The following is a 141827-nucleotide window of genomic DNA, read 5'->3' as shown; positions in this document are numbered from 1 at the left end:
TCTGTAAAATAACAGAAATGATCTGTGAATTAACAACCAAACTTCTATTTTAAGCATTATGCCAATAATAATAATTACATTTATTTCCCATTTCTGTAAAGACAAATTACTGTTTTATTTATACAGTATTTTTTCTGCTTTCTTAAATTACAATCAAATCTGTATAAAATGACAGTAATTATCTGTAATTAAAAATGAAGCTTGTTATTATAAAGGTTAATGTCCACACTAACAATTTAAAGATTCTCTGTAATTTCAGGGTAAATCTTATTAGTTTTACATTTATGTGACTTCTACATTCAAACTTTGTAATTCTGGATGAAATGAAACAAACTTTTTTTCATCACATCAAACATTCAAACTCAAGAAGTACTGGAATGTATCCCAGCATGCACTGGGAGGAAAGCAGGAAAATGGTTTATCACACACACACACACACACACACACACACACACACACACACACACACACACACACACACACACACACACACACACACATTCAGACCTATGGACAGTTTAGAGTCCTCAGTGAATGAAATGTCATGTCTAGTTCTAGTGATCAGAGTCAAGTTGAAGTGATGGGGCTGTCTCACCAGTCACCGCATGTTGGCAGTCTTTATGTTACGACACAGCTAGGGGGAAAAGGAAAGCAACATAAAACCAGGTGTAATTGGTAAATCTAATTTACTGATTTAATTTATTGCGTAATCAGGAGGGTAAATAATTAAACAAAAATACAAACCACGCAAGAGGATAACTGAAGTAGGAGAACAGGAGCCAACAATGAGCCTAACACTGCGATTCTAACCAACCCAAAAACACTAGAAGCAGCAGCCCTGTTCCTAATGTGTCCAACAGTCTTTTTCTAAGGGTGTGATGCACAATCAGAATTTTAAACCTAGTCCAGTCCCCAACAATCACTACCAGCATCTCAAACCGAATCACAAATTACACACAAATGTTCACAAAGGAGGTACAGAGGCGAGCTGCCGATCATGTCAGCCGCCAGTAAAGATGTGTGGGCCGACCCTGAGGCGTCCGGTTGTACTCATGCAGACCAAACGGGGATGAGAAGGCAGTGTACTTTTTGTGGTCCTCATGCAGGGGTACATTGTAGAAACCGGAGGAGAGGTCCATGGTGGAAAAGAAGACATTTCATTTCATTTGAAGCTCTTGCTTTAACTTTGTCGATGATTTTTATAGAACACATCTGGTATGACTCTTCACAATAGTAACACGTGACTATTTCTATGTTAGATTAAATCAACAACATAAATACTAGAAATATTTAAATGTTGTCCGACAACACTGACAAGGATAAAAAAAAAAAAACATGCTGATGTTAATTGATAAATGACGTTGTTTGTGTTCATGTCGTTTATTTCAGATTAAATAATGCTATAGACGGATTGTCACGGATTTGAGGTAAGTAGGGGTAAGGGGTGATGCGGAGAAGCTAGCAGTGTCAAACAATTTTATTCCAAACAAACCAAAGTCCAAACACGAGTCACCGAAACACACACACCAACCCTCACAACCAACCAACAAACAATGATCCCACAAGGACAAGACAGTACAAGGGCTTCTTAAAGGAACAGAACTGATTAGTGATGCAGAACAGGTGGGGAAGCAGACACAGGTGGGACACATCAGGGAAGCAAAACTAGAACTCAGATACTGGGGTGACATGACTATCAAAATAAAACAGGAAGTGTATGGGGAAACAGAGTACAAGACAGGGAAGACAAAACTAGACACCAGAAACACTCAAAACCCAGAACAGAAACCCAAAACCCAGAAAACCAAAAACCAAGAAAGTCCAAAAAACAAAACCCTGGAGCCTCCAGGCTGAGACCATGAAAGCAGTTAAACAAATGTCATTAAATATGTATGTTTATACTGTGTTGTCACCTGGTTTAAAGCTTAAACCAGCTGATGAGAGGTGAATGAGTGAAGTGAATGAGTGAAGTGAAAACTGTCTTGGACCAGGAAACACAGTGAGGAGCAGAAGTCTCCCGCGCAGCTGCCGCTTGGTCTGGACTGTTGTCTCCAGCCTCCCGCTCATGGTTCCCATCGCCGGGCATCAGCCAGTTCCTCATTGTTCCCCATGTTCCAGAGACTCAGGGATCTGTGAGGAATAACTAACATGCTGTTTGTTTGTAGCTCCGGTTAGCAGCATGACAGCAGACATCACTGAAGCTGTAATAAACATCACAATCACATATTCTGAAGATACAAAAACACAACACTCTTATGAACAAGTTAATTTGTTGGTCCGAGACACTGAGCAAGAGAGAGAGAGAAGCCAGAGCTAACTGCTAAGCTAAAGTAACAATCAGTTCTAAACAGCATGTAAACAAAAGCTGAATCAGTGAAAGTCGCTATAAGCAGCAGAGAGCTGTGGGTGCTGGAGCAGAACTGCTCAGTTTAAATGTACAGCAGGTAGTTAGTCACTGTAATGAAGAAAACAACAACATTAACTGTGTTCAGATAGCGCAGCAATAAACTCTACCGGTAACAGAAACTCCAGAGACTGGCGAGGAGACGCTGCAGTGACGTCAGCACGTAAACGGTCCCTCACTGCTGGTGATGAAAGGTGATGTACTCTGAGTAAACGTGTTACTGCGGCACATTTTTAAAAGTTGATATTGTAAATTTACATCTGAATATATTAAATAAAAGTGTTATAAAGTCAATAGTGGTGCGTATGTTATTTGTAATTAAGTTTCCAACCCCACTTTAGTTGAAAGACGACATACAGAGACTTAACAGTTTAATTTGCATTTCTTCAGTTTATTATATTTTATGAGAAATGTAAGAAAATTGATCTGAATCTGAATCAGTAAATATTGTATTTAGATTGAGCTTCTACAGGTTTTAACATTATTTTACACTTAAAGATTCAATGTTAACACAAATACTGCAAGTTGAAGTTTGAGATGATTTAATCAGTGTTACACATATTTTTTCTTTGTCTTCCAAAACAAAAGGTTTACTTTACAATATTAAACATGTTAATATTTCATTGATTGACACTTAATTTTATTTTTAGGAAAAAGTTTCTCTGCAGAAACTTTAGTGGCGTCACTTTATTGAAGGTGTTTGATCATAATAAATTAGGAAAAATCTTTAAAATAACAGTTTTTCTCTGTAGAAATATTAATGAAACTTTAATAACTTTCTGTAAATTTATTGTTTTTACACTTTATTTGAATTAGGATATTTTACTTTAATTTTATGGTTTTTTGTTTGGCAGCCGCTGCTGCCAGTCATTTGACGTTTTTTTTTACTATTTCTTTTTTTACAGTGCATTAAAAATAGAAGTTTCTAAAAAGAATTTATAAATCAACGATGAAAAGGCATTTTAAAAACTACTCAAATGTCAGAAAGTGCTGGTTTTCTTTGATATAACTGATCTGAGTCTTATACACAAATGCAATTTGCATATATGAAATATATGTACATATAAAATAAAAACTACATGTAAAACTTACATATAAAGCCTATTAGAAACTGCCATAATTTCATATATTGACATATTTAGACCATGTTTATGTATATATGCTCATATTGTAGACATGTTACATGAGTATATATCCTTATATCAGTGTATTATAAACAGTAGAGTCTGAAAGTCTGAGACACGTTTCCACAATGTGAAGTGAGACATGTTTAAAGTTAATGAGAAATGAATCAGATAAACATATATAAGCATATATATGTGTTGTTTTAATAAACCTACATATATAAATTATATATATGTTACACCATATAAAATTAATCATATAGATCTTTTTTAATATATGTACATATTAATTTTTAATTATGGGTACATCTTCATATATGTTATAAACTTACATCTTCATATATGTATTTATGTGATAAGAATATATCCCCTTATGGGTGAGATATATGGCAATATCACTCTTAATATTGGGACATATGTGTCATATATTACAAGCTTTTTGGACATTTCCTTTTTTTTCTGAACTGTGTAACACATCCTGACTGTTTTATTTCACTCCTTTCCTGTGAAGTTCTCCAGAAAGCCTGTTCCCTGAAAATCAGGAACAAATCATCGTTATGCAAATAACGACACTTAAACCAGTTATTACAACTGGAAATTCCCCTTAACTCATGCAAATCCCTCCCTGGATATTCCCTGAGCTCCAGCTGGCTGTCCCAGGAAATCAGTGGCTGTTTGCTCCTATTTGAATAACTCACACTATGATTAAACAGCAGTGTGTGTGAGGAGGACACTGGATCTGAGGAACAATACTGGTAATTAACCTGCATTCATGCAGGAAGGTTCACTGACCTCATGTGTTTGTCTTACAACACACGGGTTTAACACTTTCACAGCAGCTGCAGCCCAGTGTAAAATATAAAAATCCCATGAAAAGACCAAAATGAACAAGATCCTATGGTCAGTATCAACATTGTGCAACTTGCCTGGTATTTCCTTTGTGTTAATAAAAAACATAATCCACTGGCCTGAAGTAAAGGGACATCATGAAACCCTCTCAAGTGGACCTCCCATTACCTGAAGACTGGGGGACATGCAACGTGGCCACAACAAAAGTAGATGGTGTAATGTCAGACACAGAAAACTATTCATGACCTTGGCCATGACATCTGAAGAACCTCAACAAGCTAAATCTCCTCAGGAAGCCCACACTATAAACTCCCTCAAGCACCTCAACAACTGCCCAGTCCCCCTTGGATTGGAACTTCAAAAAGTACATTTGAACACAGTTACGACCCCCAGAAACGCCTTTGACCCCAGGCTTCTCCCAAAGGTTATTTGAAAATGCCTCAAGAACCCCCAGAACCTCCTTGCCCCCTGTCTTCTGATAAAGGAAGGAGAAGAACCTCTTCAGGGAGGCTAAAACCAATAATAGAAATTCATAAAACATCTGAAGGACCTCCCAAACCTCCTCAGGAAGCCCAACCTCAAAAGGAGAATCTACTCAGGGACTTCCACAACCTCCTCAGTCTCCCGTGGAGCCTCCAAAACTACATTTAAAATGGTTAAGAACCCCCCAGAGACTGATTTAAAAGCCTCTCCAACCCTTCAAGGACCTCCAGCACCTCCTCAGTCATAAAGGTCATTTAAAAAGCTAATTTCCTGAGAAGCTCCTCAGGGACTGTTGAGACCCCCCCCCCCCCCCCCCCTGCATGATGCCACCTGCTGAGTCAGACCAGCTGTTGAACCTACTTGTTTCACCCCCACAAACATGACTCAGCAGAAAAGCTCATTGCTGTATAAATAGAAAGTATGACGGGGCCCTTATTGTAATATATGTAAGTATTGTGTTTCAGCTCAGTTCAACAGCTAACGGTTCAACTGTTAAAACCAAGGTTTTGTGAAAAAAAAAAACACGTCAAGGTTGCTAGGCAACAGGAGCCGCGCTTTGGACACAGCGATAAGGGCGGGAACAGCTGGTGACGAAGTGAAAATCGTCCGTAGACCGGACCGCCTCATTGTAGTTCGGCCTTCGTACACAGTGTCGCAGCTCGCAGCTGTACCGGACTTTATACTGCCTCACTGCACTTCTCCCTTTCCTCCTGTCGTCATGACTACGACCACTAGATGTCGCCTAGCAACAAAACTCAACTATATGTCATAGTAACCTGCTGCACCGACGACCTGTGGGCTCGTTTTCTTACAGGAGAACCGACTCAACCTACATGAATTAAGTTTCCCTAACTTCCCCCGTAAACCCTCCAACAACCTTAATCTCTTGTGAACATTTCCCTGACGTGACTGACGCAGATCTGAAGGCTGGTGAATTAGTTCTGGACGTTTCTCGGCCCGAGGCGTCGGATCTCTGTCAGATAAGAGTCACAGCCTGCAGCCGGCTCCCGACACCAAGCTCAGCAAAAACATTTCAGTATTATTTGGTGTGAAAACAGGTCTGCATGAAGTCGCCCAGCGGGAACATCACAACGCCACTGTCAGCGTTTAATGACGGAGGGAACGAAGGAGTCACTCGGAGAGATCCCAGTGAGAGAGCAGCAGTCGGCCTCGTCAGGCGCAGGAATGTGTTCAACATCTCCCGCACATTCCTCTGGTTTAAATCATCAAGACACTTCAGATGTCAGAACATAACGAAGAGCTGTTTCCTCCACAGTCTCCATCTCTGTCCCTACTCTCTCTCTTGGAGTCCATTCTTGTCTCTAAGTGCAGACCCGGGACATTACTGTGTCTCCACGTGTGGACACCTGAGAGTCTGTGTCTCTGTGTGTGGACACCTGGGAGTCTGTGTCTGTGTGTGGACACCTGAGAGTCTGTGTCTCTGTGTGTGGACACCTGAGAGTCTGTGTCTCTGTGTGGACACCTGAGAGTCTGTGTCTCTGTGTGGACACCTGAGAGTCTGTGTCTCTGTGTGGACACCTGAGAGTCACTGTCTGTGTGTGGACACCTGGGAGTCTGTGTCTCTGTGTGGACACCTGAGAGTCACTGTCTGTGTGTGGACACCTGAGAGTCTGTGTCTCTGTGTGTGGACACCTGAGAGTCTGTGTCTCTGTGTGGACACCTGGGAGTCTGTGTCTCTGTGTGGACACCTGAGAGTCTGTGTCTCTGTGTGGACACCTGAGAGTCTGTGTCTCTGTGTGGACACCTGAGAGTCTGTGTCTCTGTGTGGACACCTGAGAGTCTGTGTCTCTGTGTGGACACCTGAGAGTCTGTGTCTCTGTGTGGACACCTGAGAGTCTGTGTCTCTGTGTGTGGACACCTGAGAGTCTGTGTCTCTGTGTGGACACCTGAGAGTCTGTGTCTCTGTGTGGACACCTGAGAGTCTGTGTCTCTGTGTGGACACCTGAGAGTCCAGGGGACCAGATCTGAAAGAAGATCTGAAACAGGAAACCCTTCAGTCCTCACTCATGGCTGACCTGGAGGATCAGCATGACTCAGCGGTCTGGACCGTTGTGATGACTCAGCAGAGAGTCACTGTGACTCAGCAGAGTTTCTCTTTATCTGTTTATTTTATTAGTGAGAGAGAGTCCAGTCACAGGACGGATAAGTTAAGGGGTTGTATTACAGTTTCAGGACTTTTCCAGAATTAAAAAATCATTGTGAATATTAAGGTTTCTTTTGTTACCTCATAAAAACCCATTCATGTTAATTTATGCATTAATCAAAATATAAAAAATTGGAGGACCATCAGAATTTGCACCTTGATTAAAGTACAAATTAAGGAATGTGTGTAATGTTATTTCATCACTGATATTAATGTGTAAATTAAAGGGAAAGTTGCGTCACAATCTACTCAATTGCTGATTTAATTAAGGTGATTTAATGTGTCGAGTCTTTTCAAAGTCTTTGACAAATAAAAACCGAACATCTCGTCTTAGATGAAGGGACGTTTGTTGCCATAGTGATGACGGGATGCAGGTCTCAGCTGTCAATCACAGACAGATTCTCCCTCTCAACCCTGAAGAAGAAAAATCATCAAGTGTTTCAGAGGGAATGAAACTCTTTTGATTACCTCGGCATACACCCCCCCCCCGGGAGTCCGGACCCCAAGATGTGGTTCCACTGAGGTCCGTATATATATAATAACACCTGCTCATGTCTGAACGTGAAGCTGATCGTGTGTCTGACTGAGCTCAGTCTGACAAACAGAACGTGACGACAGCTCCAGCTGACTCATCTGAGTCCAGCAGCAGCTGAGGACAGAGACCAGTCTGACGTCCGAGGTCCGGCCTGGTTCTGGGAAGCTGAAACTGTCCCAGGAGACGGCAGTTTGAATCCCTCTCTGAGGAGCCTTCATCACATCCGTCGCCCTCAGAATAAAGTACCACCCCTCCCTCGAATAAAAGGCTGCTGAATCAGACTGAAGCCACAAATCTGCTCTGTGACCTTTGACCTCTGGCTTCTAACTGAGACTAGTTGAGCAATGAAGCTGTACGGTGTAACATCGTCATCATCATCATCCTCCTCATCATCACCATCTGTGTTAGGGAAGAACTTCTTTGGGTTTTGGAGGGTTGACATGAATTAAGGGAATAAAAACCATCTTACACTTTGTAACATTGACAGGACCTCCAGTGTATGAGGGGCTTTTATTTTGAAGAGTCTGCAATGCTTCTGATGTATTTCCTCTCGTGCAGCTGATTTTATAAAGAATCAACTGAAGAAGAAAAGTATAAAAATAGAAACTATACATGAAATTAATAAAAAAATACAGCAACAATTCCAGGGTTTAGCAACTATTGATTAAAAATCAATCATTGATCATTATTTTGAAATAACACAATCATTTTAAATTAAAGTGTGAAGCAGTCGTCATTAAAAAATAAAATAAATACAAACAAAGAGACACGGCTGATGTCGGAGCAGCCGGCCCAGTGAATTATGGTCCATGTAGTTCCTCTGCAGTCTGGATCTGCTGAGCTCAGTTTCACACATGAAAACATGACGAAGTGAAAGAAATAAAAATCAACTAACATGGAAACTAATAGCTGAAGGGTTAATGTAAAGTCCTGAGCTGCTCCAGTCTGAGTTTCAGCTCTCTACTCCTCTTCCTCAGCTCGTCCTTCATCGTCAGCAGCCTCCTCTCGTCCTCTTGGATCTTTGTGATGAACTCCGCCGCCGTCTTCAGGATCACCACCTTGGCCGTTTTGTCGTTGTTGGCCACCGCCGGGATTTCGTCCCTCAGAGCCAAGAAGCTCATCTTCAGCTCGCTCCGCCGCTGCCTCTCCAGCACGTTGTGCGTCCTGCGTTTGTCCTCGTTGTCCTCGCCGTCCGACCGCGGGCTCCAGCACCTGCGGCCGCCGCTCTGCCTCGGCGACGAGCAGGTGATTTCTGACTTGACCCGTTTCACGGCGGGCTGCTCGGGCTTCTGGGCGGCGTAATTGTGTTGGTGGATGCTGACATGAGAGCGCTTCAGGACCAGCGGGGAGGGGTCCGACCGCCGGGACACTTTCCGCCTGTCCACCGTCACCACGTCAATCTCCTCATCCTCCTCCTCCTCCTCTTCTTCTTCTTCTGGGGAAAAAGAAACATTCTGGTGTTAGTGCTGGTGGTCATTAAAACTGTTAGCAGATACCAACAACAACATCAACAACAACAACAACAACAACAACAACAACAGCAGCAGCAGCAGCAGCAGCTGCCACTGGTCCCACAGTTCACTTCTGTTTTAAGAGAAACTTGCAGGATTTGGTTTCTCTGAGTGTTTCACCTGAAATCTGATATATTTTCATTGGCTCCCTCAGAAAACAGCCAATCAGAAGAGAGGCTCAGAGCCTCCTCTCTTCTGATTGGCTCATGCTCTTGTAAACTGTAAACTCTTTGTTATGTGTATAAATACCAACAGAGCTGATGGACAAAACCAGGAGCATAAAAACAAAGTTTTAACAAAGGATTAAAGAAGTGACTTTCCAAAATAAAAGCTGCTTCTCACCTGATTCACTGTCACTGCTGCTGAGTGGCGGCGTGTCCAGACACAGTTCTGACCCCGCCTCCATCACTGCTCCATCATCGCTCTTCTCGCCCAGGGTGGTGTACGGAAACACCACAGAGGGGTCGATACAGTCTGCGGCCGCTGCGTGGAGGTCGTGCAGGTACCCCGCGTTCACCTGAGACCTGCCCACCTGCTGATCAGCTGCTCCGCTCTCTTCGTTAGTGTTGCCGGCGGTGGTGGAGGAGTCTCGGCGGGACCGGAGCAAGGCCAGCCTCTCAGACACCACCTTCTCCAGCTTGGTGGCGGCGGCGAAGCTGCTGCTCCACATGCAGTCCTGGATGATGAAGGACTGGAGGAAGGCCGCGGAGGGGTTGCAGTCCCCGTCCAGCAGGTCGGACACAGCCTCCAGGTGATCTGCGGCGGACAGCGGGACATCGGACAGGGAGGGTCTCCGGCTGGGGGACAGGGGGGGCGTCGGCAGCAGCTCGAACTTCTTCCAGATGTCCTCCCCGGGACCCGGGAGGAGCAGGCTGCGTGAAGGAGGGTAGAAGTCCTCCTCCTCGCCATCCAAGAGGAAGTAGGGCTGGATCGTGTCGTAGTCGTAGTCGTAGTTTGTGCTGGACATGGGCAACACTGGCGGCATTATGGCTGCCTGCGGAGGCACAACACATGAGGTCAGCTTTAACAAGCTTCACCAGACGGGACGGTGAAGTGAAGCACAAAATATTCAATAAGAGATTATATAAAACTGATGCAAAGAAAATAAGTGATTCTGTTCGTTTCTCTGGTTTAAATCTTTTCCACATTTTAGGAAGAAAAATGACAAAAATCCCGAATACAAGAAGAGACTTTAATGACGTGTCAACATGTAGTTGTTTCCCCATCACAACACTGAACTGGTTTATTTTCATATTGGTTTCAATCTCCATATTTCACTAATTGCAGCTGTTCAACTACAGATTCAGTTCCACCTTGAAAACATACACTAACATATTCAGATATAATCACATATCTGAAATTACTAAGAGCAAAAGTATTTACATAGAGGAAAGGGTGTGTGTGTGGGGGGGGGGGGGGGGGGGGGGTTACCAGACAGCTGACACAGCCAGGTTCCTGTTATAATACTGTAGGTGACAAACACGAACATACAGTAACTTTAAGTTCTTAATAATAAGGTGATATCTGGGATAAGCATCTGCATCTTACACGTCACCTGACTAATCCTGCAGAGAAAGGAAGATATTAACGTTGAATTAAAAATAAAACTGAGTTAGAGAGAATGTTTCACTAAACTCCACTCAAGAGTCAGTTGATTTAACCTTGTATACATGGTCTTCTTCTTCTTATCACTGTTAAATATCACACAAAGACTGATAAAGACTTTATCATGAGGTTGCACCTAAATTTGGGACGTAACTAACCATGAAGTTACTGGGTGTTATTAAACTACGGTTTTTATAAATGTCATGTTTTTTAAAAGTACATTTTAACCTGACAGACAAAACAAAACTTCCTTCTTCAGATTTTTCTCTCTTTTCTTTTCAGTCATCAGCTGAACCTCTGACTCCAGCACTAACAACTCTTCTGGCTGTAATACACTAATGTGTGATCCATGGAAACTCTGATGCAAACATTAGAAGAAAAGAAAAAAAAACCCAGAAAAATGTGTTATTGTTCAAATATGTTTGGACAGGTGTCATCAGGTGGGAGTTACTGAACTCACAGTCTGTGACGTCAGAGGGGAAAACTGGGGGGGGGGGAGACACACGGTTTGACCAGGTGAGGTGTCGGTGCTCTCACACAGCCTCCAGTTTCCACAGCGATCACATTATCTCAGCTGGAGCCTCATCTTCCGGCTCCAACACGTCGCGTGACCACAGTCAAACTGAAGCCGGCAGCTCACTCGGTAAATCCGGCAAAAGGTCGACATGATCGTTGGCAAACAAAACGTCATTGAAGAAACAGCAAGTTTGGGATTATTTCGGCTGCAGTTGAACAAACACAACAAAGAGTGACTCGAGTGCAAAGAGTCGTTATCGGTGGAAGACACTCCGCACTTCGGCGCATATAAAGAGCCATAAACACAACGTGCAACAGACATAAACAACAAAACTAAAAAGCTGTGATCTCCATCCGTGTTCCACATGAACGTAAAGGCTGTCACCAAAAACATTTAGTGCAAAAACCTCCCAAATATCTACAGAGAAATGAGCTCTGTTTGTGTTTAACACGGTTGTATTTTAGGTGTAAATAAGGAGAAAAGATCCCTGAAGAGAGCCGACACAGAGCCGACAGAGAGCCGACACACAGCCGACACAGAGCCGACACAGAGCCGACACAGAGCCGACACAGAGCTGCAGCGGCCGGACACACTCACCGTTATGTCTCCCGGGATAAACTTGACAGGACCGAGGTGACAACTGAGTAAAATCCAAGAGTCCCGGTGAGTGAAGGTTGAATCTTCAGCCCGGGTTTTATCCAACAGAGTCCGTATGTGAAAGTGATGTTCTCTTCCGATCGATAATCAATCAGAGAGAGTTCTCAAACTGCAGTATTGATGACTCCTGCGCTCCTGTCTGTAGTCTCAGGGTGACTCACTCCGAACAGCTGCTGCTCAGACCTTTAATACTCCTACTCTTGTGCCTTTTCGTTTCGTCATACGCAATTTTCGCGCCAAATGTTAGTACGTAGTAAACTAAAATAAGTTGTTAGCGTGTCAGCGACAGCGTGAAAAATTACGTCGACAGTTTTTCTGTCAGAAAATTTCGATTGTCATTAAACTTTTTAATCAAAAAGGAGCAAGGAGATGCGTTCAATGTCAGAACTATTTTATCCCGCGGATGTGTAAGAGGGTGGTCCATGACAGTAAATGATGCAGGCGGAGAAAGTTCCAGGAATTCAGCACTCATTCACTCACTCATGAAAACAACAACAACAAATGAATAAATAAATAAATAACTTAAAAATGAATGGAAAAGGTTTAAGGGAAAATAAAATAAGATTTAAAAAAATGAAATAATAAAAACACATACAGTAACATTAGATGAATAAAAAATGAAATAAAAATAATTATGAAGAAAATAGAAAGATTAAAGGACAATAGTATGACATAAAATGAGAAATATTTTTATCTTAAGAAATAAAAAATAAAATGATAAAAAATAATGAAATTATCAACAAATAGAAGAACAAAATATTTAAGGAAAAAAAACAGGTTGATGAAAAGAACAAACTACAATAATAAATAAAAATAAAAATGATATAGTAGTAATGGAAGCTGACATTCAGGGATTATTGGATGATTATCTGATTGTTCTCGTCGGGGAGGAAGTGATCTCTGTCAGTTATCCTGGATGTGTTTTCACTCTCAGTAACTCACTGCACAAACCTCACTGTATCCCGGTAATGATGATGATGATGATGATGATGATGATGATTAATGTCATATATAGGTACAACTTTATTTAACCAGGAAAGGGCCTCACTGGGATCAAACATCTCATAATGGCAAAGAGAGCAGCAGCACATTAAAGACACATGTAGGGGTTAAAAACATAAACACAGACTTAGATTAATAGATCAATTATAATAAAATGGATAAATGATGAAGACAATATTTAAGGGATAAACAAAGCAGATATGATGGAGGGAACTGTGTCAAATCTATCTGGGATAAATGCAACTAAACATCAAAACACAAGACAACAACTAAATCTGAGTTTGTTTGTTTGTTTGTTTGTTTGTTTAAATCAGTGATGGTTGATAGTTTGAATGGGGATCAGCTGATGACACATTATAAAATGATATTTTTTTTCTGTCTTTATCTTGACATTTCCATTTGTTTCACACTCATGTCTGTTTAACCCTTTGATGAGCTGCTCTCTGTCGCCTCCTGCTGTCAGGAGTCAAACCTTCACGCTGCTGCCCTCTGCTGCTTCAGACAACACACACTTTACCCTGTCCTCTCTACTTTTATATTTCCTACAGTTGTAAATAGTTTTTTCTTCTGTTCCTGTTTGTGGCTGTTGTAAACATTTTAATGCTGTGTCTCTTTGTGTTTCTGGCCGTATGTACATGTCAGCATCAGGTGATATCAGACTCCAATCACAATATTTATTTATTTATTTTTGATCTATGAATTTAACTTAATCTTTCTGGAAAGGTATGATATTCTTGGCAGCAGCAGCCACGTGCTCTTTGAGTGCACTGGATTATTTGTTATTTAATATGGAGAATTAAAACTGTCTTTGTTCTGTTGTGATAAAAGTGTCACTGTATTAACATGCGCTCAAGAAACAGGTCACTGCAGAAACCTGGGTTTGTATTTATCCAACTGCTTAAAGAGAAAATGATGGGTGTTTTCACGTTTGCTCCTTTTCACACTTTCTCTTATAATAGTGTATTTGTTAATAACACATAAACTAATGATAATGGAGAAGTAGGCCTATTGTACAGTGTCACGTTGTCACATTGTGACTGTTATTCATTATACTTATTTATTAAATGAATATACTGTTGAGAAAACCTCACATTGTCTTCTTTTGGTTACTAGCAAACATGACACAGAGAAACATTGTAATATTTTCATGTTGCTGCTCTGGCTTTCATCATCATACCAACATTCAGTGTGGTTGTCATGGATACCAGCATCCCATGGTCACCAGCAGCATGGGATGCTGGTGACCTTCATACCAGCACCAAAACACAACATATGCTGGTATTGCTACTGTAACCAGCGTGTATTATTCTGGTTATACTGGTTACCTGCTACGCTGGTTTTTCTAGCGTTGCCGTCACTCTGATCCTCCACCTGTTGTTTGGATCCTATTCCAACAACATTTTTTAAAACCGTCTTCAATTGTTTAGCACCCGAAGTTTTAAAAATCGTAAACTGGTCTCTTCAGTTTGGGATTTTCCCCACATCACTTAAAACAGGCGTCATAAAACCACTCCTGAAGAAAAAGAACTTGGATCCAAATGATATAGCCAACTATCGGCCCATCTCCAATCTGCCATTTCTTAGTAAAATACTTGAAAAAACTGTTTACATTCAACTCAAAAAATATCTCACATCAAATAGCCTCCTAGATATTTATCAATCAGGTTTTCGTCCCCACCATAGTACAGAAACAGCTCTCATTAAAGTAATAAACGACCTGCATATAAACACAGACTTAGATTAATAGATCAATTATAATAAAATGGATAAATGATGAAGACAATATTTAAGGGATAAACAAAGCAGATATGATGGAGGGAACTGTGTCAAATCTATCTGGGATAAATGCAACTAAACATCAAAACACAAGACAACAACTAAATCTGAGTTTGTTTGTTTGTTTACATCAGTGATGGTTGATAGTTTCAATGGGGATCAGCTGATGACACATTATAAAATGATATTTTTTTTCTGTCTTTATCTTGACATTTCCATTTGTTTCAACCTCATGTCTGTTTAACCCTTTGATGAGCTGCTCTCTGTCGCCTCCTGCTGTCAGGAGTCAAACCTTCACGCTGCTGCCCTCTGCTGCTTCAGACAACACACACTTTACCCTGTCCTCTCTACTTTTATATTTCCTGCAGTTGTAAATTGTTTTTCTTCTGTTCCTGTTTGTGGCTGTTGTAAACATTTTAATGCTGTGTCTCTTTGTGTTTCTGGCCGTATGTACATGTCAGCATCAGGTGATATCAGACTCCAATCACAATATTTATTTTTAATCTATGAATTTAACTTAATCTTTCTGGAAAGGTATGATATTCTTGGCAGCAGCAGCCACGTGCTCTTTGAGTGCACTGGATTATTTGTTATTTGATATGGAGAATTAAAACTGTCTTTGTTCTGTTGTGATAAAAGTGTCACTGTATTAACATGCGCTCAAGAAACAGGTCACTGCAGAAACCTGGGTTTGTATTTATCCAACTGCTTAAAGAGAAAATGATGGGTGTTTTCACGTTTGCTCCTTTTCACACTTTCTCTTATAATAGTGTATTTGTTAATAACACATAAACTAATGATAATGGAGAAGTAGGCCTATTGTACAGTGTCACGTTGTCACATTGTGACTGTTATTCATTATACTTATTTATTAAATGAATATACTGTTGAGAAAACCTCACATTGTCTTCTTTTGGTTACTAGCAAACATGACACAGAGAAACATTGTAATATTTTCATGTTGCTGCTCTGGCTTTCATCATCATACCAACATTCAGTGTGGTTGTCATGGATACCAGCATCCCATGGTCACCAGCAGCATGGGATGCTGGTGACCTTCATACCAGCACCAAAACACTACGCATTATCAACAACAACACAATTGAAAGTTTTCAAGGAACCATGAATAAGTTGTCACTGTCCAATGTATCATCAGCTGGTGATCCTGTGGACAGTTTCAACTCAAAAATACAGAGTATCCTGGACAACATTGCACCAGTCAAAACTAAATATGTAGAAAAACTAAAAGCTCCATGGAGAACTAGTGTAGAGGTCAGTCAGTCTAAAAGAAAGTGTCGCCAGGCAGAGCGACAGTGGAGAAAAACAAAACTTAAGGTTCATAATGAGATTTATAAGGACAAACTGAATGAATATAACAAAACTATTAAACAAGCTAGACAGTCTTTCTTTTCTAAAATTATAAATGAAAATATCAATAACAGTAAAGTACTTTTCTCCACTGTTGACAGACTCATAAATCAACCATCCACCATCCCATCAAATTTGGTGTCTACAGAAAAATGTGAGCAATTTGCTTTATTTTTTGATAGCAAAGTTAACACAATCAGAGAAAACATCAGTGCCCTCAGACCAAAAAATGATCCTCTCCATCCTCTCTCCAGGGGCTCCAGTTGTTTTATGTCTCAGTTTGACCGCTTAGATCCTACAGATCTCTCTAATATTGTTGCTCAGCTCAGATCCTCCACCTGTTGTTTGGATCCTATTCCAACAACATTTTTTAAAACCGTCTTCAATTGTTTAGCACCCGAAGTTTTAAAAATCGTAAACTGGTCTCTTCAGTTTGGGATTTTCCCCACATCACTTAAAACAGGCGTCATAAAACCACTCCTGAAGAAAAAGAACTTGGATCCAAATGATATAGCCAACTATCGGCCCATCTCCAATCTGCCATTTCTTAGTAAAATACTTGAAAAAACTGTTTACATTCAACTCAAAAATACAGAGTATCCTGGACAACATTGCACCAGTCAAAACTAAATATGTAGAAAAACTAAAAGCTCCATGGAGAACTAGTGTAGAGGTCAGTCAGTCTAAAAGAAAGTGTCGCCAGGCAGAGCGACAGTGGAGAAAAACAAAACTTAAGGTTCATAATGAGATTTATAAGGACAAACTGAATGAATATAACAAAACTATTAAACAAGCTAGACAGTCTTTCTTTTCTAAAATTATAAATGAAAATATCAATAACAGTAAAGTACTTTTCTCCACTGTTGACAGACTCATAAATCAACCATCCACCATCCCATCAAATTTGGTGTCTACAGAAAAATGTGAGCAATTTGCTTTATTTTTTGATAGCAAAGTTAACACAATCAGAGAAAACATCAGTGCCCTCAGACCAAAAAATGATCCTCTCCATCCTCTCTCCAGGGGCTCCAGTTGTTTTATGTCTCAGTTTGACCGCTTAGATCCTACAGATCTCTCTAATATTGTTGCTCAGCTCAGATCCTCCACCTGTTGTTTGGATCCTATTCCAACAACATTTTTTAAAACCGTCTTCAATTGTTTAGCACCCGAAGTTTTAAAAATCGTAAACTGGTCTCTTCAGTTTGGGATTTTCCCCACATCACTTAAAACAGGCGTCATAAAACCACTCCTGAAGAAAAAGAACTTGGATCCAAATGATATAGCCAACTATCGGCCCATCTCCAATCTGCCATTTCTTAGTAAAATACTTGAAAAAACTGTTTACATTCAACTCAAAAATACAGAGTATCCTGGACAACATTGCACCAGTCAAAACTAAATATGTAGAAAAACTAAAAGCTCCATGGAGAACTAGTGTAGAGGTCAGTCAGTCTAAAAGAAAGTGTCGCCAGGCAGAGCGACAGTGGAGAAAAACAAAACTTAAGGTTCATAATGAGATTTATAAGGACAAACTGAATGAATATAACAAAACTATTAAACAAGCTAGACAGTCTTTCTTTTCTAAAATTATAAATGAAAATATCAATAACAGTAAAGTACTTTTCTCCACTGTTGACAGACTCATAAATCAACCATCCACCATCCCATCAAATTTGGTGTCTACAGAAAAATGTGAGCAATTTGCTTTATTTTTTGATAGCAAAGTTAACACAATCAGAGAAAACATCAGTGCCCTCAGACCAAAAAATGATCCTCTCCATCCTCTCTCCAGGGGCTCCAGTTGTTTTATGTCTCAGTTTGACCGCTTAGATCCTACAGATCTCTCTAATATTGTTGCTCAGCTCAGATCCTCCACCTGTTGTTTGGATCCTATTCCAACAACATTTTTTAAAACCGTCTTCAATTGTTTAGCACCCGAAGTTTTAAAAATCGTAAACTGGTCTCTTCAGTTTGGGATTTTCCCCACATCACTTAAAACAGGCGTCATAAAACCACTCCTGAAGAAAAAGAACTTGGATCCAAATGATATAGCCAACTATCGGCCCATCTCCAATCTGCCATTTCTTAGTAAAATACTTGAAAAAACTGTTTACATTCAACTCAAAAAATATCTCACATCAAATAGCCTCCTAGATATTTATCAATCAGGTTTTCGTCCCCACCATAGTACAGAAACAGCTCTCATTAAAGTAATAAACGACCTGCATATAAACACAGACTCCAAAAAAATATCCATTCTTGTTTTACTTGATCTCAGTGCTGCCTTTGATACGGTTGACCATAAAATTCTGCTAGAGAGACTCGAGAAATGGGTGGGCTTATCTGGTCCTGTTCTTAAATGGTTCAATTCATACTTACATGACAGGAAGTCGTATGTTTCCATCGGCGACTTCTCTTCCAAAAAAAAGGACGTCACATGTGGGGTTCCCCAGGGGTCAATTCTTGGACCATTACTGTTCAACCTGTATATGCTTCCACTTTCACATATCATCACTAACCATAATGTTAATTACCACAACTATGCAGACGATTCGCAACTCTACATTTCTCTATACCATGATGACTTATCTCCCATACAGTCCCTCACCCAATGTATCAGTGACATTAACAAATGGATGACTGAAAACTTCCTGCAGTTAAATAAAGACAAAACAGAAATACTAATCTTTGGTGCACAGACTCAAAGACTGAGAGTGGCTGAACACCTCAAGTCCCTCTCCCTGGAGAGTAAAACTGTTGCAAAAAATCTTGGCATAATCATGGATAGCAATTTAAACTTCAGGAGTCATATTAACCACATCACAAGATCATCTTTCTACCACCTAAAAAATATATCTAAGTTAAGAAGTTTTCTATCAAAACCTGACTCTGAAAAATTAATTCATGCATTCATAACTAGCAGATTAGATTACTGTAATGGCCTATTCACTGGCCTCGCAAACACAAGCATTCGACAATTACAATTAATTCAAAATGCAGCAGCACGTATTCTCACTGGTACAAAAAAATATCAACACATCACACCCGTTCTTAAAACCCTGCACTGGTTACCCGTCAAAAAAAGAATAGATTTCAAAGTCCTCCTGTTAGTTTATAAAGCACTAAATGGTCTTGCACCTCAGTACCTAACAGACATGCTAATTACCTACACACCAGTAAGATCCCTCAGGTCCACAAACACTAGTACACTAGTCATTCCCCGCACCAAAACTCAGGAAGGGGAGGCTGCATTTTCTGTTTATGCCCCACGCAGGTGGAACAGTTTGCCTGAGGCAGTAAAGACTGCCCCGTCAGTCAATCTTTTTAAAAATAGGTTAAAAACTTTTCTCCTCTTAACAGCGTTTGATTGAACGTGTGTGCGTGTGTGTGTGTGCGCTTGTCTACTCTGTGCTATTTGTATTGTTTTTTTTTTTTTTTTTTATTGTTTTGTTGTATGCTGTAAAGCGCATTGTGTCTGCCTTGTGCATGAAATGCGCTCTATAAATAAAATAAAATAAATAAAATAAAAACACAACATATGCTGGTATTGCTACTGTAACCAGCGTGTATTATTCTGGTTATACTGGTTACCTGCTACGCTGGTTTTTCTAGCGTTGCCGTCACTCTGATCTTCTTTCTCTCTCTGACTTGAAGGGAAGGAAAGGGTCTGAGAAGGTGAGTCCAGGTACAGTTGAGCTAGATGGCTTTTAGAAAGCTTTTAGAAATCCAGCTAGCTAAACAAGATCTGTGTGTCTTGCTCCACTGTCTAAAGAATTAGTCCAGACAAACGTGTGTGATACAGAAATATGTGGTTTGTGGTGAATGTTGAAGTGGTTTCCAAACAAAAACAACTTTGAACCAGTAAAAAAGAGGAAAAAGACCCTGAAGGGAACAAAGAGGAAGAGAGTACCTGAGCAGGTAAGTTAAAGCAGCTCCACCTTGAGCAGCTACAACAGTAAAAACTGGTGAAGCTTCAACGACTCAGGATTAATAATCTCATTTATTACATTAGTCAGAAAAACTTTTATTTGACACTTTATGTACATTTAGATAAAACGTATTTATTTTTACTTAAGTAGAATTTAACATGATAATGAATGTTGTTCACTTACATTCTGCATTTTAACGCTACAACTGTCTTTGCTGTTCCTGCAACCAACCAGCTGCAGAGGTGACAGTCTGCTTCCTGCTTCCTGTTTACACCGGCTCGCACATGCCCAGTGCACTTTAATGGTTTAGCTCAGACAACTTATTTACTTTTACTGAAGTAGAGTTTCAAAAAGAAGATTTCACTTGTGGTGGAGTATTTTTACTTTGTGTTGTTGAGACTTTCTCTTGAGTAAATACTGTTTCTTCATCACTGCTACTACATGGTATTACAGTACACCTGATGTGGAGCAGTGTGTCGCTGCAGCCACCAGAGGGCAGCAGAGTACAAGTTTTATTCGTTACAGCGACAGCAGCAGCAGAGGAAGACATGATTCAGTTTAAACAGCACATTTCATTAAAAGTCAACTCAGTGTGATTTAGATTAAAATGTTACAGGAACAGGAACAGAAGAAAAAACAATATAAAACTGCAAGAAATATACAAGTGAAGAAGAGAAGAATGAACTGAAGCAGCAGAGGGCAGCAGTGTGAAGCTTTGACTCCTGACAGCAGGAGGCGACAGAGAGCAGCTCATCAGAGACTGAAGGATGAACTGAAGTTGATTTTAAATTCCTCTGACACAAAACAAACTTGACTTTAATTTGTTGTTGTTGCTTTGAATTCTTTTCAATTCAAATATAAAGACCAACAGCAGCTTATTTTCTTATTTAAAGTTCACTGAAGCGTTATTGTAAAAGCTTCTTCAAGATCACAGCTGAGGAGCTCTGTGGATTTGTACTTTTGTGTTTCCATCACAGATGTTCAACAACAGTGTGTGTCACTAAATTCACCACCAACCTGAATGTGTGTGTGTTGTTGTGTTTCTGCATCATGGTGACCCAGATTTTTCATCTGCTGTCAGATTCAAATCAAGAGCAAGAAACTTTTCAACTCAATCAGTTCAGAGAAACAGAGAATTCTGGGAAAAATCACCATTTAGAAAAATTAAATGAATGAGAATAAAACAAAGATAAAGAGTAGAAATAATAAATGAATCCCCTCTACAGGCTGACAGTGAGCTTCATCTTCTTCTTCAACAGCAGAAGAAGACTGAAGACAAACAGCATGTTGGAGACTGAAGGTCTCAGTTCGACCAATCACTGAAACATAGAAGCTTTTGACACTTTAATGTTGCTGCCATGAAATGATCATTTTCCCTGTTAAACTCACCAGAGTTTGTCATTTTTCTTTCCCCTTTAAAAGCTTCCACTCAGAGGAAAAGCACACAACAGCTTCAGCTGAGCCGTCAATCAGCAGCAGCCGCCTCATCTGTGGGCCGCAGGGGCTGATGGGAGGTTTGAGGAGGCGTCAGAAACCACATGACCCTCGTCTGAGCTCACAGCTCGTCCTTGTTTGGCCTCAGCTGCATCAGAGCTCCACTTCTCCCCAGCTTCACCAGAGGAAACACCACGGCACAAAATGCTTTTCCTCCCAGCTGCTGCTCTGTGCTGTCTGTGTTCAGGTGAGTGTTTCCAGCCAATCAGGAGCCAGCAAACTCAACCTGTGACAAACACTGTCACACTGACCTTCATCTACCTGTCTGTGTCTCTACAGCGCTGGTTGCCATGGCAGCAGAGCTGATTCAGGACCAGTTATCATTGACCAGGAGAGTTGGTGACACAGTCTCGTTCAGCTGTGGAGGAACTGACCAGTGTGACGATGATTGGGTATCCTGGTTCCAGAAGAAAGAGACAGAAACATTCACACTGATTCTTGCTATTAACGGGAATACTAGTGAAGTTAATTCAGATTTCAATCATCCTCAGAAAGATGATTTCACAGCTGTTAAGAAACCAAACGGCTGTGAGTTGAAGATAGAGAAAGTTCAACTCTCTCATTCAGCCTCCTACTACTGCTCCTGTCTGAAGAAAGATCCCCACAGTGAGAAATGATCCCTGCAGCCTGAACAAAAACCTCCAGATGAACAGATGTCAAACAGTGTTAGTGACAGGAAGAGAGCAGGAAACCACAGCCCAGGTTCACATATTTCACCTCCAGCTCACACACTTTCTCTTGACTTTTCTTTGATATTGATTGATATTTTGATCAGATATTTCAGCAGGTTTCCTGTTGCTCCTCACAGTGAGGACAAAGAAGAAACACAGAAGCACAATAATAAAACAAGATGAAGAGAAAACTATCAAAGAAACTCAATGAATCAAATCAGATCCAACAGAAAAGCTGGAAACAACAAAGAAACTTTAAATCACATGAGAAAAATTGGAGCATTGACATGTACAAAGACAAGTGTGATGAGGCTCCAAGCCAAAGATGACCAGGAGTCTACAGCCAAGCAGCAGCTCTGTGACGCTGGGCTTAGACACAGTGCTGCTTTCAGCTAAATGCTAACATGCTAACAGGCTGAAGTTTAGCAGCTACAAAGTTCATCATGTTGGTTGTTATAGGAAATGTTAGCATGCTAACATTGGACACATTCAAATGTGACCTGATGATGGCGCTAGATGAAAAGTCAGAGCATCACCAAAGTTATTACAGTTCATCCTCAGGGGAACATGAACGTCTGAACCAATTGAAATGGGAATATTTGTTGATATATTTCAGTGTGAAGAAAAAAGAAAAGAGAAGAAGAGACAGTCGTGTTGATATGAACATTAGAGAAACACATGATGGAGCTGAAATATGATCCTGGTTCATAATGTGGATCCTTCACCTCAGCTGACACATTCAGCAGCCGACAGGTTTTTGTATCAGTCTTTTTCACTGTGGGAGGGAAAGTACTACGAGATCTTTGGCTCTGGAACTAAACTGTATGTAACAGGTAAGAACAAACATTTCTTTTCCTTCACTTGTTTTATTGAAGAAGTGTAAAATGTGTTTGAAGTCACTTTCTGCTGCTTCACACTTTACATGTTAGTTTGTTCAGAGTTAGTACAAAGTTCCTGATGCAGCCGTTGTTCAATGAAAACGTTCAACATTAGTGAAAAGATGTTTCAGTCTCACTGCACAGCTGAAGGAATTCTTTATTTCTGCTTGAGACAAGAAAGTTGTTGAAGAGTCCAAAAAGTCTGATATTGGAAGAGAATTGTGGATCGTCATCAGCTGCTGCTTCATCAATCATCACACTGCTTTTCTTTTCTCTCCTCAAATCAATTGACTTCTACATGAAGGATTGTGGAGGATTTTCCTGCTCACTTGACTTTTGCTACAAAATGTCCAGTTAATGAAAGTGAATTTCAGTGATGAGCAGGATTCTTCACGTTCACTCTGACTCTTCAAACTCATGTTTTTAAACCTGATTTTCCTTCATGGGAAATTATATTTGTAAAGTTTATGGTGGATAATACAATAAATTAATTCAGTTGATGTCTGATGATTAAAGTATTTTATGTGAAATATTCCTTTTAACAGAAAACAAACAAGTTGAGGGAAAATATATAAATTGTGTAAAATATTACATTTAATAATTTTACAACTTTAATGATGTTAAATAATTATAAGTAGGTTAGATATAATTACTAGACTGACCTATATATTTTCTATGTGTATAATATATAATGCTGGATGATATATATAGATCTATACTTCCATGGTAAATATTACACTAATTCTCAGTGAATATAATCTGTATAAAGTTAAAACTGTTTATCTAATGAAGTGAACCACACTGTATATAATGGTGAATGTGTCTGACTAAAACATTTATTTACTTTAATGAAGCATTTATATAAAATTGTCTGAGGGTAAATATTTCACTCATAAGATTATAATCAATATATGATATATTTATCTAATATAAAATAGAATTTAATATCAATAAATAAAATGTTTATATGTGCATACACACAGAAATTATACCATATTAACTATTGTAGGTATAAGAAAATAAAAAAATACACACACACACTTCTTTATTTTTGATTCTGTATATAGTTAAAATAAATAATGTTGAATGTTTGTTGTTTTTATATTAGGAATAAAATCCTGTAATTTTATTTATATCATGAAATATTCAGTTAAAACTTTATATCTAAGTGTCATGTTTCAAATAGTATTAATTTTTATTTTTGTAAACAAATATATATTATATATTAATATTAATATAATATTATGAAGACACATATTCTGAGCTGGTGATTTATAAAAGTGAAATATGAGTATAAAGAATTGAAATCTTTCTCTGCTGATCTACATCATATATAACCATGATCTATAGCAGAGTAAATCTATGTGAAGGTGAGTCCAGTGTATGTGGGACCTTTGTGCTGTATTGATCAGTAGTTTATTGATCAGAGTCCATGTAGTTTCCAGGATCAGACTGAATGCAGTGCAGTGCTGGAAGCTGCTGTTGACTGTGTGAATGTGTCTGTGCTGCTTGTTGCTGCTGTCAAACTTCAGATGAGGCGGTAGTGAAGCCCGTGGTGAGCGTGTACCCAGCAGCACCCAGAGCCCACCCTGAGGGGAAGAGCTCCCTGCTGTGTCTGGCCTCAGCCATGTCTCCTCCTCTGGTCCAGTTCTCCTGGAAGAGACAGAAGGAGGATGGTTCTCTGGAGGAGCTGAAACCTGATGATGGAGAGCAGCTGGAGCTCAGAGAGTCGGGACGCACCGCCGCCATCTTGCTGATCCACCAGCCGGAGAACAGCACGTATAAATACCGCTGCTACGTCAAGCACGAGGGCGGCACAGTGGAGGCCCAAACACAACAAGGTGATGAAGGCTTGCTGACTGTGTTGAGCAGTGATTCAGCTTCATGTGGAGACGCTGTCAAAGAGCAGAGCAGCAGAGCACTGACATTTCTCACTGCAGCTCCAAACATTTGACTCCTTTTCTGTTTCAGAGGTTCCAGCTCCAGCAGCCCCCTGTCCTCCAGAGAGAGAGCCAGCACACCTGGCAGCTCTGCAGCAAGATGACTGTAAGATCACCTGCTGCCTCTCTGCATGGACAGCTCCAATGTTCTGCTGCAGTTAGGGCTGCATATCAGTCTGTTCACTTTCTGCTCATCACTGAAGGATTTCAACATACACTCCCTGATTCTGTTAGAGTGTCCAACAGCACAACAAACCCCAGTCACAGAGCTTTCCCTGCCCCACTCTGACTAATGACACCTGCTGGGGGCTCTGTACTAAATGTGGGGCTTTGAGGGAGCTACAGCAGCTTCAGGGACTGTATCTTAAAGCTCCACTCATTCATATTTCTATATGAAGAAACAATCTAATGACTCTGTGTGAGGTCAAAGGTCAGAGATGAGTTTATTTAGCTTGTTGAGGAGTTCTTCAGTCCCCAAGTGGCTGCAAAAAGAAAATGAGTGAATCAAACTTCAATTTCGTAACAACCTGCATCTTTTTATATGTTGGACTTTCCATTTGCTCATGGAGTGATTTGAATTGTCAGAAACACTTGACAGAAGAAGGTGATGAAGGCTTGGTGACTGTGTTGAGCAGTGATTCAGCTTCATGTGGAGACGCTGTCAAAGAGCAGAGCAGCAGAGCACTGACTGATTTCTTTTTCAATCCTTTTCAGTTGCAGTGGTTCCTCTGGATCCTCTCCAGCCTCAGTGCAGGGTGAAGCTGCTCTGTCTGCTCTACACAGTGCTGATAGTGAAGAGTCTGGTGTCCTGCTGTGGACTCTCTCTGCTGATGATCCTCACAAACAAGGGACCGTCCACCAACTGCAGACGTGCTGACTGACTGTTTTCTGCTCGTCTATTCTCTCCATCAAATCTCATCACTTCATCTCATTTATCTCTTTGATCCCTGTTTTAAATTTAAGTCAAATGAATATTTTTATTCACAGGTTATATACAGTCTGCTTAAAATTACAAAAACATATATACACATATTTTCACTTATTAAATCTACATTTTTTGTTTTTAATCTTGAAATTTTGCTGAATCATTAGCTGCTTGGTAGATATTTCACTGTGTATGGTGTTTTTATCCTCTTGTTTTTCATTTCAATACATTTTAATCTGAAAAAGAATTCATCAGTGTTACTCTGAATACAATGAAAATCTAATTTCTTTCACGGTTTACTATTTTTTTTCTTTGATTTTCTTTTGGTTTTGGATTAAATCATCAGAAAAAAACTATATTGAATATTTTTACTGGCACATTTAGCTATTTAATCCATACAAGTAGTTGTGGGTGTACCACCAGGTTCAGTGCTGGGCCCCCTGATAATTTAGGTTGTATATTAATCATCTTTAATAATTGTCTCAGTGTGGATGTGAAACTCTACACTGATGACAGTGTTGTTTACATCAGTACGCGCTTTTACAAACATGAACAATCAGAGATGTGGTGAAACTATAGTTGTTATAAAAATGATCAAACAGCAACTTGAACATAAGAGCAGAAGGTTAAATTGTTAGGTGACCCAAATGCAAGTTTAATCTTATAGTTTTATCATTACAAAATATAAGTGAACTAAGAATTCTATTTATCCAGCGCACAGAAGCACAGACAGCTACACTGATAACAACTGAAGCTTGAATGTAATTCACTAGAGGTCAGTGGATTCATGAGGTGAACTCATTAACATCTGGCCTGATTGCGATGCACATACTTCTCTGACAACAGCTTGTGTTTTTGATCAACTGTAACCTACTGAAATAAAGAGAGCTGAGGTGAACCAACATGGACGCTGTAGTTCTGCTTCAAGAAGAGAACAACAACATCATGTGTTTGTCTCAGTGCGTCGTGTTTCTGTCGCTGCGGTTTGTGGATAGTTGTTCAGATTAATGTTAAAAACTCTCTCATGGTTTTAATTTAAACTGTGTGAACTGTAATTTTCATTGAATTAAGAATTAATTTGATTTATTAGCAAAATGTGCGTCATATGATAAATAATTGATAATTTAATCATAAAACATCGACAACAAATTAATGAAAATAAAAATTATAAAATGCAATATTAAAACTAAAAGAATTAATGAAAAACCTTTGGTTTTTAGTAGTCGAAAATTAATTGGTTAAATTATTAAAACATAATATATAGAAAAGAAACTCACTTACAAAAACAAAATACCTATTGATACCCAAAAATATGCAGGAGGATATCTTAATTTATCTGATATTTATGTTGATTTGTATGTATAACATACATGTATTTCTACTTTTTTGCATTTTAATTTGTCTGTCTAATAATGATGTCCACCAACACCTCGGTCAAAAATCCCAGTTTTATTTTCTTGACTCTCACGTTCAGATTTCAGTTTGTAATGTGTCTCATGTGAACGCTCTGAAGACTGAAAACACTGTTAGAAGCTAATAAAATGGGACCTGAGCAGATTGAAGGAGTTTTTTCATCTAACATTTAGCTTGAAAATTAGCCATCTACTGCTATAGTGTCAGTGTGGATGTAAAACTCTACGCTGATGACACTGTTGTTTACATTTATTTCATTTACGAGCCATTTCAAATTTATACTAGATAAAATATGAAACATTATTTACAAGGGTTAGGTTAGTGAAAAGCCACAGCTAACGGTGTGGAGGCTGCAGAGCAGACACCCACACATGCCATCTGCTGCAGGAAGTGTTGATTCACTGTCAACAGTTTTTTATGAGACCTAATAACCACTGAGAGCAGATTGATATCTGCTGCTGTACATGAACCCCCCTCTGTAGTTTGTCTGTTGGTGTCACTTTTTTCCGCTCAGCCCTCCACCCACACAAAGTTCAACTGAACCCAGAGACCCACGAACAAGTCAGCATACCTGAAGCACCATACTTTTAAATGTTGTATGGTCTGATGCCTGTTGGTAATGTCTGATCATTCAAAAACTTTTATTACATTTTCTCAATATAAATCTGCAAACAACCAGAACATTGATGAGTATTTGAACAAAGAAACATTTCCAGATCTTATAAAACCTCATGGTTGTGCAGTAAAATGTTTTAGTCGTTCATGTTCGAGCCTGATCTCTAACCTTTGGCGACCAGCTGATACCCTGGTCCAAAAATCCTCCAGCTGCAGACAGGACCAAAACATCTGGTTCATGATGCCTGGATCACATCTGCATATTACCCACTCCTGAATAAAGTTTCAGTAATTTGCTGCTCATCAGCATGTGGGGTTCTCTGAACTCTAAATGCATATTGATGAGACTAATGACGAACTGCTGAAACGTGTGACGTGTGAGTTCCTCGTCCCTGGTTTAACTTCGTGTGGTCTAGAATAGACACCACATTAACATCTGTTTATGAGCTCGTTAGTAAACGGTATTCATATAAATATGATATTGTCAAGGCTCAACACGAAAAGGAATCATTGACAAGAGCTTTAGTGTGTCCCTGTTTGCATTTCACACCATGTGAAGAATAGAGAATTAAAGCAGCTGCTTTGTTAATGATGTTCAGTTAATTATAACTAATGCATATTGACGACGTCCTCATTACTTTGGCCCTGTTTGTTACAGCTCAGCAAGAGACGTCAAACTTACAAACAAGGTGTAAAGGAAACTAGACTGAAACTAAACTAAACTCTAAACCTCAGTGTTGTGACACAGTGTGAATTATACAGTGACAACGTGGGGGGGTCGAAACAGAACAGGAGGAGCTTCACTGAACTGAAGTGTTAAAGTATCTCGCTTGTTTAACTAAAGCTGTCAAATGAATGTAGTGAAGAAGAAAGTGGAGTGGAATTATAAAGTAGCATGAAAAGCAAGTATTTAAGTAAGGTACAAGTACCTCAAAAAAGTACTTAGTGTAAATGTACTTAATTACCTTCCACCACTGCTAAAACAATTACTGAACAAAAACAGACTTAAAAAAACAGTCATAAAAAATAATTGAACGGCTGCTGTAACTAATAAGAGCAAGAGAAAGGAACTTTATTTTCAGATTTTACAATATGCGCTTAACAATTAAAACACTTCAAAAATACATTACAGCAAAAACAATATCAGGATAAAGAAAGAGTAACTGAGGAAACTGACAGATATATTCAACATTATATATAAAATAAGCATCATATTAAAAAAAGACCCTGAAAGCTGCTGTGTGTCTGTTATCTCCTGATTACGTTTTAATGAAGTTATAAACAGTCAGATATAAAAAATTGATGTTAATATTAAAACTTGTTAAGAGAATAATGTGTGAGCTCTGAGAAATTCATTAATTTTCTATAAAACATTGATTAAAAATGGTGTTATTGTATCTCTACCAGCAGGTCTGATCACAGCCTGATGGATCTCTGAGCTCCACCGTTCTCCAGAAACTGTTCAAAACACATCAGTGAGTCGCTGTTGCACTGGGAGACGTGGTTTTATTCCAATGAACACTAACAGTGGTTTATTCTGAAAGAAGCCCTGAAAACATGATGCAGCAGTGTCAGGCTCTTCTGTGTGTTTTAAACAACTTGCAGATGACAGGAGTTCAGGCGTTGGCTGCACAGACGGAGGGTGTCAGAATAAATTCATGCTTTGGTTCTGGTTTAAATCATTAAGTCTTAATGGGCTCGTTAGATACCGTTCATCTTCAGTGAGCGGTTAAAGCTGCTGGAGGACACTCAGTCAGCACGTCGGCTGTGAGTGGACGGCCCCTTGTTTCTGAAGATCCTGATCACAGAGAGTCCACAGCAGTACACCAGACTCTTCACGATGAGCCCTGTGTACAGCAGACAGAGCAGCCGCTCTCTGAACCAGTGCTGGACGGAGGCCGGAGGTGGAGGAGGAGCAGGAGCTCTGGCCACCATAACTAAAGGATTGAAAGAGAAGTTAGTCGTGCTCACATGAAGCTGAATCACTGCTCAACACAGTCAGCGAGCCTTCATCACCTTGTTGTGTTTGGGCCTCCACTGTGCCGCCCTCGTGCTCGACGTAGCAGCGGTATTTATACGTGCTGTTCTCCGGCTGGTGGATCAGCAAGATGGCGGCGGTGCGTCCCGGCTCTGTGAGCACCAGCTGCTCTCCATCATCAGGTTTCAGCTCCTCCAGAGAACCATCCTCCTTCTGTCTCTTCCAGGAGAACTGGACCAGAGGAGGAGACATGGCTGAGGCCAGACACAGCAGGGAGCTCTTCCCCTCAGGGTGGGCTCTGGGTGCTGCTGGGCACACGCTCACCACGGGCTTCACTACCGCCTCATCTGAAGTTTGACAGCAGCAACAAGCAGCACAGACACATTCACACAGTCAACAGAAAAGATGTGACGGATGACAACAGCATATGTAAGTGACGATGGACTTTGTCTTTCAAAGACACAGAGACCGTTTTCTCCTCTTCACCTGCCTCAACCAGGAATCTCTTAACAAGGCCCAAGAGAAGCGACCACATCAGGCCTGTTGCAGCCTCCTCACACTGGCTCCCACTCTGTTTTAATGATTGTACCATGTTAATGTTGACTTCTTATTCTCTTCGTGGCCTCGCTCCTGTGCTGATGGTCAGTGCAGCCTGAGATCCTCGGGCAGAGGAGGATCAGTGACCTCTGTTAAATCTCTTCTTTTATCAGAGAGCTTTTCTCCATTTTACTCGATTTTTATTGACTGTTCTGTTGCAGGTGACTTAATTCCTTTTATTAGTTTGTTTTTGTTTTGTATTTGTTTTGTGGGTTTGGGACACTAAATAAAGATTATTATATATATATTATTATATATACCTGTATAGATATATATGAAATGTATTTATACATTACATCACGTCATAAAATAATAAGATTTACAACATTCACCTTCTACATAAAAATAAAACAACTCTTCCTGATATATAATGTATGATGTACATATATATATATATATATATATATATATATATGTATTTATACACACAATTTCATAGTTAAATATTTTTCTTTTTTTTCTTTTATATTTTCTGTCACGGTTAACATATCTCATAATAAAGGATTTACATTTACTAATCCAATTATTTTAGTCAAAAAACAATTTAAAGAATTAGCTTTTGTCCGATAGAGTTGTATATTTATATACTTGTGTGCATACATACATATAGGCGTACATATATATAAATATATGTATATATAAAGACCGTAGTTTGTGGTTGAGTATTTTGCTTTATAATGAGAGCTGTCGCTTCTTTTTTTCCGCCACACAACACAGTTAAAACATTTAAAAGCTCATTATATATGTGATATATTTATGTATAAAAGTGATTTTCTCCCGTTTTACTTTCTTTAAAACTAATAACGATACTGATCAATTTTTTTCATTATTTGTTGTTAAGTGTTAAAATCCGAATTACATTAACTTTGACTTTTACGACAAGTTGAATAGTTTTATATAGTTTTCATAGACATTATATAAATTCTATTCATTTATCATATTAAATATTTACCATTAAATACAGACACATAAATACAAATTGTGTCATGTTTACCATTTTTTATGATTTTCCAAAATATATTTAGTATCCTGCACAAATACATTTACCATCAAATATCAATTAAAACATGCTTTTAATTATGTTTGAAATGATATACCACACAGATGAATAACATTCACGAAACAAGAGACGATGCAGATTTATCACAGTCACATACGAGATATTTTTATGCAGAGCTTCATTAAAAGTCTATAGACTCCTGGACATCCTGCTCATCAGTGAAATTCACTCTGATTATTACATTTTCTAGATTTTGTAGGAAAATCAGGAAAATCCTCCACAAAGAAAAACCAGTCTGAAGTTTCATGAGCAGGAGTGAATGAAACAGAATATATCAGAGACCTGATTCTGTCACTGTCACATTTTAAGATGATAATGACGACTAATTTCGTCTCAGATATCAAGTGAGAATTTGTACATCACTACTTGTCTACTGATGATTGAAAACCAACATGTAAATTTAAATCAAGTTCTTCAATAAGGAAGGAAAATAAATGTTTATTCTTACCTGTTACATACAGTTTAGTCCCAGAGCCAAAGATGAGATACCTGTTGGTTTCGTTGGCTGCTCCCACAGTGAAAGACACTGATACAAAAACCTGTCTGCTGCTGAATGTGTCAGCTGATGTCCACGAGTCCACATCATGAACCAGGATCATATTTCAGCTCCATCATGTGTTTCTCTAGTGCTCAGATGTAGCTTAATAAAAGTAGTGAAACTTGTTTTGTCCTCGTGAGAGAACAACCGTGATAAAAAAGCATCACCATCTTTGTCAGAGGAAAACTAAATATTAATGTGTTTACTGAGCTGGAGGTGAAATCTGTGAACCTGGGCTGTGGTTTCCTGCTCTTTTCCTGTCACAAACACTGTTTGACATCTGTTCATCTGGAGGTTTTTGTTCAGGCTGCAGGGATCATTTCTCACTGTGGGAAACAGACTCATAACAGGCGCAGTAGTACGAGGCTGAATGAAAGAGTTTAACGTTCTTTATCTTCAACTCACAGCCGTTCCTTTCATTAAAAGATACAAAATCATCTTTCTGAGGATGATTGTAATCTGAATTAACTGCTCCAGTGTTCCTGTTGATACGAAGAATCATATTGAATGTTTCTGTCTCTTTCTTCTGGAGCCAGAAAACATAAAGATTTTTACACTGGTCAGTTCCTCCACAGCTGAATGAGACTGTTTCATCAACTCTCCTGGTCAATGATAACTGGTCCTGAATCAGCTCTGCTGCCATGGCAACCAGCGCTGTAGAGACACAGACAGGTAGATGAAGGTCAGTGTGACAGTGTTTGTCACAGGTTGAGTTTGCTGGCTCCTGATTGGCTGGAAACACTCACCTGAACACAGACAGCACAGAGCAGCAGCTGGGAGGAAAAGCATTTTGTGCCGTGGTGTTTCCTGTGGTGAAGCTGGGGAGAAGTGGAGCTCTGATGCAGCTGAGGCCAAACAAGGACGAGCTGTGAGCTCAGACGAGGGTCGTGTGGTTTCTGACGCCTCCTCAAACCTCCCATCAGCCCCTGCGGTGGTGGACAAGGAAGGTAGATAGTGGGAGGAATAGAATATTTACGATGCGATATTATTCAGGAGGATCATTCATACTGTATATACATAAGATAAATTATTAGAGGGCCCAATGTTGATCCTTGTGGAACACCCACTGAGTTTATTATTATTGATAAACAAACAGAAGAGTTAGTTTCATGTTCAGATATGAGAGTTTCATTACTTTCATCATCGAATGTTTTCTTCAATTCTGAAAATATAGAAACAACTTCAAGGTCCAGTTTCACAAAGACTGAATTCATCTGTTGCGCAAAGCAATTTAGTTCTTGACTATCTTAAGCCCGTCTGTGGTACAATGAATTCTGGGTAAATTAAGACTTCTTTAAAAATAAAAAAATGGTCAACTAAGGAACTGCATCCAAACTCTGAGCTCTGTTTAACTCAGCAGAAAATGTTTGTCTTTAGGAAAATAAATTCTTCATCAGATAGAAAATGTTCCACTGAGTTACATACAGGTCTTTTCTGTGGACATTATAGGTAGAAATATGTTATTAAGTAAAAGCTGAGTCTTTACAGCACACACTATGTTTTATTAGTCGTCGTCATCAGCTTGAAACACAGAACTAAAGATTCCCGCTGCAGCTGAAAACTCCAGGTCAATATGTGGCATAGACATCAGGTGTATTAATAATTTACTGATCACCAAGCGAATCAATAACTTAGCAGCTCAAAGTCACAAAGAATACAAATGAAGACATTCTGGTGGTCTTTACTCTGATGGACACTGACGTCTGTTGATGACCTAAAAATATATTTTGTTTGATGGTGTCTAATCTTATCGTAGCTTCTTCTGCTCAAGGGACAAAACTGAAAAACGTCTGCTGTCAGTTTTCAAGACTACGGGTAGTTATTGTTTGATGAGACTGTCCTGTAACAAATGAACCTATAGGTCGTCTGTGTAGCAGCTTATTATGACCCATAGTTACGTTTTGTTGCTAGGTGACACCTAGTGGTCGTAAAAATTACGACAGGAGCAAAGGGAAAAGTGTTGGTGACGTAGTATAAAGAGAGACAAAGTCCACGTCAGGAGGAGGTTGTGGTGGATGGATGAACATGACACAGGAAAGCGGCGTTCGATTCCCACGTGAAACTAGTTGTTTATATCGTTTCTATTATCCATGACCGTTCGTTGTTATTGTAACCATGACAACAAAGATTGTCTGATGTTGAGGAAGTGCCTGTTTTAACCCAAAATAATGATTTTTTTCCCTAAACCTAACCAAGCCATGGCTGTTATTATAGTAACCACAGCAACGTTGGTACGCCGCTCTCGGTACAGTCGTGTGTTTATTATGGTAACCACGACAACAGAGGTCCAGTAAGCATCCCGCTTAGGGGCGCTATTTGACATGACACTGCTATAGGTCGTATCAGAGGGTTGAAAAAAACGACCAATATGGTTGTTTAGGTTGGAGGAGTTTTTGCGTTTGATATGTTTTTGAATGTCTTTTAAGTAAATAATCTAAACTGAGAAACAACATGGAGCTGGTGGAAGGCTTTTACTGTGAAGGGGCCAAAGGAAGCGTTTCAGATTGTTGCCCTTTGTTTGTTTGTTCGTGGCCCGTCTGAGCTGGAGGTGAAACCTGGGTTGTGGTTTACTGCTCTCTTCCTGTCACTAACACTGTTTGTTCATCTGGAGGTTTTTGTTCAGGCTGCAGGGATTATTTCTCACTGTGGGAAACTTTCTTCTGACAGCAGCAGTAGTAGGAGGCTGAATGAGAGAGTTGAACTTTCTCTATCTTCAACTCACAGCCGTCTGTTTTTCTTGAAGCTGAGAAATCGTCTTTCTGAGGATGACTGTAGCGTGAGTTAACCGTCCCATCAGACATGTCAACATGTAGAATCACTCTGTGTGGGTCTGTCTCCGTCTTCTGGTACCAGTAAACCTGCTGTTTACCACACTGGTCAGTTCCTCCACAGCTGAACGAGACTGTGTCACCAACTCTCCTGGTCAATGATAACTGGTCCTGAATCAGCTCTGCTGCCATGGCAACCAGCGCTGTGGAGACACAGACAGGTAGATGAAGGTCAGTGTGACAGTGTTTGTCACAGGTGGAGTTTGCTGGCTCCTGATTGGCTGGAAACACTCACCTGAACACAGACAGCACAGAGCAGCAGCTGGGAGGAAAAGCATTTTGTGCCGTGGTGTTTCCTGTGGTGAAGCTGGGGAGAAGTGGAGCTCTGATGCAGCTGAGGCCAAACAAGGACGAGCTGTGAGCTCAGACGAGGGTCATGTGGTTTCTGACACCTCCTCAAACCTCCCATCAGCCCCTGCGGCCCACAGATGAGGCGGCTGTCTGACCGAAGGCCTTTTTTCACTGCAGACATTTTGACTTGTGACAGTAGAGAAGCACAGGTGTGACATTAACAATGGACTCTGAACCTGAAGAAGCTAAATGGAATTCAGCCTAATTTCTTTTTATTATTTACACCTGTGACATGTTCGAAATGTCTGTAGTGAAAAAAGATCACATTGTTGTTTTATGACATTATTTGCACAGTGTAAATCATTTTAGTCCAATCAGATTTTTTTTGTGTATATTTTCTGTAGAATTAAACTGTTTAAATCCAGTGTACAATCAGAATATTTTGGTGATGGTATAACGTGAAAATCAATACTGTTCCCTGTTTAAATAAAGGATATAGAGAAATAAGGTGTTTCTGAGTCTCTGTTTGCTACTGGTGCTGAAATTTAAAATGAATCAGAGAGGAAGACCTCCACCCTGTGGTTAGTTAGAAGAAGTGCAGGGAGATCCAGATGATGCTGATGGTGGTTGCCATAACGACGTGATGATGCTCTTGCCTCTTGTTTTATTGAAATGCAAAAATAACACAGTGACACATGCTGAAACAAAACAAGTAACTAATACTTAGAGTCATTGCTGCTACTACGTCGAAAAATTTGTTCAAATACTATTTCTACTGCATTTAATACAATGCAGTGAATTCTAATATTACAAATACAGCAACTGCTACAAAATATCACCACTGCCTCTATTTCTTTTACATCCACATTGTTCATTTTATTTTACACGAATCCTATGAAGCACTTTGACTGGACAGAAACTACAACTAGATATACTTTTTGCATCTGTACTAGAAAACCGCAGGTATTATAATTGTCATGCTACAGGCTAAAAGTCCACTACAAATACTACCTGCTGTTAGAAATAGAAGATATCCACTGAATAAAATACCCCAAATACCTCTATTATTGTTGCTTTTATTCACTGTGGGCATAGAACAAAATGATGTTTGTTAACTCTCAGACACAAGCAACAATGGAAGAAAGACCATTAAAACAATAAATAAAAACAAAATCATAAAAAAATGAAATAAAATTACATAATAACATAAATTAGATAAATATGAAGATGTAGATTCCTCTGTCCATTTATAATAAATAAAATGCACTTGCATGAGCCTAGTTACAGTGTGAATGGTATTGGACAATAAGTCCAACTAATGCTGCAAATATTTGTACTGACATTACCACAACATAGTCCTGATCTCTGTATCTGTATTTGGTTTTGTTGAAGTTCACACCAGTTGTTTTGGGTGGTATTCTTATGTATTTTTTAATTCTGCCACCGTTATTCACTATATTTAACAGACCTAAGCAAGGAATCCATTTTGATATATTCACAAACCAGACTCCATTCAAAACATCTCACTTTCTGTCTTCATGGCTTCACATCCTAATACAGTGACTTGTTAATTATTCTTCCAATCACCTGACGCCAACTCACACCAGATGGCAGCAGCAGGCTGCGTGAACCAGATTTCCCCAAAATCTCTCTGAGACAAAGTGCAACTTGATCGATCAATCGATGTTGTACTGATCAAGTCACTGAGATGAATGTAAGATATAGGCTTAGGGCCCTTGACTTATAGTCCGGTGAACAATGAAGCATCAAACTGATAAATGTCTGTTGTTTTTCCAAATACTACAAATACTTATTCTAGTATGACTGGAACTGTGGTGTTTACTGCGAGTGTCTCCATTTGGTCTCGCATCCAGACCCCGTTAGTATTTCTCTTGTTTTTATCCTGTTAATCATCTGAAACCAAACCACAGCAGGTGGCAGCAGCAGGCTGTGTGATCCAGTTTTCCACTAAATCTGACCTAAATAACGTGCAACTGAATGGCTCAAATGTATTACGTATTGATCGAAAGTCGCTCAACATTGATATAAATCCTTTTAACTTGTCTTAATTACCCGACAAGCAAAAAAACCTTAAATCAACACATTTCTGAATGGAGCTCGTCGACCGAAGCTTTCTCTCAAAGTCCAGACTCAAGCCGGGTAACGTTTATTTTTAACAACGTCGCTGGATGTTGAGAGGTTAGCAAACCCTGTTTGTATGTAACAATTGATTATCTATATGCATGTACAGTATTTGGCTTTAATTATGGTTTTAGTCAGCTAGCAGCTAAGCTAACCCGTAAACTCAGGTTGCTGTTGTTATGCAGTGCCGTTAACATCTATCTCAACTAGATTTATGCCCCGAATTGTCCAAACTACACTGCACCACAAAACTGTAAAAGCATATAAAGCAGAAAGTGATTTTAATACATTTTGGGGCCAAATTCATAAACTCTAATCCGTCCATTCTGTCCAGGACTGCATTATTCTTCCTTGTTCACTTCCTGACACAACAAAACGTCGTTGCGACGTGTTGCATTCTGGTAAATGTAGTCAAATGAACTTTAATGTTATCAATTTAAATAATTCATCATTCGACACGGGTTTGAGTAAATATATTTTCCCAAATTACAGAATGAAATTGGCACAAAGAAAAAAGAAAATAGAGTTATTCATATTATTGTGTGTAAATATTCAAACGTAGTTACGCAGCGGGACTACAACTCCCACAATCTGGCGTCATTGCGTGTCACGTTTAGCAACGGTCAGTCGCTCAAGAAAAAAACAGCCGCTTCCGTGTTGTTCTTGTGTTATTTTGGTTAATAACTGTCGTTAGCGGGGTCCCGGCTCGTCTGACGGTCTCGCCGGAGTGTGATTATCATGGTTTTGTGAAGCTGACACACAGTTTCAGCTTTTTCTTCCACCCGAAATGTCGCTGCTACAGAGCTCAAAGAAAAAAGACAAGCGTATTTTGTCTGGTACCTGCCCAGACCCGAAATGTCAGGCGAGGCTGTTCTTCCCCGCTCACGGCTCCGTTAGCATCGAGTGCACCGAGTGTGGTCAACGCCACGAACAGAAGAACCTGCTCAACGTCGAAGAAGTGACGGATCCAGATGTTGTGCTTCACAATCTGCTCAGAAACGCCCTGCTCGGCGTCACCGGGGCCCCGAAGAAAGGGACGGAGCTGGTGAAGGTAATGGGGCTTTCTAATTACCACTGCAAGCTCCTGTCCCCGGTGCTCACCAGGTACGGTATGGATAAACAAACCGGCAAAGCCAAGCTGCTGAGGGAAATGAACCAAGGGGAGATGTTTGACTGCTCGCTCCTGGGGGACAGAGCTTTCCTGATTGAGCCGGACCATGTGTCCACCATGGGTTACGGTAAGGACCGGTCAGGGAGCCTCATATACCTGCATGACACTCTGGAGGAGGTTAAGAAAGCCAATGGTAACAGAGAGTGTCTCATTCCGGTCCACGTGGATGGAGACGGGCACTGCCTGGTCCACGCCGTGTCCAGAGCGCTGGTGGGCAGAGAACTGTTCTGGCATGCCCTGAGAGAGAACCTCAAACAGAACTTCAAGCAGAACCTGGACCGCTACAAGGCCCTGTTCCAGGATTTCATTGACGCCGCAGAGTGGGAGGACATCATCAACGAGTGCGACCCCCTGTTCATCCCACCTGAAGGCGTGCCGCTTGGACTGCGCAACATACACATATTTGGTTTGGCCAACGTCCTCCACCGACCCATAATCCTGTTGGACTCCCTGAGCGGGATGAGGAGCTCCGGGGATTACTCAGCCACCTTCCTGCCCGGGCTGGTGGCCGAGGAGCAGTGCCGGGGGAAAGACGGCAAGCTCAACAAACCCATCTGCATCGCCTGGAGCAGCTCCGGCAGGAACCACTACATCCCTCTGGTGGGAATCAAGAACACGGTGCTGCCCAAGCTCCCGGCCCGCCTGCTGCCGAAGGCGTGGGGCGTCCCTCAGGAGCTCATCAGGAAGTACATCAAGCTGGAACCGGACGGGAGCTGCGTGATCGGAGGCGACCGCAGCCTGCAGGATAAATATCTGATGAGGCTGGTCAACGCCATGGAGGAGGTGTTCATGGAGAAGCACAACATCCACCCGTCACTGGTGGCTGACGTGCACCAGTACGTCTACAGGCGGACCGGTGTGATCGGAATCCAGCCCGAGGAGGTGACTGAGGCAGCCAAGAAGTCGATGATGGAGAACCGGCTTCACCGCTGCCTGATCTGTGGCGCCCTCTCTGAGCTCCACGTGCCGCCGGAGTGGCTGGTTCCTGGTGGGAAGCTCTACAACTTGGCCAAGTCCACACACGGCCAGCTGCGGCCAGACAAGAATTACAGCTTCCCCCTCAATAATGTGGTCTGCTCTTATGACCCCCAGAGAGACGTCCTCATCCCAGACTACAAACTGAGCTCCCTCAACACCTGCAACTGGTGTCACGGGACGTCGGTCCGTCACATCCGCGGCAACGGGTCGGTGGTTTACCTGGACGGGGACAGAACCAACACCCGCTCCCAGGGGGGGAAGTGTGGATGTGGCTTCAAGCATTACTGGGAGGGAAAGGAATATGACAACCTCCCCGAGGCCTTCCCCATCACACTGGAGTGGGGGGGTCGGGTGGTGCGAGAGACTGTGTACTGGTTCCAGTATGAGACTGACACAGCGTTGAACAGCAATGTGTATGATGTGGCTATGAAACTGGTCACCAAGCACTTCCCGGGGGAGTTTGGCAGCGAGATCCTGGTGCAGAAAGTGGTCAACACCATCCTGCATCACACCGCCAAGAAGAACCCGGACGAGTACAACCCGGTGTCCATCGACGGGGCTCACGTCCAGCGTCTCACCGACACCGCAGACACTCATCAGGTGGCGGACCCCCAGCCGCCCACCAAGATCATCCTGACTGGTCAGAAAGCAAAGACGCTCCACAAAGAGGAGCTGACGATGAGCCGGGCAGAGCGCAGCATCCAGCAGAGCATCAGCGAGCAGGCCTTCGTCAGTCAGAAGCGACGGACTGACAAGCTGAAGCAGGAGCAGAAAGGACACGGCCGGGCGTCCTCCCCCAGCGGGTCTCCAGAAACCTCTTCCTCTTCTGCTCCGGCCACGCCCACCAAGTCCTCCTCCCCCTCCTCGTCCTATAAGGAGAAGAAGATCCGTGTGACCACCAGTGACGGCAGGCAGGCCATGCTGACCCTGCAGGCCCACACCACCTTCTCAGAGCTGCAGAGGAGCATTGCCAACCAATTTGGCGTGCCGCCGGCGCAGCAGTGCATCCGCTACGGCTTCCCGCCCAAAGAGCTGGCCCCTCCAAAGGACAGCGAGGAGAACGAGCCCGTGGCGCTGCAGCACGGTGACAGGGTAACGGTGGAGATCCTGAAGGGCCCTGAGGACAAGAGCCCCGCGGCCTCCATCCCTCGAGCCTCCAGCTCGCACTCCGCCCTGCACTCGGTGAAGAGTGAGGACGCCGTGACGTCCGGCAGGATGAGCAGCCGGGAACTCCAGGACAGCATCGACCTTGAGATGTCCTCCCTCTGTCTCCTAGCAACCTTGATGGGTAAGAGTACAGAGGAGTGTGACATGTAAGCCACCTCCCCTGAGCCCCCCCCCCAGTGATCAATCTATTGATTATTTAACTGTGAGACACAGTCTAATGATTCACTCAGCTGATAGGAGACGCAGAAAAGCAGATCACATTTTGAACTTTGGGTAAAAAAAAAAAAAGTAAATATAATTTTACTTCATAAATCACTAATTGATCAAATTGCAATCAAACAATTGATTATTTAACTAACAGTTTCAGCAAAAGATCAATTTCATGTTACAAACCTCTGTAATTCCCTTAGTCAGAATGTTCATTTATTTCACATGTACCTGCAGCTGGACTCCAATATATGAGTTATGTATATAACTATATATATATATATATATATATATATATATATATATATATATATATATATAGACAACTAGACAACTTGGTACATCTGATCTCGAGCAGATGTGTCTTCACCTCAGTTTACAACATCTGGAGTGAGTTTGTGTCTGTCTGTGTCTCTGTGCTGACGTTGAACGTGCTCGCGCTGCCGCACGTTATTACATGCAGCTGAGAGTTAGCGTTCGCCGCACTCAGAGCGGGTTACTCCTCAGTCACCTGTGAGCGGCGGTGATGCTCAGATGAAACTGTTGTCGTTTCACTCAGGTCCAGGATGTGCAGCACAGGTGCATGCTGCTTCCTGATTGCTCACAGCAGGCAGGTGAATAACACACCTGCAGGTTTCCACGGAGCGGCTGACGGAGCGCACATGTTGCAGGTGACACCCGCCACGGTGTCTGTTTCTGATCAGCTGCCCTGAATCCTACCAGAAAAAGTGTGTGTGTGTGTGTGTGTGTGTGTGTGTGTGTTGTAAATGTGCTGACTCAGGCATCTCACCTGCCAGGGGGGTCAAAGGTTGCGGCTGCATTCAGATAAACAGATCAGCAGGCCAGCAGGCAGTGTGACAGAGAGCGTCTGTCGATATTCAGGAAGGATTCATCTGCACTCTGAACGCTCTGCAGGCCTGACGCTGCATTTCCTGTTAGCAAGAGCTCATATTCAATAATCCTCCAAAACATCCGCTCATCAGTCTGTTTCTAACGTGGCGCTCGGAGTCTTCACACTGAGACGTACCATCATGTTTAGATAGAAGACATATATGATATTTGATCCGAGGTCCTTTCTTTACTCCTTTCCTTTGCTGTCTGATGAGTTATGACTCCCCTGATGTTGACTTTAGAAATCAAAAAGTATCTGTGACACTTACGAAACGTGTCATTGCCAAAAAGAGAAAATGCACAGTCACTCACATGCAATTAAATAATGAATCATTGCATCAGTGAGCACAATACTGATGCTGTTCCAAGGATTCTTGTTTGATAAAATAAGCAGGTCTATGAATTTTTCATTTCTAGAAATCAGTTGAAACAATTAGTCAATTCATCAATTAGTCCATCTGGAGACAATTAATCAGCAGCTGCTTTAGTCATTTTTCTCCAAGCAAAAAATCAAAACATTTGCTGACTCTATTCATGGAGTCGGCAAATAGTAGACCAGAAATACAGGTACAGGGCAGTAATGCGTTGTGAGTTGGCCCGAGTGCAGCAAAGGAAATAAAAGAGCAGCGTCACGGCTGAAAGCAGCTCGTCTGGTTCTGACTCCAGGTCTGAAGATCTAAGAGCCCTAATGAGTTTATAGAATTGTGTTTTTTCTCCCCTTTTATTATGTGATTTATAAACTAGAGGCAGCACTTCTGTTCTATTCTGTAGGTGTAAAGATTAAAGTGCAGGAGTGATGTGCTCAGTTCTCCCGGGTCAGACCGGTCGAGAGGCCGTTAGAGATGGTCCACCCTGCTGAGCATGAAGAGCTTCTCTCAATCCAGTCTGGACCTGAGACTCTTAATTCTGTCTTTAATGATAAAAGGCTTTTGCTTCTTTCTTGACGTGGCTGCTGAAGCTCAGATCTGAGTCACTTGAAACACAAAGACTTCTAACTTTTGGGTTTTTGTCTTTATAATCCTGGAATCAAGCTGAGCATTAACTTTTATTCTTTTCTACTTGTTTCCAGACACAGTGATTTCTGTCTTGTCTTAAATGAATTGAAGTAAATGTAATTACATCCAGTGTTTTACTTGCTGTAAGCACTGATAGAGTGAGTGTAAGGGGCTCCTTCATTTGGTGAAATAAAGGTGAAGTAAATCTGAGTATCATCTGCATAGCTGTGATAACCGCCGTTATTGTCATGGATGATTTAGGGGGCGATAGAGGGAACATGCATATGGAACATGTACTGGTCCAAAACGTCTACTTTGACGTCCGCGTTTAGTCGTCAAATTTGGTTACACCAACACAAGCAGTTCTGCATCTGGACTGTTGCTAAGCAACACATAAACATTGTCCTGACCTGCACAGTGACACTAGCTAGCTACTTTATCCCCACGTTCCCTCAGGTGTTTCTGAAGTGTCCAGTCTTCTTCCTCCATCCTGACGACCGAACATCGTTTCATTCAAATGTTATTTCTGAAATATTTTCATCTTTGTTTGTTACAATCTGAGACTGATAACAACGTTAATGTGACACTGATGAACAGGTAATAGAACACCTGTGAAGAGGAGTGATACATGGAGTTAAAAGTCCCAGTGCGGTTGTGCTCTATATCAGTCTCATGGAGTGAATCTCGTCCAATCAGATCACTTGGTGTGAACTGACTGTTGTATAATCTGTTTTAGCAGCTGGAGTTTTAGTGATTTGGGAGCCAGTCTGAGATAAAAGATAGAAGCTCAGTGAAGCTGTCGTCAAAATTTCTTGACATATTGAAATGGGTTTTTACATATGGAAACAACAGCGCCACCTGTCTTGTATAAAGAGAAAGTTTGGCGGGGCTTTCACTTAAACATATAAAATCAAACCTATAAGTAGAGACGAGGTCATTGTTTAAAAAAGACTTGTTGTTCTGCAGAGGTGGTTTTGTAGAAGAGCGCATCGTTCTTCCTGTTACCCGTCGAGACAGGAACAGACTCACTCTGTGTGTGCTTGCAATTCAGTCGGCTTTCAAACCAGCGGTTTAGATACTGTTATTAGATACTGTTTATTTTAATTTTGTCTGCATGTGTGACCGCTCATGTTGCTGCTGCACTACCAGATGAAGCTGAGCAGTAAAATATTCTCCTAACTGACAGAGCAAACTGCAAAAACAAGCCCCAGACTGGAGGAGAGGAGCTTGTCCTTTCAGACAGCGACCAGGCAGCTGTCAGATTGATTTTATTTTAATATGCTTTGAAAGTCAGCTCTTACGTCTCTGTCAGATGGGCTCAAATTGTGTTTTATTGTTTTGTGGCAGTAACATGCGACAGACTGAATATGCTCTTGAATATCATGCTGTCTTTAGATCATCGTAACTCCTCAGTGGTCTGAGCTACAGACATACAGACACCGAATCTGTGCTTTGCAGTCAGCCATGACTGAGTGACATGTATAATTAGCTGAGGCTGTGCTGTTGAACTTGATGATACTGTAAAAATAACAACTTTCTAACCCAAAACACAAAGGCCTGCGAAAACAGGAGTCTTACTGTGGGTTGAATCTGCATTGTTACAGCTACATGCGAAGTAATCTGCAAACACTGACTCGCTTTAACCTCGTGGTGTGACGTTAAATCCTCGTTAACTTGTGTGAACTGTTGTTTCTCTGTTCCAGGTGAGGATGTTTGGTCGTATGCAAAGAAGCTGCCGCACTTATTCCAGCAGGGCGGCGTCTTCTACAACATCGTCAAGAAAGACATGGGTAGGTTTCATGCAGTGTGTTTACATGTACTTAAATAACCAGGATACAGTCAACCAATCAGTTTATTCTTTTGTATTTATATGTTATGGAAACCAGAAACCATGTTTCTGAAATCATAGTAGAAGATGAGAGAAACCTGGTGAGAATATCTCATACATAACATGTGCAGGTGTTGCTGTGATTAAAGGACGGGTCGTTACGTGCAGAGATGATCCTCGAATTCAAAATAATCTAACTAAAGAAGTGAGATCAAAATCTCATTTACAAGTGAGACCTGAAAATAAAAGAAATAACAAAAAGAAATATTGATAGCAAATACAACTTTCCATACATACAGTCATGTGTTTATATAAACAGAGATCAGAGTGAACATTTAAATGCTTTTAAATATGCATTAAGATACACAACCAGGTTGACGATAAGATGACGACAAGACAATAAGTAAAACAGTGTCCAGGAAGTGCTCTCCCAGTACAGAGCTTATTGTAGTGTGTTTTCTTCATAACAGCACCTTAATGAAGAAAATACATTAAAATAGTAGGTGATGGTTCCTAAATAACATGTCATCACCAACCAGGAGTAATCAGATTACAGCAGTGCGTGAAAACACATCAGGTTTTCTGGTTTCTCTTCCTTACTGGCTGAATTATGTAATTAATTATGTAATTATTATGAATTATTATATAAAATGGTCAAGTATTGAACGTAGCGATGGGGGAAATAAAGCTACGGAAACAATGAAATGTCAAACGGTGACATCTGCTGGTCAGACTTTGGTACTGTAATTCGTGGAAGCATTAACTGCAGAGCTCATAATGAAACTGAGAGTCCAAATCGAAGTGAAGTCATCCTTGATGTTTTGTTAAATAAGGATTTAACAAAAAAAGAAACCACTTTTTTTTCTCTGTGGACTGAGGCTTTGATACTTTCATAGTATTAATATAGAAGCTAGAGCTGATCTATAATCTATAATCACACTACACATGGACACAGACCTTTACACTGGAGGAGCTTTAAGTCTTTGTTAGACTCTTCGTCTTTGGTTGATCTGATATTTAAATCAAGATTTTGATCATTTCATTCTGTAACTTCAGTAACTAAAAGGTCTTCTGGCTCTTTTTATTCAGTTAAAAAAAATAATAAACTACGTTTCAGAGTATAAAGGGTTTGTATTGGCACCAGTAAATAAAATGAAAACCAGCAGCTTTGTTAAATATCGTAATATTTCCTCTTCCTCTCCTTCAGGCCTGATGGACGGGAAACACTGCACGCTGCCTCACCTGACGGGGAAAACGTTTGTTTATAACGCAGCAGAGGAGCGTCTGGAGCTCTGTGTCGACACCGCAGGTCACTTTCCTGTCGGCCCTGATGTGGAGGAGCTGGTGAAGGAGGCGCTGGTGCAGCTGCGTTCAGAGGCAGCCACAAGGGGCAGCAGAGAGGGGAGCCCGTCACATGGCGTGCTGCGGCTGGGTAGCGGTGGCGTGGTCCGTAAGAAGGAGCAGCTGCAGAGCGTCACCGCCTTCCAGGGTAAAGGTCACTCTCTGGGCAGTGCCGGTGGCTCCTCCCCTCCGGAGCACAGGCCTATCACGCGCCAGCACAGCAGTGGCGTGGATCTGAGCGCCAGCGTGTCCAGAGGCCCCCCGGACCTGTCGGACATCCCCGAGGACACCACCAGGGAGCTGGTTCGCATGGCACCCGGCTTTGTCACCATGAAGGACGGGCGCGGTCTGGACCCCAGCCTGATGGAGCAGCAGCGGAGGAAGCTGCAGGAGATGGTCTCCTCCATCCAGGCTTCCATGGAACGCCACCTGAGAGAGCAGCAGAGCGCCGCTGCCGCCGCCGCAGGGGGCGGGGCCAGCCAGGAGCGGACAGGCGGGACTAAGACAGGTGCGGGCCAATCAACATCCACACCGAGCCACGAACCTCCAGCTGCAGCAGGCGTCTCGTCAGCTGACAAACCAGAGGGGAAGGCAGAGGAGCTGGAGGAGATGGAGAGCCAGGACGCCGGGCAGAGCAACACCACCGAACCCATGGATCACTCCTGATCACTCCAGACCCCCAGCACCGCCCCCCGCCCCGCCCTCACCCGCCTGGCCAGCATCTGTGGGTCGTAACGCCTCAGGTCGGATCCTAAAGCTTTTGGTCTTCATCGTGTTTCGTTGTCTTTACTGCATGACTCCAAAGCGGGCCGACCGTCCTCGCCTCGCCGCACACTCGGGGCGGGACATTTACCGACAAGGCGATATATTGTGACACACTGTCTGCGATACATCATTGATGCGCTCACACCACTACCACAGTTCTGTTGCAGTACTGAAGCTGTTGCTGTGTGTGTTTAAACTCTATGCACTTTGGTACACAGCCCCTCACCACAGCTTGTGATTGATTCCTGCGTTTAACAGAAATTATTTTTCATTTAATGATATGTTTTTTTTTTAGTTGATGATGTATCATAAACGACTGTCTTACAATATATCGCAGAGTCTCTAGTTTGGTGACAGACTTGTATCTCTCGCCCTGCAGACGTCTCACCCTCTCGCTATAAACACCCAGCGATATCCGAGGAGGAGAAACTACTCGTGTGTGAGACGCGTTCCTGTAGATAGAAAAGTCCTCTGAGTCTTAATCTGCCACCAGGGAGGAGAGTTGCTGGTCGCCAGCGGCGTAACGTCCTGCAAACATGCTTCCATCAACGTGCACGCTCCGAGACGTGCACCAGCCTCTGTACGCATCAACGCCTTCATCACCGAAATCTGCTTTTCCACCGTCCGTCTGTCTGAGGGCCGCAGGGAGAACTCTGGATCTGTGTTTGCTCGACTGTCTGATGCCTTCGCATAAAGTTTTGCGCCCCCCCCCCCCCCCCCCCCCCCCCCCCCCCCATGGTCACAATTTAAATTCAACATTTAATCCAGCTTCAGACCGACCTGTGCCACCTATAGGCCAGTGACAGCTGCTGCAGTTTTGACACGTGTGCCACCTGCAGGTAAAAAGTCTCACTGTGTTTTTTTTTTTCCGTTTTATTTTTCACATATAAAGCCTCTAAAATGTTGTTTTTGTTTCCGCTCCACACGGCGTAACGTCACGTGTCCACTATCCACAGATTGATCGGCCGATAAGTAACAAGCGTCAGCACTGAAATGCCAAAGATATGTTTCTTTAACAACCCGACGCATTGACAAGTTTATTTTTACACTTTAAAATAACCTTTAAATTACATTGTATGGCCACAGCCCTTTTTAAAAAGACAGCAGGTCAGACTCTAGTTTGTTACACAGATGCCAAACAGAAATGATTAATGTAGCTTGACTTAGTTTGATTTCTTACTCTGAATACTAGAGCTGTAAACTTTGGTTTTATTAAAATCCATAATGTGTATAAGTAGAGCAGTAGACTCAGATGACTGATAATTAATATGATCAACATTTGTCTGATGGTCAAGTGCCTGGAAAATCTTCATTTTGAAGCCCAATTCAGCCATAAGCTGAAATGTGCTTAAATTAGAGTATTTAATATCCTGTAGAGGTTAGTGTTACACAGTGACGTTCCTGTTGATTGTGTAAAAACCACAAACACTCTGAGAAACACCCTCCTTACCTGCATGTGGCACTATTTTCAACTTGCAGCGCCTGTCTTTAAATTTAAACAGCTCAGCATTTTGTCAAAATAAAGCATTTTTTTAGGAAACAAACTATAAGAATTTGGAAGAAAATGTGTTGCACAGTGAAAGGTTGCTGAGCAGAAGTGACTTATGGTCTGTAAAGGTCTTGCAGGTGTGTTGAACTGGTCTGATAATGAGTAAACGGCCCCCTCGTGTGGAGAAACTCTCAAAGTTATAAAGCTGATGAATGCAGCGCTTCACATCGTTAAGCAAAAAAATTTGTCGACTAATTAGTCATTAAACTCCTGGTTTACTAAATACCCAAATATCAAAGTGCTGATGATTTCCTTAATTAAAGACAACCCATCATTTATTTCACTGTTTTTACAAAAGTAACATTTTTACCTTTAAATGTAAGTAAAACATTTAAAGGTAGGCAGGAGAATGATGATGATGATCATGGTGATGATGAAGAACTTATTTTCTTTTTCTTTGCTCTTAATGTATGGTCACGTTGCCCCTCCCCCACCCTGCTCTCAGCCCTGAAACAGGAAGTGATGTCATGGTTATGACGATCAGAGCGATCACAAACTGTAAGTCAGTTTGTTGTTGTGCTAAATATGTTGACAAAAAACGCTAGAATAAAAACATTAATCTCCATGCGTATCAAAGTCCCTCATGCGGGCTTGAACAAAAGTGAACAGGAGGCTGAGCAGAGGAGGTGTCATGTGACCATTCACTGGCTCAGTCGTTGCTTTATGTTTGAAACCTCCTATTTTAAAAAGCAGAATACGACCAAAGATAAACCAGGTTCAAGTTTTCAGTCCAGTTCAAAAAAACAGTTTTTGGATCTGATATTTGGTAAAGGAAACTCCCCCACAGGCCTTTGTGTTTCTGTCCTATGCAAAATCTTCACTGGACTTCCAAAAAAACAATGATCTCAGTTTGGAGTTTATGAGATCCACCAGCTGAAGCTGAAGGTGACGCTGAAGCTGACGCTGAAGCTGACGCTAAAGCTGAAGCTGATGCTGAAGGTGACGCTGAAGCTGAAGGTGACGCTGAAGCTAAAGGTGACGCTGAAGGTGACGCTGAAGCTGAAGGTGACGCTGAAGCTAAAGGTGACGCTGAAGCTGATGCTAAAGCTGAAGCTGATGCTGAAGGTGACGCTGAAGCTAAAGGTGACGCTGAAGGTGACGCTGAAGCTGACACTGAAGCTGAAGCTGAAGCCAACAGATCCAACAGTCCTGCAGTAAATCCTGCTCCATGACGGATCCAGCTATATGCTCATTCTAGAGGATGGAGTTTTAGGATTAGGATTTATTCCAGGGCAGTTGTATTAAAATGATGATGAATGATCCCTCATAAACTGCTAATTGAGTGTGTATACATATGAGAATTGTACCTTCCTGTTGGCTTTGACTCACCACTGGGCGGCACTACTGCAGAGGGTAGTGTGTTAAATTTCCACAGGAAACGTCTCCTGTTCTGGTGGCATTGAAAACAGATTATTTTTACTTTTTGTTGTATTTTATTTTATTTTCTCTAAAGTTCTGCAGCCAAAGTATGGAGTCATAGGAGTGCTATAAAAAAAATATGAAACAGAATAAGAAAATAAATTTGGAAACAGGAGTAAATAAATAATAATAGATAATATAAATAAATATAGTAAATACATAAGAAATGAATTAAAAATGTGGCAATATAAACAGAAATAAATAAAGCTTCAAGGGAAAGCAAAGGCAACAAGTGAAAAGCATTTTTTTGTCTTTTATTTATTTCTCTTTATATTTCCACCTTTTTTATTGACTTATTTATTCTTTTATTTATCTCTGCTTTTATTTCCACATTTATTTTCTTCTTTTTTTTTTTTTTTATAGATTTATTCTTTTTTTAGCACTCCTATGATTCCATATCCTCCACAGAAAACGTTCATCACTGCAACGAGACGAGCGAACAAACAAACAGCTGCCGTCTTCATGAGCGTCTGATCACAGTTTGAAAGGTTCTCATGTTCTCCTCATGAAACATCAGTTTTAAAACGGCTTCCCTCCGTTTGTGCCTCTTCTCATTTTGAGTTTTTATTCAGATTTTAGACATTTTTCACACCTCTTCTCATGAAGCTCTCCTGGTTTGGGTGTTTTAGTTCCAGTGCAGTGAAATCTTCGTTTCTGCAGCACACGATAAAATTTAAGAGAATAAATTGATGCTGTTACAACACGACAACCAACCAACCGGCACACTGACTGTGAGCCAGACCTGATCCCCAGCAGCAGTGCTGGACCTCACTGAGGCTCTGGTGTCTGAATGAGAGTAAAATCTCTGCAGCAGGTTCAACATCAGGAGGAAAGACTGAAGCCAGGAGAGTGGAGGCTGTTAGAGCAGCAGGTTCATGAAGTGGTTTCACTTTCACAACTGGCTGAAACGCAGTGTATGTTTCCTCAGGTGTTCAGAGATGTAGAAACTTCATGTATTTCACTTTTCCTGTGTAAAAAAAAAAAAGCTTGTTGCTTCTTAAAGGGCAGCAGCATGAGAGAGTTTTGCCCTCATTAATACACTTTGGTTTTACTACACAACTTCAGTGTTGTGATGATTTGAATTCTGATTTCTACCTGCTAAGGATTTGTCAACCAATCTCTGCAAACTGTGCATTTTATTACATTAGGAAAAGTGCAACAGTTCAAGCCCAGGTTGGCTCTTTTGGGCTGGAATTGTTCTTTCTTTCCTAAATGTAATAAAGCAGAAACAGTGTTGCATGTTTCTGGGAGGCAATTGGACGGTTAAAGTTGTTTCAATTCAGCACCACTAGAAATGACAAGAAATAGCAGCTTATATCTATGATTCATCAAAGTAAAAGTCCCACATTTTAAAATGAGGATGTAATAAGAGGCCGGACAGTTTTAGAGCTGCTGCTTTGGAAATCAGTGTTGTGTGATTCATGAGGAGGCCATGATTCTTCAGGTACCTTCTGAAGTTGTGATTAGTTGCTCATAAAGACCTCTGCATTTTTTCTTACAGCGTAGTTTGTGGTTTTTCCCTCCACACTTGATCATGTCTCAGTCTCGATCCAGAGCAGGGCGTCACGTGAACCACAGCGACGTTCAGCTTCCAGAGGCCTGAACCCTAAAACTCGTTTAAAGGAATAGTCTGACATGTTGGGAAATACGCTGGCTGGAGACTTCCATTGTCTGGTTGAGCTCAGGAATTAGCAGCAACATCTTGTTTGTTTAATCGGGACAAGTTGTGAATTTACGGGGTGGGGGGGGTTTCTGCCACACTGTAGACTTCATGCTAAACTAAGTCGTTCTGTGCTAAAGAGACAAGAGAGTGGTATCAATCTGAACATCTAATCCTCAGCAAGAAAGTGAATGAACTGTTCCTTTAAAATGGCGAGACTGAAAGTCAGTTTACACTTTTGTTGCCAACAAAAGGTTTTTCCACATCTGCATGTTCTTGAAATGACATGGTGTTGATGGAGCAACCGATCGTCAGGCCTTAAAATCACTTTGTTTTACACTGAGGTTCTTTCTGTTTTACTTTTAACTGTGTCAGTTTTACCTCAATCAAACTCCATTTATTTAAACTTAAATCCTCATGTTTGACTTTCAAAATCTCCTTGACCTATTTCGTTTTCTGGTTTTTGGCAAAAAAAAAAAAATTCTCAATCTCAGTCTCAACATGTGATTCACAATCCTTCTGTTTTTCATTGCTCTGAGGTTTATTTTTGCTGTTGAGGCGAACAAATGTAAGACTTAGCACTTTGTTGGAGAAGAAGAGGGAATGTTAGCGTAGCAGATTCACATTAGCTGAACATATGTCAGTCAGAGAGGAAACCGGTCGGCGGAACAAATCAGAAAGAAGAGAAGTTTGCTCAGACGACGCTGCTGTAACAGACTTGAAGTTTTTCTTTGTGACTGCTGTACTAATGACATGAAATGTAATCCAGTTGTATAATAGTATATATTGTAGAATATTTGGACCTGTACAGAAACTATAGAAACACAGATTGTTCAGTTCCTTCAGCTCTTTTTTTTTTTGTTAATTTCTCTCTGGTTTGCTAATAAAATATTGATGATACACGGCTTCGACATCGCTGTTTGCATGTGTGATGAATTTTCAACCGCAACAATAAAATCACTTCCTTCACTTGTTTTTGTATTTTGTCGTCACTAACAGATTTTTCTGTTTGTCTGTTTGAGACAAAAACATTTTATAACTGTTGTCCATTTTCTGAAGTCACCACAGTGTTTATGAATGTATGAATGTGTTTTGTTTTGGGAAATTATAAAATTTCAGAAAAATCACATTCAGTTCAATATTATTTTATTTCTGTTTCTGTTTCTCCTCGAGACCTTACAATATTATAGAGAGAAACCCAACAGTTCCACAATGAGCGACACTTGGTGATTAGAGAGGAAAAACTCTGAAGCATTTTTTAAAATTAGCTTTTGTGTCCAACTCCTTAAACCTAAACCTTGTGTAGATATAATGAAACAACATTGTTGTGCTTGTGATTTTAGATGTGAACCTACAAGTTACTCAGAAACCATTATGACCTGTTGATTTATTTATGACATTTTAATTACCTATGCTCATACATGATGAAATACAAAACTAATTTAAAGAGAGAAACTGTGAGCTGCTCACTTGAAGAACAGGACCTTGGTCTTTAAATTATTGTAGACGTTTTAGTTTGACACAAATAACTTGTTCACATTTTTGAAAGCAGTGAAAGACAGTTCAATGCTTTGGATATCACCAATTATTTTATGTGTGATTTTGCATCCATTTGCCACAACATGATGCATGTCAATAATGCACAGTATGCTTATTGATATTGTGATAATTGTTTCAAATATATTTACCACAACCCTGTCGGAGTAAAGTCTCTGCATGTTGAGATTCTTTGCAAAGTGGAATGAGCTAAATTTAGTGAAGTGTGCATATGAACGGCTGCAGCTGTATCTGTCTCAATCTTGTTGGAAGTCTTTCAAAAAGATTCAATATTGAAATGCAGCTAATGAGTCATTTCAGACCCGTTTCTTCCAGATGTTACTGTACAGTAAACCTCTTCAGTTCTATGAGCGCCATATTAGTTAACAGTAATGAGCAGAAACAGATTAGGATTTGTTTACACCAAGACAAATAGTTCTGCAACTGGACTGGTACTGGAGTGTTGCTAAGCAACACAAAAATATTTTCCAGACCAGACAATGTCATGTGAGCGCAACTGGTGTGTGCTGAAGTATCCAGGCTTCTTCCCTTCACCCTCTTCTAACGACCAGACATCATTTAATCAAAAGTTAATTATAGAAATATTTTCATCTTTTGCAAAGTTTGTTACAATCTGATATCGATTAACCGGTTAATAGAATAACCATAAAGCGGAGTGATACATGTAGTTAAAAGTCCCAGAACTGATTGATGACTCCCCTCCAATGAAATTACTTGGTCGAAACTAACTTGTAGAAATGTACTAAGATCTGTCCTAACAAAAAAAAAAACCCAACCCCAAACTAGTTCAGAGGAAATAAGGGTAATTTCCCTGTAAAATTAGGCAGCACAGATACAATCATAACTTAAGGCGGAAAGACAAGTTAGCTCACTTCCACTGTCGGAACTTGACAGTGTGACACATAGCGGAAGTAAACAATGCCAGTGCAAGCAACGTTAACTGTATTAGAGTTAGCTTGAAGATGACGGTGTAGTCGTATCGCAGGTAAATATTTCAGTGGTAACTAAGCAACAATGTCTTCAGTTCAGTATCTGAGAGAGTTTGTCAACGAGCGACTAACTGCTGCTGCTGAAGAAATATTCGGAGTCTTTGAAAAAACTATCGTCGAGTACGAGGAAGAGATCGATCGTCAGCGCAGACTGCTGGATATCGTTTGGAAACCCGAGATAAAGCTACACAGGACAGGTCTGTAATAAGACATCAACGTTTCTACTTGGTCTGTCATCAAATTAAGTCTCGTGTCGAAGTTTGTTTCCCCTTCAGATAATGTTTCCCTTCAGTTTGGGGTTAGGATGCTGGTTTGGAACAGTGGAGGTAGTTGTTTAGGGTTAACCATTAGGCACTGGAGCACTGTCAGACTGGTTTGTAAAATGGTAATAATAGTGATACTCATAGGTGTAATAGTATTATTAATAATAACATCAGCAATGAGCAGCACCAATTATCATTATTATTATTATTATTGTTGTTGTTATTCTTAATAATAATAATAATAAATTATGATGATGTTGTTCTGATACCATTTTTCCTGATCAGATACCAATGAGCTAAAGAAAATTTAAGCAACTGTATACTATTAACCCTGTGTCTATATGATGTGATTGTTATCATTGTTGTATGGCTCAGGTTAAACATGCATTGTAAAACATGAACAAATATAGTAATGCCATAGAATCTTTCTTTCATAATAAAACAATAGTTGTCTTAACACTAGAGCCACCTCTCCAAATCAAAATGTACATAGTGCACACGTTGCCTTTTTACTGGTGGGACTTTCCAGTGTAACAGTGTTGCCAAATTGCTGACATTTAACTAACGTACCTTGCTAACTTAATAATATGGGCATGGGGCCCGTTTCATACCAAGTTTCACTATCCAAGGTAATGGTGTAAACTTGTATTTGTTTGCTCAGTTGTCTGTTTTTCCATCATCACATTTAGTACCCTGTTTCTTGTGTCCCTTTGTCCCTCCAGAGCTCCCTCAGCAACATGTCTGTAAGGAGGAGGAGGTTCTCACTGACCAGCAGCTCTGTGACCAGGAGAGGAACTCCAGTCTGGACCAGGAGGACCCAGAGCTTCTACAGATTAAAGAGGAAGAGGAGGAACTCTGCACCAGTCAGAAGGGAGAGCAGCTTGTACTGAAGCAGGAGACTGATACCTTTATGTTGACTCCTACTAATGAGGAAAGTGACCAAAGTGAAGCAGAAGCAAACAGTGACCACCAGCTCCTCTCTCACTACTCTCCTGTAGCTGAGAGCCAAGATCAGGAAGAAAGCAAGGATGTAGACCCAGAACCAACTAGAAATGTAGAAACAGAGCCAAAGAAGAGACGTCACAGTGACAGTCTATACATCAGTCCCACAACAAAGAGTCAGTGTAACACTAAGAGAGGTGAAAAGTCTTTAAAATGTGACACTTGTGGAAAAACGTTTAAGTATAAGTCCCAATTGAACGTACATCTAAGAACCCACACAGGTGAGAAGCCGTACTCCTGCAACACCTGTGGGAAGAGATTCAGTCAGATATCAACATTAAATGTTCATTTAAGAATCCACACTGATGAGAAGCCTTATCCTTGCAAAACATGTGGGAAAGGTTTCAGAACTAGTACAGGTTTGTCACTCCACATGAGAACCCACACAGGTGAGAGGCCGTACGTTTGCAACACTTGTGGAAAAGGTTTCAGGTGTAGTAGTGACTTGTTGGTCCACATGAGAACTCACACAGGTGAGAAACCATATTCTTGTAAAATATGTGGTAGAGCTTTCAGGCGTAATAGTGTCTTGAAACTTCACATGAGTATCCACACAGGTGAGAAGCCATACCTTTGCAAGACCTGCGGGAAAAGATTCTGTAGAATCTCATTATTAAAATGGCACATGAGAATCCACACAGGTGTGAAGCCATATTCTTGCAAAATATGCGGGACAAGTTTTTTATGCAGTAGTGTCTTGAAAGTCCACATGAGAACTCACACAGGTGAGAAGCCGTACACCTGCAATACCTGTGGGAAAAAATTCAGTCAGGGATCATCACTAAATGTGCATTTGAAAATCCACACAGGTGAGAAGCCGTACCCCTGCAAAACCTGTGGGAAAAGTTTTAGTCGGATATCAGACTTGAAAAAGCACATAAGAGTTCACAGAGATTAACAGTTGTATATTTACTGAAAATATGGACTTAAATGGAGAACTGACAGTCTACATCAAAAGAGCCCACACTGAAGAGAAACCACATCACTGCAACACTTCAACGTGTCTCCGTCGGGAAGGCAAATAAGATCACATACAGGCAACTAGCCTTGGGTTTGTTAAATATGTGGGAGGATCGAGTTGTAGTGATAGTGGACAAAACAGACAAGAACCCACAGAAGTGAAGAGACACATAATTGCAGTGACACTTTCACACCTACTGGAAGTAGTCCGTTTGTTTTAGGCGAGGGTTGTCGCCTGGGTGGAGCACGCAGGAGGCAGGATAGAAACGATCAACACACCCATTTACGCCACTCTCCGTGAATTCTCAAGACAATGACTTGTTCTGTTCACACACTGGCTCAATCTGACTTCACACAGACTTTATACTTGGGAGCTGGCAGACATTATTCTGGGTCAACTGATTCAGACATTCACGTTCACACATACAGCTTCTCCAGGTAACATCCAGAAGAGTTCAGAGTTCCATTGCATATGTGAATACATTTGCTCAGTCCCTTCAGGAGTGCAAACCCTCGAATTCCTGCAGTCTGTCTTTGATGTTGTTCAGTAGGTGTTGTTATTAATAAGTCATGCATTGAAAATCTTGTTTCTAAGATGAAACTTGAATTAAGTTTCTTTTTTTTAGGAATAACTTGATTTTGTTTTTTTACCCTTTTCGAATTATGGTGATCTGCTCTTTATGAACGCACCTGACCAGTGCCTAGAGAAGTTGGATACTGTGTGTCATTGTGCTTTACATTTTATTACTGGCTGTTAAAATCTCATACAATACTGTTCTCTGTATACTAACTCTAAATGGCCATCTCTCTCTATATATATATGCAGATTTTCCCATCAGTTTGCTTTTATATAAAAATCTCTCCTTGGGCTGGTTCTTTCTTATCTCTGTACATAAATGGGGAAAAAACCTAAATCAATATGACCCATGCTCTCACAGTATTTTACAGATGTTGGTCCTCAGAGTTACAACAGAATCAGGCAAAAAAGCTTTTATATATGCTGCCACCCTCTTCCTGGAATTATCTACAGGAAGACCTGAAATTGTACCTATTTATGCATAACTGGATTTTTGTCCTTGACCTTGTATGGCATATCAACTTGATGTTGTGCTCACTCATTTGTGGTGTGTGATAGTTGTCTTGGGCTTAGTGTTGTTTGTGGTTATTTCTGTAGCAATGTATATGCTGCTCTCTTGGCCAGGTCACTCTTGAAAAAGAGATTTTTAAAAAAAAAAAATCAAAAGCCACTGTGTTGGAGATATATTTAATGATATATTTCAACTATATTTACATGTTTTATAAGTTCTATACCATTCCAAATGGTCCTGGTATTTTCTACCCTGTTCTAGAACATTCTAATTAACGATAAATGAAGAACAGCTGATGCTGCCTTGGTAGAAGTTTTATTTTTTCAGGCTTTAGAGGTGACACACAAACAAGTTGTAGAAAATTAACTACATGGCTTTGTAAAAGGTGCTATATAAATAAACAGACTTGCTTGTGTCAGAGAAATATAATACTTACAGTATTTCTTCAGAAGTGGTTATTAAGACATGTCCCCACGTTTAGGATCGAATTATTACAGTAACTATTGTGTTTATTGAGTGTTATCAGCTTAAGTGGGAGTAATGCATATGGTGATCAGTGCCTGAAGAAACCCTGGCAAGGAAATGCTGTTTTTTTTATCTCATGTTTTTATTCTAACAATAAAGCTTTATAAGCTGTTAATTTAAGAATACATTCACACTCCGTCTGTAATTGCGAGAAAACTGTTTTTCAAGGCTGCGGATAGAAGTGACTGACATCCAGAGTGACAGTCGTCATAGTGAAGAAGAGTTCTTTTCAGAGCTCAGTTATAACAAGCAATAGGTGTTGTGAAAGTATGATATGATATTCTTTGGGAGTTTGATCAATGGAAGTGTGTCATGTTGAACAAACATATTTAAAGAGGTTCAATGTGACTGAGTTTTTTCTACTTTTACTTTCCCCTGTTAACTTCTTCCACCCCTGCTTAAATGTGTTAAATATATATATATATGTGTGTGTGTGTTTTTTTTTTTTTTTTACGGAATAGATCTCAGTTAAATGTGGTATCGCAGAGAAAATAACCGAATTACCCTGTGATTCAAACCTGAGGGTAGATATAAAAGCTAACTCATGTCCACTGTCGGAACTTCACAGTGTGACACCATCGGAAGTAAAGAATGAGAGAGCGCGAGCGTCATTGGCTGTATAGGTCTAGACGAGTGTGGAGCTAGCTTGAAGATGACGGTGTAGTCGTATCGCAGGTAAATATTTCAGTGGTAACTAAGCAACAATGTCTCCAGTTCAGTATCTGAGAGAGTTTGTCAACGAGCGACTAACTGCTGCTGCTGAAGAAATATTCGGAGTCTTTGAACAAACTATCGTCGAGTACGAGGAAGAGATCGATCGTCAGCGCAGACTGCTGGATATCGTTTTGAAACCCGAGATAAAGCTACACAGGACAGGTTTGTGAAACCAGGATGGTCTGAATGAAAACTAACACAGGAACATGACTCATACTGGATCCTGATCAGAGCCCTACTCTTACATTTAGTTTGAGTTTTCACTGTTGCACATGAAGGAAAAACTTTGGGGCAGATTTTTTATAAATAAAGAAATAACATGACCGAGTCTCTATTTTTAATGAATAAACATTCAACATCAAACACACAGGTTGTATAAGAAACAGGGGAAACTGACTGAACTAAAAGATAATAGAAGAATTGTGAAACAAAGAGCAAACAAAAGAAATGAATGCTTCGTGCTTTGATGCGTCTCTTTTCAAACAGCCTTCAGTCAATGGCTGCCCGGTAATAATCGACCAAACCCTACTCGCTGACATAGATATGTGATTTTGGTCAGTAGTGCAGCAGAGACGCAGCAGTCTTTGTTGTTGTCGTGATTGGGAGCAGGTCAGGACCACTGTGAAATAACTTCCTTTAACTTGTTGTTTTTATCCTGTTTCCTGCTTCAGTTTTACTCATAGCACTTTTTTTGTTTTGTGTGCTGCTTGTGGTTTGTTCTGCACTGTCTCTTCTGTATTTATATATTTTTATCCTTTTGGGATATTTTAAGTGTGTTCTGTGTGAGTTGTCTTTGGATGAAATAAGACCAAACCAAGACCTGAGTTTTTCTATCATGACATTAGTAACCTATGTCTTGTGTCCTTTGTCCCTCCAGAGCTCCCACAGCAACATGTCTGTAAGGAGGAGGAGGTTCTCACTGACCAGCAGCTCTGTGACCAGGAGAGGAACTCCAGTCTGGACCAGGAGGACCCAGAGCCTCCACAGATTAAAGAGGAAGAGGAGGAACTCTGCACCAGTCAGGAGGGAGAGCAGCTTGTACTGAAGCAGGAGACTGATACCTTGATGTTGACTCCTACTAATGAGGAAAGTGACCACCAGCTCCTCTTTCACAACTCTCCTGTAGCTGAGAGCCAAGATCAGGAAGGAAGTAAGCATGTAGACCCAGAATCAACAGGAAATGCAGAGACGCAACCAAAGAAGAGACATCACAAAAACACAAGTCACAGTGACAATGTACACAGCTCTCCCACAGCAAAGAGAAACTGTTTGTCTGTCATCGAGTACGAGGAAGAGATCGATCGTCAGCGCAGACTGCTGGATATCATTTGGAAACCTGAAATAAAGCTACACAGGACAGGTCTGTGAAACCAGGATGGTCTGAATGAAAACTAACACAGAAATATGACTCATATAGGATCCTAATGGTTTAACTTGTTTTATATGCTTGATTAAAGGAAACATAAACTACAATACTGATGTTAGACAGGGAAGATGCGCAATTTCACAAATTTCTGGTCAGATTACAAATGGGAATGTGTCAGTTTACCATAGTACAATCAGTCCAACTGTTACTAGAGACATCTTAATTAGGCTACCAGACAGGTGTCTGAAATTGTGATTTGTAAATATTAAAATGGCATCAAAACAGTTTACAGAATGCCTCACAATAAATATCAAAGACATTAAACGATGCAGAAGGAAATATTGAGCACACAAACTCAATTATTTTTGTTTCTGAATTCTCTAATATTTTTTAAACAGCAAAATGTGTAATGAAGAAATTGAATGCAAGCTCCATGAAGTTGGCTATTTTGTTTTATGTTAAATGTTGTGTCTCGCCTTATTTTGCATTTTCACTTCACTGTATCTTAACTTGGCTTGCTCTAAAATACCATGTGTTTGCATGGTCAAAAAGTGCACTCAGTGTCACCACACATTCCGTATTGATGAATACCAATTCTAGATTTATTATCTGGATGGAGAAAAAGAGGTTTTGAATGTAGGTTTTCACATTTCTTAAAAGCTTCAAGTACAATGTCAAACTTTCTTTCACAACATGAGGTGCAAAAAACATTAGTCAGAATTGGTAGGCAGTATTGTAACTTAAATTTACTTTAACTGCCAGATCAGAAGCATCACCATTTTTCCAGCATCACATTGATAACTTATTTCTCATGTCCCTTTGTCCCTCCAGAGCTCCCACAGCAACATGTCTGTCAGGAGGAGGTTCTCACTGACCAGCAGCTCTGTGACCAGGAGAGGAACTCCAGTCTGGACCAGGAGGACCCAGAGCCTCCACAGACTAAAGAGGAAGAGGAGGAACTCTGCACCAGTCAGGAGGGAGAGCAGCATGTACTGAAGCAGGAGACTGATACCTTGATGTTGACTCCTACTAATGAGGAAAGTGACTACCAGCTCCTCTTTCACAACTCTCCTGTAGCTGAGAGCCAAGATCAGGAAGGAAGTAAGCATGTAGACCCAGAATCAACAGGAAATGCAGAGACACAACCAAAGAAGAGACGTCAAAAAAACACAAGTCACAGTGACAGTGTACACAACTCTCCCACAACAAAGAGTCACTGTAACACTAAGAGAGGTAAAAAGTCTTTAAAATGCGACACTTGTGGAAGAGAATTTAAATTTAAGTCCAAATTGAAAATACATCTGAGAAGCCACACTGGTGAGAAGCCGTACACCTGCAACACCTGTGGGAAAAGATTCACTCAAAAGTCATCAATGATAAGTCATGAAAGACTCCACACAGCTGTCAAGTCATATTCTTGTAAAAGATGTAGCAAAAGTTTCCGTCTGAAAAGAAGTTTGAATGCTCATTTGAGGAGCCACGTAGGTGAAAAGCCAGTTTCTTGTAAAACATGTGGGAAGGATGTAAGATCTCATAAAAACTTGTTGGTCCACATGAGAATCCACACAGGTGAAAAGCCGTACCTTTGTAACACCTGTGGCAAAGGTTTCCGTCTGAAAGCAAGTTTGAATGATCATTTGAGGATCCACACAGGTGAAAAGCCCTATTCTTGTGAGACCTGTGGGAAAGATTTCAGATTAAGTTGTGATTTGAGGGTCCATGTGAGAATCCACACAGGTGAGAAGCCGTACCTTTGTAACACCTGTGGCAAAAGTTTCCGTCTGAAAGCAAGATTGAATGATCATTTTAGGATCCACACAGGTGAAAAGCCCTATTCTTGTGGGACTTGTGGGAAAGATTTCAGATTAAGTGGTGACTTGAGGGTCCACACGAGAATCCACACAGGTGAGAGGCCGTACTCCTGCAAGACCTGTGGGAAAAGTTTTCAGAGTTTGCCATCACTGATTCATCATGCTAAATTCCACAAAGAAGAAAGACCATTTCCCTGCAAAACATGTGCAAAAGGATTCTGTACCTTGTCAAATCTGAAAAAACATATGTTGATCCACACAGGTGAAAAACCATATTCTTGTGAAACTTGTAGGAAAGCTTTCAGACTAAAGGGTGACTTGACAGTCCACATGAGAATCCACACAGGTGAGAAGCCGTTCTCCTGCAAGACTTGTAGGAAAACATTCTCTCGGTCAACACACTTGCAAAGCCATATAAGAATTCACAAAGATTAAAAGTCATATACTTAGAGAACATATGGGACAACAATGTTATCAAGTTTTGTTGAGTTCATTTTTGCTCATTTTTTCTTCATGTATTGCTCATATTTCTGTTTGCAGCTGCATTTCTTTGAAAAAATCTGTAGTTGCTACACATATAGTTGATTGGCCTCTTAAGTTAATTTTTTTTTAATTTTTTTTTTTTTAACCATTTTGTACATGTGGACTTTGAACTCTGTCATGTTGAAGCTAAGAACCTCTGTATGTATTTTGGTGGTAGTTTGGTGTTTTAGCGAGGACACAAACGTGCTGTAGAAAATTGATTTATTTAAAATAAACTCAGTTACTTTTGTCTAAGGATTTTGATGCTAAGAATATTCCCTGGTTCTGAACCTTGACACAATCCTGTCTCTGAGCTCATCAGGAAGTTCCTTCCACCTTGCAACAGTATTTCTTTGAAGAAAGTGTAATCTCCCAAATGTCAGAAAAACCTCAGTGAGCACATAGTTCCTACAAATTTAAATGATTGACCTCTTCAATACTCCACCTCAGTTATCATAAGAGATTGTGAATTCTGATGATGAAGCTGAGAAACCTTTTAGTAGCCGTGGGTCATTTGGAGTTTTCTTCTGTTGTATATCATTAATATTTTTTATATTCTTTACTTGAATCAACTTAATATAATTTTTGTATGTGTTAGAGGTGAGACTTGTTTGTTTTTAAGTTGCTTTATAGATAAATTTAGTTTTTGTATTGACAAATAATGTTAATAAAATAATTTCTTTCAATTCTGGTTATTCAAACTGAACTTCAATGAGTAAATGATTACAGTAACTATGAGTGTCATCAGTCTAAGTGGTAGTAATGCATACAATGATCAGTGCCTAAAGGTCTCACGTATTTATTTGAACAATAATGCTTTGTAAGGTGATCGTGTAAGAATACCAGATTCACATTGAAGTCAAGGAAACTGTTCATCAAAGCTCCAGCTAAGCGTCACCGACATCCAGAGTGAAAGTAATCATAGTGAAGAAGAGGTTTTTTTCAGTGTTCAATTGTAACATACACACAACAGGTGTTTTAGTGATGTACCTCAACTGCTGGAAGTGAAGTTAAAGTATGATGTGATACACATTGGTGGTTTGATCAAAGGAGGTGTCTCACATTGTATATTTACAGAGGTTGAATGTCATTGGTTACGTCTACTCAAGTAATTTTCCTAAGTACATGGATTGTTCTCAGTCGAAGACTGAGTCTAAATTACACACAGATATGAAATATTGAAGATAAAATCAATTTTTGAAGTATATATACTTTGACCAAGTTTATTTTATGTTATATATACTTCTACTTTACTACAAAGAACAGCCAAATATTTTTCAATCTGCTACATTTACGTGACATCTGTATTTACTTTGCTGAATAATAATTTGAATTAGAAAAACTTATACTGAGGATATAAAACATTGCTTCTGAAACTATCCATCAGTTGGTATGTATAACTTTTTTAATTCAACTTTACTCAAAGTATTCCATGGAAAAGGAACACACTGAATTATTGCTACTTGTAATTCCCGGTGTTAACTTCTTCCACTCATACTGTTTTACTGTTTTAATACCAATGTGGTGTTTTGCAAAATATCCCCACAAAAAAAAGATATCGATTAAATGTGGTACTAGAGAGAAAATAATATTTTTCCCTGTTAGGTGAAGCGACACGGATGTACAATCATCACTGAAGGCGGAAACAAAAGCTCACGTCCCCTACCGGAACGTCAGGGTGTGACACCCAGCGGAAGTAAACAATGAAAGCGCCGGCAGCGTTAGCTGTATGAATGTGTGGAGCTAGCTTGAAGATGACGGTGTAGTCGTATCGCAGGTAAATATTTCAGTGGTAACTAAGCAACAATGTCTTCAGTTCAGTATCTGAGAGAGTTTGTCAACGAGCGACTAACTGCTGCTGCTGAAGAAATATTCGGAGTCTTTGAACAAACTATCGTCGAGTACGAGGAAGAGATCGATCGTCAGCGCAGACTGCTGGATATCGTTTGGAAACCCGAGATAAAGCTACACAGGACAGGTCTGTGAAACCAGGATGGTCTGAATGGAAACTAACACAAGGACATGACTCATACTGGATCCTATTTGTAATCTATTGAACAAACAGGAGCAAATGATGCTCTGTTCTTACACACAGGGATGTTCACCGGTGTGTTGTTCAATGGTGACCAGTTATAAGAGTGATCGCAGATTGATTTATGGCATCATGTAACTCATTACAGTATGACTTGGTATCAGATGGAAATGACCTCACATTTACGATGAGGTCTTTCTCCTGTACATAGACATATCTTTGTTATTCTCCTCCCTTCTTATCCCACTTTGTCATAGTCAGACGTTTACATACACTTCAGTTGAAGTCATTAAAGTCATTCTCTAACCACTCCACAGATTTCATGTTAGCAAACTATACTTTTAGCAAGTCTGTAAGGTCATTTATTGTGAATTATACAAGTAAGGGTTAGGGTTAGGGTTTCCAGACAGATTGTTTCTCTTTTAATTCACTATATCACAGTTCCAGTGAGTCAGAACTTTACATACTCTACTACTACTACTGACTGTGCCTTTGAACTGCTTGGAAATTCCCAGAAAATGATGTCATGGCTTTAGAAATTTCTAACATAATCTGAGGTTATTTGAGTTGTACCTGTGGAAGTATTTCAAAATACTTACTTTACTTATTAATAGTAAAATACTAAGCAGATGGCTACCTTTAAACTCAGTACCTCTTGACATCATGGGAAAATCAAAAGAAATCAGTCAAGACTGCAGAAAAAATTGTAGAACTCCACCGTTCTGGTTCGTCCTTGGGAGCAATTTCCAAACACCTGAGTTTTCCACATTCACCTGTACAAACAAGAGTACACAAGTATAAACACCAGGGGACCATGCAGGTGTCAGACCCCTCAGGAAGGAGATGTGGTCTGTCTCCTAGAGATGAACCTATTTTTGTGTGAAAAGTGCAAATCTATCCCAGAACAACAGCAAAGGACCTTGTGAAGGTGGTGGAGGAATCAAGTACAAAAGTATTAGTGTCGAGGATTGCACGATCGTTCTGATGATCATTGGTATCATTGTCCATCGGCACAACCCTAGCCGTATCCACAGTAAATTGAGTCCTATGTCAGCATAACCTGAAAAGCTGTTCAGCAAGGATGAAGCCACTGATCCAAAGCCACTGTAAAAAAGAAAAACAGTGTTCTGAAGGCTGCATGACAGAGCAGGTGACATAGCAAGGTCCAACCACTAGGAGCGCCGTCGCGCTCAATAGGGCAGAGTGCCACCGCTTGTGAGAGGGAGAAAAAAGACTGACGACGGTGAGACGCGTGTACGGCCGGTAGAAGAAAGTTGTGTTGCTACTTTGTAACAGTTGATCTGCCGTTTGTGGTTCAGTGTGCGTCCAGAGAAACGTAAGTTACATTGTTTATTCGCTGGACGGATGTTGCATTGTTGTTATATTTATCGGTATATATCTGTTAACTGAGGTTATATTTGGGGCTCTAGTGTGTATTTCTAGCGGTGTTAGCTTCCATTGCTAACGTAAATGCTACTGACCGTTCCTTTGTCAGTCAGTTAAATGTGTGATGTTAGTAATTATATACGTATGTGATTCCTTCTCTATAGGATGTTTCATATTCCCATGTTAAGGATAATTACATTATATCATTACTTTGGATTGTGTGCTATAGCCAAGCTTATTGTGAATTGTTTATTAATGGCTTTATTGTTTGGTTTATTTCAGAACCACACACACACACCCACAAACCCCCACCTTCAACACCACTGTAGGCTGTCTCCACCAATAAAGCACCATAACGAGGAATGATTGTCTCCTGCTTCATTCTTCGCTAAGTCTTGGGGGAACTTTATAGACTGCGTTCTAACCAACGCATACACTGCGATTACAAACCAGAGAAGCCAGTCTACTGACTTAAGCCCCCGCAACAAATGGTCCTTCGAGCCGGATTAGGTAATTACAGAGTAAAATGGCTCATGTTCCCCCAAGTGAAGACGTACGTCCACGCCGACAAGTGCGCCAACCAAGATGGATGGAAGATTATGAAGGGTACACTCTCCCACAGGCCGTGAGGTACCCACCACGCACCTCTGCTGCGATAGAGGAGACCGACTGGAGTAGAAGTAGAGAGGGATTTGCCGAGACGACACCCCTCACCCAGCGCTCACTACAGCATACTCATTATCCTGCTGAGTTAACAGAGACACTTCCCAGTCACATCGGAGCCGCAGCACCTGTGTATGTGAGTACGCCACGGCCATATCAGGGCCCACCTGTAATGATGGATGTGATGCAACAAATACAAGAGGATAACAGGAGGTTGCAGCTGATGGTGAGGGATATGAGACGTCAGATGGACAGGAGCGGTGCAGCACCTCCCAGTCTACAGCATGCTCAGCTGGACCATCCTCACCCTATCAGAAGAGAGGGCATGAGGCCGCCACCAGCACAACCCCCCATGCCGTATCCACCACCTGGAACACGTCATCCACAGCCAGGAGACCAGGACAGCCGGCCACTGCCACAACCCCCCTTGCAGGCAGCACCACCGCTTCCACCTAGGGAGCTACCCCGCCCGCCCGCAGTACAAGACAGGAATATAGCGGACGATGAGTGGCCGCTGCCTCCCCCACCAGTAGCCTTCTCCAACGAGGACTATGAGCTGCCAAGAATCCAGCCTACACCCTTAGGGCAACCTGCTGATGTTGTGGAGAACCTCAGAGAACGTCTGCAGCAGTTGGAAGCACGTCTGTCATCAGCCCCATCCATGCGGTCAGAACCACAATATGATAGTGTGCTGCATTCAGTTGCATCCCCACGACCCCCACGACGGCTAACCTCAGCAGTGCCACTGCCGAACAGTAACGAGAGGACATACAGGGGCCCTGCGCCGTCGATCCCCAAGTTCACACGAGGTGACCCCAGAGAGTTTTCCAGACTCAAACTCGCACTTGACAACATTCTTCCTGCTGACGCGACGGAGATGTTCAAGTACCAAGTGCTCTGTGACCACCTCAAGTTTGAAGAGGCTCTTCTGATAGCTGATTCATATAGCAACTCCTTATTCCCCTACTCTGACACTATGGCTTCCTTGACCAAACACTATGGTCAGCCCCACCAGCTGTCTCTACAGCGCATTGCAGAGCTCATGGAGGAGCCCACTATCCGCGCTGGTGACACTGTAGCATTCAGGAGGTTTGCTCTGAGAGTCCGAGCTCTAGTTGGGATGCTGGAGCAGCTCGGTGAAGACGGGCGCATAGAGTTAAAGTGTGGGTCTCATGTGGCCAGATTAATGAAGAAGCTTCCACAGGATCTCCGCGCCACCTTCCGGCGCCACATTCACTCCTGGAAAGCGGGAATCCCGTCTTTGATGGACTTCGCGGAGTGGCTTGACTACGAGCTGGAAATCCAGGAGGATGGAGACCGGTTCGACAAGATAGAGGATGTCCAGAGAGGGAGAAGCGGGGTGAGGAAGGAGTGCGACAAGGACAAGAAAGCCCCTAGGAAGACCATGAACGTGCTGCACGGTGCCGCCCAGGATACAACCCCCCAAACAGGTCAAGCTGAAGTCACAGATCACCAAGAGACCCTGGACAAGCCCAAAGCCTACTGCCCCTACTGCAGCAATACGCAGCACTTCCTGGACCAGTGCTTGAACTTCAAGCAATTAACCAAGGAGCAGAAGACAACCTGGGTGAAGGCCAACAATCGCTGCTGGCGTTGCGGCCGGCACCATCAGGCCGCCCAGTGCAGGTTGAGAGTCCTATGCAAGATGTGCAAGGGGAAGCACCTCGAGGCCTTGCATGAGGTGAATCTCCGACCTGGCAAGAATGAGCGCACTACAGGGAACGGCACTGGTGCAGAGTGGAAGTCAGCCACAGATGTTTTGTACCTGGATCGTCGTGCTGGCTGCAATCAGGTCCTTTTGAAGGTCAGTAAGGTGCTACTGCGCAATGGCGAGCACACCCTGGAGACATACGCCATATTAGATGATGGCTCTGAGAGGACGATCCTCCTCCAGGAGGCTGTTCAGAGGCTGCAACTTCAGGGAACTCCGGAGAGCCTCACCCTGAGAACAGTTCGGCAGGACGTGAGAACACTACATGGTTCATCGGTGACGTTCAAGATCTCTCCGACCGGGCAGCCAACAAAGACATTCACCATTGAGAAAGCCTTCACTGCAGGTGGACTAGGCCTTGCTGAACACTCTTACCCAGTGAAGGGACTTCAGCGCAGATATAAGCATCTCAAGATGCTCCCCCTGCAGCCCTTCACAGACGTCCAACAACTCCTCTTGATAGGCTCTGACTGTCCGCACCTGGTGACCCCTATCGAACCTGTCCGTCTCGGCCCGCCCGGGGGCCCAGCTGCGGTGAAGACCAGGCTTGGTTGGACACTGCAAGGACCAGTCAAGTCTCTCCAACAAAGTAACCGCTCACAGCAGTGTCTGTTTGTGTCTACCACCTCTCCTGCGGCTGAGCTCTTCAATCAAGTAGAAAAGCTCTGGCAACTGGACACCCTGCCATACAGAAATGAGAAGCTGGTGACTAGGTCACGGAGAGACCAAGAAGCCATGAACCTTCTAGAGGCAAAGACGAAAAGAGTGGAGGTGGATGGAGTCTTCAGGTACGCCACCCCACTGTTACGAGTGAGTAACATGCCTGTACTCACAGCACAGCCTGAAGCGGTACTCCCGAGCCTACGCAGCATGGAGAGGCGTCTTGACAGAGACCCAGTAAAGGCAGAGGCATATCAGGCAGAGATCACGAAGCTGAAGAAAGCTGGCTACGCATCCCAAGTCAGCCAGGAGCAGGTGAAGACTTCCAAGGAATCATGGTTTATTCCCCATCACCTGGTGACACACAACGGCAAACATCGGATCGTGTTCAACTGTTCCTACACCTATAAAGATAAGAACCTCAACGAGTTACTGTTGTCTGGCCCTAACCTGGGTGCATCTCTCCTGGGTGTCCTGCTGCGGTTCAGGGAACATTCAGTTGCTGTCAGCAGTGACATAAAGGGAATGTTCCACCAGGTGAGGTTGCTGCCCGAAGATCGCCCTCTGCTGCGCTTCCTCTGGCGCGACCTACAGCGAGACTCCCAACCTAGAGCGTACGAGTGGCAGGTTCTTCCCTTTGGGACCACCTGTTCCCCCTGCTGCGCCATATACGCACTACAGAGGCACGTACACGACCACACCCACCCTGGGGATGCAGTGCGCGAGTCTATCGAGAACCACTTTTATGTGGACAACTGGCTGCAGAGCTTCCCTACTCCAGATATGGCCAAAGACGTCACAGACAAGCTGAGGGGGCTGTTATTGGAGGGAGGCTTCGAGCTGCGGCAGTGGGCCAGCAACATGCCAGAGGTCATCGGCCATCTGCCTAAGGAGATTAGGTCAGAGAGTAGTGAACAGTTGCTCAACCACAGAGACATGGACCCACAAGAACCTGCCCTGGGACTGCGGTGGTTATGCCACTCGGATACGCTGCAGTATAAGTCAAGGTTGCTGGAGCGCTCCCCTGCCACCATGAGGAACATCTACCAAGTACTGGCCAGCCAATACGACCCCATAGGGTTCCTCACGCCCTATACTACAAGGGCCAAAGTTCTTGTCCAGCAATTATGGGACAAGAAGCGGGAGTGGGATGACCCTCTGCTACCAGGTGACCTGCTCACAGCATGGCAAGACTGGGAGAACGAGTTACGGTACCTGGACAATATCAGACTGCCTCGCTGCTACGTCAGTCCAGCCATGGACCATGCAGCCAATCAGCGGGAAGTCCACATCTTCTGTGATGCATCTCAATGTGCGTATGGCAGTGTGGGATATCTACGCACAGAAGACGCAGAGGGGCATGTGGAGGTGGCTTTCCTGACAGCTCGGTCCCGAGTGGCCCCCAAGCGGCAGCTCTCTATGCCGCGGTTGGAGCTGTGCGCCGCGCTCACGGGCGCACAGCTTGCAAACGTGCTAACCCGAGAGCTCACAGCGGAAATATCCAGAGTGGTCATGTGGACAGACTCCACAACTGTTCTTGCTTGGATCCAGTCGGACTCATGTCGCTTTAAGGTGTTTGCAGGAACCCGTATTGCTGAAATACAAGAGTTGACAGATAGCCATGCCTGGCGCTACGTGGAGACATCAGAGAACCCGGCAGACGATCTCACCCGGGGAAAATCGCTGGAGCATCTCTCAGGTGAGAATCGTTGGATCCATGGGCCCCCGTTCCTGCAGCTGCCACCTGACCAGTGGCCAGTGCACCCAGTCACAACGAGTGAAGACATCGCTGAGGAACTTCGAAGGCCCACCACCTGCCTGGTTAGCACGGTAACCAGCACCCACCATGTCTTACCTGATGCTCAGCAGTTCGGCACCTTCAGTGAGCTGGTGAAGGCGACCGCGGGGTACCTTCATGGGACGGCTGCTGATACTACGGGGACCCCTACAGCAGAGAAGTTCAAGGAGGCAGAACTCAGCATCCTGCAGTCCACCCAAAGAGACAGCTTTCCTGAAGAAGTCCAGTGTTTGGCAGCGGGGAAACAAGTCCCTTCCTCCAGCTGCTTAATCACCCTGGCTCCAGAATATGATGCATCAGTCCAGCTGATACGAGTAGGAGGTCGACTGCGGCGTTGTCAGGATCTGGAGGACGATGTGATCCACCCTGTAGTCCTTGACCCGAGACATGCTGTGACCAAGCTGCTCATCCGACAAGCTGACCGAGATCTGAAACACCCTGGTGCAGAGCGACTCTTTGCGGAGCTGAGGAGGAAGTTCTGGATCCTTCGTGGCCGTGAGGCCATAAGAAGAGAGCAGCGCTCATGTCCCGAGTGTCAAAGATGGAGGGCCCAACCTGTCAACCCCAAGATGGCAGACTTGCCCCCTGCACGGCTCAGGCTACACCAACCAGCCTTCTACTCTACGGGGATTGATTGTTTTGGTCCAATGCAGGTTAAAGTCGGCCGACGGAATGAGAAACGTTGGGGCTTGCTCTTTAAATGCCTCACAACGAGAGCAGTCCATATTGAAGTGCTGTCCAGCATCAATACGGACTCCTTCCTGATGGCCCTGAGAAGGTTCATATCCCGTCGCGGGAGACCAGCAGAGCTGCTCTCGGACCAGGGCACAAATTTCAGAGGTGGAGATAGGGAACTACACGAAGCATTCCAAACCCTACATCCTTCTCTCCAAGCCCAGTTGGCAGAGTACCAGATCGAGTTTCGCTTCAACCCGCCAAGCGCCCCCCATTTTGGTGGCTCTTGGGAGCGGGAAATCAGGTCTATCAAGGCTGCTCTGACTGCTACTCTGGGCTCACAAGTTGTCAGCGGAGAAGTGCTGACCACCGTCCTGATTGAGGTTGAGGGTATCCTCAATTCCAAACCCCTCGGCTATGTATCATCCGACATAGCAGACCCGGACCCAGTCACCCCCAATCTGTTGCTGATGGGGCGGCTAGACCCTTCGCTACCTCAGGCAATATATCATGACTCAGAGCTGCTCAGCAGGCGTCAATGGAGGGCCTGTCAAGTGCTGTCTGATCGCTTCTGGATGCGGTTCCTGCGCCACTATCTACCCACATTACAAACCCGGTCCAAGTGGCAGTCGGACACATCCCCTCTTCAGCTGGATACGATCGTGATGATTGTCGATCCGCAACTGCCCAGATCATCGTGGCCTGTTGGGAAAATCGAGAAGGTGTTCCCTGGGGCCGATGGTCTGATTCGCACAGCGGAGGTCAAAGTTCGGGACCGCACCTATGTCCGACCTGTGAGCCGTCTTATCAGACTTCCTGCTGTACCAGAGGAGAATGGACAATAATAGACTGCAAATTTGCTGGAGCAAATTTGGGGGCGGCTGTTCTGAAGGCTGCATGACAGAGCAGGTGACATAGCAAGGTCCAACCACTAGGAGCGCCGTCGCGCTCAATAGGGCAGAGTGCCACCGCTTGTGAGAGGGAGAAAAAAGACTGACGACGGTGAGACGCGTGTACGGCCGGTAGAAGAAAGTTGTGTTGCTACTTTGTAACAGTTGATCTGCCGTTTGTGGTTCAGTGTGCGTCCAGAGAAACGTAAGTTACATTGTTTATTCGCTGGACGGATGTTGCATTGTTGTTATATTTATCGGTATATATCTGTTAACTGAGGTTATATTTGGGGCTCTAGTGTGTATTTCTAGCGGTGTTAGCTTCCATTGCTAACGTAAATGCTACTGACCGTTCCTTTGTCAGTCAGTTAAATGTGTGATGTTAGTAATTATATACGTATGTGATTCCTTCTCTATAGGATGTTTCATATTCCCATGTTAAGGATAATTACATTATATCATTACTTTGGATTGTGTGCTATAGCCAAGCTTATTGTGAATTGTTTATTAATGGCTTTATTGTTTGGTTTATTTCAGAACCACACACACACACCCACAAACCCCCACCTTCAACACCACTGTAGGCTGTCTCCACCAATAAAGCACCATAACGAGGAATGATTGTCTCCTGCTTCATTCTTCGCTAAGTCTTGGGGGAACTTTATAGACTGCGTTCTAACCAACGCATACACTGCGATTACAAACCAGAGAAGCCAGTCTACTGACTTAAGCCCCCGCAACAAACAGATTACAGTTTACATCTGCACATGGGGACAAAGATCTTACTTTCTGGAGAAATGTCCTGTGGTCAGATGAAACAAAATTTGAACTGTTCTGACATAATGACGATCGTTTGTTTGGAGATAAAAAGGTGAAAAACGGCATTCCAATGATGAGGGACGGGTGTGGCCGCATCAGGGACTGGTGCACATCACAAAACAGATGCATTCATGAGATAGGAAAATTATTGAAACAACATCTCAAGACAACGGCCAGGAAGTTAAAGCTCTGTCACAAATGGGTCGTCCAAATGGACAATGACTCCAGAATCGATCACCAGAAATCACAGCACGTTGCAGCCTGTTAAATTTCTGTTTGTTTCTTGCTGTTGCTTCTTCATTTTAAACATCCCACTTTCATATGCAAGTGGATTCCTGCTAAGGGTTCCACTTTTATTTGTTTGCTCAGACATGTTTTTCTGTCATCAAATTAGTAATATATTTCTTGTCTCTCTTATTCCCTCCAGAGCTCCCACAGCATCATGTCTGTAAGGAGGAGGAGGTTCTCACTGACCAGCAGCTCTGTGAGCAGGAGAGGAACTCCAGTGTGGACCAGGAGGACCCAGAGCCTCCACAGATTAAAGAGGAAGAGGAGGAACTCTGCACCAGTCAGGAGGGAGAGCAGCTTGTACTGAAGCAGGAGACTGATACCTTTATGTTGACTTCTACAATTGAGGGAAATGACCACAGTGACCAACAACTCCTCTCTCACTACTCTCAAGGTAACACTGAGACAGGTAAAAAGTCTTTAAAATGTGACACCTGTGGAAGAGATTTTAAGTACAAGTACCTTCTGACTGAACATCTTAGAAAACACACTGGTGAGAAGCCGTACCCTTGCAAGACCTGTGGGAAAAGATTTTGCAGAGAGTCAGCGTTGAAAGAACATGCAAGGATCCACACTGGTGAAAAACCATATTCTTGTAAGATTTGTTGGAAAGCTTTTAGAAAAAGTAATACATTGACAGATCACATGAGAACTCATACAGGTGAGAAGCCGTTCCTTTGCACGACTTGTGGAAGAAGGTTTTGCACTGAGTCAGTATTAAAACAACATACAAGGATCCACACAGGTGAAAAACCATACTCTTGTGAGACATGTGGGAAAGTTTTCAGACAAAATGGTGCATTGACAATCCACATGAGAATTCATACAGGTGAGATGCCGTACCTTTGCAACACCTGTGGGAAAAGATTTCGTAGAGAGTCAGTATTGAAACAACACATGATGATCCACACTGGTGAAAAACCATATTCTTGTGAGATTTGTGGGAAAGCTTTTAGAATAAGTCGATCCTTGACAGATCACATGAGAACTCATACAGGTGATAAGCCGTACCTTTGCAAGACCTGTGGGAAAAGATTTCATATACCGAAATTATTGAAAGACCATATGATGATCCACACAGGTGAAAAACCATATCCTTGTGAGATTTGTGGGAAAGCTTTTAGACAAAGATGTGCTTTGAAAGTCCACATGAGAACTCATACAGGTGAGAAGCCGTACTCCTGTAACACCTGTGCGAAAAGATTCAAACAGATTTCAGCATTAAATTGTCATTTGAGAACCCACACAGGTGAGAAGCCGTACTCCTGCAACACCTGAGAGACAAGATTCAGTCAGAGAGTATACTTGTGAAGGCACCTAAGAATTCATATAGATTAGAAGTAACATACTTGAAATATACAATCACATACAAACTTATATTTACTTTTACCACAACATGTGGGAGAGCTTTCAGACTTGGTGCATTGACAGTCCACAGGAGAAGAATTCACATTGGAGAGAAACCACATCACTGAAACACCGGCGGGAAAAGATGAAAAGTGAAGAGCCTCATAATTGCAGCTCTTGTGGGAAAGGTTTTTCTCAAATCACACAGATGAAAAAATCACCTGAGAATCAGTTTACACAGGAGAAACCATCAAGATGGAACTACTTTGGAGAGGGTTCAGCAACTGGATGAAATACACTTTTGTAACAGATACTTCTCTGTAATTGAATGTAGAACATTTCCCACAGAGGTCACAGCATCTTAGTTGCATGTTGTACATGAGCAACAATGTTATCAAGTTTTGTTGAGTTTGTTTTTGCTCATTTTTCCTTCATGTATTACTCATATTTTCTGTTTGCTGCTGCATTTCTTTGAAAAAATCTGTTTCACAGTGAGTGCATAATTGCTACAAATTTAATTGATTGGCCTCTTAAGTTGGTTGTATGTTTTTTTTTACCATTTTGTACATGTGAACTTTGAACTCTGTCATGTTGAAGATAAGAACCCCTGTTTGTATTTTGTGAATGAATGAATTTGACATATCTGATATACTAGTTTGGTGCTTTAGCAAGGAAACATAAACGTGCTGTAGAAAATGAATGTATTGTAAATAAACTGAGTTACTTTTGTCTAAGGATTTTGATGCTAAGAATATTCCCTGGTTCTGAACCTTGACACAATCCTGTCTCTGGGCTCTTCAGGAAGTTCCTTCCTCCTCATGGCTCTTTATTATTGATTGTCAGCTGTGAAACTATCTAAGGACATATATGTTCAATGTGAAAAAACCTGAAACGACCCAATATGTTCCAAATGCACTGTATGGATGTGATTACAATTAGAGAATCAATGGAGTGATGAGAATGGCCTCAAATAAAAGCCCCATTATTGATGAGTTCTGGTACAGTATGCGCTTTGGTCTCGAAAGGTAAAAACAAAATGTACATATATTCTGAACTCTGCCTAAGTACATTGATTATTCTCCGAAGAACAAGAGTGCATCTAAATTACACACAGATCTGAAATATTGAAACCTTTAGTTTGAAAAAATGACTTCACAGTATACAATATGTACTAATAAATTACTACATTGTGTTGTTTATATTGCATACATTATATAGATTTACTCCGCTACATTTCAGAGGCAAATATATTTTTTATTCCCTTACATTCTCTTGACAGCTTTAGTTACTTGGCTGAATATTATTTAAATACAAAACCTTAAAATTAACTTTTAAAATATGCTTCCCTTTTTACTTCTTCCAGTGCTTGTAAGTAAAATACAAAATTATTGTTCATTTAATATTTTTAAAAAGACATTAGTTAAATGTTGTACGGAGAACATAACATAATTTACATTTGAGATGAAGCGACACAGATGTCCAATCATAACTGAGGGCGGAAACAAAAGCTCACGTTCCCTGTCGGAACATCAGAGTGTGACACCCAGCGGAAGTAAACAATGAAAGCGATAGCAGCTTTAGCTGTATGAATGTGTGGAGCTAGCTTGAAGATGACGGTGTAGTCGTATCGCAGGTAAATATTTCAGTGGTAACTAAGCAACAATGTCTTCAGTTCAGTATCTGAGAGAGTTTGTCAACGAGCGACTAACTGCTGCTGCTGAAGAAATATTCGGAGTCTTTGAACAAACTATCGTCGAGTACGAGGAAGAGATCGATCGTCAGCGCAGACTGCTGGATATCGTTTGGAAACCCGAGATAAAGCTACACAGGACAGGTCTGTGAAACCAGGATGGTCTGAATGAAAATTAACACTGATCAGAGCTCTACGCTTACATTTACTTTTAGGGTCACATATCAAATTTTTAATCAGTAAACATTCAACATCAAACAAACAGGTTGTATGAGAAACAGGGGAAACTGACTGAACTAAAAGATTATAGAAGAATCGTGAAACGAAGACCAAACAAAGGAAATCAGTGCATCGTGCTTTACTGCAGTCTTTGTTGTCGTGATTTGGGAGCAGGTCAGGACCACTGTGAAGTAATTTCTTTTTTTAATCTTAGTGTTTTTATCCTGTTTCCTGCTTCAGTTTTACTCACAGCACTTTGTGTGCTGCTTGTGGTTTCTTTTACACTGTTTCTACTGTATTTATATATTTTTTATCCTTTTGGGATATTTTAAGTGTGTTCTGTGTGAGTTGTCTTTGGATGAAATAAGACCAAACCAAGACCTGAGGTTTTCTATCATGACATTAGTAACCTATGTCTTGTGTCCTTTGTCCCTCCAGAGCTCCCACAGCAACATGTCTGTAAGGAGGAGGAGGTTCTCACTGACCAGCAGCTCTGTGACCAGGAGAGGAACTCCAGTCTGGACCAGGAGGACCCAGAGCCTCCACAGATTAAAGAGGAAGAGGAGGAACTCTGCACCAGTCAGGAGGGAGAGCAGCTTGTACTGGAGCAGGAGACTGATACCTTTATGTTGACTCCTACTAATGAGGAAAGTGACCACCAGCTCCTCTCTCACAACTCTCAAGGTAACACTGAGACAGGTAAAAAAGTCTTTAAAATGTGACACCTGTGGAAGAGATTTTAAGTACAAGTACCTTCTGACTGAACATCTTAGAAAACACACAGGTGAGAAGCCGTACCCTTGCAAGACCTGTGGGAAAAGATTTTGCAGAGAGTCAGCGTTGAAAGAACATGCAAGGATCCACACTGGTGAAAAACCATATTCTTGTAAGATTTGTTGGAAAGCTTTTAGAAAAAGTAATACATTGACAGATCACATGAGAACTCATACAGGTGAGAAGCCGTTCCTTTGCAACACCTGTGGGAAAAGATTTTATATACCGAAATTATTAAAAGACCATATGATGATCCACACAGGTGAAAAACCATATCCTTGTGAGATTTGTGGGAAAGCTTTTAGACAAAGATGTGCTTTGAAAGTCCACATGAGAACTCATACAGGTGAGACGCCGTACTCCTGTAACACCTGTGCGAAAAGATTCAAACAGATTTCAGCATTAAATTGTCATTTGAGAACCCACACAGGTGAGAAGCCGTACTCCTGCAACACCTGAGAGACAAGATTCAGTCAGAGAGTATACTTGTGAAGGCACCTAAGAATTCATATAGATTAGAAGTAACATACTTGAAATATACAATCACATACAAACTTATATTTACTTTTACCACAACATGTGGGAGAGCTTTCAGACTTGGTGCATCGACAGTCCACAGGAGAAGAATTCACATTGGAGAGAAACCACATCACTGAAACACCGGCGGGAAAAGATGAAAAGTGAAGAGCCTCATAATTGCAGCTCTTGTGGGAAAGGTTTTTCTCAAATCACACAGATGAAAAAATCACCTGAGAATCAGTTTACACAGGAGAAACCATCAAGATGGAACTAGTTTGGAGAGGGTTCAGCAACTGAATGAAATACACTTTTGTACCAGATACTTCTCTGTAATTGAATGTAGAACATTTCCCACAGAGGTCACAGCATCTTAGTTGCATGTTGTCACATTTCACAGAGCATAGTTCCTACGAATTTAATTGATTGATTGACAGATCACTGCTGATTGTGGTGTGTTGATTGTGTTCAATTTATAAACATCTTATCACTCCCATTTCACTGGTAGAGTGACTCACATCATAAGTCACTTTGTATATTGATGCTATTTCTCACATCCCTTTGTCCCTCCAGAGCTCCCACAGCATCATGTCTATAAGGAGGAAGAGGTTCTCACTGACCAGCAGCTCTGTGACCAGGAGAGGAACTCCAGTCTGGACCAGGAGGACCCAGAGCCTCCACAGACTAAAGAAGAAGAGGAGGAACTCTGCACCAGTCAGGAGGGAGAGCAGCTTGTACTGAAGCAGGAGACTGATACCTTGATGTTGACTCCTACTAATGAGGAAAGTGACCACCAGCTCCTCTCTCACAACTCTCCTGTAGCTGAGAGCCAAGATCAGGAAGGAAGTAAGCATGTAGACCCAGAATCAACAGGAAATGCAGAGACACAACCAAAGAAGAGACATCACAAGAACACAAGTCACAGTGACAACATTTATAACTCTCCCACATCAAAAAGTCACTGTAACACTCAGACAGGTGAAAAGTCATTCAAATGCGACACTTGTGGAAAACTTTTTAAGAATAAGTCCAAATTGAAAATACATCAGAGACACCACACAGGTGAAAAGCCATATTTTTGCGAAACATGTGGGAAAAGTTTCAGAACAAGTACGGGTCTGTTGATCCACAGGAGAACCCACACAGGTGAGAAGCCATATACGTGCAACACCTGTGGGAAGAAATTTACGAACAACTCAGCCTTGAGTAAGCATACAAGAACCCACACAGGTGAGAAGCCGTACACCTGCAATACCTGTGGGAAAAAAATTAGTAACAAGTCAGACTTGAATAAACATACAAGAACCCACACAGGTGAGAAGCCATATTTTTGTGAAACGTGTGGGAAGGGTTTCAGTACTAGTGCACGCTTGTTGGTCCATGTGAGAATCCACACAGGTGAGAAGCCGTACACCTGCAACACCTGTGGGAAAAAGTTTAGTGACAAGTCAGACTTGAGTAAGCACACAAGAACCCACACTGGTGAGAAGCCACATTTTTGCGAAACATGTGGGAAAGGTTTCACTACTCGTACAGTCTTGATGGTTCACATGAGAATCCACACAGGTGAGAAGCCTTATTCTTGTGAAACATGTGGGAAAGATTTCAGAACTTCTTATGAATCCTTGGTCCACATGAGAATCCACACAGGTGAGAAGCCGTACACCTGTGACATCTGTGGGAAAAAGTTCAGTCAGAGGGTGCACTTGGTCAGACATGTAATAATCCATACACATAAAAAGTCATAATTCCTTAACATGTGGGAGAGCTTTCAGACTTAGTGGAGAATTGACAGTCCACATGAGAAGAGTCCATACTGATGAGAAACCACATAACTTCTCTTCTGCCTTCTGTTTCCCCGTGTGTGTCTTAGCTGTGATTAACCAAGTTGTATACTGAAGTACACATGTTTTGTTCTTCAGGCTCTAAGTTTCACCTCTTTTTAATTTGAAATGAAATAATGGGAACAACATTAAATTAATGAGTCTCAGATTTACTTTGCATTGGTTTACGTAACTATTGGACTGTGTCTGTGCTTATAATTGAATCTCTAAAATTTCCCATTGAGAAAGTTTCACAATATCTTAGTTTAATGTAGTATATTGTCGTCAGTGCCATCAAGTTTGGTTAAACAAGCCTCATTTTTCCCTCCATATGACGGTGTTACTTATATTTCTGTTTGCGGCAAAATTTCTTTGAAACAACTGTAATCTCCCAAATATTGGCAAACCTTTTATTTCACAGTTAGTGCATACAACTGTGAATTAAAAAAAAAAACATAAATGTAATGAGAAACCCTCTAGTGTTGTTGGGTCACTTATGTTGTCATGCTAACAACTTTGATCTTTTTTTGTCTAGAGCATGTCCTTTCATTTTATGTTTTATGTTTTTCGTGATTGAATCAAGTTTATGTATAAAATGTTTTATAAAAGGTGATATATAAATAAACTGACTTTATTTTGTCAAATATTTTTGATAGTAAAGATTTTTCCCTAAATGTTGGTTGTTCAGACCAGTGTTTTCACATTGATGATTGGACAATAACTATACCTGTCTGTAAGTGGTAGTAATGTCAACAGCGTAACATGGTAACATGGGCATTAAAATGTTGTTTTTCTGATCTTGCGTAATTATAAATACAAATTAAAAGATTTGAAAAGTTATAATGTAAGGATATAAGATTAACAATGAAGAAATTATGTCATATATACTTAACTACATTTCACAGGCACGTACACTTTTTATTCCACTACATTCACTTGATGGATGCAGTTACTTTGCCATATACAATTTACACAAAAAATGTAGCTATAATTAGCTTTTGAAACATGTCTTATTCAACCATAAAGTGGTCAGAGAAGTAGGTGAAGAAATAGATATCTTCACCTAATCCAGCCTCCACCTCATTGTATGTTAAATACAAACTTATTATTTGCAAAATAACCCCAAAAGACATCAGTTGAATGTGGTAGTTCAGAGATAATGACATAATTTCCCTGTGAAATGAAGTGACACAGACTGAAGGTGGAAATAAAACCTAACTCACGTCCCCTGCCGGAACTTCACAGTGTGACACCCAGCGGGAGTAAACAAAAGCATGCTAGTAGCGCTAACTGCAAATATGTGTGGAGCTAGGTTGGAGACGACGGTGTAGTCGTATCGCAGATAAAAAGTTTTATAAAAGGTGCTATATTGATAAACTGACTTTATTTTGTCAAATATTTTTGATAGGAAATATTTTCCCCTAAATGTTGGTTGTTCATACCAGTGTTACCACATTGTTAATTAACTAAACCTGTCTGAAATTAGTTTAAGTGGTAGTAATGCCAACAGCGATCAGGGCCTGAAGTAACATGGGCATTAAAATGCTTTTTTTAATGATCTTGTGCAATTGTAAATACTAATAAAAAGATTTGAAAAGTGATCACGTAAGAATATAAGATTAACAATGGAGAATTTATGTCATGTAAACTATATTTCCTAGGCACATACACTTCTTAGTCCACTACATTCACTTGATTGACACAGTTACTTTGCTTAATACAATTTACTCAAAAAAATGAGCTATAATTAGCTTATGAAACATGTCTTATTCAACCATCCAGTAATCAGAGAAGTAGGTGAAAAAATAAATATCTCCACTTCATCCAGGTGCTAAGAAACAATGAAAAAGAATAGTAACATTAAGTCCGAGCAAAGTTGGGTTTGGTTTATTACTGAATGACATTATATTTTTAAGTAGCGTAGGAAGGAATTAGATGAATGTGACAATGTGACTTTTTCTGTCCCTGTTTAAAGTTATTATTTGCAAAAAAGCTCCAAAACACGTCAGTTAAATGTGATAGTTCAGAGATAATAACCTAATTCCCATGTGAAATGAAGCGAAACAGATGTACATTCATACCTGAAGGTGGAAATAAAAATTAACTTGAGTTCCCTGCCGGAACTTCACAGTGTGACACCTAGCGGAAGTATAAAATGTAACGGCGCGAAAAACGTTAGACGATGTGTGGAGCTAGCTTGAAGATGACGGTGTAGTCGTATCGCAGGTAAATATTTCAGTGGTAACTAAGCAACAATGTCTTCAGTTCAGTATCTGAGAGAGTTTGTCAACGAGCGACTAACTGCTGCTGCTGAAGAAATATTCGGAGTCTTTGAACAAACTATCGTCGAGTACGAGGAAGAGATCGATCGTCAGCGCAGACTGCTGGATATCGTTTGGAAACCCGAGATAAAGCTACACAGGACAGGTCTGTGAAACCAGGATGGTCTGAATGGAAACTAACACTGATCAGAGCTCTACGCTTACATTTACTTTTAGGGTCACATATCAAATTTTTAATCAGTAAACATTCAACATCAAACAAACAGGTTGTATGAGAAACAGGGGAAACTGACTGAACTAAAAGATTATAGAAGAATCGTGAAACGAAGACCAAACAAAGGAAATCAGTGCATCGTGCTTTACTGCAGTCTTTGTTGTCGTGATTTGGGAGCAGGTCAGGACCACTGTGAAGTAATTTCTTTTTTTAATCTTAGTGTTTTTATCCTGTTTCCTGGTTCAGTTTTACTCACAGCACTTTGTGTGCTGCTTGTGGTTTGTTTTGCACTGTTTCTACTGTATTTGTTATTTTTATCCTTTTGGGATATTTTAAGTGTGTTCTGTGTGAGTTGTCTTTGGATAAAATAAGACCAAACCAAGACTTGAGTTTTTCTATCATGACATTAGTAACCTATGTCTTGTGTCCTTTGTCCCTCCAGAGCTCCCACAGCATCATGTCTGTAAGGAGGAGGAGGTTCACACTGACCAGCAGCTCCGTGACCAGGAGAGGAACTCCAGTGTGGACCAGGAGGACCCAGAGCCTCCACAGATTAAAGAGGAAGAGGAGGAACTCTGCACCAGTCAGGAGGGAGAGCAGCTTGTACTGAAGCAGGAGACAGATGGACTGCTGGACATCGTTTGGGAACCCGAGATAAAGCTATGCAAGACAGGTCCGTAGAATCAGAATGGCTTGAATTAAAACCAACACAGGAGTTTATTTACTCAGAGATCTGGTTTTGTAACATCACATTATTTACTGAGATTAAATGTGTCTGATCGTGTGTTCCCCTCTCATGTACCACTTCTCATCTGCACATAATCATTTTTATTAATTCAGGCCACTGCTGCTTATGATGTGTTGATAGTGGTCAACTAAACATCTTATCACTCCCATTTCACTGGTAGAGTGACTCGCATGATAAGTCATTTTGTATATTGATGCTATTTCTCACGTCCCTTTGTCCCTCCAGAGCTCCCACAGCAACATGTCTGTAAGGAGGAGGAGGTTCTCACTGACCAGCAGCTCTGTGACCAGGAGAGGAACTCCAGTCTGGACCAGGAGGACCCAGAGCCTCCACAGACTAAAGAGGAAGAGGAGGAACTCTGCACCAGTCAGGAGGGAGAGCAGCTTGTACTGAAGCAGGAGACTGATACCTTGATGTTGACTCCTACTAATGAGGAAAGTGACCACCAGCTCCTTTCTCACAACTCTCCTGTAGCTGAGAGCCAAGATCAGGAAGGAAGTAAGCATGTAGACCCAGAATCAACAGGAAATGCAGAAACACAACCAAAGAAGAGACGTCACAAAAACACAAATCACAGTGACTACGTTTATAACTCTCCCACAGCAAAGAGTCACTGTAACACTCAGACAGGTGAAAAATCATTCAAATGCGACACTTGTGGAAAAGATTTTAAGTATAAGTGCAAATTGAAAATACATCAGAGACGCTACACAGGTGAGAAGCCATATTTTTGCCAAACGTGTGGGAAAAGTTTCAGCTCAAATCCGGGTCTGTCGAATCACATGAGAACCCACACAGGCGAGAAGCCATATACCTGCAAAACCTGTGGGAAAAGATTTACTAACAACTCATGCTTGAGGAACCATACAAGAACCCACACAGGTGAGAGGCCGTATACTTGCAATACCTGTGGGAAAAAATTTACTAACAGCTCATGCTTGAGGAACCATACAAGAACCCACACAGGTGAAAAGCCATATTTTTGTGAAACGTGTGAGAGCGTTTTCACTACACGTACAAGCTTGTTGGTCCACATGAGAATCCACACAGGTGAGATGCCCTACACCTGCAACACCTGTGGGAGAAAATTTCGTGGGAAGACATCCTTAAATACGCATACAAGAACACACACAGGTGAGAAGCCATATTTTTGTGAAAGGTGTGGGAAAAGTTTCACTACTAAGCAAATGTTGTCAATCCACATGAGAACCCACACAGGGGAGAAGCCATACCCCTGTCACATCTGTGGGAAAATGTTCAGTCAGAAGCCACACTTGGTGAAACATCTAATGATCCATACAAATAAAAAGTCATGTAATTCCTGAACATGTTGGAGAGCTTTCAGACTTAATGGGGAATTGACAGTCCATATGTAAAGAGCCTTTGAAAAATGATCTTGGAAAAATATTAGTTTTACAGTGAGTGTATAGATTCTAAGAATATAAATGACTGAACTCTGAAATATTATTGAATTTTATATTTTTATACTCTACCACAGTTATGAGTGGGCTAGTCTGTAATGTTAAAGCTGAGAAACCCTCAAATGCTGTTGTGTCACTTGTTTGGTCATTTAACCATCTAGTTCATTTTGTATAAATTATGTGCATTCCTAGATATTTTTAATAATTTTTCATTGGATCAATTTGATGTATTTTGTATGTTCTCAAGTTTTAGAGGTGATGAACAAACAGGTTGTAGAGGGTGAACTGCATTGTTTTGTAAAAGGTGCTATACAAATAAACTGACTTTGATCAAAGAATTTTAATAATGAAAATATTTCTTTCAGTGCTGGTTGTTCAGGCTGAACTCACACTGATGGATCTGATTAAATGACAAAAGCTTTGCAGGGTGATAATGTATAATAACAGATTCACACTAAAGTCTAGATCTACAAGGACACTGTTCATAAAGGTTGGAGGCAGATGTGAAAACGAGCCACCTTGAACCCACATAGCACACTTTTCTACGTCTGTTTTTGAATTCCCTTGCAGGGTTATGGAAATTTTGACTTTGTTGAAAGTTTCATCTGGAGGCGTTCCAGGTAAGAGGAAGATGCAAGTTCACCTGGATGTTTCCTAAACGGCAAGCCAAGCCTCTTTATGTCACATGACTTTGTTAACAGAAGACCTCAAGGTGTAGATCGTACTTCATAGAGTCGCTGCTATTGCCATAACTTGAGTTTTTTTCAGAGTTCTATTAAAATGTGTTACATCCTGTTTTATTTTGGTGTTTCCTGTTGATCCTTTTAGGTTGATCATCTGTTTGGCAGACACCTGTGCTGATTAGTGGGCTGAGTCTATATAGGCAGGTGCTTTGTTCAGCTCTCTCTCTCTCCATCCTGCTGCAGCCACACCTTTCTGGTGCTAGGTATCTGGTCTCCATTGAGTCCTGCATTTTCCTCAAGTTACTATAATAAATTCATATTCAGTACCTTCCTACTTGTGTGGTGTCCCTTATTATGTTCAGTGTTTGAGCCAGCCGTAACAACATGCAACAGGTGTTCTTATGTTGCAGCTCACAAGCTAGGGTTGAAGTTAAAGTATGATACAGTTTGGTATTTTTATCCGGAAGTAAACTTACAAAACATATGGAAGAGCTTTCAGACTTAGTGGAGAATTGACAGTCCACATGAGAAGAGCCCATACTGATGAGAAACCACATAACTTCTCTTGTGCCTTCTGTTTCCCTGTGTGTGTCTTAGCCCTGATTAACCAAGTTGAATACTGACTTACACATGTTTTGTTCTTCAGGCTCTAAGTTTCACCTCTTTTTAATTTGAAATGAAATAATGGGAACAACATTAAATCAATGAGTCTCAGCTTTAGGTTGCGTTGTTTCACGTAACTATATCACTATGTGTCTTGTCTGTAATTAAATGTATAGAATTTCCAATTTGAGAAGGTGTCACAATATCTTAGTTTAATGTAGTATACTGTCATCAGTGCCATCGTTTGTTACTAACCTAATTTTTTTCCTACATATGACTGTATTACTCATATTTCTGTCTGCTGCAGAATTTCTTTGAAACAGCAATCTCCCAAATATTGACAACATTTTTATTTCACAGTTAGTGCATACAACTGTAAATTAATCTTTACATATGATGCTCTACCTCAGTTATTTTAGTGGATTATTAACTCTGATGCTGAAGCTGAGAAACCCTCTAGTGTTGTTGAGTCACTTATGTTGTCATGCTACCAACCTCAATCTTTTTTTGTGTAGAGCATGTCCTTTCATTTTATATTATATGTTTATTGTGATTGAATCAAATTGATGTATAAAATGTTTTATAAAAGCTGATATATAAATAAACTGACTTTATTTTGTCAAATATTTTTGATAGGAAATATTTTTCCCTACATGTTGGTTGTTCAGACCAGTGTTACCACATTGTTAATTAACTATACCTGTCTGTCATTAGTTTAAGTGGTTGTAATGCCAACAGCGATCAGGGCCCGAAGTAACATGGGCATTAAAATGCTTTTTTCTGATCTTGTGCAATTATAAATACTAATAAAAAGATTTGAAAAGTGATAATGTAAGAATATAAGATTAACAATGGAGAATTTATGTCATGTAAAATACATTTCCCAGGCACATACACTTTTTAGTCCACTACATTCACTTGATTGACGCAGTTACTTTGCTGAATACAATTTACTCCAAAAAATGAGCTAAAATTAGCTTATGAAACATGTCTTATTCAACCATCCAGTAATTAGAGAAGTAGGTGAAAAAATAGATATCTCCACTTAATCCAGCTGCTAAGAAACAATGAAAAAGAATAGTAACATTAAGTCCGAGCAAAGTTGGGTTTGGTTTATTACTGAATTACATTTTATTTTTAAGTAGCCTAGGAAGGAACTAGATGAATGTGACAATGTGACTTTTTCTGTCCCTGTTTAAAGTTATTATTTGCGAAAAAGCTCCAAAACACATCAGTTAAATGTGGTAGTTCAGAGATAATAACCTAATTCCCATGTGAAATGAAGCGACACAGATGTAGATTCATACCTGAAGGTGGAAATAAAAATTAACTCGAGTTCCCTGCCGGAACTTCACAGTGTGACACCTAGCGGAGGTATAAAATGTAACGGCGCGAAAAATGTGAGACTTTGTGTGGAGCTAGCTTGAAGATGGCGGTGTAGTCGTATCGCAGGTAAATATTTCAGTGGTAACTAAGCAACAATGTCTTCAGTTCAGTATCTGAGAGAGTTTGTCAACGAGCGACTAACTGCTGCTGCTGAAGAAATATTCGGAGTCTTTGAACAAACTATCGTCGAGTACGAGGAAGAGATCGAAGCGCAGACAGATGGATATCGTTTGGAAACCCGAAATAAAACTACACAGGACAGGTCTGTGAAACCAGGATGGTCTGAATGGAAACTAACACAGGGACATGACTCATACTGGATCCTGATCAGAGCTCTACTCTTACATTTAGTTTGAGTTTTCACTGTGTCACATGAAAGAAAAACTTTGGGGCAGATTTTTTTTTCAAATTTAAATAGATGACATGACTGAGTCTCTTGTTTTTAATCAGTAAACATCAAACATCAAACAAACAGGTTGTATAAGAAACAGGGGAAACTGACCAAAACAAAAGATTATAGAAGAATCGTGAAACGAAGACCAAACAAAGGAAATCAGTGCATCGTGTTTTACTGCAGTCTTTGTTGTCGATTTGGGAGCAGGTCAGGACCACTGTGAAGTAATTTCTTTTTTTAATCTTAGTGTTTTTATCCTGTTTCCTGCTTCAGTTTTACTCACAGCACTTTGTGTGCTGCTTGTGGTTTGTTTTACACTGTTTCTACTGTATTTGAATATTTTTTATCCTTTTGGGATATTTTAAGTGTGTTCTGTGTGAGTTGTCTTTGGATAAAATAAGACCAAACCAAGACCTGAGTTTTTCTATTATGACATTAGTAACCTATGTCTTGTGTCCTTTGTCCCTCCAGAGCTCCCTCAGCATCATGTCTGTAAGGAGGAGGAGGTTCACACTGACCAGCAGCTCTGTGACCAGGAGAGGAACTCCAGTCTGGACCAGGAGGATCCAGAGCCTCCACAGATTAAAGAGGAAGAGGAGGAACTCTGCACCAGTCAGGAGGGAGAGCAGCTTGTACTGAAGCAGGAGACTGATACCTTTATGTTGACTTCTACTAATGAGGAAAGTGACCACCAGCTCCTCTTTCACAACTGTCCTGTAGCTGAGAGCCAAGATCAGGAAGGAAGCGAGCATGTAGACCCAGAATCAACAGGAAATGCAGAGACACAACCAAAGAAGAGACATCACAAAAACACAAGTCACAGTGACAACATTTATAACTCTCCCACAGCAAAGAGTCACTGTAACACTCAGACAGGTGAAAAATCATTCAAATGCGAAACATATTTTTGGCAAACGTGTGGGAAAAGTTTCCGCTCAAGTTTGGATCTGTTGATCCACACGAGAGCCCACACAGGCGAGAAGCCATGTAGCTGCAACATATGTGGAAAAATATGTATTAACAACACACACTTGAGGAACCATACAAGATCCCACAGAAGTGAGAAGCCGCATACTTGCAATACCTGTGGGAAGAAATATAATTACAAGAGACTCTTAGATATACATATAAGATCCCACACAGGTGAAAAGCCATATTCTTGTGAAATGTGTGCGAACACTTTCACTACGCGTAAATGCTTGTCGGTCCACATGAGAATCCACACAGGTGAGAAGCCCTACACCTGCAACACCTGTGGGAAAAAATTTCGTGTGAAGACGGCCTTAAATACGCATACAAGAATACACACAGGGGAGAAGCCATATTTTTGTGAAAGGTGTGGGAAAAGTTTCACTACTAAGCCAATATTGTCAATCCACATGAGAACCCACACAGGGGAGAAGCCATATTTTTGTGAAAGGTGTGGGAAAAGTTTCTCTACTAAGCCAATATTGTCAGTCCACATGAGAACCCACACAGGGGAGATGCCATACCCCTGTGACATCTGTGGGAGAATGTTCAGGCAGCAGCCACACTTGGTGAAACATCTAATGATCCATACAAATAAAAAGTCATGTAATTCCTGAACATGTTGGAGAGCTTTCAGACTTAATGGGGAATTGACAGTCCGTATGTAAAGAGCCTTTGAAAAATGATCTTGGAAAAATATTAGTTTTGCAGTGAGTGTATAGATTCTAAGAATATAAATGACTGAACTCTGAAATATTATTGAATTTTATGTTTTTATGCTCTACCAGAGTTATGAGTGGGCTGGTCTGTAATGTTAAAGCTGAGAAACCCTCAAATGCTGTTGTGTCACTTGTTTGGTCATTTAACCATTTAGTTCATTTTGTATAGATCATGTGCATTCATATGATATTTTTAATAAATTTTGATTTGATCAATTTGATGTAATTTGTATGTTCTCAAGTTTTAGAGGTGATGCACAAACAGGTTGTAGAGGGTGAACTGCATTGTTTTGTAAAAGGTGCTATACAAATAAACTGACTTTGATCAAAGAATTTTAATAATGAAAATATTTCTTTCAGTGCTGGTTGTTCAGGCTGAACTTACACTGATGGATCTGATTAAATGACAAAAGCTTTGCATGGTGATAATGTATAATAACAGATTCACACTAAAGTCTAGATCTACAAGGACACTGTTCATAAAGGTTGGGGGTAGATGTGATGCAGCTGCACTGACTTCCCCTCAGATTTCTGTCTTGAAGGTCCTAACTTATTTAGATATCTGGTTGATCTGTGCCCCATGTCGCAGTCAGGTTGTCCAGGACGCAAGGAGGGTCATCAATCACATACAAGCCTTAGGGTTCAAGGTAAAAATGAAGAAGAGCCATTTTGAACCCACATAGCACACTTTTCTACGTCTGTTTCTGAATTCCCTTGCAGTTTCCTCCGACCCTCAGGGTTATGGAAATTTTGACTTTGTTGAAAGTTTCATCTGGAGGCGTTCCAGGTAAGAGGAAGATGCAAGTTCACCTGGATGTTCTTAAACAGCAAGCCAAGCCTCTTTATGTCCCATGACTTTGTTAACAGAAGACCTCAAAGATATGTAGGAGGATGGCATCCTTCAAGGTGTAGATCGTACTTCATAGAGTCGCTGCTATAGCCATAACTTTAGTTTTTTTCAGAGTTCAATTAAAACATGCAACAGGTGTTTTTATGTTGCAGCTCACAGGCTGGGGTTGAAGTTAAATTATGATACAGTTTGGTAGTTTTATCCAGAAGTAAACTTACAAAACATATGGAAGAGCTTTCAGACTTAGTGGAGAATTGACAGTCCACATGAGAAGAGCCCATACTGATGAGAAACTACATAACTTCTCTTCTGCCTTCTGTTTCCCTGTGTGTGTCTTAGCCCTGATTAACCAAGTTGAATACTGACTTACACATGTTTTGTTCTTCAGGCTCTAAGTTTCACCTCTTTTTAATTTGAAAATAAATAATGGGAACAACATTAAATCAATGAGTCTCAGCTTTAGTTTGCATTGGTTCATGTAACTATAGCACTGTGTGTCTTATCTGTAATTAAATGTATAGAATTTCCAATTTGAGAAGGTGTCACAATATCTTAGTTTAATGTAGTATATTGTCATCAGTGCCATCGTTTGTTACTAACCTAATTTTTTTTCCTACATATGACTGTATTACTCATATTTCTGTTTGCTGCAGAATTTCTTTGAAACAGCAATCTCCCAAATATTGACAACATTTTTAGTTCACAGTTAGTGCCTACAACTGTAAATTAATCTTTACATATGATGCTCTACCTCAGTTATTTTAGTGGATTATGAACTCTGATGCTGAAGCTGAGAAACCCTCTAGTGTTGTTGAGTCACTTGTGTTGTTTGTCAAATATTTTTGCTAGTAAATATTTTCCCCTAAATGTTGGTTGTTCAGACCAGTGTTACCACATTGTTAATTAACTATACCTGTCTGTCATTAGTTTAAGTTGTAGTAATGCGAACAGCGATCAGGGCCTGAAGTAATATGGGCATTAAAATGCTTTTTTTTAAGGATCTTGTGCAATTGTAAATACTAATAAAAAGATTTGAAAAGTGATCATGTAAGAATATAAGATTAAAAATGGAGAATTTATGTCATGTAAACTACATTTCCCAGGCACATACACTTTTTAGTCCACTACATTCACTTGATTGACGCAGTTACTTTGCTGAATACAATTTACTCAAAAAATGAGCTAAAATTAGCTTATGAAATATGTCTTATTCAACCATCCAGTAATCAGAGAAGTAGGTGAAAAAATAGATATCTCCACTTAATCCAGCTGCTAAGAAACAATGAAAAAGAATAGTAACATTAAGTCCGAGCAAAGTTGGGTTTGGTTTATTACTGAATTACATTTTATTTTTAAGTAGCGTAGGAAGGAACTAGATGAATGTGACAATGTGAGTTCTTCTGTCCCCGTTTAAAGTTATTATTTCGGAGAAAGCTCCAAAACACATCAGTTAAATGTGGTAGTTCAGAGATAATAACTTAATTCCCATGTGTAAATGAAGCGAAACAGATGTAGATTCATACCTGAAGGTGGAAATAAAAATTAACTCGAGTTCCCTGCCGGAACTTCACAGTGTGACACCTAGCTGAGGTATAAAATGTAACGGCGCGAAAAATGTGAGACGCTGTGTGGAGCTAGCTTGAAGATGACGGTGTAGTCGTATCGCAGGTAAATATTTCAGTGGTAACTAAGCAACAATGTCTTCAGTTCAGTATCTGAGAGAGTTTGTCAACGAGCGACTAACTGCTGCTGCTGAAGAAATATTCGGAGTCTTTGAACAAACTATCGTCGAGTACGAGGAAGAGATCGAAGCGCAGACAGATGGATATCGTTTGGAAACCCGAGATAAAGCTACACAGGACAGGTCTGTGAAACCAGGATGGTCTGAATGAAAACTAACACAGGGACATGACTCATACTGGATCCTGATCAGAACTCTCCTTACATTTAGTTTGAGTTTTCACTGTTGCACATGAAAGAAAAACTTTGGGGCAGATTTTTTTAAAAATTTAAATAGATAACATGACCGAGTCTCTTGTTTTTAATCAGTAAACATTCAACATCAAACAAACAGGTTGTATAAGAAACAGGGGAAACTGACCAAAACAAAAGATTATAGAAGAATCGTGAAACGAAGACCAAACAAAGGAAATCAGTGCATCGTGTTTTACTGCAGTCTTTGTTGTCGATTTGGGAGCAGGTCAGGACCACTGTGAAGTAATTTCTTTTTTTAATCTTAGTGTTTTTATCCTGTTTCCTGCTTCAGTTTTACTCACAGCACTTTGTGTGCTGCTTGTGGTTTGTTTTACACTGTTTCTACTGTATTTGAATATTTTTTATCCTTTTGGGATATTTTAAGTGTGTTCTGTGTGAGTTGTCTTTGGATAAAATAAGACCAAACCAAGACCTGAGTTTTTCTATTATGACATTAGTAACCTATGTCTTGTGTCCTTTGTCCCTCCAGAGCTCCCACAGCAACATGTCTGTAAGGAGGAGGAGGTTCACACTGACCAGCAGCTCTGTGACCAGGAGAGGAACTCCAGTCTGGACCAGGAGGATCCAGAGCCTCCACAGATTAAAGAGGAAGAGGAGGAACTCTGCACCAGTCAGGAGGGAGAGCAGCTTGTACTGAAGCAGGAGACTGATACCTTTATGTTGACTTCTACTAATGAGGAAAGTGACCACCAGCTCCTCTTTCACAACTGTCCTGTAGCTGAGAGCCAAGATCAGGAAGGAAGCGAGCATGTAGACCCAGAATCAACAGGAAATGCAGAGACACAACCAAAGAAGAGACATCACAAAAACACAAGTCACAGTGACAACATTTATAACTCTCCCACAGCAAAGAGTCACTGTAATACTCAGACAGGTGAAAAATCATTCAAATGCGAAACATATTTTTGGCAAACGTGTGGGAAAAGTTTCCGCTCAAGTTTGGATCTGTTGATCCACACGAGAGCCCACACAGGCGAGAAGCCATGTAGCTGCAACATATGTGGAAAAATATGTATTAACAACACACACTTGAGGAACCATACAAGATCCCACAGAAGTGAGAAGCCGCATACTTGCAATACCTGTGGGAAGAAATATAATTACAAGAGACTCTTAGATATACATATAAGATCCCACACAGGTGAAAAGCCATATTCTTGTGAAATGTGTGCGAACACTTTCACTACGCGTAAATGCTTGTCGGTCCACATGAGAATCCACACAGGTGAGAAGCCCTACACCTGCAACACCTGTGGGAAAAAATTTCGTGTGAAGACGGCCTTAAATACGCATACAAGAATACACACAGGGGAGAAGCCATATTTTTGTGAAAGGTGTGGGAAAAGTTTCACTACTAAGCCAATATTGTCAATCCACATGAGAACCCACACAGGGGAGAAGCCATATTTTTGTGAAAGGTGTGGGAAAAGTTTCTCTACTAAGCCAATATTGTCAGTCCACATGAGAACCCACACAGGGGAGAAGCCATACCCCTGTGACATCTGTGGGAGAATGTTCAGGCAGCAGCCACACTTGGTGAAACATCTAATGATCCATACAAATAAAAAGTCATGTAATTCCTGAACATGTTGGAGAGCTTTCAGACTTAATGGGGAATTGACAGTCCGTATGTAAAGAGCCTTTGAAAAATGATCTTGGAAAAATATTAGTTTTGCAGTGAGTGTATAGATTCTAAGAATATAAATGACTGAACTCTGAAATATTATTGAATTTTATGTTTTTATGCTCTACCACAGTTATGATTGGGCTGGTCTGTAATGTTAAAGCTGAGAAACCCTCAAATGCTGTTGTGTCACTTGTTTGGTCATTTAACCATTTAGTTCATTTTGTATAGATCATGTGCATTCATATGATATTTTTAATAAATTTTGATTTGATCAATTTGATGTAATTTGTATGTTCTCAAGTTTTAGAGGTGATGCACAAACAGGTTGTAGAGGGGGAACTGCATTGTTTTGTAAAAGGTGCTATACAAATAAACTGACTTTGATCAAAGAATTTTAATAATGAAAATATTTCTTTCAGTGCTGGTTGTTCAGGCTGAACTTACACTGATGGATCTGATTAAATGACAAAAGCTTTGCATGGTGATAATGTATAATAACAGATTCACACTAAAGTCTAGATCTACAAGGACACTGTTCATAAAGGTTGGAGGCAGATGTGAAAACGAGCCACCTTGAACCCACATAGCACACTTTTCTACGTCTGTTTGAATTCCCTTGCAGTTTCCTCCAACCCTCAGGGTTATGGAAATGTTGACTTTGTTGAAAGTTTCATCTGGAGGCGTTCCAGGTAAGAGGAAGATGCAAGTTCACCTGGATGTTCTTAAACAGCAAGCCAAGCCTCTTTATGTCACATGACTTTGTTAACATAAGACCTCAAAGATATGTAGGAGGATGGCATCCTTCAAGGTGTAGATTGTAGTTCATAGAGTCGCTGCTATAGCCATAACTTGAGTTTTTTTCAGAGTTCAATTAAAACATGCAACAGATGTTTTTATGTTGCAGCTCACAAGCTACGGTTGAAGTTAAAGTATGATACAGTTTGGTATTTTTATCCAGAAGTAAACTTACAAAACATATGGAATAGCTTTCAGACTTAGTGGAGAATTGACAGTCCACATGAGAAGAGCCCATACTGATGAGAAACCACATAACTTCTCTTGTGCCTTCTGTTTCCCTGTGTGTCTTAGCCCTGGTTAACCAAGTTGGATACTGACTTACACATGTTTTGTTCTTCAGGCTCTAAGTTTCACCTCTTTTTAATTTGAAAAGAAATAATGGGAACAACATTAAATCAATGAGTCTCAGCTTCAGTTTGCGTTGGTTCACGTAACTATATCACTATGTGTCTTGTCTGTAATTAAATGTATAGAATTTCCAATTTGAGAAGGTGTCACAATATCTTAGTTTAATGTAGTATATTGTCATCAGTGCCATTGTTTGTTACTAACCTAATTTTTTTCCTACATATGACTGTATTACTCATATTTCTGTCTGCTGCAGTTTTTCTTTGAAACAGCAATCTCCCAAATATTGACAACATTTTTATTTCACAGTTAGTGCATACAACTGTAAATTAATCTTCACATATGATGCTCTACCTCAGTTATTTTAGTGGATTATTAACTCTGATTCTGAAGCTGAGAAACCCTCTAGTTGTTGGGTCACTTATGTTGTCATGCTACCAACTTCAATCTTTTTTTGTGTAGAGCATGTCCTTTCATTTGATATTTTATGCTTTTTGTGATTGAATCAAATTGATGTATAAAATGTTTTATAAAAGCTGATATATAAATAAACTGACTATTTTGTCAAATATTTTTGATAGGAAATATTTTTCCCTAAATGTTGGTTGTTCAGACCACTTTTTCCACATTGATGATTGAACAATAACTATACCTGTCTGTCATTAGTTTAAGTGGTTGTAATGCCAACAGTGATCAGGGCCCGAAGTAACATGGGCATTAAAATGCTTTTTTCTGATCTTGTGCAATTATAAATACTAATAAAAAGATTTGAAAAGTGATAATGTAAGAATATAAGATTAACAATGGAGAATTTATGTCATGTAAAATACATTTCCCAGGCACATACACTTTTTAGTCCACTACATTCACTTGATTGACACAGTTACTTTGCTTAATACAATTTACTCCAAAAAATGAGCTAAAATTAGCTTATGAAACATGTCTTATTCAACCATCCAGTAATTAGAGAAGTAGGTGAAAAAATAGATATCTCCACTTAATCCAGCTGCTAAGAAACAATGAAAAAGAATAGTAACATTAAGTCCGAGCAAAGTTGGGTTTGGTTTATTACTGAATTACATTTTATTTTTAAGTAGCCTAGGAAGGAATTAGATGAATGTGACAATGTGACTTTTTCTGTCCCCGTTTAAAGTTATTATTTGCGAAAAAGCTCCAAAACACATCAGTTAAATGTGGTAGTTCAGAGATAATAACCTAATTCCCATGTGAAATGAAGCGACACAGATGTAGATTCATACCTGAAGGTGGAAATAAAAATTAACTCGAGTTCCCTGCCGGAACTTCACAGTGTGACACCTAGCGGAGGTATAAAATGTAACGGCGCGAAAAATGTGAGACGCTGTGTGGAGCTAGCTTGAAGATGACGGTGTAGTCGTATCGCAGGTAAATATTTCAGTGGTAACTAAGCAACAATGTCTTCAGTTCAGTATCTGAGAGAGTTTGTCAACGAGCGACTAACTGCTGCTGCTGAAGAAATATTCGGAGTCTTTGAACAAACTATCGTCGAGTACGAGGAAGAGATCGAAGCGTAGACAGATGGATATCGTTTGGAAACCCGAGATAAAGCTACACAGGACAGGTCTGTGAAACCAGGATGGTCTGAATGAAAACTAACACAGGGACATGACTCATACTGGATCCTGATCAGAGCTCTCCTTACATTTAGTTTGAGTTTTCACTGTTGCACATGAAAGAAAAACTTTGGGGCAGATTTTTTTAAAAATTTAAATAGATAACATGACTGAGTCTCTTGTTTTTAATCAGTAAACATTCAACATCAAACAAACAGGTTGTATAAGAAACAGGGGAAACTGACCAAAACAAAAGATTATAGAAGAATCGTGAAACGAAGACCAAACAAAGGAAATCTGTGCATCGTGCTTTACTGCAGTCTTTGTTGTCGTGATTTGGGAGCAGGTCAGGACCACTGTGAAGTAATTTCTTTTTTTAATCTTAGTGTTTTTATCCTGTTTCCTGCTTCAGTTTTACTCACAGCACTTTGTGTGCTGCTTGTGGTTTCTTTTGCACTGTTTCTACTGTATTTGTATATTTTTTATCCTTTTGGGATATTTTAAGTGTGTTCTGTGTGAGTTGTCTTTGGATGAAATAAGACCAAACCAAGACCTGAGTTTTTCTATCATGACATTAGTAACCTATGTCTTGTGTCCTTTGTCCCTCCAGAGCTCCCACAGCATCATGTCTGTAAGGAGGAGGAGGTTCACACTGACCAGCAGCTCTGTGACCAGGAGAGGAACTCCAGTCTGGACCAGGAGGACCCAGAGCCTCCACAGATTAAAGAGGAAGAGGAGGAACTCTGCATCAGTCAGGAGGGAGAGCAGCTTGTACTGAAGCAGGAGACTGATACCTTGATGTTGACTCCTACTAATGAGGAAAGTGACCACCAGCTCCTCTTTCACAACTTTCCTGTAGCTGAGAGCCAAGATCAGGAAGGAAGTAAGCATGTAGACCCAGAATCAACAGGAAATGCAGAGACACATCCAAAGAATAGACATCACAAAAACACAAGTCACAGTGACAACATTTATAACTTTCCCACAGCAAAGAGTCACTGTAACACTCAGACAGGTGAAAAATCATTCAAATGCGAAACATATTTTTGCCAAACGTGTGGGAAAAGTTTCAGCTCAAGTTTGGATCTGTTGATCCACACGAGAGCCCACACAGGCGAGAAGCCATGTAGCTGCAACATATGTGGAAAAATATGTATTAACAACACACACTTGAGGAACCATACAAGATCCCACAGAAGTGAGACGCCGCATACTTGCAATACCTGTGGGAAGAAATATAATTTCAAGAGACTCTTGAATATACATATGAGAACACACACAGGTGAAAAGCCATATTCTTGTGAAATGTGTGCGAACACTTTCACTACGCGTGCATGCTTGTCGGTCCACATGAGAATCCACACAGGTGAGAAGCCCTACACCTGCAACACCTGTGGGAAAAAATTTCGTGTGAAGACGGCCTTAAATACGCATACAAGAATACACACAGGTGAAAAGCCATATTTTTGTGAAAGGTGTGGGAAAAGTTTCTCTACTATGCCAATATTGTCAGTCCACATGAGAACCCACACAGGGGAGAAGCCATACCCCTGTGAAATCTGTGGGAGAATGTTCAGGCAGCAGCCACACTTGGTGAAACATCTAATGATCCATACAAATAAAAAGTCATGTAATTCCTGAACATGTTGGAGAGCTTTCAGACTTAATGGGGAATTGACAGTCCGTATGTAAAGAGCCTTTGAAAAATGATCTTGGAAAAATATTAGTTTTACAGTGAGTGCATAGATTCTAAGAATATAAATGACTGAACTCTGAAATATTATTGAATTTTATATTTTTATACTCTACCACAGTTATGAGTGGGCTAGTCTGTAATGTTAAAGCTGAGAAACCCTCAAATGCTGTTGTGTCACTTGTTTGGTCATTTAACCATCTAGTTCATTTTGTATAAATTATGTGCATTCCTAGATATTTTTAATAATTTTTCATTGGATCAATTTGATGTAATTTGTATGTTCTCAAGTTTTAGAGGTGATGCACAAACAGGTTGTAGAGGGTGAACTGCATTGTTTTGTAAAAGGTGCTATACAAATAAACTGACTTTGATCAAAGAATTTTAATAATGAAAATATTTCTTTTAGTGCTGGTTGTTCAGGCTGAACTCACACTGATGGATCTGATTAAATGACAAAAGCTTTGCAGGGTGATAATGTATAATAACAGATTCACACTAAAGTCTAGATCTACAAGGACACTGTTCATAAAGGTTGGAGGCAGATGTGATGCAGCTGCACTGTCTCCCCCTCAGATTTCTGTCTTGAAGGTCCTACCTTATTTAGATATCTGGTTGATCTGTGCCCCATGTCGCAGTCAGGTTGTCCAGGACGCAAGGAGGGTCATCAATCACATACAAGCCTTAGGGTTCAAGGTAAAAATGAAGAAGAGCCATTTTGAACCCACATAGCACACTTTTCTACGTCTGTTTGAATTCCCTTGCAGTTTCCTCCAACCCTCAGGGTTATGGAAATTTTGACTTTGTTGAAAGTTTCATCTGGAGGCGTTCCAGGTAAGAGGAAGATGCAAGTTCATCTGGATGTTCTTAAACGGCAAGCCAAGCCTCTTTATGTCACATGACTTTGTTAACAGAAGACCTCAAGGTGTAGATCGTACTTCATAGAGTCACTGCTATTGCCATAACTTGAGTTTTTTTCAGAGTTCTATTAAAATGTGTTACATCCTGTTTTATTTTGGTGTTTCCTGTTGATCCTTTTAGGTTGATCATCTGTTTGGCAGACACCTGTGCTGATTAGTGGGCTGAGTCTATATAGGCAGGTGCTTTGTTCAGCTCTCTCTCTCTCCATCCTGCTGCAGCCACACCTTTCTGGTGCTAGGTATCTGGTCTCCATTGAGTCCTGCATTTTCCTTAAGTTACTATAATAAATTCATATTCAGTACCTTCCTACTGGTGTGGTGTCCCTTATTATGTTCAGTGTTTGAGCCAGCCGTAACAACATGCAACAGGTGTTCTTATGTTGCAGCTCACAAGCTAGGGTTGAAGTTAAAGTATGATACAGTTTGGTATTTTTATCCAGAAGTAAACTTACAAAACATATGGAAGAGCTTTCAGACTTAGTGGAGAATTGACAGTCCACATGAGAAGAGCCCATACTGATGAGAAACCACATAACTTCTCTTGTGCCTTCTGTTTCCCTGTGTGTGTCTTAGCCCTGATTAACCAAGTTGAATACTGACTTACACATGTTTTGTTCTTCAGGCTCTGATTTGCACCTCTTTAATTTGAAATGAAATAATGGGAACAACATTAAATTAATGAGTCTCAGCTTTAATTTGCGTTGCCTCACGTAACTATATCACTATGTGTCTTGACTGTAATTGAAAATATAAAATTTCCCATTGATAGGATGTCACAATATTTTAGTTTAATGGAGTATATTGTCATCAGTGCCATCAACGTTGGCTAGCTTCATCTTTTTCTTTGTGTCTTCCTTAAGATGTACTATCATAACCGGAGGTGGAAACTTAAGCTAACTCACGTCTCCCACCCGGAACGTCAGAGTGTGACACCCGGCGGAAGTATACAATGTAATCGCGGGAATAGTGTTAGCTGTAGGTTGTATGGATTTAGCTTGAAGATGACGGTGTAGTCGTATCGCAGATAAATATTTCAGTGGTAATGAAGCAACAATGTCTTCAGTTCAGTATCTGAGAGAGTTTGTCAACGAGCGACTAACTGCTGCTGCTGAAGAAATATTCGGAGTCTTTGAACAAACTATCGTCGAGTACGAGGAAGAGATCGATCGTCAGCGCAGACTGCTGGATATCGTTTGGAAACCCGAGATAAAGCTACACAGGACAGGTCTGTGAAACCAAGATGGTCTGAATGAAAACTAACACAGGGACATGACTCATACTGGATCCTGATCAGAGCTCTACTCTAACATTTAGTTTTAGTTTTCACTGTTGCGTATGAAAAGAAATAAAATGACTGAGTCTCTTACTTTTAATGAGTAAACATTCAACATCAAACATACAGGTTGTATAAGACACAGGGGAAACTGACTGAACTAAAAGATTATAAAAGAATTGTGAAACAAAGGAAATGAATGCTTTTGCTTTCATGCGTCTCTTTTCAAACAGCCTTCAGTCAATGGCTGCCCGGTAATAATCGACCAAACGTTAGTTGATGACACAGATATGTGATTTGACGTGGACAGAGGAGATTTTGGGGCAGTAGTGCAGCAGAGACGCAGCAGTCTTTGTTGTCATGACTGGGAGCAGGTCAGGACCACTGCGAAATGACTCATTTTAGCCTTTGTTGTTTTTATCCTTTTTTCTGCTTCGATTTTACACACAGCACTTTGTTTGCTTTGCAAACTCTATTTTACTTTTTGTTTATTTTTATACTTTCTGTAAGTTTGTTATTTGTGAGCTGTCTTAGAATAAAATAAAACCAAACCAATATCTACGTTTTCCATCATCACATTAGTAACCTCTTTCCTTTATCCTTCCAGAGCTCCCACAGCGCCATGTATGTAAGAAGGATGAGGTTTTCGCTGACCAGCAGCTCTGTGACCAGGAGAGGAACTCCAGTGTTGGAAGTCATTTCGAATTCTGAAATAAAGCTACACAGGATAGGTTTGTAAAACCAGAATGGTCTGAATGAAAACTAACACAGGAGCTTATTTACTCAGAGATCCAATTTCGTAACATCACATTATTTACTGAGATTAAATGTGTCTGATCGTGTGTCCCTCACATTCCACTGTCATGGACCACCTCCCATCTGCGCTTACTGATTCTTAATTCAGGCCACTGCTGATTATGATGTATTGATTATTTTCAACTTAGAAACATCTTGTCGCTCCCATTTCACTGGTAAAGTGACATGTGTGATCAGACACTTTTTATCTCTATGTTGATATTTCTAATGTCCATCCAGAGCTCCCACAGCAACATGTCTGTAAGGAGGAGGAGGTTCTCACTGACCAGCAGCTCTGTGACCAGGAGAGGAACTCCAGTCTGGACCAGGAGGACCCAGAACCTCCACAGATTAAAGAGGAAGAGGAGGAACTCTGCACCAGTCAGGAGGGAGAGCAGCTTGTACTGAAGCAGGAGACAGATAGACTGCTGGACATCATTTGGAAACCCGAAAGTAAACTATGCAGAACAGGTCTGTAGAATCAGAATGGTCTGGATGAAAACTAATTTAGGAGCTTTTTTACCAAAAATCTGGTTTTGTAACATCACATTGTTTACTGAGATTAAATGTGTCTGATTGTGTGTCCCTCTTGTTCCACTGTTATGTACAACCTGTCATCTGCACATACTGATTCTTATTAATACAGGCCACTTCTGATTGTGGTGTGTTGATAGTGTTCAATTTATAAACATCTTATCACTCCCATTTCACTGGTAGAGTGACTCACATGATAAATCACTTTGTATATTGATGCTAATTCTCACATCCCTTTGTCCCTCCAGAGCTCCCACAGCAACATGTCTGTAAGGAGGAGAAGGTTCTCACTGACCAGCAGCTCTGTGACCAGGAGAGGAACTCCAGTCTGGACCAGGAGGACCCAGAGCCTCCACAGACTAAAGAGGAAGAGGAGGAACTCTGCACCAGTCAGGAGGGAGAGCAGCTTGTACTGAAGCAGGAGATAGACAGACTGCTGGACATTGTTTGGCAACCCAAACTAAAGCTACACAGGACAGGTCTGTAAAACCAGAATGGTCTGGTTTGAAAACTAACATAGGGACTTAATTACTAAGTACCAAGGAGGATTAAGGCCACATTTGGAAAAAAAAAAAAATAGAATATTGACTTGAAACTCAGAATTCTAGGGGAAAAAAAATGTCCACGTGTGGCCGTAATCCTATTCCGTAACTCAGATCTCGTTTTGAAACATCACATCATTTACTGATATTAAAATGTCTTTGATTGTGTGTCCCTCATGTTCGACCTTCATAAACCACCTCTCATCTGTACTGATTCTTATTTAACAGACTACTGTATAGACAATGGCGTGTTGTTAGTGTTAAACTTGTAAACAACTTATCACTCCCATTTCACTGGTAGAGTGACACGTGCAATCAGGCACTTTTTAATGTTTATGTTGCTGCTATTTTTCATGTCTCTTTTCTCTCCAGAGCTCCCACAGCAACATGTCTGTAAGGAGGAGGAAGTTCTCCAGGATCCAGAGCTTCCACAAATTAAAGAGGAAGAGGAGGAACTCTGCACCAGTCAGGAGGGAGAGCAGCTTGTACTGAAGCAGGAGACGGATACCTTCATGTCAGTTCCTATTAATGAGGAAAGTGATCACCAGCTCCTCTCACACAACTCTCCTGTAGCTGAGAGCCAAGATCAGAAAGGAAGCAAGCATGTAGACCCAGAATCAAAGAGTCACTGTAACACACAGACAGGTAAAAAGTCTTTCACATGTGACACTTGTGGAAAGGTTTTTAAGAATAAGTCCACTTTGAAAATACATCAGAGACACCACACAGGTGAGAGGCCATACACATGTAAAATATGTGGGAAAGCTTCCAGATATAACAGTATGAAACTCCACATGAGGACTCACACGGGTGAAAAACCGTATTCTTGTAGCTTCTGTGGGGAAAAATTCAGTCGGACATTCACATTGAAAACTCATTTAAGAACTCACACAGGTGAGAAGCCATATTTTTGTGAAACATGTGGGAAAACTTTCAGATCAAGCACAGGCCTTTTGATCCACATGAGAACCCACACAGGGGAGAAGCCGTACACCTGCAACACATGTGGGAAAAAATTTAGTGATGGGTCAGCCTTCAATAAGCATACAAAAACCCACACAGGTGAGAAGCCATACACCTGCAACACCTGTGGGAAAAAATTTAGTAACAAGTATGACTTGACTAAACATACAAGAACCCACACAGGTGAGAAGCCTTATTGTTGTGAAACGTGTGGGAAAGGTTTCACTTCCAGTACACGCTTGTTGGTCCACATGAGAACCCACACAGGGGAAAAGCCATACACCTGCAACACCTGTGGGAAAAAATTTTGTGAGAAGTCAGTCTTGAGTAAGCATACAAAAATCCACACAGGTGAGAAGCCGTACACCTGCAACACCTGTGGGAAGAACTTTAGTAACAAGTATGACTTGACTAAACATACAAGAACCCACACAGGTGAGATGCTACATTTTTGTGAAACATGCGGGAAAGGTTTCAGTACCCGTACAAACTTGTTTATCCACAAGACAATCCACACAGGTGAGAAGCCTTATTCTTGTGAAATATGTGGGAAAGATTTCAGAACTTCTTATGAATCCTTGGTCCATATGAGAACCCACACAGGTGAGAGGCCGTACACCTGCAACACCTGTGGGAAAAAATTTAGTACCAACTCAGACTTGAGTAAGCATACAAGAATCCACACAGGTGAGAAGCCATATTCGTGTACCATCTGTGGGGAAAAATTCAGTTTCAGACCAACATTGAAAATTCATTTAAGTACTCACACAGGTGAGGAGCCATATGTTTGCGAAACATGTGGGAAAGGTCTCAAATCAAGTAAAGGCCTCTTGATTCACATGAGAACCCACACAGGTGAGAAGCCATACCTTTGCAACACCTGTGGAAAAAGATTTAATAACAAGTCAGCTTTGACAAGGCATACTAGAACCCACACTGGTGAGAAGCCGTACCCCTGTCACATCTGTGGGAAAAGATTCAGTCTGAAAACACACTTGGTAAGACATGTAACAATCCATACAAATAAAAAGTCATGTACTCGCTGAACATGTCAGAGAGCTTTCAGACTTAATGGGGAATGACAGTCCACATGAGTAGAGCATTGAAAAATGGTCTTGGAAAAAACTTTTCTTTTTTAAAGTGACTGCAGAGTTTCTAAGAATATAAATGATTGAACTTTGAAATTTTAATTTTTTTTATACTGTATCATAGGTATAAGGATGGACAAAAGTCTGTGTTGTTGAAGCTGAGTAATCCTCAAATGCAGTTGAGTCACATGTGGCGATCTTACCAACAAGTTTTTTTTATGTAGACCAAGTCCTTTCATTTGATATTTTAAAAATAATTTTCTGATTGAATCAGTTTGATGTAATTTGTATTTTCTAATGTTTTAGAGGTGACATACAAACACAAGTTGTAGAAGATGAACTACATTGTTTTGTAAAAGGTGCTATGTACATAAGCTGATTTTTGTCAAAAAAATTTTGATAATAAAAATATTTCCTTCAGTTGTTTGCAGGCTACTAATGTAAGAATACCAGATTCACACTGAAGTCTGAAATATGAAGCCATGAACCCACACAACACAATTTTAAAGGTCTATGCTTGAATTATTCTCAATATCAGTTTTCCTTACCTCAGAGGGTTATGGAAATTTTAACTTTGTTGGAACAGTTTCGTATGGAGGTGTGTTACAGGCTAGAGCAAGAGGCATGTTCACCTGAATGCTCTAAAAAGGCGATCCAAGCCGCTTGAGGTCAGTCACATGACTTTGTTGACATAATTTCACAGGGATATTTAGAAGGATGGCATCCCTCAAGGTGAAGATCATTGTGACAGTCATCATTTAGTTTCATAGATTTGTAGCTATAGTCATAATTTTCCTTTTCAGTTAAATTATAAAATGCAACACTTGCTGTTGGAGAAGTTAAAGTATAATGTGATACAGTTTGGTAGTTATATCAATTAACGTGTCTCATATTGAACATGGATATTTACTGAAGCCATTTATTCAAGTATGTTAAGAGTATGACATTGATTGTCCTCAGATGGCCAAGACTGAATATAAATTATACCATAAAAATTTTGAATACCTGAATTAAACAAATAAATTCTGAGATTTGTTGTCCTTTGAGTCACTTAATTTTGTTATATACTACATCATTACACTACACTACATTTAACAGTCAAATATACTTTTAGTCCACTACATTTACTGTACATAGCAGCTATAGTTACTTTCCTGAATAAGATTTTATACATAAAAACTTGGAATGAACTTATAAAATATGATGCCGTATTAAAAATTCCGTCTCCGTCATCATGGCACCAACGCAGAGAGGGGCCATTGTCCATGAGCACTTTCACCGTTCATACCTTAAATTACACTGTACGGAAAGTAATTTCCTAACTTCTTCCAGTCTGGTGTTTGTAAAATAGCTCGACAAAACATCAGTTAAATGTGGTAGTACAGAAAAATGACCAAATTACCCCTTGATATGAAACGACACATATGTACAATCATAACTGAAGACGCAAATAAAGCCTCACTCTCCCCTGCCGGAACTTAACAGTGTGACACTCAGCGGAAGTAAACAATAGATTAGCATCGTTAGCTTGAAGATGACGGTGTAGTCGTATCGCAGGTAAATATTTCAGTGGTAACTAAGCAACAATGTCTTCAGTTCAGTATCTGAGAGAGTTTGTCAACGAGCGACTAACTGCTGCTGCTGAAGAAATATTCGGAGTCTTTGAACAAACTATCGTCGAGTACGAGGAAGAGATCGATCGTCAGCGCAGACTGCTGGATATCGTTTGGAAACCCGAAATAAAGCTACACAGGACAGGTCTGTGAAACCAGGATGGTCTGAATGGAAACTAACACAAGGACATGACTCATACTGGATCCTGATCAGAGCTCTACTCTTACATTTAGTTTTGAGGTCACTGCTGCACATGAAGGAAAAACTTTGGGGCACTTAAGTTAAAAAAGAAATAACATGACCGAGCCTCTATTTTAATCTCAAAACATTTAACATTAAATATTCAGTTCACGGAATGACATGTCTGCCCACATTTTCTAACCCTATTGCCTGAATAATGTGTTGAAGGTTTGTTCATAGAGGAGAATTGCTTTCTGTTTCTTCTGTATTTTCTTTTTTCCATCATCACATTAGTAACCTATGTCTTGTGTCCTTTGTCCCTCCAGAGCTCCCACAGCATCATGTCTGTCAGGAGGAGGAGGTTCTCACTGACCAGCAGCTCTGTGACCAGGAGAGGAACTCCAGTCTGGACCAGGAGGACCCAGAGCCTCCACAGACTAAAGAGGAAGAGGAGGAACTCTGCACCAGTCAGGAGGGAGAGCAGCTTGTACTGAAGCAGGAGACTGATACCTTTATGTTGACTCCTACTAATGAGGAAAGCGACCACCAGCTCCTTTCTCACAACTCTCCTGTAGCTGAGAGCCAAGATCAGGAAGGAAGTAAGCATGTAGACCCAGAATCAACAGGAAATGCAGAGACACAACCAAAGAAGAGATATCACAAAAACACAAGTCACAGTGACAATGTACACAACTCTCTCATGTCAGAAACTCATTGTAACACCCAGACAGGTAAAAAGTCTTTCAAATGTGACATTTGTGGAAAAACGTTTAAGTGGAAGTCCAAATTGATCATACATCTGAGGACCCACACAGGTGAGAAGCCGTATTCTTGTGAAACATGCGGGAAAAGATTTAGTGAAAACTCAGTATTGAAAAGGCACACGAGAATCCACACTGGTGAGAGGCCGTACCCCTGCAACATCTGTGGGAAAAGATTCTATCGGACGACACATTTGAAACAGCATATAAGAGTTCATTCAGGTGGCATAGTCTTTGGAAAGTGACACTTGTGGAAAAGCTTTTCATTACAAGTCCCCCTTGAATATAGATCTGAGAGACCACACAGGTGAGAAGCAGTCTGCATGCAGCACCTGGAGAGAAACATTTAGTGAGTCATGATTGATCAGTTGCGAGAACACAGGTGAGAAACTGTATTCTTGAGAGACTTGTGGGAGACCTTTAAGACTTAAAGGATAACTTTGAGATTTTTGAACCTGGCCCAGATTTTCCCATGTTTTTTTTGGTGTAAGTAAGTCACAGGGACACAGATTTTTTGAATCAGTGGAGTATTGAGTAGGAACGGTACACTGCTGCTGCAATGTAAACAATGGGGCAGCTGTCCATGTTAAAGTAAGTCCATGTTACAGTGCTTGTTTTTACCACTCTGCGACAACATTATGGATAGGATTTGAACATCCCTTTGTTAAAGAGAAAGATCTTTTTGTTAAACCAGATATAGCCATTCCATCACTACCACACTCCATTAACAAATAAAGTTATTTTACCTCCCAGAACTTGGTAGTTGCTAGTAGGCCCAAGCGATACGACTTCAAATCAATATCACAATTATTTCAAATTTTAACCTTGATTACGGTTAATGAATGACTACTTGGACACTCATCAGTCTCTTTTTTGAGCCATGCACTTTTTGTTTTCGGCAATATGATTGTTCTCCAAATGATGAAACTGACTGGTGGCGTTATCGTCAGTCTCTGAATTAGTTTTTCTGCAGCATTTGCATTTGACTTCATTTTTTTATCTGTTGTCTTCACCGAAGCCAAAATGAGTCTGAACAGCAGACATAGCTTCTTTTTAGGATGGGTCAGAGTCACGTGACTGAACATGAGGTAGTGTTTTTTTAAGGGGACACTTCATGAACACACACACTGGGGAAAGTATTAATCAAATTAACTGACATGAGAAAGGATTGTCAGTGAGAAGTCCTAAATGTCGGTTTTCATACTTCTTCAGTTAATTGCCCAGACCTAGTTGCTGTTCAGCTGCTTTCTCAATCAGTTAGTTTATGTTATTGTGTGGTACTTTTATCTGAGTAAAGGATCTGACGGCTTCTTCCACCACTGAAAGTCACACAATGACACAAGCAACCCAACTGAGCAAGGCAGCAGTTGATCAGAAGCTTTTGTGTTTTGCAAAGTGTAATTACTGGCTTTATCAATGTTAATTTTTGTTAAGCTAGCCTGATTTTTCTTTATATGACTATATTACTATTAATATTATTATATTCCATGTGTTGTTGTTTACTGTGCCTGCCCTCTTCTCTTCAAGTTTGATGTCAGACCAGAACACTTGTCCCGGAAGAATCGCATCTCAAGTACGTACAACATCTACAGTACCAAGGATGCCTACAATACTGTACAAAAACAAGTACTGTCACATTTCCAGAATTTTTGCATCGACTTGGTACCAAAGTATTGGTTCTCATGACAACTGTAATTAGCACACACAGCAGCATGTGTTGTTTTCTGGTTTTTGCTGTGGTATTGAATTTGGTATCGAGTATCATGGACTATTTTTACACTCAGCTATGAGTAGATTGTGAACTCTCTGAACTTGAAGCTTAGAAACCCTTTAGTCCTGCTGGGTCACTTCTGTTGTCTTCCTGCCAACCGGAGTCTTTTCTGTCTGGAGTGTGTCCTTTCATTTCATATTTGTATTTATTTTGTGATTGAATCAACTTAATATTTTTATTTTGTCTTGCTTTGCAGGTGACTCACAAACACAATTGTAGAAGATGTACTTCATGGTTCTGTAAAGGTGCTAGCTTCTTTGAAAGAATTTTGATAAGAATATTTCTATCAGTGCTGTTTACTCAGACTGATGTTCCCACATTGATGACTGAATGATGACAGTTACTACGATATAAGCAGCATTTCATTACTAAAGTTCCTTTAGTCACTGATCGTTGTATGCATTACTACCACTTAGGCTGATGACATTGATTTCATGTCTTTATTCTAACAATAAATCTTTGTTAGGTGACAAGAATAACAGATTCACACCATTTATGTAATTTATACTACTTAAATATTATAAATTTTATATATAAAAAAAAAAAAGTGAACTGCACAAATGTGTTGTCCAGTTCTAGCACAGGCCACTGTAATCACACCACGTGTGTTGTACTGGGCCTTTAAAGGTATTTCAAATGGTAAAAAACTGGGCTACAGACTGTAAAATGTAAACATCAAGAATGAAATCAAGTCAATTTCAGACAAAAACAACCTTTCAGTGACAGGGTAGGAGGTCATCACTTTTTGTCAAGTGGAAAAGTGCATTTTATGTGTTGTATTGGCCCTTCAAAGATAATAAGGAAAACTGCAGATCTTCTTTGTGTCATATATAAGCCTTCCGTAAATCATCACAGTCTCGATCCGGATATAAAACAAGGGTATTAGACACACCAAACACAAGGTATAAACATCGGGATCGACACAATGTTGCCTGTAATCACGTGACTCTCGTGCTGCAAACACTCCTTTTGGCCAGAACGGTGATCATTCGATCACTGCAAACAATAAAGTTTCACAGGGACATACATTTGCTCTGTTTTTTTGCAAAGATCCTTTTTTGACACGACACGGAACTTCACAGTGTGACACCAAGCGGAAGTAAACAATCACAGCGCACAAGCAGATTTAGCAGTAAGATTGTGTGGAGCTAGCTTGAAGATGACGGTGTAGTCGTATGGCAGATAAATATTTCAGTGGTAACTAAGCAACAATGTCTTCAGTTCAGTATCTGAGAGAGTTTGTCAACGAGCGACTAACTGCTGCTGCTGAAGAAATATTCGGAGTCTTTGAACAAACTATCGTCGAGTACGAGGAAGAGATCGATCGTCAGCGCAGACTGCTGGATATCGTTTGGAAACCCGAGATAAAGCTACACAGGACAGGTCTGTGAAACCAGGATGGTCTGAATGAAAACTAACACAGGGACATGACTCATACTGGATCCTAAAGATCCCTAGATGAACTTGGGAAGTCATTCTCCCCTCAGTGATGCTGAGCTGTCCAGGCCCAGACGCGGCAAAGCCCCAAATCATGATCCTCCTTTCATCCTACTTCACCTTTGGGATGTTTTCATGTTGGTATGCAGTGCCGTGTTTACTGCATACATACATGTTCTTCCTAAACAATTCGTCCTTGGTCAAGCTGCTCTTTGACAAATTACAGGTGCAGTCATGTTTAGCCTGAATGTTCAGCAGCTTCCTCTGTGGTGTCTATGGCAGGACATGCTCCATGGTCTGTGTGGGGTGGACTAACGAACAGCCTCTAGCTGTTACTCTTGAGGTGCTTTGTTACAGCACTACTCATTCTTTACATTATCAGATGTTTCAGCAGCACCAACACCTCCAATCTGGTTTCATTGGCTGGACTCCAGGTTTGATAACTCCTGACTCCAGTTACCGTTAAGACTATTTTAAATTTTAAAATTGACTTTCAAATTATAATACCTGCTTTTAAGGTCCTCCTTGATCTGGCACCCTAATATCTCTCTGACATGTTTGTGAGCTATGAATCATCTAGACTCCATAAGTCAACTGGAACAGGCCGTCTGGTTATTTCCCTGGATTTTCCTGAAAAGTGGTGAAACTGCATTTAGCTTTTGTTCTTCAAGCCGTCAAGACATCTTAACCATGCTGTTAGGTGTGCTCCAAAGGTATCATCTTTTAAAACTAAAAACATCCCTTTTAAGCTGTGCATTACACTAGTCTGGTTTGCTGGTCCTAGATATTGTTTTATTTTTCCCTATTTCGTTGGTTTCAACTCACCTGTCATTATTTTTTACAGGTCATCTATTTGTCTTAATTATTGTTTCATCTCATCTTGTTTATTCTTACTCGATGATGAAATAGAACCAAACAAAGATGAATGTTTTTCCATCATCACATTGATAACTTATTTCTCATGTCCCTTTGTCCCTCCAGAGCTCCAACAGCAACATGTCATTCAGGAGAAGGAGGTTCTCACTGACCAGCAGAGGAACTCCAGTCTGGACCAGGAGGACCCAGAGCCTCCACAGATTAAAGAGGAAGAGGAGGAACTCTGCACCAGTCAGGAGGGAGAGCAGCTTGTACTGAAGCAGGAGACTGATACCTTGATGTTGACTCCTACTAATGAAATGGACCCCAGTGAACCAGAACCAAGCGATGACCACCAGCTCCTCTCTCACAACACTCCTGTAGCTGAGAGCCAAGATCAGGAAGGAGGCGAGCATGTAGACCCTGAGTCAAAGAGTCACTGTAACACTCAGATGGATAAAAAGTCTTTCAAATGTGACACTTGTGGAAAAGAGTTTAGGTATAACTATAAATTGAATATGCATCTGAGAATCCACACAGGTGAGAAGCAGTACCTTTGTAATACCTGTGGGAAAAGTTTCAGAGAAACAAAACATTTGAACGAGCATTTGAAAATCCACACAGGTGAGAAGCCATATTCTTGTGAGACATGTGGGAGATCTTTCAGAACTAGTGGTAACTTGAAAGTCCACAAGAGAATCCACACAGGTGAGAAGCCGTACCTTTGCAAGAACTGTGGGAAAAGTTTTTGTACAATGTCATTACTGAAACAACATACGACAATCCACACGGATGAAAAGCCATATTCTTGCAAAACATGTGGCAAGGGTTACAGATATAGGACTTCCCTAAGACTCCACGTCAGAACTCACACAGGTGAGAGGCCATACCTGTGCAACATCTGTGGGAGAAGTTTCAGTCAGATAACACATTTGAATAACCATTTTAAAATCCACACAGGTGAGAAGCCATATTCATGTGAGACTTGTGGGAAAGCTTTCAGATGTCGTGGTGACTTAAAATACCACATGAGAACCCACACGGGCGAGAAGCCGTACTCCTGCAACACCTGTGGGAAAAGATTTTATCGAAAGCCACACTTGGAGAAGCACATAAGAATTCATAAAGGTTAAAAGTTGTATACTTACTTAACTTTTAGACTTGGGGGATAATTGACAGTCCAGAGCCCAGACTGGCGAGAAACTACATCACTGCAACATCTGAGGGAAAAGATGGTTTGATGTATCTCAGTTGGGAAGGTCTATGAGATCACACATTTAGCCTAGTATATGTAGGAGTGTGTGATGTGGGAGGATTCAGTTGTAGTGGTTCATGGACAAAACACACAAGAGCCCACAGAAGTGAAGAGCCACATAATTGCAGCTCTTGTGGGAAAAGAAAAAACACCTGAGAATCATTTTACAAAGGGGGAAACCATTAAGATGAAACTTGTGTGGAGAGGGTTCAGCAACTGAATGAAATACAGTTTTGCAATAGATACATTTCTGTAATTGAATGTATACCATTTACCACAGAGGATGTATCTTAGTGTAGAGTAGTACAGTATCAACAATGTCTTCAGGTTTTGTTAAACTAGCCTAATGTTTTCTTTCACGTGACTATTACTTTCTGTTGCAGCAGAATTTCTTTGAAACAACAGTAATCTCCCAGATCTTGTAAAATATTTGTTTTCACATTGAATTCATAGTTCCAACAAATGTTATGTGATTTTTTTTTGTGTGCTATTTTTATACTCTACCTCTGATGTTGAAGCTGAGAAACCATTTACTGCTGTTGGGTCACTTACTGTATGTTATCATCCTGCCAAGTAGAGTCCTTTTTTTTTGTGTACAGTTTGTCCTTTCATTTTATTTTTTTAATGTATTTTGTTATTGCATTCTATTCAAACTTAACTATACTTCAAAGGCAAATATACAGTTATGTTTACTAAATATTTTAAATACAAAAACTTAAAATTACCTTATCATTTTATGCCTTGTCAAACTATGTATCAGTATTTGAATGGGGTTAAAAAAATAAATAACAGGACAGGGGCCTGGGGAGGTTCCACACTTTAACATTTAGCTGAAAGTATTTTTGTGTTTATAGCAACATTTTGAATGTTCTCTACATTGAATTTTACTTGCCTGTGTTAACTTCTTCCATCCCTGCTTATATGTTTTCATGCAAAATTATTGTTTGCCCAAACAATAATTTTGCATGACAACATATGAGCAGGGATGGAAGAAGTTCGTTTAGAGAAAATAGCTTAAATTCCCTGTGAAATGAAGCAACACAGGTGTAGGCTACAATCATGACCGAAGGCAGTAAGAAAAGATAACTCACATTCCCTGGCGGAACTTCACAGTGTGACACCCAGCGGAAATAAACAATGAACACGCGCGAAAAGCGTTAGTGTGGAGCTAGCTTGAAGATGACGGTGTAGTCGTATCGCAGATAAATATTTCAGTGGTAACTAAGCAACAATGTCTTCAGTTCAGTATTTGAGAGAGTTTTTCAACGAGCGACTAACTGCTGCTGCTGAAGAAATATTCGGAGTCTTTGAACAAACTATCGTCGAGTACGAGGAAGAGATCGATCGTCAGCGCAGACTGCTGGATATCGTTTGGAAACCCGAGATAAAGCTACACAGGACAGGTCTGTGAAACCAGGATGGTCTGAATGGAAACTAACACAGGGACATGACCGTTAGATGTGGAAGTCGATAGTGACTTCTGATGAAGCATCACTTTATGAACTATAAAGAAACCCTATTTCCCCAAACAGTGTCTGTGAAAACTTGTGATTGTGCACAAAATGTTATCACTTGTGGTTTTAGTGGCTGTTAAGTGCTGTGAACGGTTGGACCAAGGTGAACATTGCCCCACGGCGTGTGAGAGTGTGTGAGTAATGTGCTTTAGTTGGGAGACAGAAGTGTATGTTTAGGAAAAAATAAAATAAAATAAAAAAAAGAGCCAAAACAAAATAACATTAAATTTAATGACATACTACAGAACTCATCTTGATGAATGATATTAATACAATTAATCCTGCTCTTTGAAACATTTTAGGAATTAATCTGCACAGTGGTGAAAGTGTGGAAAGGCAGCTCAAGGTGACTTCATCCAGGAGGATTACCAAATCAAACCCCAAACTGCTTGTAAAGAACCAAACCAGCTAGATGAAAATTAACTGGATTATTTTAGCCTGATATCAGCATATTAGCCTGAATTAGTTAAACCACAGTAGTTAAGTTTTTGTTTGACACATTAAGAATTAGTTTGCATATGGAAACAGTGGAGGTCAGTTCAATGACCAGCCCTGTGGTATATAAACTGATGAAAGAGTGAGGATAGGGGCTCAGTTTTTTTTTGAGGTCACTGTACAGCTAACCGAGCCACATCCATCGCACCATTGATTGAAATATAGGTGCAACCAAAGCCTGAGCAGTAACCATATCCACAGGTCGGCCTTCTGAAAAGAGAAATGAGCAATAAATGCATCATGTAAAGTGCAACATCATCCCTCTTTTCTGTAGTGCCTGCAGAGTGTTTTCCCAAACCCGGAAAATATTGTAATTGGACTGGACTAACACATTAACTGTTCCTGTGGATCAGAGGGAACAAAAAAGTAGTTAAGAAAACTTTTTCCACCATTATCCTTCACGGCTTCCATTGTAAAACCATAAGGGGTTGAAACAATCAACAAAGGAATATGGTTTATAGGACCCTTAAACTTGTATTTGTTTGCTCAGTTGTCTGGTTTTCATTCATCACATTGATAACCTATTTCTCACGTCCCTTTGTCCATCCAGAGCTCCCACAGCAACATGTCTGTAAGGAGGAGGAGGTTTTCACTGACCAGCAGCTCTGTGACCAGGAGAGGAACTCCAGTCTGGACCAGGAGGACCCAGAGCCTCCACAGATTAAAGAGGAAGAGGAGGAACTCTGCACCAGTCAGGAGGGAGAGCAGCTTGTACTGAAGCAGGAGACTGATACCTTTATGTTGACTCCTACTAATGAGGAAAGTGACCACCAGCTCCTCTTTCACAACTCTCCTGTCGCTGAGAGCCAAGATCAGGAAGGAAGTAAGCATGTAGACCCAGAATCAAAGAGTCAGTGTAACACTCAGACGGATAAAAAGTCTTTAAAATGTCACACTTGTGGAAAAGCATTTAAGTATGAATCCAAATTGAATGTACATCTTAGAATCCACACAGGTGAAAGGCCATACCTTTGCAACACATGTGGGAAAAGATTCAGTCAGACATCAGCATTGAAAAGTCATGTTAGAATCCACACAGGTGAGAGGCCGTTTGTTTGCAACACCTGTGGGAAAGGTTTTACAGATAGCAGTAACTTGTTGCTCCACACAAGAATCCACACAGGTGAGAGGCCGTATGTTTGCAAGACCTGTGGGAAAGGTTTTAGAAGTAGCAGTAAATTGTTGCTCCACACAAGAATCCACACAGGTGAGAGGCCGTATGTCTGCAACACCTGTGGGAAAGGTTTTAGAAGTAGCAGTAAATTGTTGCCTCACATGAGAATCCACACAGATGAGCGGCCATATGTCTGCAACACCTGTGGGAAAGGTTTTAGAATTAACAGTAAATTGTTGATTCACATGAAGACCCACACAAGTGAGAGGCCATACGTTATGTTGACTAATACCAATGAGGAAAGTAAACCAGAACCAAACAGCAACCACCAGCTCCTCTCTCACAACAAGCCAAGATCAGAAAGGAAACGAGCATGTAGATCCAGAATCAAAGATTCACTGTAACACTCAGACGGATAAAAGGCATTTAAGTATGAGTCCAATTTGAATGTACATCTGAGAAGACACACAGGTGAGAGGCCATACCTTTGCAGCACCTGTGGGAAAAGGTTCAGTCAGGCATCAACATTGAAAAATCATGTCAGAATCCACACAGGTGAGAAGCTGTATTCTTGCAAAACATGTGGGAAAGGTTTCAGAAGTAGCAGTAGCTTGTTGGTCCACATGAGAACCCACACAGGTGAGAAACCATATTCGTGTAAAATATGTGGGAGAGCTTTCAAGCGTAACAGTGTCTTGAAACCTCATGAGTATCCACACAGGTGAGAAATATGTGTGACTAGTTTTTAAAAAATTTTTATGTAGTAATCACTTGAAAGTCCAATTGAGAAGTCACACACGTGAGAAGCCGTACACCTGCAACACCTGTGGGAAAAGATTCAGTCAGACATCATCACCGAATGTGCAAAGGAGAAACCATCAAGATGAAACTCGTGTGGAGAAGAGTTCACCAAGTGTATGAAATATACTTATGTAATTGAATGTACATTTCCCACAGAGAAGAGGTCACAGTATCTTAGTTTAATGTTGGAAAAATCTTTGTTGAACAGTGAGTGTGTTGTTCCTACACGTGTAAGTGATTGACCTGTTAAATATTCTTTGTAACTAGTTTCACACTACCTCAGTTATCCTGTCATCCTGCCAGTCTTTACTTTTTTGTCTAAAACATGTCCTTTCATTTTGTAGTTTTATGTATTTTTTTTAAAGTTACCTTTTGCCTTTATTCCAATAGCACAGTGAGGGAGAGGATGACAGCAGCAAAGGGGCCAGGGGTCGTACTCGAACCCGGGCTGCTTCTGTTAGGACTAAGCCTATGTGTTATGCATGCTAACAGATCAGACACTTGGACACCCCAGTCTTATGTATATTGTGATTACATCAACTTCATTTAATTTTTTATGTTTTTGGACTCAAGTGATGACAGAATACAAATGGGAGATGATGTACTCTATGATTTTGTAAAAGTTGCCATATAAATAAACTGAATTACTTTTGACAAAGAAAACTGTCATGATAAACACAATGGTTTTCTGTGGTTCTGGTTGTGGAAAGGGGTATTTTTATTTATTTATTTTTTATAAACTAGCCAATAAAGTAAATAAATTTAAAATGTCTACTTTGGCACTGATGCAGCAGTCTGTCCCTGTCTGTAGTCACCAGCAAATTTGGAACAATATCCCGCCCACAGTTACACTGCATGGGTAATAATGATAATAGTGGTAGTAATGCATACATCGAAGATCACATATATGCAAGTAGACTTGGATTTATGAACTATGTGGGAGATGATTCAGTTGTATTGATCCATGGACAAAATACCCAAGATCACAGAGGCAAAGAGCCACATAATTGCAGATCTGGTGGGAATTTGTTTTTCTAAAATCACATTTTGAATGTAATGGTACATTGAATTTCATTTGCCTATGTCAACATCTTCCATCCCTGCTTATATTTTTTTATACATTATTGTTTGATTTTTAAAAAATGCCAGAAAAGACGTCAGTTAAAAGTGTTGGTTCAGACAAAATAACCCAATTTCCCCGTTAAATGAAGGAACACAGATGCACAGTCATAACTGAAGGTGGAATGAAAGTCAACTCATTTCCACTGCCGGAACTTTCCAGTGTAGCACTTTGCGGAAGTGAGCGCTAGCAGCGTTAGCTGTTGGTATATGTGGAGCTAGCTTGAAGATTGCGGTGTAGTCGTATCGCAGGTAAATATTTCAGTGGTAACTAAGCAACAATGTCTTCAGTTCAGTATCTGAGAGAGTTTGTCAACGAGCGACTAACTGCTGCTGCTGAAGAAATATTCGGAGTCTTTGAAAAAACTATCGTCGAGTACGAGGAAGTGATCGATCGTCAGCGCAGACTGCTGGATATCGTTTGGAAACCCGAGATAAAGCTACACAGGACAGGTCTGTGAAACCAGGATGGTCTGAATGAAAACTAACACAGGGACATGACTCATATAGGATCCTAATGGTTTACATTTGGTTTAATTTACGCAGATGTTTGTGTTTCTACAATGCACACACTTTAACGAATAAACGAGAGGAACTAAGTTCGAGGTCTGTAAAAACACGGAGCAGAACAGTACGACTTACTATTGCGTGACCTCGCATTACGTTTTGTGTCCCCCTCAAGTCCACAGAGAAATGCTGGGCTTCATGATGACACAGTGTGATGTATAGAATGCCTCAGGAATGAGTTTTAAATTCGAGAAATCAGTTAGCATTTTAGCACTTCCGGCTCTTCGTCCCCAAGTCTATGGGTTTTTTGAATGGATTTTTTGTTTACTGGCTGTGATGAAGCTCAAGATATTTTCACGTTGTATTCTACGTCAGTAAATACCTCAGTCCTGATTTCTTAAAGCCTTTACATCTGTTAATAAAAGGATGGTTGCTAACATTTGTCAAAATAAGGTTTTATTATTTATTGATCAAAGAAATATACAGTAATTCAGTTTAAACAACAGACACACAAAGCCTGAACTTACAACAGGCGAAAATAAGAGTAAGTTAGATCATCAGTCTTAGCTAGGGAAAAAAAATCCATAATTTTCCAAAAGCTTATTACTCTTTAGATTGCTGCTTAACAAACTGTGTGACTTGATTAAAGAATTCAGCTCTAGGAGAAAAAGTGAAAATTTAGAAGGTGATTGTTTCTAGATAAAGAATTTAGCATAAAGGATACTGAAGTTAAACAGACATTCAAGAGCGTCATCATTTGGATTATCATAGTAACACATTTTGCCAATAAGATAACTAGCTGGCTGTTTTATAATGCAAAATTTTGAAACAAACTTTCTTTGCCATGTTTGATATACAGTATTGATAAGGTAAAAACCAAGCCATTCTCCAGTTTACATTTTCAATTTTAGATATTCAGAAAAACTTGCCTCTAGGTACTGCTTTATTCTTTAAAAAAATCAGTGAATATGCTTATTGTTACACCTCATGTCTGTTAGTTTAATTCCATCCAACATCAGTAAAGACTATTATATTATTCTTATGGCTAAATAACACTACAGAGATTGTCAGTGATGTTAAAGTTTATAGACGCATTCCAGCGTTTCTCATAAATTGACAAATGGGGGCTCGCCAGAATATCAACATTAACCACCACATTTGTTTTTCTATTTTTTTTTTTAATGCTTCTGTGCTGTTTTCAGGTTATTTCAGTCCCATTCTTATGAACACAACATTGCAGTAACGCCTGGAATGAATTTTCTTCATATTTGGCACAAACATTCACTTGGAATCTGGGATGAACTGATCAGATTTTAGGTGGTTGAAGGTCAATGTCAATGTGACCTCACCAAACAAAGTTTTAGCCATGTGAGCACATTATCTTGGGGACTCCTCAAGGGAATCCCTTCAAATTTGGCATAAATGTCCATGTGGACTAAAGGATGAAATGCTGGGTGAAGAGGGGAGTTGAGCATTGCGGTTGCTGGAATTTTGTAGTGTGCACAGTGCAATAAGCATGATAGAGTGACTGTGATAAGTGATGTCTGAACTGACTAATTTGGATTTGGTAGGTGTGAGAAGTTACAAAAGTAAATTACACCAAAGTTCAAGCAGTAAAGTTTTAATATATGTCATTATCAGTGACATGAGGTATGCAGGAGTGTTCGAAAAAGCACCCATCCATGTAAGGATTTAACTCATACATATCTGCTCTGATGTCTTCTGTCACAAACAGGTACACAGTCACACTTAACATTATTAACCTATTTCTCGTGTCCCTTTGTCCCTCCAGAGCTCCCACAGCAACATGTCTGTAAGGAGGAGGAGGTTCTCACTGACCAGCAGCTCTGTGACCAGGAGAGGAACTCCAGTCTGGACCAGGAGGACCCAGAGCCTCCACAGATTAAAGAGGAAGAGGAGGAACTCTGCACCAGTCATGAGGGAGAGCAGCTTGTACTGAAGCAGGAGACTGATACCTTTATGTTGACTCCTACTAATGAGGAAAGTGACCACCAGCTCCTCTTTCACAACTCTCCTGTCGCTGAGAGCCAAGATCAGGAAGGAAGCAAGGATGTAGACCCAGAATCAAAGAGTCAGTGTAACACTCAGACGGATAAAAAGTCTTTAAAGTGTCACACTTGTGGAAAAGCATTTAAGTATGAGTCCAAATTGAATGTACATCTGAGAAGCCACACAGGTGAAAGGCCATACCTTTGCAACACATGTGGGAAAAGATTCAGTCAGACATCAGCATTGAAAAATCATGTCAGAATCCACACAGGTGAGAAGCCTTATTCTTGCGAAACATGTGGGAAAGGTTTCAGAACTAGTACAAGCTTGCTGCTCCACATGAGAACCCACACAGGTGAGAAGCCGTATGTTTGCAACACCTGTGGGAAAGGTTTCAGATGCAGCAGTGACTTGTTAGTCCACATGAGAACTCACACAGGTGAGAAACCATATTCCTGCAACATCTGTGGGAAAAGATTCTTTCGGACTTCATCACTGAAAACTCATATAAGAATTCACACAGGTGAAAAACCATATTCATGTAGCACCTGTGGGAAGAAATTCAGTCAGAAATCATCAATGAATGATCATTTAAAAACCCACACAGATGAAAAACCATATATTTGTAACTCCTGTGGCAAAAAATTCAGACAGAGCAGCGTCTTTAAACTTCACATGCGAACCCACACAGACGAGAGACCGTACCTTTGCAAGACCTGTGGGAAAAGATTCTGTAGCATGTCTGTATTAAAAAATCACATGAGAATCCACACAGATGAGAAGCCATATTTTTGTGAAATGTGGGAAGGGCTTCAGATGTAGCAATAGCTTGTTAGTCCACATGACAATCCACACAGGTGAGAAACCATATTTGTAAAGGCAATCCTGTGATTCAAACTTGCTTTGATGCTCCAGGTATGATGTGTGCAGTTAAACACGTTCCAAATTACAATACAATGAAGGAAAGAAAGGGAACTAATTTGTAAAATAATATTTATTATGAAAATAAAGTATGGATTACAACAGCCCTGATTATGATGGAATGAATAAACCAACAAAAACTATGTGGTACATACTCAAAAAGGCAATTGCTTGGATTCTTAAGTCCACAGCCTTTTCCCCATGTTTCCCTGTTCCCACTCCTTATCTTGGAGGTTTTCAGAGTTCAGGTGGGCACCAGGTAGTACCATCTAGTGTTGGTGTATCACTTTTGTTGAGTCTTTTCTTTTTTTGTCTAGAACATGTCCTTTCATTTTATATTTTTATGTATTTGGAGAATTTCTGCAACATTATATTTTCATTATTTCAGGCTATAGAGTTGACACACCAAGATGTAGGAGATCTACATCTGTGGTAAATACTATTATGTTACATAATTCAGTGACCCAAAGTGCAGTTAAGGTGCAGTTAAAGTATGATATGATACAGTTTGGTAATATTGTAAAAAAATAAATAAATTCTGGAGCATTTGTGCTTTGAGTCCTGTCATTTTTTGTTGAACACACTTTTGCTTGACTGCAAATATACTTTAACATCTGCTTTGACTTGACAGATACAGTTACTTTGTTGAATAAGATTTTACATACAAAATATTAAAGGTTCTGTAAACAAAATCACATCCCCTCGGACCAGCATCTCGGACCAAAACCAATGTTTCATCAGCTGCACCTCTGGCCCCTGTTCAGCCACAACCCCCCCTTCACATTTTCAGTCACCAAGCATGGGTAATGGGCATAAATGAACTTTAATACAGCGACAGGATTATATAGGTCAGATTATTTATTAACTTCTGAAGTTTCAAATACTTTTTACCACGTATGCTCCTTTTGAATGCAGCAATATAAAAATTTTTACTTATCTGACGAACATACAGTATTAGAGAGTAGATAATGTTAAGTACAAGTCAGAGAAGGTCTGCCGAACAAGTGTTGGCAGACCAGTTTCCAACACAGTTTTCTATAAACTACAGAAATACTATATATTTGACAGACAGTTGATCTATGTGCAGTTGCTGCTGCCTGTTCTTAAGACAAATCCCACGTAGAAAAACAGTTATGACCCTGAAGCTGTGGTTAAAGACAGACAAAAATGCAAACATTTGTATAGCAATACCTATGACTAACCTTACCTGCCCAACACATCCTGGAAGCACTGTGCAATTTTTATCCAGATTTTATTCTCCTCGATGTTGCCTCTGGTATCACACTGACTGCAATTTTTCCATTGGCTTCCAAAGTGAGTAGGTAAGTGTCGAGCCCTTATGACACCGCTGGCTGAGGTCATCCAGAGGGAGAGTTCAAGGAACCATGGTAGGCTACGACATGTTCTTTACGACGGAACTTTGCGGGTGCTTTGGTATGAATGTGTGTGCATAATTAGGTACTATATTATGATATTTTTTGTATCTTATATACTATGATATTTTATGCTTTACAGTACTCTTACGGTTTTTGACTTACTATACTATGACATTTTTATGCCTTTTTTTTTTATGACGTTTTTATGACTTGTTATGCCTTACTACACTATGACGTTTTTTTGCCTTTCTATACTATGACGTTTTTATGACTTTTGATGACTTACTATACCATGACGTTTTTATGACTTTTTATGCCTTACTATACTATGACATTTTATGCCTTACTATATTATGACGTTTTATGCCTTACTATACTATGACGTTTTTATGACTTTTGATGCCTTATTATACTATGACATTTTTTGACTTTTGATGCCTTACTACACTATGACGTTTTTATGACTTTTGATGACTTACTATACCATGACGTTTTTATGACTTTTTATGCCTTACTATACTATGACATTTTATGCCTTACTATATTATGACGTTTTATGCCTTACTATACTATGACGTTTTTATGACTTTTGATGCCTTATTATACTATGACGTTTTTATGACTATTGATGCCTTACTATACTATGATGTTTTTTTGCCTTATTATACTATGACATTTTTATAACTTTTCATGCCTTACTATACTATGACGTTTTTGTGCCTTACTATACTATGATGTTTTTATGACTTTATATGCCTTGCTATACTATGACATTTTTTTGCCTTACTTTACTGTGACGTTTTTATGACTTTTGATATCTTACCTAGTATGACGTTTTTATGATTTTTTATGCCTTACTATACTATGACGTTTTTTGACTTTTTATGCCTTACTATACTGTGACGTTTTTATGACTTTTGATGCCTTACTATACTGTGACGTTTTTTGACTTTTTATGCCTTACTATACTATGATGCTTTTATGACTTTCTATACTATGACGTTTTTATTACTTTTTATGCCTTATTGAAAACTTTGAGCCTTACTATACTATGATGTTTTTATGACTTTTGATGCCTTAGTAAACTATGACGTTTTTGTGCCTCACAATACTATGACGCTTTTATGACTTTATATGCCTTACTATACTATGATGTTTTTATGACTTTTTATGCCTTACTATACTATGACTATTAATGCCTTGCTCTACAATGATATTTTATGCCTTACAATATTATGAACTTTTATGACGTTTTATTTCTTACTATACTCTCATGTCTTTATGACTATTTATGCCTTACTATACTATGATATTTTTTTATCTTTTTTATGCTTTACTTTATTGGGTCTTTTTATACCTTATTATACAATGATTTTTTATGCCTTACTATACTTTGATGTTTTTATGATGTTTCTATGCCTTACCATACTATGACGTTTTTATGACTTTTCATGTTTTACTATACAATGACTTTTTGTGCCTTATTATACTATGACTTTATATGACTTTTTATGCCTTACTTTACTATGACGTTTTTATTACTTTTTATGCTTTAATATACAGTGACTTTTTATGCCTTACTATACTATGACTTTTTATACCTTAGTATACAATGACTTTTTTTTGCCTTACTATCCTATGTTTTTATTACTTTTCATACCTTAATATGAGTTTTTATGCCATACTATAACTTACATTTTATTACATTTTATGCCTTACTATACTATGACGTTTTTATGACTTTTGATGCCTTACTACGCTATGACGTTTTTTGACTTTTGATGCCTTACTATACAATGACATTTTTATGCCATACTATACTATGACGTTTTTATGACTTTTTATGCCTTACTATACTATGACGTTTTTATGACTTTTGATGCCTTACTACGCTATGACGTTTTTTGACTTTTGATGCCTTACTATGCAATGACATTTTTATGCCATACTATACTATGACATTTTTTTTGCCTTACTATACTATGACGTTTTTATGATTTTTGATGCCTTACTATACTCTGACGTTTTTATGACTTTTCATGCCTTACTTTACTATGACCTTTTTTTGCCTTACTATACTATGACATTTTTTTGCCTTACAACGCTATGACGTTTTTTGACTTTTGATGCCTTACTATACTATGACGTTTTTTTGCCTTACTATACTGTGACGTTTTTATGACTTTTGATGCCTTACTATACTATGACGTTTTTGTGCCTTATTATACTATGACGTTTTTATGACTTTTGATGCCTTACTATACTATGACGTTTTTATGACTTTTCATGCCTTACTATACTATAACCTTTTTTTGCCTAACTATACTATGACATTTTTTTGCCTTTCTATACTGTGACGTTTTTATGACTTTTTATGCCTTACAACGCTATGACGTTTTTTGACTTTTGATGCCTTACTATACTATGACGTTTTTTTGCCTTACTATACTGTGACGTTTTTATGACTTTTGATGCCTTACTATACTATGACGTTTTTGTGCCTTATTATACTATGACGTTTTTATGACTTTTGATGCCTTACTATACTATGACGTTTTTATGACTTTTCATGCCTTACTATACTATAACCTTTTTTTGCCTAACTGTACTATGACATTTTTTTGCCTTTCTATACTGTGACGTTTTTATGACTTTTTATGCCTTACTATACTATGACGTTTTTATGACTTTTGATGCCTTACTATACTGTGACCTTTTTTTGCCTTTCTATACTGTGACGTTTTTATGACTTTTTATGCCTTACTATACTATGACGTTTTTATGACTTTTGATGCTTTACTATACTTTGACGTTTTTATGACTTTTGATGCTTTACTATACTTTAACGTTTTTATGACTTTTGATGCCTTATTATACTATGACGTTTTCATGACTTTTGATGCCTTACTATAGTATCACGTTTTTATTACTTTTCATGCCTTACTATACTATGACGTTTTTTTGCCTTACTATACTGTGACGTTTTTATGACTTTTGATGCCTTACTATACTATGACGTTTTTATGACTTTTGATGCCTTACTATACTATTACTTTTTTTTGCCTTACTATACTATGACATTTTTTTGCCTTTCTATACTGTGACGTTTTTATGACTTTTTATGCCTTACTATACCATGACGTTTTTATGACTTTTGATACCTTACTATACTATGACGTTTTTATGACTTTTGATGCCTTACTATACTATGACATTTTTTTGCCTTTCTATACTGTGACGTTTTTATGACTTTTTATGCCTTACTATACTATGATGTTTTTATGACTTTTCATGCCTTACTATACTATAACCTTTTTTTGCCTAACTGTACTATGACATTTTTTTGCCTTTCTATACTATGACGTTTTTATGACTTTTGATGCCTTACTATACTATGACGTTTTTATGACTTTTGATGCCTTACTATACTGTGACCTTTTTTTGCCTTTCTATACTGTGACGTTTTTATGACTTTTTATGCCTTACTATACTATGACGTTTTTATGACTTTTGATGCTTTACTATACTTTGACGTTTTTATGACTTTTGATGCTTTACTATACTTTAACGTTTTTATGACTTTTGATGCCTTATTATACTATGACGTTTTCATGACTTTTGATGCCTTACTATAGTATGACGTTTTTATTACTTTTCATGCCTTACTATACTATGTCGTTTTTTTGCCTTACTATACTGTGACGTTTTTATGACTTTTGATGCCTTACTATACTATGACGTTTTTATGACTTTTGATGCCTTACTATACTATTACTTTTTTTTGCCTTACTATACTATGACATTTTTTTGCCTTTCTATACTGTGACGTTTTTATGACTTTTTATGCCTTACTATACCATGACGTTTTTATGACTTTTGATACCTTACTATACTATGACGTTTTTATGACTTTTGATGCCTTACTATACTATGACATTTTTTTGCCTTTCTATACTGTGACGTTTTTATGACTTTTTATGCCTTACTATACTATGATGTTTTTATGACTTTTGATGCCTTACTATACTATGACATTTTTTTGCCTTTCTATACTATGACGTTTTTATGACTTTTAATGCCTTACTATACTATGACGTTTTTGTGCCTTATTATACTATGACGTTTTTATGACTTTTGATGCCTTACTATACTATGACGTTTTTATGACTTTTGATGCCTTACTATACTATGGCGTTTTTGTGCCTGACTATACTATGACGTTTTTAAGACTTTTGATGCCTTACTATACTATGACGTTTTTTTGCCTTACTATACTGTGACGTTTTTATGACTTTTGATGCCTTACTACGCTATGACGTTTTTTGACTTTTGATGCCTTACTATGCAATGACATTTTTATGCCATACTATACTATGACGTTTTTATGACTTTTGATGCCTTACTATACTATGACATTTTTATGACTTTTCATGCCTTACTATACTATGACGTTTTTTTGCCTTACTATACTGTGACGTTTTTATGACTTTTGATGCCTTACTATACTATGATGTTTTTATGACTTTTGATGCCTTACTATACTATGACGTTTTTGTGCCTTATTATACTATGACGTTTTTATGACTTTTGATGCCTTACTATACTATGACGTTTTTGTGACTTTTTATGACTTTTGATGCCTTATTATACTATGACCTTTTTATGACTTTTGATGCCTTACTACGCTATGACGTTTTTTGAATTTTGATGCCTTACTATACTATGACGTTTTTGTGCCTTATTATACTATGACGTTTTTATGACTTTTGATGCCTTACTATACTATGACGTTTTTATGACTTTTCATGCCTTACTATACTATGACCTTTTTTTGCCTTACTATACTATGACCTTTTTTTGCCTTTCTATACTGTGACGTTTTTATGACTTTTTATGCCTTACTATACTATGACGTTTTTATGACTTTTGATGCCTTACTATACTATGACATTTTTTTGCCTTACTATACTGTGACGTTTTTATGACTTTTGATGCCTAACTATACTATGACATTTTTTTGCCTTTCTATACTGTAACGTTTTTATGACTTTTGATGCCTGACTATACTATGACGTTTTTAAGACTTTTGATGCCTTACTATACTATGACGTTTTTGTGCCTTATTATACTATGACGTTTTTATGACTTTTGATGCCTTACTATACTATGACGTTTTTATGACTTTTGATGCCTTACTATACTATGGCGTTTTTGTGCCTGACTATACTATGACGTTTTTAAGACTTTTGATGCCTTACTATACTATGACGTTTTTTTGCCTTACTATACTGTGACGTTTTTATGACTTTTGATGCCTTACTACGCTATGACGTTTTTTGACTTTTGATGCCTTACTATGCAATGACATTTTTATGCCATACTATACTATGACGTTTTTATGACTTTTGATGCCTTACTATACTATGACATTTTTATGACTTTTCATGCCTTACTATACTATGACGTTTTTTTGCCTTACTATACTGTGACGTTTTTATGACTTTTGATGCCTTACTATACTATGACGTTTTTGTGCCTTATTATACTATGACGTTTTTATGACTTTTGATGCCTTACTATGCTATGACGTTTTTGTGCCTTATTATACTATGACCTTTTTATGACTTTTGATGCCTTACTACGCTATGACGTTTTTTGACTTTTGATGCCTTACTATGCAATGACATTTTTATGCCATACTATACTATGACGTTTTTATGACTTTTGATGCCTTACTATACTATGACGTTTTTATGACTTTTGATGCCTTACTATACTATGACGTTTTTGTGCCTTATTATACTATGACCTTTTTATGACTTTTGATGCCTTACTACGCTATGACGTTTTTTGAATTTTGATGCCTTACTATACTATGACGTTTTTGTGCCTTATTATACTATGACGTTTTTATGACTTTTGATGCCTTACTATACTGTGACGTTTTTATGACTTTTGATGCCTTACTACGCTATGACGTTTTTTGACTTTTGATGCCTTACTATACTATGATGTTTTTATGAATTTTGATGCCTTACTATACTATGACGTTTTTGTGCCTTATTATACTATGACGTTTTTATGACTTTTGATGCCTTACTATACTATGACGTTTTTATGCCATACTATACTATGACGTTTTTTTGCCTTACTATACTGTGACGTTTTTATGACTTTTGATGGCTAACTATACTATGACACTTTTTTGCCTTTCTATACTGTGACGTTTTTATGACTTTTGATGCCTGACTATACTATGACGTTTTTAAGACTTTTGATGCCTTACTATACTATGACGTTTTTTTGCCTTACTATACTGTGACATTTTTATGACTTTTGATGCCTTACTACGCTATGACGTTTTTATGCCATACTATACTATGACGTTTTTATGACTTTTGATGCCTTACTATACTATGATGTTTTTATGACTTTTGATGCCTTACTATACTATGACGTTTTTATGACTTTTCATGCCTTACTATACTATGACCTTTTTTTGCCTTACTATACTATGACGTTTTTATGACTTTTCATGCCTTACTATACTATGACGTTTTTATGACTTTTGATGCCATACTATACTATGACGTTTTTTTACTTTTGATGCCTTACTATAGTATGACGTTTTTTTGCCTTTCTATACTGTGACGTTTTTATGACTTTTTATGCCTTACTATACTATGACGTTTTTATAACTTTTGATGCCTTACTACGCTATGACGTTTTTATGCCATACTATACTATGACGTTTTTATGACTTTTGATGCCTTACTATACTATGACATTTTTATGACTTTTCATGCCTTACTATACTATGACATTTTTATGACTTTTCATGCCTTACTATACTATAACCTTTTTTTGCCTTACTATACTATGACATTTTTATGACTTTTCATGCCTTACTATACTATAACCTTTTTTTGCCTTACTATACTATGACATTTTTTTTGCCTTTCTATACTGTGACGTTTTTATGACTTTTGATGCCTTACTATACTATGACATTTTTTTGCCTTACTATACTGTGACGTTTTTATGACTTTTGATGCCTTACTACGCTATGACGTTTTTTGACTTTTGATGCCTTACTATACTATGATGTTTTTATGACTTTTGATGCCTTACTATACTATGACGTTTTTGTGCCTTATTATACTATGACGTTTTTATGACTTTTGATGCCTTACTATACTATGACGTTTTTATGACTTTTCATGCCTTACTATACTATGACCTTTTTTTGCCTTACTATACTATGACATTTTTTTGCCTTTCTATACTGTGACGTTTTTATGACTTTTCATGCCTTACTATACTATGACGTTTTTATGACTTTTGATGCCTTACTATACTATGACGTTTTTGTGCCTTATTATACTATGACGTTTTTATGACTTTTGATGCCTTACTATACTATGACGTTTTTATGACTTTTCATGCCTTACTATACTATGACGTTTTTATGACTTTTGATGCCTTACTATACTATGACGTTTTTGTGCCTTATTATACTATGACGTTTTTATGACTTTTGATGCCTTACTATACTATGACGTTTTTATGACTTTTCATGCCTTACTATACTATGACGTTTTTATTACTTTTCATGCCTTACTATACTATGACATTTTTTTGCCTTTCTATACTGTGACGTTTTTATGACTTTTTATGCCTTACTATACTATGACATTTTTTTGCCTTTCTATACTGTGACGTTTTTATGACTTTTTATGCCTTACTATACTATGACGTTTTTGTGCCTTATTATACTATGACGTTTTTATGACTTTTGATGCCTTACTATACTATGACGTTTTTATGACTTTTCATGCCTTACTATACTATGACCTTTTTTTGCCTTACTATACTATGACATTTTTTTGCCTTTCTATACTGTGACGTTTTTATGACTTTTCATGCCTTACTATACTATGACGTTTTTATGACTTTTGATGCCTTACTATACTATGACGTTTTTGTGCCTTATTATACTATGACGTTTTTATGACTTTTGATGCCTTACTATACTATGACGTTTTTATGACTTTTCATGCCTTACTATACTATGACGTTTTTATTACTTTTCATGCCTTACTATACTATGACATTTTTTTGCCTTTCTATACTGTGACGTTTTTATGACTTTTTATGCCTTACTATACTATGACATTTTTTTGCCTTACTATACTGTGACGTTTTTATGACTTTTTATGCCTTACTATACTATGACGTTTTTGTGCCTTATTATACTATGACGTTTTTATGACTTTTTATGCCTTACTATACTATGACGTTTTTATGACTTTTCATGCCTTACTATACTATGACCTTTTTTTGCCTTACTATACTATGACATTTTTTTGCCTTTCTATACTGTGACGTTTTTATGACTTTTTATGCCTTACTATACTATGACGTTTTTATGACTTTTGATGCCTTACTATACTATGACGTTTTTATGACTTTTGATGCCTTACTATACTATGACCTTTTTTTGCCTTACTATACTATGACATTTTTTTGCCTTTCTATACTGTGACGTTTTTATGACGTTTTTATGCCTTACTATACTATGACGTTTTTATGACTTTTGATGCCTTACTATACTATGACGTTTTTTTGCTTTACTATACTGTGACGTTTTTATGACTTTTGATGCCTTACTACGCTATGACGTTTTTTGACTTTTGATGCTTTACTATACTATGACGTTTTTATGACTTTTGATGCCTTATTATACTATGACGTTTTTGTGCCTTATTATACTATGACGTTTTCATGACTTTTGATGCCTTACTATACTATGACGTTTTTATGACTTTTCATGCCTTACTATACTATGACATTTTTTTGCCTTTCTATACTGTGACGTTTTTAGGACTTTTTATGCCTTACTATACTATGACGTTTTTTTGCCTTAATATACTGTGACGTTTTTATGACATTTTTTTTGCCTTACTATACTATGACTATTAATGCCTTGCTCTACAATGATGTTTTATGCCTTACAATATTATGAAATTTTATGACGTTTTATTTCTTACTATACTCTCATGTCTTTATGATTATTTATGCCTTACTATACTATGATATTTTTTATCTTTTTTATGCTTCACTATATTGGGTCTTTTTATACCTTATTATACAATGATTTTTTATGCCTTATTATACTTTGATGTTTTTATGATGTTTCTATGCCTTACCATACTATGACGTTTTTATGACTTTTCATGTTTTACTATACAATGACTTTTTGTGCCTTATTATACTATGACTTTATATGACTTTTTATGCCTTACTTTACTATGACGTTTTTATTACTTTTTATGCTTTAATATACAGTGACTTTTTATGCCTTACTATACAATGACTTTTTTTTTTGCCTTACTATCCTATGTTTTTATTACTTTTCATACCTTACTATGAGTTTTTATGCCATACTATAACTTACATTTTATTACATTTTATGCCTTACCATACTATGACTTTTAATGCCTTACTATAAAATGACTTTTTCTGTGTAACTCTTTTGACGGAACTGAAGTGTGACCCCAGAGCAGCGACAAAACACAAAACACAAAACACAAAACACATCAGGAATAACAGTGCAATGGAGTTTATTGGATAGAAAGCAATATTGATGGTGAATGTTGAGGGGAAGTGGGTCTGGGGAATCCAATTGTATGGAGAGTAAACACATTCTGAAAACATAAAAGAGGGCTGGAGACCAAGAGCAGGTGGGTGCTGTGGTGTGGCAAAATTGGAGATTGGCAGGATCAGCAGGCCACAAATGAGGAATTCTTCTGAAGCACAGTAGAACAAAGTGTTAGTACAGGCAAAACACAGAGAAGATCATTGAAACACAAACTGACAAGACCAGCCGAGAGAGTAAGTACTTCACTATGACGTTTTTATGACTTATAATGACTTCTTATACAATGACCTTTAATGCATTACTCTACTATGACGTTTTTATGCCTTACTATACTATGATGTTTTTTTGCTTTTGATGCCTTACTATACTATGACGTTTTTTTGCCTTACTATACTATGACGTTCTTATGACTTTTCATGCCTTACTATACTATGACGTTTTTGTGCCTTACTATACTATGACGTTTTTATGACTTTATATGCCTTACTATACTATGACATTTTTTTGCCTTACTATAGTGAGACATTTTTTGGCTTTTTATGCCTTACTATACTATGATGTTTTTTTGCTTTTGATGCCTTACTATACTATGACATTTTTGGGCCATACTATACTGTAAAGTTTTTATGATTTTTTATGCCTTACTACACTATGACATTTTTTTGCCTTTCTATACTATTACGTTTTCATTACTTTTTATGCCTTACTATACTATGACGTTTTAATGACTTTTTATTCCTTTTTATACTCTGATGTTTTTATGACTATTGATGCCTTACTATACTATGACGTTTTTGTGCCTTATTATACTATGACTTTTTATGACTTTTGATGCCCTACTATACTATGACCTTTTTTTACATTTCTATACTGTGACGTTTTTATGACTTTTTATGCCTTACTATACTATGACGTTTTTATGACTTTTGATGCCTTACTATACTATGACGTTTTTGTGCCTGACTATACTATGACGTTTTTATGACTTTTCATGCCTTACTATACTATGACGTTTTTTTGCCTTACTATACTATGACGTTCTTATGACTTTTCATGCCTTACTATACTATGACGTTTTTGTGCCTTACTATACTATGATGTTTTTATGACTTTATATGCCTTACTATACTATGACATTTTTTTGCCTTACTATAGTGAGACATTTTTTGGCTTTTTATGCCTTACTATACTATGATGTTTTTTTGCTTTTGATGCCTTACTATACTATGACATTTTTGGGCCATACTATACTGTAAAGTTTTTATGATTTTTTATGCCTTACTACACTATGACATTTTTTTGCCTTTCTATACTATTACGTTTTCATTACTTTTTATGCCTTACTATACTATGACGTTTTAATGACTTTTTATTCCTTTTTATACTCTGATGTTTTTATGACTATTGATGCCTTACTATACTATGACGTTTTTTTGCCTTAATATACTATGACATTTTTATGACTTTTGATGCCCTACTATACTATGACCTTTTTTTACATTTCTATACTGTGACGTTTTTATGACTTTTTATGCCTTACTATACTATGACGTTTTTATGACTTTTGATGCCTTACTATACTATGACGTTTTTGTGCCTGACTATACTATGACGTTTTTATGACTTTTCATGCCTTACTATACTATGACGTTTTTTTGCCTTACTATACTGTGACGTTTTTATGACTTTTCATGCCTTACTAAGCTATGACGTTTTTGTGCCTTATTATACTATGAGGTTTTTATGACTTTTGATGCCTTACTATGCAATGACATTTTTATGCCATACTATACTATGACGTTTTTATGACTTTTTATGCCTTACTATACTATGACGTTTTTATGACTTTTCATGCCTTACTATACTATGACGTTTTTGTGCCTGACTATACTATGACGTTTTAATGACTTTTGATGCCTTACTATACTATGACGTTTTTGTGCCTTATTATACTATGAGGTTTTTATTACTTTTCATGCCTTACTATACTATGACGTTTTTATTACTTTTCATGCCTTACTATACTATGACCTTTTTTCCTTACTATACTATGACATTTTTTTGCCTTACTATACTATGACGTTTTTATGACTTTTGATGCCTTACTATACTATGACGTTTTTATTACTTTTTTTGCCTTACTATACTATGACCTCTTTTTGCCTTACTATACTATGACATTTTTTTGCCTTTCTATACTGTGACGTTTTTATGACTTTTTATGCCTTACTATACTATGACGTTTTTATGACTTTTGATGCCTTACTATACTATGACCTTTTTTTGCCTTACTATACTATGACGTTTTTGTGCCTTATTATACTATGACGTTTTTATGACTTTTCATGCCTTACTATACTATGACGTTTTTTTGCCTTACTATACTGTGACATTTTTATGACTTTTGATGCCTTACTACGCTATGATGTTTTTATGACTTTTGATGCCTTACTATGCAATGACATTTTTATGTCATACTATACTATGACATTTTTTTGCTTTACTATACTATGACGTTTTTATGACTTTTGATGCCTTACTATACTATGACGTTTTTATGACTTTTCATGCCTTACTATACTATGACCTTTTTTGCCTTACTATACTACGACGTTTTTTTGCCTTACTATACTGTGACGTTTTTATGACTTTTTATGCCTTACTATGCAATGACATTTTGATGCCTTGCTATACTATGACATTTTTTTGCCTTACTTTACTGTGATGTTTTTATGACTTTTGATGCCTTACTATACTAAGACGTTTTCATGACTTTTTATGCCTTACTAAACTATGACGTTTTTTTGCTTTACTATACTGTAACGTTTTTTTGACTTTTGATGCCTTTATTATACCATGACGTTTTTATGATTTTGATGCCTTACTATACAACGACTTTTGATGCTTTACTATATTGTGACGTTTTTATGACTTTTGATGCCTTACTACGTCATGACGTTTTTTGACTTTTGATGCCTTACTATGCAATGACATTTTTATGCCATACTATACTATGACGTTTTTATGACTTTTCATGCCTTACTATACTATGACGTTTTTTGCCTTACTATACTGTGACGTTTTTATGACTTTTGATGCCTTACTACGCTATGACGTTTTTATGACTTTTGATGCCTTACTAAACTATGACGTTTTTTTGCCTTACTATACTATGACGTTTTTCTGCCTTATTATACTATGATGTTTTTATGACTTTTGATGCCTTACTATACTATGACGTTTTTATGACTTTTGATGCCTTACTATACGATGACGTTTTTGTGCCTTATTATACTATGACGTTTTTATGACTTTTGATGCCTTACTAAACTATGACGTTTTTTTGCCTTACTATACTATGACGTTTTTGTGCCTTATTATACTATGATGTTTTTATGACTTTTGATGCCTTACTATACTATGACGTTTTTATGACTTTTCATGCCTTACTATACTATAACCTTTTTTTGCCTTACTATACTATGACGTTTTTATGACTTTTCATGCCTTACTATACTATGACGTTTTTATGACTTTTGATGCCTTACTATACTATGACCTTTTTTTGCCTTACTATACTATGACATTTTTTTGCCTTACTATGCAATGACATTTTTATGCCATACTATACTGTGACGTTTTTATGACTTTTGATGCCTTACTATACTATGATGTTTTTATGACTTTTGATGCCTTACTATACTATGACGTTTTTGTGCCTGACTATACTATGACGTTTTTATGACTTTTGATGCCTTACTATACTATGACGTTTTTGTGCCTGACTATACTATGACGTTTTTATGACTTTTCATGCCTTACTATACTATGACGTTTTTTTGCCTTACTATACTGTGACGTTTTTATGACTTTTCATGCCTTACTAAGCTATGACGTTTTTGTGCCTTATTATACTATGAGGTTTTTATGACTTTTGATGCCTTACTATGCAATGACATTTTTATGCCATACTATACTATGACGTTTTTATGACTTTTTATGCCTTACTATACTATGACGTTTTTATGACTTTTCATGCCTTACTATACTATGACGTTTTTGTGCCTGACTATACTATGACGTTTTAATGACTTTTGATGCCTTACTATACTATGACGTTTTTGTGCCTTATTATACTATGAGGTTTTTATTACTTTTCATGCCTTACTATACTATGACGTTTTTATTACTTTTCATGCCTTACTATACTATGACCTTTTTTCCTTACTATACTATGACATTTTTTTGCCTTACTATACTATGACGTTTTTATGACTTTTGATGCCTTACTATACTATGACGTTTTTATTACTTTTTTTGCCTTACTATACTATGACCTCTTTTTGCCTTACTATACTATGACATTTTTTTGCCTTTCTATACTGTGACGTTTTTATGACTTTTTATGCCTTACTATACTATGACGTTTTTATGACTTTTGATGCCTTACTATACTATGACCTTTTTTTGCCTTACTATACTATGACGTTTTTGTGCCTTATTATACTATGACGTTTTTATGACTTTTCATGCCTTACTATACTATGACGTTTTTTTGCCTTACTATACTGTGACATTTTTATGACTTTTGATGCCTTACTACGCTATGATGTTTTTATGACTTTTGATGCCTTACTATGCAATGACATTTTTATGTCATACTATACTATGACATTTTTTTGCTTTACTATACTATGACGTTTTTATGACTTTTGATGCCTTACTATACTATGACGTTTTTATGACTTTTCATGCCTTACTATACTATGACCTTTTTTGCCTTACTATACTACGACGTTTTTTTGCCTTACTATACTGTGACGTTTTTATGACTTTTTATGCCTTACTATGCAATGACATTTTGATGCCTTGCTATACTATGACATTTTTTTGCCTTACTTTACTGTGATGTTTTTATGACTTTTGATGCCTTACTATACTAAGACGTTTTCATGACTTTTTATGCCTTACTAAACTATGACGTTTTTTTGCTTTACTATACTGTAACGTTTTTTTGACTTTTGATGCCTTTATTATACCATGACGTTTTTATGATTTTGATGCCTTACTATACAACGACTTTTGATGCTTTACTATAATGTGACGTTTTTATGACTTTTGATGCCTTACTACGTCATGACGTTTTTTGACTTTTGATGCCTTACTATGCAATGACATTTTTATGCCATACTATACTATGACGTTTTTATGACTTTTCATGCCTTACTATACTATGACGTTTTTTTGCCTTACTATACTGTGACGTTTTTATGACTTTTGATGCCTTACTACGCTATGACGTTTTTATGACTTTTGATGCCTTACTAAACTATGACGTTTTTTTGCCTTACTATACTATGACGTTTTTCTGCCTTATTATACTATGATGTTTTTATGACTTTTGATGCCTTACTATACTATGACGTTTTTATGACTTTTGATGCCTTACTATACGATGACGTTTTTGTGCCTTATTATACTATGACGTTTTTATGACTTTTGATGCCTTACTAAACTATGACGTTTTTTTGCCTTACTATACTATGACGTTTTTGTGCCTTATTATACTATGATGTTTTTATGACTTTTGATGCCTTACTATACTATGACGTTTTTATGACTTTTCATGCCTTACTATACTATAACCTTTTTTTGCCTTACTATACTATGACGTTTTTATGACTTTTCATGCCTTACTATACTATGACGTTTTTATGACTTTTGATGCCTTACTATACTATGACCTTTTTTTGCCTTACTATACTATGACATTTTTTTGCCTTACTATGCAATGACATTTTTATGCCATACTATACTATGACGTTTTTATGACTTTTGATGCCTTACTATACTATGATGTTTTTATGACTTTTGATGCCTTACTATACTATGACGTTTTTGTGCCTGACTATACTATGACGTTTTTATGACTTTTGATGCTTTACTATACAATGACCTTTAATGTCTTACTCTACTATGACGTTTTTATGCCTTACTATACTATGACTTTTTATGATTTTTAAGGCCTTACTATACTATGACGTTTTTATGACTTTTAATGCCTTACTATACTATGACGTTTTTGTGCCTGACTATACTATGACGTTTTTATGACTTTTGATGCCTTACTACGCTATGACATTTTTTGACTTTTGATGCCTTACTATACTATGACGTTTTTATGACTTTTGATGCCTTACTATACTATGACGTTTTTGTGCCTTATTATACTATGACGTTTTTATGACTTTTGATGCCTTACTACACTATGACGTTTTTTGACATTTGATGCCTTACTATACTATGACGTTTTTTGACTTTTTATTCCTTGTTATACTCTGACGTTTTTATGACTATTGATGACTTGCTATACCATGACGTTTTTTTGCCTTATTATACTATGACGTTTTTATGACTTTATATTTCTTACTATACTATGACATTTTTTTGCCTTACTTTACTCTGACGTTTTTATGACTTTTGATGCCTTACTATACTAAGACGTTTTCATGACTTTTTATGCCTTACTATACTATGACGTTTTTATGACTTTTGATGCCTTACTATAATATGACGTTTTTTTGCTTTACTATACTGTAGCGTTTTTATGACTTTTTATGCCTTACTATACTATGACGTTTTAATGACTTTTGATGTCTTACCTACTATGACGTTTTTATGACTTTTGATGACTCACTATACTATGACGTTTTTATGACTTTTTATGCCTTGTTATACTCTGACGTTTTTATGACTATTGATGCCTTATTATACTATGACGTTTTTTGACTTTTGATGCCTTACTACACTATGACATTTTTTGACATTTGATGCCTTACTATACTATGACGTTTTTTGACTTTTTATTCCTTGTTATACTTTGACGTTTTTATGACTATTGACTATGATGTTTTTTTGCCTTACTATACTATGACATTTTTATGACTTTTCATGCCTTACTATACTATGACGTTTTTGTGCCTTACTATACTATGACGTTTTTATGACTTTATATGCCTTGCTATACTATGACATTTTTTTGCCTTACTTTACTGTGATGTTTTTATGACTTTTGATGCCTTACTATACTAAGACGTTTTCATGACTTTTTATGCCTTACTATACTATGACGTTTTTATGACTTTTGATGCCTTACTAAACTATGACGTTTTTTTGCTTTACTATACTGTAACGTTTTTTATGACTTTTGTTGTCTTACTATACTATGACGTTTTTTGACTTTTGATGCCTTTATTATACTATGACGTTTTTATGAGTTTTGATTCCTTACTATACTATGACGTTTTTATGATTTTGATGCCTTACTATACAACGACTTTTGATGCCTTACTATACTATGACGTTTTTTGACTTTTTATGCCTTACTATACTTTGACGTTTTTGTGCCTTATTATACTATGACGTTTTTATGACTTTTGATGCCTTACTATACTATGACGTTTTTATGACTTTTCATGCCTTACTATACTATGACCTTCTTTTGCCTTACTATACTATGACATTTTTTTGCCTTACTTTACTCTGACGTTTTTATGACTTTTGATGCCTTACTATACTAAGACGTTTTCATGACTTTTTATGCCTTACTATACTATGACGTTTTTATGACTTTTGATGCCTTACTATAATATGACGTTTTTTTGCTTTACTATACTGTAGCGTTTTTATGACTTTTAATGCCTTACTCTACTATGACGTTTTAATGACTTTTGATGTCTTACCTACTATGACGTTTTTATGACTTTTGATGACTCACTATACTATGACGTTTTTATGACTTTTTATGCCTTGTTATACTCTGACGTTTTTATGACTATTGATGCCTTATTATACTATGACGTTTTTTGACTTTTGATGCCTTACTACACTATGACATTTTTTTGCCTTACTATGCAATGACATTTTGATGCCTTACTATACTATGACGTTTTTTGACTTTTTATTCCTTGTTATACTTTGACGTTTTTATGACTATTGACTATGATGTTTTTTTGCCTTACTATACTATGACATTTTTATGACTTTTCATGCCTTACTATACTATGACGTTTTTGTGCCTTACTATACTATGACGTTTTTATGACTTTATATGCCTTGCTATACTATGACATTTTTTTGCCTTACTTTACTGTGATGTTTTTATGACTTTTGATGCCTTACTATACTAAGACGTTTTCATGACTTTTTATGCCTTACTATACTATGACGTTTTTATGACTTTTGATGCCTTACTAAACTATGACGTTTTTTTGCTTTACTATACTGTAACGTTTTTATGACTTTTGTTGTCTTACTATACTATGATGTTTTTTGACTTTTGATGCCTTTATTATACTATGACGTTTTTATGAGTTTTGATTCCTTACTATACTATGACGTTTTTATGATTTTGATGCCTTACTATACAACGACTTTTGTTGCCTTACTATACTATGACGTTTTTTGACTTTTTATGCCTTACTATACTATGACGTTTTTGTGCCTTATTATACTATGACGTTTTTATGACTTTTGATGCCTTACTATACTATGACGTTTTTATGACTTTTCATGCCTTACTATACTATGACCTTCTTTTGCCTTACTATACTATGACATTTTTTTGCCTTTCTATACTGTGACGTTTTTATGACTTTTCATGCCTTACTATACTATGACGTTTTTATGACTTTTGATGCCTTACCATACTATGACGTTTTTATGCCTTACTATACTATAACGTTTTTATGACTTTTGATGCCTTACCATACTGTGACGTTTTTATGCCTTACTTTTATATGACTCTTTACACTTTACCATAATGACTTTTCATGACTTACTATACTATGATGTTTTTATGCCTTACTATACTATGACGTTTTATGGAATTTCTATGCCTTAATATTTTATGCGTTTTATGCCTTACTATACTATGATGTTTTATGCCTTACTATACTACGACGTTTTGTGGCATTTTTATGCCTTACTATTTTATGACGTTTTATGCCTTACTATACTATGACGTTTTGTGGCATTTTTATGCCTTACTATTTTATGACATTTTATGCCTTACTATACTATTACGTTTTATGCCTTACTATACTATGACTTTGTGTGGCGTTTTTATGCCTTAATATACTATGACTTTTTATGGCCTTTTTATGCCTATGACGTTTTATGGAATTTTTATGCCTTAATATTTTTTAATGTTTTTTTCCTTAATATACTAGGACATTTTCTGACATTTTCAATCCTTACTATATTATGACATTTTATGGCATTTTTTATGTGTTAATATTTCACAACATTTTATGCCTTACTACACTATGATGTTTTTATGACTTTTAATGACTTCCTATACAATGACCTTTAATGCCTTACTCTACTATGACGTTTTTATGCCTTACTATACTATGACTTTTTATTATTTTTTATCCCTTACTATACAATGACGTATAATGGAAGTTTTATGCCTTAATATTTTATGCGTCTTATGCTTATGATGTTTTATGCCTTATTATACTATGACGTTTTATGCCTTACTATACTATGAAGTTTTATGCCTTACTATACTATGACGTTTTATGGCCTTTTTATGCCTTTCTACTAGAATATTTTTATACCTTACTATACTGACATTTTAAACTTTACTATACTATGACGTTTTTATGACGGTTTCATACCTTACTATACTATGACATTTTAGTCCTTACCATACTATGAAGCCTTTGTGACACCTCATATCTTACTATACTATGATGTTTTTCTCTCCTACTATACTAATAATTTTTTATGCCTATGTACATATGTATGATGTTAATGATACAACTAAACCTTCTTCTTCAAGCTAACCCCACATATCCAATGCTGCTAGCGCATTTTTATTGATCATTTCCACTAGGTGTCACACTGTGAAGTTCCGGCAGTTGATGTGAGTTAGTTTTGATTTCCACCATCAGTCATGATTGTACATCTGAGTCGCTTCTTTTAACAGTGGAAATTATGTCATGTTTTCTGTATTACCACATTTAACCGATGTCTTTTTGAGCTGTTAAGTAAAAGAACAATTTCATCTTTAACACATAATTACAGACGGAAGAATTTACAAAATTATTTATAGTAAAATCTAATTAAAGTATATTTTTGCATAAGCTGGTCAATGCAGAATTATTTTGTTATATAATTCGTCATCATATTTTGTAATGTCATTTCTGGCTTCCTCTTAGGGCACTCGTTTCACTTTCTTCAACTGTGAATTTCTTTTGCTTTTTTGCCTCAGACTAACAACAATTTCATCACTTTCTCCATAACACAGCCCCAGGAAAGTGTATTTCTGATTTACCAAGATGCACATGATGGTACAATTAAAATTGGCCAGTGCACGTCATGAATCCTGCAGTAATTTTGCAAACTTTTTTTAAGCAAGATAAGTACATTTCTATGTGCATATTAGTGATTGATGCCCAATTATTTTATAAAAATATCATGTAGATACCAAGTTAGGTTCTTTAAATAAACACAGATGACTACTACAGGAGTGTTTACGCCTTTTACTCAACATCAATTTTACACTACAGCTTTTAGCAGTAGGCAATTTGGGTCTGTGGCTCAAAGGGGGGTTTAGA

General features: G+C 39.2%; 16 protein-coding genes and 1 pseudogene across 30 annotated transcripts in view; 14 read left to right on the top strand and 3 right to left on the bottom strand.

Annotated features, from left to right (window-relative positions):
- Positions 1-8052: 8052 nt before the first annotated feature.
- Positions 8053-12358, bottom strand: LOC130178916 (transcriptional regulator Myc-like). Of its 2 annotated transcripts, none has more exons than XM_056391548.1 (3): positions 11790-12358; positions 9413-10064; positions 8053-8991 (listed from the first exon to the last, which is right to left on the bottom strand). In XM_056391548.1, the coding sequence occupies exons 2-3, from the start codon at positions 10053-10055 to the stop codon at positions 8477-8479; spliced, it is 1158 nt and encodes a 385-aa protein (XP_056247523.1). In that variant the 5' UTR covers positions 10056-10064; positions 11790-12358; the 3' UTR covers positions 8053-8476. The 2 variants fall into 2 exon arrangements, with proteins under 2 accessions (XP_056247523.1, XP_056247522.1); XM_056391547.1 differs by having other exon boundaries at positions 8053-8994; positions 11790-12355.
- Positions 12359-21347: 8989 nt separating this feature from the next.
- Positions 21348-26734, top strand: LOC130178940 (immunoglobulin lambda-1 light chain-like). 2 transcript variants are annotated; one of them, XM_056391590.1, is made up of 5 exons: positions 21353-21605; positions 21698-22922; positions 24500-24808; positions 24939-25013; positions 25622-26734. In XM_056391590.1, exons 2-5 carry the CDS (start codon positions 22784-22786, stop codon positions 25786-25788), a joined length of 690 nt encoding a protein of 229 aa, XP_056247565.1. In that variant the 5' UTR covers positions 21353-21605; positions 21698-22783; the 3' UTR covers positions 25789-26734. The 2 variants fall into 2 exon arrangements, with proteins under 2 accessions (XP_056247566.1, XP_056247565.1); XM_056391591.1 differs by lacking the exon at positions 24939-25013 and having other exon boundaries at positions 21348-21605.
- A 2177-nt stretch (positions 26735-28911) lies between these two features.
- On the bottom strand, positions 28912-35583 carry LOC130178745 (immunoglobulin lambda-1 light chain-like). The gene is made up of 5 exons (XM_056391198.1): positions 35097-35583; positions 34678-35004; positions 31944-32093; positions 29877-30185; positions 28912-29797 (listed from the first exon to the last, which is right to left on the bottom strand). Exons 1-5 carry the CDS (start codon positions 35137-35139, stop codon positions 29610-29612), a joined length of 1017 nt encoding a protein of 338 aa, XP_056247173.1. The 5' UTR covers positions 35140-35583; the 3' UTR covers positions 28912-29609.
- Positions 35584-37929: 2346 nt separating this feature from the next.
- Positions 37930-52234, top strand: vcpip1 (valosin containing protein (p97)/p47 complex interacting protein 1). Its single transcript, XM_056391440.1, has 3 exons — positions 37930-40731; positions 44407-44493; positions 45739-52234. The coding sequence occupies exons 1-3, from the start codon at positions 38082-38084 to the stop codon at positions 46536-46538; spliced, it is 3537 nt and encodes a 1178-aa protein (XP_056247415.1). The 5' UTR covers positions 37930-38081; the 3' UTR covers positions 46539-52234.
- A 1505-nt stretch (positions 52235-53739) lies between these two features.
- LOC130178907 (zinc finger protein 664-like) lies at positions 53740-57774 on the top strand. Its single transcript, XM_056391526.1, has 2 exons — positions 53740-54008; positions 54797-57774. Exons 1-2 carry the CDS (start codon positions 53837-53839, stop codon positions 55972-55974), a joined length of 1350 nt encoding a protein of 449 aa, XP_056247501.1. The 5' UTR covers positions 53740-53836; the 3' UTR covers positions 55975-57774.
- Positions 57775-58113: 339 nt separating this feature from the next.
- On the top strand, positions 58114-75087 carry LOC130178890 (zinc finger protein ZFP2-like). 2 transcript variants are annotated; one of them, XM_056391499.1, is made up of 3 exons: positions 58114-58525; positions 59241-59723; positions 73145-75087. In XM_056391499.1, the coding sequence occupies exons 1-3, from the start codon at positions 58354-58356 to the stop codon at positions 74281-74283; spliced, it is 1794 nt and encodes a 597-aa protein (XP_056247474.1). In that variant the 5' UTR covers positions 58114-58353; the 3' UTR covers positions 74284-75087. The 2 variants fall into 2 exon arrangements, with proteins under 2 accessions (XP_056247474.1, XP_056247473.1); XM_056391498.1 differs by lacking the exon at positions 73145-75087 and adding an exon at positions 60561-62746 and having other exon boundaries at positions 58116-58525.
- On the top strand, positions 70889-72550 carry LOC130178930 (uncharacterized). Its single transcript, XM_056391578.1, has 2 exons — positions 70889-72103; positions 72436-72550. The coding sequence occupies exon 1, from the start codon at positions 70903-70905 to the stop codon at positions 71851-71853; it is 951 nt and encodes a 316-aa protein (XP_056247553.1). The 5' UTR covers positions 70889-70902; the 3' UTR covers positions 71854-72103; positions 72436-72550.
- An 842-nt stretch (positions 75088-75929) lies between the features above and the next one.
- On the top strand, positions 75930-80022 carry LOC130178897 (zinc finger protein 260-like). Its single transcript, XM_056391512.1, has 3 exons — positions 75930-76186; positions 76700-76945; positions 78125-80022. Exons 1-3 carry the CDS (start codon positions 76015-76017, stop codon positions 79297-79299), a joined length of 1593 nt encoding a protein of 530 aa, XP_056247487.1. The 5' UTR covers positions 75930-76014; the 3' UTR covers positions 79300-80022.
- Positions 80023-81549: 1527 nt separating this feature from the next.
- On the top strand, positions 81550-84603 carry LOC130178902 (zinc finger protein OZF-like). 2 transcript variants are annotated; one of them, XM_056391518.1, is made up of 3 exons: positions 81550-81801; positions 82313-82347; positions 82879-84603. In XM_056391518.1, the coding sequence occupies exons 1-3, from the start codon at positions 81630-81632 to the stop codon at positions 83941-83943; spliced, it is 1272 nt and encodes a 423-aa protein (XP_056247493.1). In that variant the 5' UTR covers positions 81550-81629; the 3' UTR covers positions 83944-84603. The 2 variants fall into 2 exon arrangements, with proteins under 2 accessions (XP_056247493.1, XP_056247492.1); XM_056391517.1 differs by having other exon boundaries at positions 82313-82543; positions 82844-84603.
- A 2136-nt stretch (positions 84604-86739) lies between these two features.
- On the top strand, positions 86740-89144 carry LOC130178918 (gastrula zinc finger protein XlCGF62.1-like). 2 transcript variants are annotated; one of them, XM_056391550.1, is made up of 2 exons: positions 86740-86777; positions 87577-89144. In XM_056391550.1, exon 2 carries the CDS (start codon positions 87765-87767, stop codon positions 88689-88691), a length of 927 nt encoding a protein of 308 aa, XP_056247525.1. In that variant the 5' UTR covers positions 86740-86777; positions 87577-87764; the 3' UTR covers positions 88692-89144. The 2 variants fall into 2 exon arrangements, with proteins under 2 accessions (XP_056247525.1, XP_056247524.1); XM_056391549.1 differs by lacking the exon at positions 86740-86777 and adding an exon at positions 86796-86973.
- Positions 89145-91275: 2131 nt separating this feature from the next.
- LOC130178909 (zinc finger protein OZF-like) lies at positions 91276-93545 on the top strand (annotated as a pseudogene).
- Positions 93546-95756: 2211 nt separating this feature from the next.
- LOC130178925 (zinc finger protein 239-like) lies at positions 95757-98093 on the top strand. The gene is made up of 2 exons (XM_056391573.1): positions 95757-96011; positions 96614-98093. Exons 1-2 carry the CDS (start codon positions 95969-95971, stop codon positions 97642-97644), a joined length of 1074 nt encoding a protein of 357 aa, XP_056247548.1. The 5' UTR covers positions 95757-95968; the 3' UTR covers positions 97645-98093.
- A 1607-nt stretch (positions 98094-99700) lies between these two features.
- Positions 99701-104231, top strand: LOC130178886 (oocyte zinc finger protein XlCOF6-like). The gene is given in 6 exon segments (XM_056391490.1): positions 99701-99841; positions 100497-100620; positions 100925-101155; positions 101467-101697; positions 102133-103679; positions 103682-104231. Coding segments are annotated over 5 exon segments (2187 nt in total). The 5' UTR covers positions 99701-99841; positions 100497-100511; the 3' UTR covers positions 103751-104231.
- Positions 104232-105314: 1083 nt separating this feature from the next.
- On the top strand, positions 105315-112109 carry LOC130178915 (zinc finger protein 239-like). Of its 10 annotated transcripts, none has more exons than XM_056391544.1 (4): positions 105315-105569; positions 105932-106420; positions 107894-107939; positions 110556-110648. In XM_056391544.1, the coding sequence occupies exons 1-3, from the start codon at positions 105398-105400 to the stop codon at positions 107896-107898; spliced, it is 666 nt and encodes a 221-aa protein (XP_056247519.1). In that variant the 5' UTR covers positions 105315-105397; the 3' UTR covers positions 107899-107939; positions 110556-110648. The 10 variants fall into 10 exon arrangements, with proteins under 10 accessions (XP_056247519.1, XP_056247521.1, XP_056247518.1 ...); XM_056391546.1 differs by lacking the exon at positions 110556-110648 and adding an exon at positions 108334-109165 and having other exon boundaries at positions 105932-106204; XM_056391543.1 differs by lacking the exon at positions 110556-110648 and adding an exon at positions 108334-109165.
- Positions 112110-112112: 3 nt separating this feature from the next.
- LOC130178923 (zinc finger protein 397-like) lies at positions 112113-116359 on the top strand. The gene is made up of 2 exons (XM_056391571.1): positions 112113-113087; positions 114244-116359. Exons 1-2 carry the CDS (start codon positions 112916-112918, stop codon positions 115209-115211), a joined length of 1140 nt encoding a protein of 379 aa, XP_056247546.1. The 5' UTR covers positions 112113-112915; the 3' UTR covers positions 115212-116359.
- Positions 116360-116898: 539 nt separating this feature from the next.
- LOC130178912 (zinc finger protein 664-like) lies at positions 116899-120717 on the top strand. The gene is made up of 2 exons (XM_056391534.1): positions 116899-117180; positions 119027-120717. Exons 1-2 carry the CDS (start codon positions 117009-117011, stop codon positions 120064-120066), a joined length of 1212 nt encoding a protein of 403 aa, XP_056247509.1. The 5' UTR covers positions 116899-117008; the 3' UTR covers positions 120067-120717.
- Positions 120718-141738: 21021 nt separating this feature from the next.
- Positions 141739-141827, bottom strand: part of LOC130178744 (zinc finger protein ZFP2-like) — a 7781-nt gene continuing 7692 nt past the window's right edge. Inside the window, exon 5 of the mRNA XM_056391197.1 lies at positions 141739-141827. This exon is cut by the window's right edge and continues 1470 nt beyond it. The gene's annotated coding sequence lies outside the window, so the exon portion shown is untranslated.

This window comes from Seriola aureovittata, chromosome 12 (genome assembly GCF_021018895.1).
Source record: "Seriola aureovittata isolate HTS-2021-v1 ecotype China chromosome 12, ASM2101889v1, whole genome shotgun sequence".
NCBI lineage: Eukaryota > Metazoa > Chordata > Actinopteri > Carangiformes > Carangidae > Seriola > Seriola aureovittata.
The sequence above is the reverse complement of the archived record's forward strand: the minus strand, read 5'-3'. Positions and strand labels throughout refer to the sequence as shown.

What these genes read in the sequence shown, in the direction of transcription:
- LOC130178916 (XM_056391547.1), bottom strand. Translation starts at nt 10,055, where the DNA reads ATGCCGCCAGTGTTGCCCATGTCCAGCACAAACTACGACTACGACTAC. An exon ending in CAGCAGTGACAGTGAATCAG is followed by an intron (nt 8,995 to 9,412) that starts GTGAGAAGCAGC and finishes CTTTTTCCCCAG; the next exon opens with AAGAAGAAGAAGAGGAGGAG.
- LOC130178940 (XM_056391590.1), top strand. Translation starts at nt 22,784, where the DNA reads ATGATCCTGGTTCATAATGTGGATCCTTCACCTCAGCTGACACATTCA. An exon ending in AACTAAACTGTATGTAACAG is followed by an intron (nt 22,923 to 24,499) that starts GTAAGAACAAAC and finishes GTCAAACTTCAG; the next exon opens with ATGAGGCGGTAGTGAAGCCC. An exon ending in GGAGGCCCAAACACAACAAG is followed by an intron (nt 24,809 to 24,938) that starts GTGATGAAGGCT and finishes TTTCTGTTTCAG; the next exon opens with AGGTTCCAGCTCCAGCAGCC.
- LOC130178745 (XM_056391198.1), bottom strand. Translation starts at nt 35,139, where the DNA reads ATGCTTTTCCTCCCAGCTGCTGCTCTGTGCTGTCTGTGTTCAG. An exon ending in TCTGTGCTGTCTGTGTTCAG is followed by an intron (nt 35,005 to 35,096) that starts GTGAGTGTTTCC and finishes GTGTCTCCACAG; the next exon opens with CGCTGGTTGCCATGGCAGCA. An exon ending in GGAGGCCCAAACACAACAAG is followed by an intron (nt 29,798 to 29,876) that starts GTGATGAAGGCT and finishes TCAATCCTTTAG; the next exon opens with TTATGGTGGCCAGAGCTCCT.
- vcpip1 (XM_056391440.1), top strand. Translation starts at nt 38,082, where the DNA reads ATGTCGCTGCTACAGAGCTCAAAGAAAAAAGACAAGCGTATTTTGTCT. An exon ending in TCTCCTAGCAACCTTGATGG is followed by an intron (nt 40,732 to 44,406) that starts GTAAGAGTACAG and finishes TCTCTGTTCCAG; the next exon opens with GTGAGGATGTTTGGTCGTAT. An exon ending in CATCGTCAAGAAAGACATGG is followed by an intron (nt 44,494 to 45,738) that starts GTAGGTTTCATG and finishes CCTCTCCTTCAG; the next exon opens with GCCTGATGGACGGGAAACAC.
- LOC130178907 (XM_056391526.1), top strand. Translation starts at nt 53,837, where the DNA reads ATGTCTTCAGTTCAGTATCTGAGAGAGTTTGTCAACGAGCGACTAACT. An exon ending in GATAAAGCTACACAGGACAG is followed by an intron (nt 54,009 to 54,796) that starts GTCTGTAATAAG and finishes TTGTCCCTCCAG; the next exon opens with AGCTCCCTCAGCAACATGTC.
- LOC130178890 (XM_056391498.1), top strand. Translation starts at nt 58,354, where the DNA reads ATGTCTCCAGTTCAGTATCTGAGAGAGTTTGTCAACGAGCGACTAACT. An exon ending in GATAAAGCTACACAGGACAG is followed by an intron (nt 58,526 to 59,240) that starts GTTTGTGAAACC and finishes TTGTCCCTCCAG; the next exon opens with AGCTCCCACAGCAACATGTC. An exon ending in AATAAAGCTACACAGGACAG is followed by an intron (nt 59,724 to 60,560) that starts GTCTGTGAAACC and finishes TTGTCCCTCCAG; the next exon opens with AGCTCCCACAGCAACATGTC.
- LOC130178930 (XM_056391578.1), top strand. Translation starts at nt 70,903, where the DNA reads ATGGCAGACTTGCCCCCTGCACGGCTCAGGCTACACCAACCAGCCTTC.
- LOC130178897 (XM_056391512.1), top strand. Translation starts at nt 76,015, where the DNA reads ATGTCTTCAGTTCAGTATCTGAGAGAGTTTGTCAACGAGCGACTAACT. An exon ending in GATAAAGCTACACAGGACAG is followed by an intron (nt 76,187 to 76,699) that starts GTCTGTGAAACC and finishes TTGTCCCTCCAG; the next exon opens with AGCTCCCACAGCAACATGTC. An exon ending in CCTCTCTCACAACTCTCAAG is followed by an intron (nt 76,946 to 78,124) that starts GTAACACTGAGA and finishes TTGTCCCTCCAG; the next exon opens with AGCTCCCACAGCATCATGTC.
- LOC130178902 (XM_056391517.1), top strand. Translation starts at nt 81,630, where the DNA reads ATGTCTTCAGTTCAGTATCTGAGAGAGTTTGTCAACGAGCGACTAACT. An exon ending in GATAAAGCTACACAGGACAG is followed by an intron (nt 81,802 to 82,312) that starts GTCTGTGAAACC and finishes TTGTCCCTCCAG; the next exon opens with AGCTCCCACAGCATCATGTC. An exon ending in GATAAAGCTATGCAAGACAG is followed by an intron (nt 82,544 to 82,843) that starts GTCCGTAGAATC and finishes TTGTCCCTCCAG; the next exon opens with AGCTCCCACAGCAACATGTC.
- LOC130178918 (XM_056391549.1), top strand. Translation starts at nt 86,931, where the DNA reads ATGGATATCGTTTGGAAACCCGAAATAAAACTACACAGGACAG. An exon ending in AATAAAACTACACAGGACAG is followed by an intron (nt 86,974 to 87,576) that starts GTCTGTGAAACC and finishes TTGTCCCTCCAG; the next exon opens with AGCTCCCTCAGCATCATGTC.
- LOC130178925 (XM_056391573.1), top strand. Translation starts at nt 95,969, where the DNA reads ATGGATATCGTTTGGAAACCCGAGATAAAGCTACACAGGACAG. An exon ending in GATAAAGCTACACAGGACAG is followed by an intron (nt 96,012 to 96,613) that starts GTCTGTGAAACC and finishes TTGTCCCTCCAG; the next exon opens with AGCTCCCACAGCATCATGTC.
- LOC130178915 (XM_056391540.1), top strand. Translation starts at nt 105,398, where the DNA reads ATGTCTTCAGTTCAGTATCTGAGAGAGTTTGTCAACGAGCGACTAACT. An exon ending in AATAAAGCTACACAGGACAG is followed by an intron (nt 105,570 to 110,555) that starts GTCTGTGAAACC and finishes TTGTCCCTCCAG; the next exon opens with AGCTCCAACAGCAACATGTC.
- LOC130178923 (XM_056391571.1), top strand. Translation starts at nt 112,916, where the DNA reads ATGTCTTCAGTTCAGTATTTGAGAGAGTTTTTCAACGAGCGACTAACT. An exon ending in GATAAAGCTACACAGGACAG is followed by an intron (nt 113,088 to 114,243) that starts GTCTGTGAAACC and finishes TTGTCCATCCAG; the next exon opens with AGCTCCCACAGCAACATGTC.
- LOC130178912 (XM_056391534.1), top strand. Translation starts at nt 117,009, where the DNA reads ATGTCTTCAGTTCAGTATCTGAGAGAGTTTGTCAACGAGCGACTAACT. An exon ending in GATAAAGCTACACAGGACAG is followed by an intron (nt 117,181 to 119,026) that starts GTCTGTGAAACC and finishes TTGTCCCTCCAG; the next exon opens with AGCTCCCACAGCAACATGTC.